The sequence below is a fragment of the Aegilops tauschii genome, chromosome 6, assembly GCF_002575655.3.
Source record: "Aegilops tauschii subsp. strangulata cultivar AL8/78 chromosome 6, Aet v6.0, whole genome shotgun sequence".
Taxonomy (NCBI): domain Eukaryota; kingdom Viridiplantae; phylum Streptophyta; class Magnoliopsida; order Poales; family Poaceae; genus Aegilops; species Aegilops tauschii.
Window position 1 is genome coordinate 139,535,699 of NC_053040.3, and position 144,179 is coordinate 139,679,877.

Here is a 144,179-nt window from a genome sequence, read left to right on the forward strand (position 1 = left end):
ATTTTTGTTTCCCATGGAAACACGTGGGACTAAATCAACGGTCCAAGCTTTGGTTGTTTATAGGAAAACTCTTCAATGCAGTGAATTGGTCACAACACGAGTAGCCGCTTCCATTGCACACCGCACACTATTGTGGCTTGCTTCCTCTTTTTATTCTTTAAAAGATGTGGCCATGAGACTCGTTCTCTCTCCTTCACAAAGTGATGCCACGTCGCCGCCCAACCTCAGTCTCGTCGCAACATCCCTCCACCATGATCTTCCTCCTTTCCTCATGTCTCTCTCCTGTCTCTCGGTCCATCCCTTGCCAAGATCGGCCACCAGGTAGCTGCCATGTTACCGCTGCGGCCTGCAAGGGAGGCATGTCGAGTGTTGCAGACCGGCCATCGGGGGACTCAGGGTGCTTCCAGGACAGCCATTTGTGTTGCAAGGGTGCAACCACATGATGATGGAATTGACAAGCACTGCTGCTACAAGGGGGCACCACCGTTTGTGCTATGAATGCGGTGGCCACCGTGAGTTACGAGCAACTAGCACTAGATGCAATGTCGCTCGTGTTGCAGAGTGCCTGGTGCTTCGCTCATCGGGACTAAATGGAAGCGAGCACGTGCTGCAAGGACTTAGCTGAGATGCAATGTCTTGCATATTGCGGAGCACCTGGTGCTCCGCACATTGGACTACAACATTACTGGTGTTGCGCTCATCGGATCATAATATTTTTTATCATGGGTGAGATGGATTTCCCTAATAACATCACGTAAGTCAAGGAGTGCATGAATGCACTGATAGATCAAGGGTTTGTGATGCCAAAACACTATTCGGGGCCTTAGCCATCAGAAGTATTGCTTGGATATAAGAGCAACCATGGCTGCCAAGCTCCAGGACAATGGAATCCATCAAGTTTCCATTGAGCCATTTATCACACCAAAAAATGTGTTGAAGCCATTACCTAGAGTAACACGTGCACCAACGTTGAAGATAAGATTGTTGACTTCCTCCAGGTATACACCAAGACTTGTCTCTAGCGTAATGAGCGATCCATGCTCATCGAATTCTTATGACGGTGTACATGATGACTAGGTTGGTTACAATGGGAGTATCATAGGTAGTATCATGCATGCCAACTAGGCATTTTTGCTGAAGTGGCACACAATTAAATGAGGAAAGAGAGGATTGAGTATCATATAAAATGATATACTAGTATGTGTCATGCATGGTAATAAATGAGATCATCATGATACCAGCCTATTGCACTATGCACCATGGAGGTAGTACCATGATACTCCCCGCTGCGACCAGCCTAAGCCGAGGCCACCCCTTTCCTTGGGGATTGCAACGATTTGCCACTTTGACAGGGTAGTGACCACTAGCAACTGTGTTAGAACCTAGGCATGACAAATCTTATTCATTATTTTTACGACCCATGGGAGAGGTTTAGGAGACATGACGTGGAAGATGGGAACTGCCATAGGATAGTCTGAACTAGGATAAGACGACCACTTTATGCCTGCATGACAACCCTCAAAGAGGCGAGCTTATCTCTAATTGGGTCAAGCAAGTGTTGGAAGTTATATTTCTTTGCCTTCTTGCAACTACATGGAAGGCTTAAATACTTGGTAAGAGATCAAACTGGTTGTTAAATAAATTGCAACATTCTTAGACAATGCAGTGAGTGTGAAAGACTGAGCTCTTCCCAAGATTGCAACCCAACTCATAGGTGCCTTTGAAATTTTAAAAATCTTAACTTATTATTTACAAATAAGTAAACGCACACTTTATTTGCAGCTATCTCACCAATCAAATGTATTAAATAACATATTACACATATCATCCAAATAAGTACTCATAGAAAGAAACATCTATATTTGTCTTAGTGGAATCACAAGGCAATGAAAAATACTTAAGGAAGCCACACATCCAAACTGCCATCGATAGTGTAAGTGCCCACTGGAACATATAAGGCGTCATCATTGCATGTAGTCAAAGTTTCATGGATCCATCGCCAAAAATAGAACTCTGGTTTGATCACCTTGCACTTCATGTCATACAAAGTTTATTTTGGGTACCTACAAGCAACGAGATCCACACGAGAATGAGCAAAAACAAGAAAATAGGTGCACTAACGCATAACAATTCACTGTAATTGCTAAATCCATTGCTTGTCACCTATGACTGGCCAAACGATGGAGCAGGAATGGATGTTAAGTAGGTTCAACTCATTAAAGATATATAAACAAGACTTGGTTTCAAATATTTCAAGCCATGTATTAGTATTCCTAACTGGTTATACTCCATTTACCAGTAAGAAAATGAGTGACCAGTGGTACACATGATTTTTTTAGCAGATGAAACAATAGATAAAATATATTCAAAATGACTTTGAATAGAAAAAAATTCACACATGAGACCCCTCCATGAGATTTATACACAAGATCAACATAATTTTATATTTTTCATGGAGATATACCATCGCCTTTCACCTTTTCTTATACCATTTTATTACCAACAACTGTTGTTCTAATGTATCGATTAGTACCACCATACTAGCCTAACAATATAACTTAACACACTAAATTCATATATGGTTTCATATAGGTCATTGCGATGCATATGTTGGAACACTATTTTTCCATATAGCCAGCAAATTTAAATGCATACCATGATTATGTTATGTCTTGGGGGGGGGGGATAATAATGATAAACAATCATGTGTGCACAATTCTTAAGAAATTTTTAGCTATGCAAAGTCATTGCAAGATTATACATAAAGATATTCATGGTTGTTACCTAATTTGATATGAGTCAACTTAGTAGAGTGAATTACTTACCAAAGAGTGTATACTTCGTTCATCGCAAATGAATTTTCAATCCCGTGCACATAAATACTAGGAATTTCCACATTTACCATATCTTGGCTGTCTAAGGTATGAACAAGGAACTTTTCGTATTGATTGTGCATAGCAACAAAAATATGAATAGAACGATTGGATGGCAGATCACGTTAAAAATTTCTAAGTTTTCTACCAACCTCAAGTACTGGGTTTCACCTACAAACATGATGCAAATTTATCTATTTCTGGTTGACACTCTAAATACTATGTGTAGTGGCATCACTAGGTGGGGTTAATATAGTGTTGTTACAATATTGCTAAGAGGGAATGAGATACATGTTAATTGCGTTCTGTACCTTTATATTTTTTAGATCAATGTGCATGTCTCACGCTCTTAAGTCATGATAGTGTTCAATAGTTGCCTTGACACCCTCCTAACATTCAAATACATTGAAAAGTATTAGCATATTCATATAGTTAAATAGTAAATACCAAGAAAGAAAATTTAAACCCAACAAATTGTACTGAAGTAACAACCTGGAGAGAGATGATTGGTTTGTAACCAAGTTCCTGAGTAGCTTTGTTGCAACTAAATGTTCGATTCAACGTAAGATACTTAATATTTGTGAGTGTTAGCATACGAGGTTGACACATTCCGTAGTGAGAGAATAGTTTACTGTAGCCCCAGTCTAGCACATATGCTATTGGCACCAGAAGATAGGAAGGTATTCTTATTTTGGGCCCACTGCATCATAATATGATAAGTTAGATATATAATTTATTACAATATGTGTGTGATAAAAAATAGTTATCTTCCTCTCTAGCAGGAAACTACATCAATCGACCTTACCTAAATTGTATATAGCTTATTAAACCTAAACTATGAGGCATGATATATAGATAAAACTATGGTTCATATACTAAGTGCTTGTGACTATTTACTGAAAAATGCAAACCAATATGCATAGTAGAAACAACTCACAATAAATAATTTCCTAGGACAACCTTTCATTTATGATGTATTCAGTCTTTTATACAAGGGGAATCACATTGATAATAAGTGTAACAAGCAAGGAACCAAGGTGTTTTATGGATAAAATAAAACACACTACATGTTAATAATCCTAGTTAGATTAAATATCCATAAAGTTCTCTGTAGACTAGTGCACATATAGGAACATGTACATTCACATGTGAAGGACAATGCACCTTGAGACCAATGTGACCTTTTAAATTTAAACCACATTCATGTTTTCCAATAATATGGAATTCCTTGCAAAATTTTATGGCACAAATTTTACGGCTCGGAGAGTACATGTATGTACCAACAAATACAAGTGGGTTTTCCTTTTTATTCAGAAAGAAGATAAAATTCGAAGCATGAAATGTACCAAATTTTGATTCTTGAAAGATTAAAGAAAGATCACCTTTTGTATCCAAGTTCTTCCAAAACCATATATTTAAAGTCCCATAAATTCATTGGCTCTGTATTCGTTATAAAGTAAGCCTAGGAAAGATAAATGATGTTACCAACATCATAATGATAATCATTAAATAATTTGGAAGTTCAAAAGATAAAATACACACTTTGCCTCCAATTCTCCTTGCACCCTCTTTTGTAGAGAGATTTCTCTCAGCACAAATGTGACCGTGCACAACGTTCTCAACATACACAAAATCATCATCATTCTTGCCATCACCAATAATGAACTACAAGAATGTATAGGTTAGGCACTTCAAAGTTGATGGCAACAAGTTCCATTTTTAATTTAGTTGCTTATTCAAGGATATACCATCGTATGATATAGATGCATTAATATTTAGCACATGCCACAAGTTCACAAGTTTGGTTGGTTGGCTCTAGAGTTGGAGTCGGTGCACACGGTCATACTTTATTGGGACATTTACATGTATGCCTTTAACTCGAACCCACTACTCATATTTACCCCTAAATTTTTGTTGTGCTCAAATTTGCCCCTAAAAAAGCATTTTAGGTCACTAGAATGCCCTTTCGTCTGGCCAAAGTCGTTTGACCATTACTTTGAAAATTCATATGAACTCATAAGAATGCAAATAAGATATCAATTTATAAAAATATCACCTATACGCGCATGTCATTTACGTTCATCACCTATAAAACATTTATTTGCATTAACCCTGATTTTTTTAGTGTTCTCATGAATGCAAATTACATGCACATATAGTTGATGCTTCTCTGAACATTTTGATACGATATTTGCATTTTTCTGAGTTGGTATGAATTTGTTATGAATTTTCAAAGTAACTGCCAAATGACTTTGACCAGGTGGAAGGGCATTCGGGCGACCTAAAATGCTCTTTTAGGGGAAAATTTGAGCACATCAAAAAATTAGGGGTAAATTTGAGCTGGGGGTTTGAGTTAGAGGCACAAATGTAAATGTCCCTTTATTGGTTTAACTTCGTATTTGCATGGAAAGTAATAACCAACGTTGGCTTTACGGAGCCGCACCCATGTCCAACACATTAATAACATGGGAGGGTGTAAGACACAACCTAATAATTTAATACAATGATTTTATGAGAAAAAACATATCCGATTTAAAACATTGCTTTAAGATGAATATATGTGATTACCATAGTCGGCTATATAAATTCTGGATCTAGCATTAGTCCAATATTTCAAATGTGCGCATGTTTTCATTATCTTATTGTATCATATCAGATTTCACATCTTAATAAAGTCAACTTGATACTCTCAATTATCTTAGCAAAGGTCAATGGAGGTCTATTTGGTTATCATACGATCATTATTTAACTGAATTAATTCATCATGAAGAGTGCGATGATCCATAATGTAAATATATAAAATCATCTCAAAATGTGATCACTGCGACATCATGTTGGTGGTGGGGGGGGGGGGGGGGGGTTAAAGCCTATTAGTAGTAAAATAAATATATACACTTTTTATGATATGATTATATATGCACGTTATATATACATAAACATACCATCGTTGCTGCATAAGCAGCTAAATATGGCACCAATATACCCCCAGGACCAAAAATGGAACTGGGACGTATACAACAAGTGAGAAGGCCACCGTTTGTGTTGGCCCTCATCACTAGCTTCTCAGCTTCTGCCTTAGTATGTAAGTATGCGTCGGGAAACTAATAGCAAACAAACAATAATATAGTTAGACAAAGCACAGACTTCATACCACATACATATGCCAACTTGTGTAAGCAAGAAAAAAGTGCTAATGAAATAACAAAATTTTGGATGGGCCATATAACCATTCTCAATGGTACATACATATGGATTGCATAAAATGAGGAATGATAAAATTTAAAATGAGATACAATGCGAAAGGTATGACTTTACTCTATATATATTATGCATACCAATTTCTTTGATTACTACTTTACCTCACAATAGTCGTTACATATATGATCTACAATCTATGGAGCAAATTCTTGTATATATAATAGATATATAGACAATCTATGACTTTTTAAGGTAGATAAAAACATTATGAATAAAGAAAATATCAACAGAAAATGTTCATTTATTTGAAATGAAAGTGTTCTTACATAAAATAGATACTATTAGAAAAACAATCATACATACATGTGAACATGAAAAGTTCTTAGCTGAACATCCTTTAAAAGCACATAGAATATCTCAAACAGGTGAATATGTGGAAACAAAATTATAAATAAATAAGCCATATAGACCGATGAATAGAATTACCTAGAAATTTTGTGTAAATAACATCCCTGGAATTTTTGCAATGATACCAAATTGTGTTGGTGGAACAAATAAAAAACTAATAAATGAAATAAAAATAATAAAATGGACCAAATAATATTGGAAAAGGAAATTAAGAAAGAAAGAGAAAAATAGGGGAAAAGGGAAAGGGAAAATGTTACGAAAAGCGGTCCAACTAATCTAATTCACCTCCCCTTCCTCTGTATTCACAATATCATCGATAATAAAGTGTTATCCTTGCCACAAAAAATTGTAATGGAACAATCAAGCAACAAACTTCTTTGTCCCCCTTCCTACACACACCCATCTCTTTCTCAGCACGAGGCTAACCCCTATTTGTTCTATGTCCCTTGCTAGAGATGCACTCTATTTTTCTCTATCTTACCTAAGAAAGTAACTCTTCGTCTAAGAAGGCATATCACTCACAATTTACAATAGAACTTGCTTCTTAGAAAATATGGAATAGACTTTTGTATCTTTATGAGAGAGGCATTTTGCCACAAAGTGCATTGGGTCCCTGAATTTTGACAACTAATAATCATGTTTTATAGTTGAAATTTTGGAAAATAAATCAAATGTACATCTAGGTATGATCTACGTGCTTGTAATTTTTTTTGTTAATAAATGGTTTCTTTGTGGGCTGCACAAAAAAAACCAAATATATGGAACTGTAATTGTAATACCACATTCTATTACAGACCCACACATATTTGTGTTTTAGTGTGTTGCCCTCAAATAAAGATATTACTTTATGAAACTTTACATGTGCGTCGAGAGGGTATATATGTACTTGTGAAATAAATTTACAATTTTTCAAAAAAATCATCTGCAATTGCCAAATTATTTTCACTTATTTACTAGGTTATAATCAGGTTATAGCCATATACTTATCAAATCATAGCAACTTGGTTACCAAGTTACTGAATGTTATTTTCCATCCATGTAAGACTGGCATGATACTATTTAGTTATATGATACCGCCTTTTATATGTTGGTATCACCCAAATACTTATTCTCTAGCTCTACATGACATTACAATGCCTAAAAACATGAAAATTGTTACCTGGTAACCAGACAAAATTATTGTGGTAAATGTACGTTTCTAACATGGCAACCACTATACTATAATGTGGCAACAGTGGCACTAAGTTTTTTGTTGGCATGTGAAGTTGGCTCGCTAATCGGATTAACGGTTTGTGAGGTAAGTCATTTTAACAATTCAAAAATGCAATTAATGTGGCGATGTAAGCATGAGGTGAAAGATTCTTGCATACATGCATGTACACGGGGGAGGTGTTTTGGCTCCCGGGAGCATTTGCACCCGGATGAATAGTAATGCAAAAAAAAAGTAGTAAAATGTTTTCAAAAAATCCTGAATTTTTCTGTGGATGTTTTATTAGTGTCACAAGCATGCTTGACAATTTTCATGCAAAAACGGAGTAGTAGTGTTTCGTTGGTGAAAAAAATAAATTAGGAGTGACATTTTGAGATAACATTTGGTGTTCAATTTGTTTTTTTTTCTAAAACTTCGCAGGTAGCATTTGGATGTGACTACGAATACGCAAGAATTTTGCTGGGGTTTTCTATGCCATTTCAAAAATCATTTTCGAGCCAGCACGTGCTCCCGGGAGCCAAATTGGATTTCCGCATGTACACTCTCTATAGCAGGATTTCCATTAGAAATGACCATCACACGAAGACTAATTTACATATCTACCCCACTTGGAATTTATTAAAAAAATCTCGTTAATGCACAAGAAGAGTAATAGGCATGAGTGTTTCTTACCTTTTCAGCACCACTAATCCACCACTGATGATTTAATGGTATGCCGGAAATTTAAATGACAAACTTGGTGCGGTATGTGTATGATTCAATATTAAGATGGTGATGTTCAATCGAACGCAGATCCTCTAACTTAAATCACTTGACTTTGTTTCGCTGACATGTGGGTCAGCCTGTTGTGGGACTCACATGTCAGTCACTACAAAGGCAGGTGAGTCCTGTTCAATCAACATGTGAAATTTCAAGTTCAAACACAAATTCATTTATGAGGTTAGAAAGAAAAATGAATAGTGATGTTTACTGTTCGGTACTATCATTGCCGAATTTCTTTTTTCGCACCTCGTAGCGAGCATCCCCGGGAAAAGAAAACTGCGCAGCGAGCAAGGTACTAAAACTGATTGATGCATTTGATTTTGCAGGTAACCTTATCTGGATATGGCGTTGATTCATCCACGTCAAAGAGGCCGTGCACTCCATCGAATACAACACAGCTCGAACTAGTGTATATGAGCCTTTTAACCTTGCATGTGGTACAAGCTTCGATGACATTCTTCGTCCCTGTGCACGGGGAAGGAGAAATGTCTAAGTAAATTGAGATTGCATAAATCATTTGTATGTCCACAGACGACAGTATAATCTGTCCTAGTTTATTGAGTCGGCGGGCTAGCATTCCAAACTACGGAGTAAAAGGACTGGTTTTTTTGGCCCAGAAAAAAGATACTACACGTCCTTTTAGGCGGTTAATTTGACTTACCCTCGACGCTGACCTTGTAGTGAAGCTGGAAGTCGTTCTTGCTAGGATCAGGCGCAGCCGTATGGAAAACAGTTTCTACCCCTTCGAAAGCTGCAGAGTATAATATTATATAAATTAAACCTTCTAATTAAGCATGCTACTTTGGATCACAATGGTCAATCTGTTTCGCCCATACACTAAGTGCCAGGGCCGGTCCTGAGATTTTGGGGGCCCGGGGCAAGACAAAAAATTGGGGCCCCCCTAATATATATAACCAGTAATACTTTAATGCAACCAATTTTGATACTATTTTCGTTCAATACTTTCTACATATTATTCTAGAAGTTTCTTCTAGAATCCCGCTGGCCATCCGGAACCTAGTAGTAAGGCCATGATTCGTGTCAAGAGATCAGTCATTCTTCTGTAGGCGAAACATGTTAGACATCCGTTTATCTTGAGAAACATTCGAATAACTAGGCTACAGAACGACTAAGCAAGTCAAGGAGAACAATATATATAAGATCTTGTCTCTTAAAATAAAGTCCTGCGTGGCTGCGTCCATGTACTCGAGCTGCCGGCGGCCAGCGACTTTTGATCTAAAATTCGGGACCAGGGAACAGAGAATAGGGCAGTGGATTAGGGATGCGATCTCACGTCGCAAGAGTTACGCCGTGATTGCGTGCGTACATTAATGTGGGCCTAGTTTTGTTTACTTGAGCTAATTCGTTTCGGGAGAAGAAAGTAATGAATTCCTGATTGCGTACTTGCGTCTAGGCTGCTACCTCTTTCCTTTGTTTGAGCTAATTTCATTTCAGGAAATGATATGGGCCTATGGGCTATATTCGTACCACATCTGGGAGGGGGCCCCTGGATTTCGGGGGCCCGGGGCAGCCGCCCCCCCTGCCCCCCCATCCGGGCCGGGCCTGTAAGTGCATGCGCGTGCATCATCCGGACAAGGAGTTTTTCAGCCTATTGTATAGTATTCACTCCGGTCCTTTTTAGTGCACATATATAAGTTTTGTCCGAAGTTAATCTACATTTACTTTGACCAAGCTTATAGAAAAAAATACCAGCATTCACAATGTCAAATCAATATTGTTAGATTCATTATGAAATATAGTTTCATAGTATATATATTTGGTATTCTAGATGTTAGTATTTTTTAACATAAATTTGATCAAACTTTACAAAGTTTGACTTGATACAAATCTAATATGCAGAGTAAAAAGGACCGAAGGGTGTACTACAGCTCATACGGTCAGATGTCCGGATACAAATTATTTACATTTCATTTTAGTAAAGATAGTCATGAAGGCCTGCCCTAAAAAACAAAAGGCTGTACCAAGGATTTAACTAGTAATTATGCACGTGTCTTGAAGAGCTTACCTCATCGCCTCCCACTCCCGCTACTCTCCCTTATTCTTCTAGGAAGCAACTTCAGTGACTTTGAAGTCACGCTGCGCCTTAGCCCCCAACATCCACCATTCATTCCACATCCAACGCTCAGAATTTATTGGGAAGCATCCCCTAGTTTGTTTGATGCTTTGAAAATTTCAATGGTATGCTATAGAAAAAGAAATTGTACACTGAATGTTTGATGCTTTCAAAATTTCAATGTTACATTATTCATTTTTTCCTTCCTTGGTTGGTTCAGACTTTCAGTGTTTTATTCTTTTAAAATTTCGATGATACGCTACAGATTATACACTGAAGGTTAAATGATTGCAAATTTCAATGTTATGTCATTCATTTTTTTTCCTTGTCTACTGAGATTAGTTTTTTGCATTTTGCAACCATTTCAGTTTTTCGTTTCATACTATGTTCAGGGATCAAATATTTTCTAGGTTGGAGTGTCCAGTGCATCCTTGCAAGCTGAAAACTATTAAGTCTGGGTATTTTTTGCCTTGCGTGAATACTGAGGATTGGATGTGAAATGAGTGGTGGATGTTGGGGGCTAAGGCGCTGCATGACTTCACTTCATAGAGTCATTGAAGCTGCGTTAAGAGCAATTCTAGCAGAGCCCGCATCCGTCCCGGACCCGCAAAATAACCGCCAAAATGCGGGTGCGGGCCAGAAAGCCTGCCGGACCAGACCCCGCATCCCACCCCGGCCCGCAAAAAATTTTAGGGGGCGCGGCAAATTTCCGGCCCCAACCCGGGAAAATGCGGGTTTTCCCCTCGCGGCTGCGGTGCCCTGCATCACAGAGAAGCAGTTGGCGGGAGGGATATTTCAGCCCGCGCTCTTTTCCCCCTTCCTTCCGCCGCCGCCCGCCCTTGCTTCCGCCCGCCCGCCGCCGGCGATTCCGGCCATATCTGCGGGCGGAATCGCTCCGCGGGGCCGCCCCACACCCTCCCGCGCCGAGCCGCTGCACCGCCCCTCCGGATCCGGCGAGAAGAGCCGCCCCCAGTCGCCGTCGCTGCTAGTATCGACCACCGCCGAGCGCACCACCGGTTAGTCCCCTTTTTGTGATTTTCGCGAGCTGTGTAGTAGATTGACGCGCCGGCGTGCGTGTAGATGGAGTTGACCCCGTGCGAGAAGTTCTTGCTATCCGATTCGTCCGATTCAGACGACTCGGGTGTGGAGACCATGCTTGCGAACTTTCGGCAGCAAACATTGGTCATGGCGCTTGCCGTGAAGGAGCATGAAGACGAGTACCGAAAGAGGAGGCGAGGATCTACTGTCGGGCGTCTGTGCATTCCGCGGAATCGCCATCTTGGAAACGAGATGTTGATGCAAGATTATTTTTCGGAGAATCCTACATATCCTGCACACCTCTTCCGCAGAAGGTACCGAATGCGCCGATCCCTTTTGTGAAAATTGTTGAAGCTTGCGAGGCAAATTGCTGGTATTTCACTCAGAGAAGGAATGCCGCTGGCTTAAAGGGATTTAGTGCATATCAAAAAGTCTCTGCAGCTATGCGGGTGATTGCATATGGCGTCCCCGCTGACTATGCCGATGAGTATCTTCGCATTGGTGAAGATAGCACAATTGAGTCTGTGCGTAGATTTGCGAAAGTGATCGTCCGTGTCTTTGGTCCCGAGTATCTTCGGGCACCAAATGAAGATGACACAAAGAAATTGATGGCAGCTAATGAGAGGAGAGGTTGGCCTGGTATGCTAGGTAGCATTGATTGTATGCATTGGAATTGGAAAAATTGCCCCAAGGCTTGGCAAGGAATGTATTATGGCAAGTCTCGTGATGCAACAATTGTGCTAGAGGCCGTAGCATCCGAGGATTTATAGATTTGGCATTGCTTTTTTGGTATGCCCGACATACTCAATGATATCAATGTGTTGCAACGCTCTCATTTGTTTGCTAGGCTTGCTAGTGGTGATGCTCCTGCTTGCAACTACATTATCAATGGGCATGAATACACAAAGGGGTACTATCTAGCAGATGGTATATATCCTCCTTGGTGCACATTTGTCAAGAGAATCAAAGAACCCAAAAAAACAATGTGAATTTGCAAGGGTGCAAGAGGCAGCCCGAAAAGACATTGAAAGAGCATTCGGTGTTTTGCAATCTAGGTTTGCCATTGTCCAAAGTCCTGCTCGTTTTTGGGATATAAGAAAACCCTGAAGAACATCATGACTTGCTGTGTTATCCTACACAATATGATTCTTGAAGATGAGAGAGGAATGGACTTAGAATTCTTTTACGATAATGTGGGTAGCCGTGTCAAACCAGCTAGAGACCCAAACCGTATTAGAGCTTTTCTTCAGACATACAAGGAGATTGAAAATGCAGACACACACTTTCAACTTCAGGAAGATCTCATGATCACCATTGGCAAAGGGCTGGACAGTGACTAATTTTTGTACTCATTTGTATTTGTATTCATGACAAGTTTTTATTGCATTATTTTTAGTTTGCTACGGTGATATGAATAATTATTTGTAATGCGGATGATTATTGTTCTATGTTTGATTTGAATATTTCAGTTTGTTTTTTATTGTTGAATTATGTTGGATTTGAGATTTGCGGGGATGCAGCGGCGCAAAGAGCATAACCCGCATAGCCGACCCGTAAAAAAACATATTCCGCGAATATACTTTTTTACGGGTCGGTTTGGGAGGTCTGCATCTGTGCCAGCTCGTGCCGGCCCGCAAAAGCTGTTTTGCGCGAACTGCATACACGTTTTGCTGGCCGGCGTTTTGCGGGGTCTGCTAGAGTTGCTCTAATAGTTCTACGGATGTCCATAAGATTTGTCCGACTTGGAAATCCAAGCTATGCCGTGTGCTAGTTTGGCGCTAGTCACTTTGCACCGGTTGCGGTCCCGCAGGCTGCAGCGGCGCTTTCATTTCTCCACTCAAAAGATGGGTCACGTCCTTCATTCTTAGCTTCTTGACACGGCAAGGTCTTGATGATCTGATGGTGATGTGACGACGTTGGATATAGATGGTTAAATGACCATATAAGATCATTTGGATTTATCAAAATCATGCTTTTATAAGTGGTGGTAGACTAGTCATCATCAATCCCTGCACCAACACGTACTGACTAAAGATTTCTAGAAGTGCGTAGAAAAATATGTTTTCAGTACTAGCGTTTATTTCTACCAGATTGTTATTAGATTTAAAACACTAAAAAAATTGATGTCAGATTTGTAGGCATTAAATCTAACTTTTCTATAGTAATTTATATTGACGCGGTATGATAAATTTAATGTGCAAGCACAACAATTTTCTGATGAGAAAATGAAGTGAGACAGATTTACCATGCTCGGCAACTAAATATGCCATCCTCAAAGAACATACGTGAAAAATGTTAGATTTGTCATGGTCAATAATCAATAATGCTAGACCTACATAATCTTTCTAGGTAAACTTACGCCCTTTCCTTTCTAAACTAATGAGCCCCCTGAGTTTCACGGCGTGGGCCTGGGCCTAAAGTTTCTTCCAACCAAATTAGGCCAAGTCAGTCAGGACGTAAGTTACGAAAAGAATTTGCGTAGGTGTAGCAAAGCCCGTCAATAATCATAATCTACACTACTTATACAAGATCAAACATAATCTTTTCTAAACGCACCCCACAAAATATACACGGACTAATTACCACCGTAAGATTAGGCCCACTAAACTCGATCTAACGGTTAGTCTTAATCTGATCCGTTTTCTGTGTGCAATTAGCAATTTAGGTTGACTGACCATACTCCACCCGCGGAGAAAAATATTCCACGTCTCGCGTCCGCAACTCCTGCAATCACACGTAAAAAAAAACTCCTACAATCATGCACGCCATCCAAACTGCCATCGGTTAACCTCTCTCCCTTAATTAGCGCCCACCTCAACGGATCCGGCTTGCCTGCTCCCTCTCCATGCTCCCATCCGTGCTCCCACTTCATCCTACGGCTGTTCTTTTCCCTTTTTCTTTTCTAATCTAATCATCTCCCCCCCTGATTTTCAGGGGGTGGGGCCGGGCCTTATTTTCTTCCAATCAAATCAAGCCACGTATGCGGGAGCACGGATGGGAGCATGGGAAGGGAGCAGGCAAGTCTCGTCCCACCTCAACAAATCCATCCACGTACGAAGCCTCCACATCACAGAAAAGAGAAAATCCCCAAAAGCATGAAGGCCGCACTGCCAGCGGGACGCCGCCGCCGGGACGCGCGAGCCACCGTCGTGGACATGCGAGGGCCGAGGAGGAGCTGTGCCTTCTTCCAGGCACCAACGCGCGCGTCGCCCGATGCGCCGCGAGTTTCGGCCACAATGCCTCATCTCGCCGCGCCCAATCTCCTCTCGGGGTCCGAGTGATTCCTTAAATTCTTGCGTGTATAATTTCTGGTTTTTTATTATCAACGAAAGAAATCTGCAATCTCTTGTATCCCGCCTAGGTGTCTCAAACCCGAACCTCTTGGCATTATCCTATTTGTCATTACAACACTGACAAGAGATTCAAACACTCAGTTTCATGATGCATCTATGGGTGAGTTTTGAATTTTGTTCAATTTGCTCCACGGTGATAGCAAGGAAGTCCAGTGTCACCTTTCTTTCTCTATTCAGGTGTGCTCACTTCGGTTGTCTGTTGTACTATTTTGTCTACGTGTTGGTAATTGTTATCTCTGTAGTACTTCATCTGTGTGCATTTTGGTAGGAATATTTCATGTGTGATTGCTACAAGTTCCACTGAAAATCAAAAGTCTCCAATATTATTGCCACTTTACTGCCAGGGATTTACATTATTTCCCTTGTACATATTTGTGCTACAGATGTTAAAAATTAGTGATATTCATGCTATTTTACAGGACTCCTGGCACTGTGATGCATGAGTGTTGGCAACTATAATTCAGTCAGCGTTTACTATGAAAGAATGAACTACAAGATTTTTTTTGTAGTCGTAGGACTTCTTTTGTTACAAGAGTAACTAGCAAGTGTTAGTTTTGAGTTATGTTGTTATGATATAGGAGCCATATGCAAGGGTCTTGAAGTCGACTCTGATATTTTCAGGGTTATAGTGGTAACAAGTGATTTTACCACTTTGATGTTAAATAAGTGTATTTCCTCTTGACTGTCATAGTGCCGTGTAAAAAAAACATGAGCTGTCGAAATTCATAGTTATAATTACTTCTGATTTGGCTCAACGGTATAAACAAATTAACTTGGTTTACACAATCATTTTTAAGAGTACAAGCATGTTTTCTGCCTTGGGATGAATGTAACAAATATGTGGTCGCCTAATATTAAGAGAAACATAGGCATACATAAGAAGTTTCATCGCCATGTGAATCTTTTGATCATGGGCGTGCTATTCCAGAGTAAACCATGATGTTATCCTTTAGCTTCTTTACCAAAATATGGTAATGTCTTTTTGGTTTCCAGAATTTGGTTGTTTACTGTAAAAAAGAAAATGAGTGCATTGTTGGCTACTATAGATGGTTTATATGTTTATATAATTTAGAGGGGAGTTTGATTGTCAAGAGAAGAGTGGTATGGCATTATGATGATCTACTACCTCATATAGCTTGTTGATGTTATATTTGTTTTTCAGAAAAGTCCTAAACTGTGTATATATTTCTGAGTTTGCATCAAAAATCTGATATGCAGGCATGTTCGCTCGTCCATGTCAACGAATTTCCGATGTTCCATACTACTCTGCTACCTTGTAAGCCAAAGTATGTTTTTGGTTTCAGCACCAGCGACGTCTTTTGTAGAGAAGAACTCACATTAATTCTCTAATACCTGGATATTGAGACAAACCTTTGATATCTTTGTTATCGTTTTCACTCATGTTTGAGCTGGCAAGATCTTTCCTTGCATGCTTACACTATTATTGGGTGGAAATGGTTGGCTCATTTAACTAGCTATCATGCACTCATTGTATGTGATTTGATAGGTTTCTCTATTGTATGAATGAGCTGGTTAAAGAGGTGCAGAGAATAAAATCTTAATGAGCGGTTCGGGACATTGTTGGGTGTCCCATCTCCTTTGAAGACTTTTCAAAGGAGATGGGACAATGTTGTACAAGTAAATTTATTGGACTTGCTTCGTTTCTCTATTCCCTTCCCGATGTATTTTTACACATAATCAACTTGGAATGGATGATATCTCACACTCAAATTTGAAGTTACTCTTCCTTGCATATTTTATTTGAAGCTACTCTAACAAATTCATAACATGGTTGGGCATTGTTGTCCAATGCATTATGTTCCATTTTCTCCACCATTATATGTGCTTTATTTGTGGTAGTATTCCTTTTACCAATTGTTTATTTATTTACATTATATTAATTTTCTTCTTGTAGTATCTTCTCTCAGCTATATTGGACTGCATGCCCACCATTGTTCTTCCTTTGAAAAACTTTTCATTGTTGCTCAACATACATGATGATAGCGGGCCAAATATGGTGCCTAGCTTTATCTTCAAGTGTTGTGAGTGTCTTTAGTTGGATCTTCAAATTCACATTTGGCGTGGTTTACTTATAAGGGTGTGTTTTGTGGAGTAGTAGACGTATCTTTGGAAGAGCATTGGTCGAGACGTACATTGCACGTGCAAACTTACTAGTATAGTGGAGTAAAACCCGATAATGCCAGAGCTACCGAAATTACTAATTGAGAAGTACTCCTTTCAAAGATCACTCTCACCTCTCTAGGTTGTGACAAGTGGCGCTACACGTGCGTCACTTGTTGGGGTTTTTCATTTTTTTCATAGATCCATTTATTCAAAACGTATTATCTCTTAAACTATGCGTCCAAATCTCGAATTGTTTTCACTGTTGGATTCCTTGCGTCGAGGTCTTCAAAACTAGATCCCATGTTGATAGGTTTTGATGATTTTTTCACAAAAAAGACAAAAGACGAAGCGGGAGCACGTTTTTTCCCTTTCCGAAATCCGTTTCCGAGAGGCACGGTCATGCCTCTTGCGGAACAAATCCGTACCTCTCGCGGAAGCAAAAGCGTGCCTCTCACGGAAAAAACGTATTTATTTTCGTTTCCGAGAGGCATGGCCGTGCCTCTCGTGGAAGCAAAAACGTGCCTCTCACGAAAGGGAAAAAGAAAGAGAAAACACATGATTTTTTTATTTCCGATAGGCACGGCCATGCCTCTCATGGAAGCAAAACCATGCCTATCACGAAGAAGAAAAAGAAGTGAAAACACGTTTCTTTTTTCCATTTTCAAGAGGCACGACTGTGCCTCTTGCGAAAGCAAAACCGTGCCTATCACAAAAGAAAAAAAAGAGTGAAAAAGCAATTTTTTTCGTTTCCGAGAGGCACGGCCGTGCTTCTCGCTGTCTCTCGCGGAAGCAAAAGCATGCCTCTCGTGGAAGCAAAACCGCGCCTCTTAAGGAAGGAATAAAAAGAGTTTTTTCGCGCAAATTTTTTTCTTTCGAAAAGCTAAGAAATACCGATGGAAACCCGAAAAGACCATCTAAAAAGCAGAAAACGCGTGAGAAAAAAAATTAAAAATTACGAAGGGAGCGTTCAGGGCGCGACACGCGACGGTGGCTGAGAGCGCGCCACTTCCACCGCAAGTGATCATTGTGAGGCTCCCGAAGGAGCGCTCGTCAACTAGTTGCTCTCCAGAGCTTAGTGGCCCCTAAGAGCATCTCCAGCCACGCCCCCAACAGGCTCTCCCCAGGCGTTTTTGCCGCACCGGCGCCGAAAAAATGGCCCAGTTGCGCCCCCAGAAGCCTGTTTTTCGCCGGCTCGGGCCGAAACTGGTGCCGGCGGACGCAGGCCGAACCCGGCGCCCTGGGGGCGCCTGGGGCGCCGGCACAAGCAAAAAGGGCGCGTGGGTCCGCTCTGTCGGCGAGTCGAGCGCCTCTTCCCGCTTTTCCCCCACTTCCCTCCCATTCTCTCCCTTCCTCCCGCCAATCTCCCTCCCGCTCGCCTCCCAGTCGGCCGCCATGCCGCCGAAGAAGTACGTCGTCCCCGCGCCGCGGCAACGGCGACCGCCTCCGTCGCCCAGCCGAAGCAGAGGAAGCCGAGGGCGCCGCCGTCCAAGCCATCGGGCATGTCAAACGCCGACTGGAGGGTGGAAGTTTAGCGACGGGAGGCTATCACCGCCGACCGAAGGAACAGGGCGATCGCCAAGAAGGCCCGTGACAACGCGGCGCGTGCGGCTGCGGCTTCGGCGGAGCAAGCAGAGGCCGAGGCGGCTCGCTCGGGGATGATGAATCCGCCCGGCGGCCACGCCCAGTACGCGCCCTGGGGCCAGCAAGGCGTCGGCTCTCCGTCGCCGCAGCCATGGGGATCGCCCTCACCGGGCTACGCCGACGGGGACGCTGTGACGCCCGGATAATTATACTACAGTAAACCTACGCTAGTGATGACACGTCACCTCTGTTAGTGTTGATAATCTTGCGTTAGTTCAAAACCGGATCAAAATTCAAAGTTCAAAATCAAGCAAACAATAAAAGTTTTCAAATACTAAAACTAAAATGTTCAATAAATAGTAGATAAATCAGAGGCTATGATAAAATAGTAAAGAACATTATTGAAATTTGATAGGTGACTTAAACATCCTCAAACAGTGGCTGAAAACATTAATTAATAACCTTTTTATTAATACAAAATAAATATGAAATGATATTTACCCCAAACTAGTTTTTGGTGGTAAGGTATATTGTGCTGTGATTTGTGGGCCAGCTATCATATTTTAGAAAACTCACTTGGTGCCCAGACAATTAGCCAAAACAGAAAAGGAAAAAATAAGACAAAGTAAAACAAAAAGAAAAGAAAATGACCCCCTGGACCAGACGGCCCAGCTCGCAGCCAGGCCGGCCCACCTGGCCCATCCGCCGAACCGGCCCGTTCCCCCCCCCCGGTCGCTCTCTCCCCTTCCCTGTTCCCCCGACCAGGGTCGGAACAGGCGCGCGTCCCCGCCGGACCCCCCTCGCCGGCGTCGAGGAGGGGATAAGATCGCCAGCGCCCCCGCCTCCACTGACCCCTCCCCTCGACGCCTCGGCCTCCTCCCCACCTACCTCCACCAACTCCCCTCTGCATCTCGGCCGCTCTCTCTCTCTGGTCCTCCCCTCGCCCGAGCGAGATCGCCGCCGAAGCCTCGTAGGCGTGGCCCCGACCACCGTTCGTCGAGCCGCCGATGTCCCCGAGCTCCCTCTACGTCGTCCTCGTCGACCCCGCGCTTCAGGACGAGCTGGGGTGCCCTACAGCGGCCGGGTCAAGCTTTTCCCCAACCTCGGTCGCCGCCGCCCGCCGCGATTCATCCCGCCTCCCCTCTGCGCTCCCGTTCACTCGAGGGCCTCCGTGTGCCGCGCCGTAAGCCTCCACCCCCTCCTCCTTCCTCTGGTTCCTCCTCATACACCGTAGAAGGCTCGCGGTGCCGCCGTCGCCATTGCCGCATGCGGCCTCGTCCGCGAGCTCGTTGCGCTCACCCCGTCCATCTCCGAGCCAAGCGGTGGCCTCCGTCGAGTTGCCGGAGGTCCGTAGAGCCCGCTAGCGTCGTTTGTTAGCTAGAACGCACCCCGTAGCGTGGTTTTCGGAGATGCCCGTAGTCCGGCGCCGCCCGCGGTCGTCGTTGAGCTCCACTCCGGCCACCCCCGCTCCTGGGATCACTCTAGATCGACGCGGGACGATCTACTCGTTCGAACGCCACCGAAAACGCGCGGAATGGTGCCCTGTGCTGGAGATCCGAGCAACTCCGGCGAACTTCCGCCGCTGGAATGGTCGCCAGCGTGATTCCGGCGACGTCACCGACGTGGCACCCACGTGGCACCGCCTGGGCCACTGACTGGTGGACCCAGGTCCCCCATTGACTTGTTGACCGCAGTCAACGAGCTGACTGGGCGGCCCCCAGCCACTGACATGCGGGCCCCCCTTCTGTTAATTAGTCTAACAATTGTTTTATAAATAAAAATAATTAGATTAACTAATCACTCACTGACATATGGGGCCCACCCCTCTAATTAGACTGTTAGTTTAGTTTAAATTACTGTTAGACTAACAGAGGCTGACATGTGGGTCCCACTGGACCCACCTGTCTGGTTTGACCGGTCAGCCGACCTGTTGACCTGCTGACGTCAGCATTACCTCATGCTGACGTCATAATTCATTTTTGCTAAATTCAAATAATTCCAGAAATTCAAATAAAACTTTGAAAATTCATATCTTTTAAACCGTAACTCGGATGAAAATGTTTTCTATATGAAAGTTGCTCAGAACGACGAGACGAATCCGAATACGCAGTCCGTTCGTCCACCACACCTCCCTAAACTATCGAACTCGCAACATTCCCCCTCCGTTTCATCTGTCCAAAAATGCCTAACTCCGGGAAAACTTTCCGGATATTATCCCCCTTCGCCAGTATCGTGTAGCACTGCGTTAGAACACTCCTATCGCTGCGCTTTGCCATGTTATGTCTCGTCGTGCTTATGTTTGCATTATATTTACTGTTTCTTCCCCCTCTTCTCTCCGGTAGACTACGAGACTGACGCTGCTGCTGCCCAGTTCGACTACGGAGTCGACGATCCCTCCTACTTGCCAGAGCAATCAGGCAAGCCCCCCCCCCCTTGATCACCAGATATCGCCTATTCTTCTCTATACTGCTTGCATTAGAGTAGTGTAGCATGTTACTGCTTTCGGTTAATCCTATTCTGTTGCATAGCCTGTCATTGTTGCTACAGCTGTTTCCCTTACCTGCTATCCTACTGCTTAGTATAGGATGCTAGTTTCCCATCAGTGGCCCTACACTCTTGTTCGTCTGCCATGCTATACTACTGGGCCGTGATCACTTCGGGAGGTGATCACGGGTATATCCTATATACATTATATACATGACACATGTGGTGACTAAAGTCGGGTCGGCTCGAGGAGTACCCGCAAGTGATGCTGATGAGGGGGCTGAAAGGACAGGTGGCTCCACCCCGGTAGAGGTGGGCCTGGGTTCCTGACGGCCCCCGACTGTTACTTGTGGCGGAGCGACAGGGCAGGTTGAGACCACCTAGGAGAGAGGTGGGCCTGGCCCTGGTCGGCGTTCGCGGATACTTAACACGCTTAACGAGATCTTGGTATTTGATCTGAGTCCGGCCATTTGGTCTATACGCACTAACCATCTACGCGGGAGTAGTTATGGGTATCCCAGCGTCGTGGTATCAGCCGAAGCCTTCTTGACGTCAGCGACTGAGTGGCGCGCGCCGGATTGGACTGGAACGCCACTAGGCTAGGTCTGCTTCCGGCCGCGTACGCAACGTGCAGGTGTGCATAGGGCGATGGGCCCAGACCCCTGCGCGCTTAGGATTAGACCGGCGTGTTGACCGCTCTGTTGTGCTTAGGTGGGGTTGCGACGCGTTGATCTTACGAGGCCGGGCATGACCCAGAAAAGTGTGTCCAGCCAAATGGGATCGAGCGTGTTGGGTTATGTGGTGCACCCCTGCAGGGAAGTTTATCTATTCGAATAGCCGTGTCCCTCGGTAAAAGGACGACCCGGAGTTGTACCTTGACCTTATGACAACTAGAACTGGATACTGAATAAAATACACCCTTCCAAGTGCCAGATATAACCCGGTGATCGCTCTCTAACAGGGCGACGAGGAGGGGATCGCCGGGTAGGATTATGCTATGCGATGCTACTTGGAGGACTTCAATCTACTCTCTCCTACATGCTGCAAGATGGAGATGGCCAGAAGCGTAGTCTTCGATAGGACTAGCTATCCCCCTCTTATTCTGGCATTCTGCAGTTCAGTCCATTGATATGCCCCTTTACACATATACCCATGCATATGTAGTGTAGCTCCTTGCTTGCGAGTACTTTGGATGAGTACTCACGGTTGCTTTTCTCCCTCTTTTTCCCTTTCTATACCTGATTGTCGCAACCAGATGCTGGAGTTCAGGAGCTAGAGATCCCGAGGATGATGCTACATGGAGTTCGGCTTCAAGGAGTAGTTAGGAGGTCCCAGGCAGGAGGCCTTGCCTCTTCGATCGTTGCTACTTTTGTACTAGCCTTCTTAAGGCAAACTTGTTTAACTTATGTCTGTACTCAGATATTGTTGCTTCCGCTGACTCGTCTGTGATCGAGCACTTGTATTCGAGCCCTCGAGGCCCCTGGCTTGTATTATGATGCTTGTATGACTTATTTATGTGTTAGAGTTGTGTTGTGGTATCTTCCCGTGAGTCCCTGATCTTGATCGTACACATTTGCGTGCATGATTAGTGTACGGTCAAATCGGGGGCGTCACAGACGCGCACAGTGGGTTCAACCCCAACGTCACCTTCCCCCATGGACACCTGGCCCAGCGCACGCCCTCGCCTGCCTTCGCCGGCGTGCAGTACCCTCCATGCAACTACTCGCCGCCCGCCTACGCGTCCTCCCCGACGCCACCTTTCCGCCGTGGCGCGCTTCCCTTCTCGCACATCGGCGACGCCGACGAGACCGTGGCCGACATGGAGAACATCATCGCGACCGGCTCGACCGCGGCCGCCGCGTCTCCCGGGTTCGTCACCCCGGATGACACGGTGGATCTCAGCGGCGGCATGGACGGCGAGCTCGGCTACGTCTACGGTGAGGAGGAGCAGGAGGAGGAGGACTGTGACGCCCGGATAGTTACGCTACAGTAACCCTCCGCTAATGATGCCACGTCACCACGATTACTGTTGTTAATCTTGCGATGATTCAAATCCCGTTCAAATTTCAAATTTAAAATCAAGTCAAACAATTAAAGTTTTCAAAAGTCAAAACTAAAATGTTCTTAATGTGACAAATAAATCAAGGATATTATTGGTGGAGAAACAACATCTTATAAAATAATTAAATACCCTAAAGTGATTAAAACAACAACAAAACAATTAGTTATACTCCTAATATATTTTACAAAATACTAAACTATTTTAGCTAGGTGCCAAAGTTATTATGGCAGTGGTATAATTAATGTTACTATGTTAGATGCTAATTGAATATTTTACCAAACTAAAACAATTTGGGAAATAAAATTAAAACAGAAAAGAAAATAAAATAAAAGGGTATAAAATAAAACAAAAGTGAAAGGCAATCCCCCCTCACAGGCCTTTGGCCCAGCAGGCCACCAGGCCGCCCAACCGGCCCACCTAGCCCGGGCCGCCCCCTCCACTCCTCCATAACCCCCTGAGACCGAACCCTAACCCGTAACCCCCCACCGACACATCCCACTTCCCCCCCCCCCCCCCTACGATCCCCATGCTCCTCTCCTCCCCCCGATCCAGATCGGGATCGGGGCACTCGCCCCCGCCGCCGCCGCCCGGTGCCGCCCCGATCCCGTCGACGCCACCGCCCCGGATCGCCGTCGCCTACCGTCGCTGTTGCCTCCTCGCCCTCCTCTCCCTCGCGCGACACCACGTGAAGCCGTGGCCCCGCCTCATCGCCACCCCGACGCCGCCACCTGAGGACCTCGCCGGAGCTCCCTCGCCGGCCTGCTTCCTCGTCCCCGCCGGCCTGCCTCCACTCCGTCTGCGTCATCCCCGACGACCTCCTCGCCCCCCCCCGATGACCTCCTCGCCCCCCCGTTGCCCCGTCCCTACAAATCCCGGTGAGGCCACGGCCTCCGCCCTCCTCCTTCCCCTGTCCCCGCGCCGTCCGCGCCTTCCTCGGTGCGCCACCGCGCGCACACGCGCCCGCGTGCCAGAGCTCACGCTCTGGGCAGCACGCGCTCACCCCACGCCCGCTCCGGCGCCGCCCGGTGCTCCTCCCGTCCCTTCCACTCCGGCCAGTGGCGGCTGGCCTCGCCGCAGCCGCGGCCCCCCTCGCTGGCCGTTGCTCGGGTTCGTCCCACCTGGCCACCGTGCCCCCTGCTCCGGCCACCTCGGCCATGGCCTCGCCGCTCTCCTGGCGTCGCCGCTGGCCGTTGGTCGCGCGCGCCTCGCGGCCTCCACCGGCCGCTCGTGCGCCTACGGGCCTCGCCCGGGACCAGCCCAATCGGCGCCCACGCGCCCGCACGCTCACGGGGCTCCGCCCCAGCAACCGCGCCCGTTAGCACCGTGCCCGCTAAGGCCCACTGGCCCTATGACAAGGGGGCCCCACCCAGAACGTTATTAAAAAAAGATTTAAAATAATAATAATATTCAATAATTAATTAATTAAATTAATTAACTCAATTAATTATGTTTAATTAACCTAGTTAACTACCGTTAGTTAACTTAACTAATCTGTTAACTAAATTAATTAACCTGGTTAGTTAATTGCAGTCAATGACATGCGGGACCCACACGTCAGCTTGACCCAGTCAACACCTCTGTTGACTGATGGTGTCATGCTGACGTCATGCTGAGGCAGTAATACCATTTTCGAATTAAATCAATAATAATAATTTATAAATTGAAAAAATCTTTAAAAATTAATATAAAATAAACCGTAGCTCCTATGGGAAAACTTTGTACATGAAAGTTGCTCAGAACGACGAGACGAATCCGAATACGCAGCTCGTTCGTCCGCCACACATCCCTAGCATAGCACGCAAATTTCCCCCTCCGGTTCACCTGTCCGAAACCGCGAAACACCGGGGATACTTTCCCGGATGTTTCCCCCTTCGCCGGTATCACCTACTACCGCGTTTGGGCACACCTAGCATCACGCTTTGTCATGTCATGCATCGTTATGCATCTGTTTGCATTGTATTCATTGTTTCTTCCCCCTCTTCTCTCCGATAGACTACGAGACCGACGCCGCTGCTGGTGCCCCGACCGACTACGCTGTTGACGACCCCTCCTTCTTGCCAGAGCAATCTGGCAAGCCCCCCCTTGATCACCAGATATCGCCTACTCTACTCTCTACTGCTTGCATTAGAGTAGTGTAGCATGTTACTGCTTTCCGTTAATCCTATCCTGATGCATAGCCTGTCCTTGCTACTACTGTTGTTACCTTTACCTGCAATCCTACATGCTTAGTATAGGATGCTAGTATTCCATCTGTGGCCCTACATTCTTGTCTGTCTGCCATGCTATACTATCGGGCCGTGATCACTCGGGAGGTGATCACGGGTATATACTTATATACATGATATATGATACCTGTGATGACTAAAGTCGGGTCGGCTCGTAGGAGTACCCGCGAGTGGATCTTTGTGGTGGAGCGACAGGGCAGGTTGAGACCACCTAGGCGAGAGGTGGGCCTGGCCCTGGTCGGCGTTCGCGGTTACTTTAAAATAACACGCTTAACGAGTTCTTGGTATTTGATCTGAGTCTGGCCATCTGGTCTATACGCACTAACCAACTACATGGGAAAGTTATGGGCACTCGACGTCATGGTATCAGCCGAAGCCTTCGTGACGTCAGCGACTGAGCGGCGCGCGCCGCATTGGACCGTAAGCTCGCACTTGTATTAAGGGGGCCAGGTCTGCTTCCGGCCGCGTACGCAACGTGCAGGTGTGCAATGGGCGATGGGCCCAAACCCCTGCGCCATAGGATTTAGACCGCCGTGCTGACCTCTCTGTTGTGCCTAGGTGGGGCTGCGACGTGTTGATCTTCCGAGGCCGGGCATGACCCAGGAAAGTGTGTCTGGCCAAATGGGATCGAGCGTGTTGGGTTATGTGGTGCACCCCTGCAGGGAAGTTTATCTATTCGAATAGCCGTGTCCCTCGGTAAAAGGACGATCCGGAGTTGTACCTTGACCTTATGACAACTAGAACTGGATACTTAATAAAACACACCCTTCCAAGTGCCAGATACAACCCGGTGATCGCTCTCTAACAGGGCGACGAGGAGGGGATCGCCGGGTAGGATTATGCTATGCGATGCTACTTGGTGAACTTACCATCTATTCTCTTCTACATGCTGAAAGATGGAGGTGGCCTGAAGCGTAGTCTTCGACAGGATTAGCTATCCCCCTCTTATTCTAGCATTCTGCAGTTCAGTCCACCGATATGGCCCTTTACACATATACCCATGCATATGTAGTGTAGCTCCTTGCTTGCGAGTACTTTGGATGAGTACTCACGGTTGCTTTTCTCCCTCTTTTCCCCCTTTCCCTTCTATACCTGGTTGTCGCAACCAGATGCTGGAGCCCAGGAGCCAGACGCCACTGTCGACGACGACTCTTACTACACTGGAGGTGCCTACTACTACGTGCAGGCCGCTGACGGCGACCAGGAGTAGTTTAGGAGGATCCCAGGCAGGAGGCCTGCGCCTCTTTCGATCCGTATCCCAGTTTGTGCTAGCCTTCTTAAGGCAACTTGTTTAACTTATGTCTGTACTCAGATATTGTTGCTTCCGCTGACTCGTCTATGATCGAGCACTTGTATTCGAGCCCTCGAGGCCCTTGGCTTGTATTATGATGCTTGTATGACTTATTTATGTTTTAGAGTTGTGTTGTGATATCTTCCCGTGAGTCCCTGATCTTGATCGTACACGTTTGCGTGCATGATTAGTGTACAATTGAATCGGGGGCGTCACAAGGACGAAGAGGAGGAGGAGGAGGAGGAGGAGGAGCAGGCGACTGTTCCGGCGAGGAGGCGCAAGAAGATGAAGCGGGCGGCCAGGTTCGGCGAGCCGCGCATCAAGTGGGCGTCTAAGGAGGAGGAATGCCTCGCCGAAGCATGGAAAATCATCTGCCTCGACCCGACCACCGGCACGAACCAGAGCATCGAGACGTACTGGGAGCGCATCAAGGCCGAGTTCGACGAACGCAAGCTCGTCGACCCCTACTTTAAAGGCGTCTACATGCAGCACATGGAGAAGGCGATGTCGAACCATTGGGGCCGTATCCAGGGGGCGTGCAACAAATGGCATGGGATCGTCGAGGAGGTCGCAACTCGCCCGGAGAGCGGCGCCAGCGTTGAGGATCAGGTATGGCACGCCGGTCTCCCGCCTCTCTTCGCCGTGTGCGCCCGCCAACTGTTTGTTCTTCCGCGCAGTTGCTGCGCATGTTCGCCTTGTATCGGCAGGGCAACAACGACGCCGAGTTCAAGTACCTCCACGTTTACAAGCGCATTGACATGTGCGAGAAGTGGGCGGAAGTCCGGCACCCTCGACAAGGCCAAGGAGATGTACAAGCCGGACGCGCCGACGCCGTGCGCGTCAGAGGGGCGGCCGGATGGCAACAAAGGGGCCAAGAAGGGGAAACACGCCGACGCCGCTACCGCGCGAGTGCAGGAGTCCATCGAGCATTGCCTCGCCGACGCACAGGCCCGGGCCGTCCTGCGTGAAGAGAAAACCGCAGCGCGGTGGTCGTCGCTGATGACGAACGGCGCCATCAAGCTCGACCTGCTCCAGACCAACGTCGCCGCGAAGAAGAGGAACACCGACCTGGCTTTTCTGATGGCGGGGCGGACATGCTCCAGAGCACCGACGAGAAGCTCAAGGCGTGGTACATGGCGGAGCGCGGCCTCATCCTGAACCAGCTGCCGACAACGGCGACGCCAACTCCCGCGCCCACGCCCACGCCGATGCCCACGCCCACGCCAAGCCCGAGTGATGACGCCTCCACGACGCCCAGCAGCACCGAAGCCGCGCCGACACCGCCTAGCACCGAAGCAGCTCCGACACCGCCCAGCCCGCGCACGTCGACTCCACCAACGCCAGAGGCCGACCCCGCTGAGTGTTGCGTTGCGCACGCCAACTTGTGGCGCTCTATTTTTTGTACGCCAGACTACATCCGATCGCCGAACTGTGACTTGCGATCGCCGGACCTGTGGCGTCTTTTGTGAGCGGGAACGACCAAGTTCGAATTTTCCGCATCCTGGGGGCGGCGCCTGGGGGCATGACTGGGAGCTAGGTCGCCCCAGGGGCCGAACGACTGAAGATGCTCTAACAGAAAGTATGGGAGGGGTGACATGTGTGCTCATGCTATTCTAATTGCCTTTACTAGTGGGCCCGCCTCTTGATTTAACCCCAGGCCTTCATTTCTATTCAGTCCGTAAAAATCTGTAAACCGTCTGTATGCGTATATAGGATTAATAAAAGAAACAAAAAAAGTTGGCTTCTAAGGCCTTGTACAATGGGAGGTGCTTAGGGAAGGTGTTTAGAGAAATAAACCAGATTTTTTTAAGCACCGGTGCTTATTTGTACAGGATAGACGCTTAACTAAGCGTCTCTTCGATAGAAATAGGCACCGGTGCTTCAAAAAATCTCGGTTTCTTTTTTTAAGCACCGCTCTAAGCATCTCTCATTGTACAAGGCCTAACTGAAACAAGCGGCAGTAGACAAAGCACGAACTACGTACCTTGGGTAAGCTGGGCTAGGTCGCAGACGTCGGCGGAGGTGTACACAGCAAGGCCGTCCCGGAGGGCAGCGCCGAGGATCCCCTCCTCCTCGGCAGGTTCAAGAGTGGCCGCAGGGGCGAGGTCGATGATCCGCACCCGCCACTCGCCGGAGCAGAGCAGCGCCGCCACCAAGTGCCTCGCCATGAACCCCCGCCCGCCGGTCACTGCGCACAACCTTGCCTCCCGCCGGTCACAGACGCCGATGGGTGATGCCATCTCGACCGACGGCCGGTTCAACGCCACTAGCGTGTAGGGACTTGCTCGCCGTATGTAGGTACGTACTACACCCTTATCACACGTGCCAGTAGTGGTGCTATGCAATTGCAAGCACTGGCTACCTTCATTTAAATAGGCTTTGCCGATAGATGCACGATCAATAGCACTGTGATTGAAACTAATAGATGTACTCAATGTGAATTGAACGTGGCACAGTGGTGCGACCGTGCGCGTCCTTGCATGAACAGCTCTCCCTAGCTCAAGCTCTGCTGTGCTACAGCAGTCGGTAGAAGGATGGCTTTAGCTTATGCGTATACAGCTTTGGGATATCCGCCAAGTAAAGTCTGGTCATTAGCATGTTCAGCATTTTCAACTAGGATTGAATATTTATATAAATAAAAGACGTAATGAAGGATAATAGCCGCTCAGTCACTTACCCATTGGTTTTCGCAAAAGTTAATTTTAACAAACTTCGACCAAGTTTAATATACACAAATTATCTATATCTATAGGAAAAAGCTTACCTTCTACCGGCCGATCGCGCTCACCCGTCTATTAAAATACCATATAAAATATATTTCATGATGAACCTAATGCTACGGTATTGGTTTAGCATTCTAGATGTTGATAAAAAAAATTATGTAATCTTGATCAAAATAATATGAAGTTTGACTTCATAATTTTTTTAATGCGCACTATATTGTTGTTGTGGAGAAGGCTCTCAGAAGCAAAAGCAACAAGAGCGGCGTCACAGAAAAAGCATCCACGGCTTCATGATGGATGGTCATCTGTCTATTGGGTTGTCCTTAGGGCCTTTAAAAAAAAGGAGGATGTACCCCCGGCCTCTATATCTGGACGATGCATGCAGCCATATTATTAATTGTCCTTAGGGCCTGACTTGTCTTTGAGGGTTTGGCGGTGTCTGTGGTCTTCAGTTGAGGTACTTTGGTTGGGGTTTTCTTTGCCATGTAGAAATATTAGGGTCGGTGGTCGTTGCGCGCTGGATATGGGTAGTCCGCATGTCGTTGGTTTGTATTGATTTTTGCCTGGTTTTTCGTTAATTAACTTGGCAATTCTCTTCCATTTAATTAATAATCGATGATGCAAATCTTTTGCCTTCGTTTCAAAAAAATGGAAGGGGGAAGTATAAGGATAAGAAGCCAATCATGATACGGTTCCATTGAGGGAAAGACGATAGGTTGGACGTGTTAAGCAGGCAAAGAATAAGCCTCGTGGCAAATTAGGAAGCAGGGACTAAGCTAGAAAAGAAATTCCACCGATGATTAGTACTACTAATTTAGTGAAGCATTCTAAAAATTTGTAGTTGTCTTCTAACACCGGCCCTAATGCTTGAGCTCCATCCCTGCCGGGAAGGAAAGAGGTTGTGTCGTGAAAGAGGTTGTGTCGAAGGATTGCTTATCCTTTTAGGTTACATAAATCGCTCGCGCAACTGGGAGCATCTACCTGTGGATTTTCGAAAGAGATTGTATCGTGAAAGGCAATGAGTCAGTATCAAGAGTTTCAGGAATTTCATATTTTCCCAAAGATCATGGTTATTTAACTTCACATTTTGACAAATTTATTGAGTTCTTTATTATTTAATTTAAGCTAAAATGGCAAGCCGCTGAAATGATGCTACATGTCTTTCATCGTTCGGTTGAACCACGAAAGCCGTTTGCGATAGGATCAAAGGAGTAATAAAAACAATAATCTCTATTCCTAATGTAGGAGTTCGTAAGTAGTTCGTTCGTTCCTTCGCTGCTCCCCTGCCATCGATCGATTGGATCCCCCATCCACTCGACCCCCCTCCCACCAATTTTGCCCCACCGTTTTTTTTACCAATTTTTTTTGCACAATTTTTTCTGATCGCGCAATTCATGGACGCTGATTTTATCTCAACTTGCATGCGGACCCACCAAATCGGTTACCTTCCTCGTTTATCTCTACTATATACCTACATTCATGGAAGGAATCAATCACGATCGACTGACGGTAATCGATCTCTATATCCAAAAATACGGGTTATAGTTATTTTCCTTTTCCCCATGATGAATCCATCCAATACCCGATCGTCTCGCTACGCAACCAATCCCCCGAGCAAACCGGAGAAAGCATATTCCCTTCCCATCTCGTTTATTCTCCTGTGGCGGCGTGCCGGCATGACAGGTCGAGCGGCGCCAATCCAGCATCGGCGACGTGCTTATGGTGACGTCAAAGGCTGGACGTGGGGTATCCATTCATCCTCTCTTCCTGAGCATACATCATCTCTCTCCTCTCGGCCGTCTCTTCGAAATGGCGCACGGCGGCGACGATGCAATAGAGCGATAAGGCTCGTCAAGGGTGTTGCTGTGGCACCAATGCACGTACGTCATTGCTCTAACGGAGGCGGCAGGGAGTTGAGGGGATAAGGGTGGTGCAGCGCTTGATCCGAGAAGGCCAATGGTAGGCGGGCCGACGCCGCATTGGAGACAGACGAGAGAGAGAGAGAGAGAGAGAGAGAGAGAAAGAGAGAGACTACATGTTATGGGTGTGTGGCCGAACCAGAGCTTTCGTTTCAGATTTAGGAAATTCTTGGAATTGGAATTGGTTTAAAGGAGACCAGACAAAAGTAACGACTACGCGCAACGAAATTATCGAGTGAGTATCCTTTAAAAACGCACATAATCCAGTGGCTCGTCAACTCCGGTGAGTCTCCTTTGACTTCTTCTTTAATTCTCCAATGAGCCATACAACCTAACCGTACCGTACTACAGTATCAAGCTACAGAAATTATTGAGTTAGATGAATTTCCGTACTACAGTGTTAGGCTGCAGAAATTTTCCAGTTAGATGGAATTAATTAGGGGAGACAATTTCTTGTTTACCCCAAAAAATATGTATTTTAAATTAGGCATGCCACACTAATTCTCTTGTTTGGGTTTAATTTGCAACAGCTGTATGTTTGTGTTTGTGTAGTCATGAAGAGGAAGACAATGCATTTATAAACTACTAATAATAGAACTGTAATTTCTTTGCATTATTAACTGAGACATTGCTGCTAGCATTGGCACCATCTATCTCTCGACCATCGTCGCATGTGCCTGCTTCTCGGTCAAATTTGATTAACGTGACGAATTGCAAATGTGTGTTTATTATGGCCCGTGGGAACATCAAACAGAATAATATTTTGTTCTTATATTTCACCATAGTTCATGTTTACATAGTTTTGAGAGGCACTTAACTTAAGTTTTCTTTTCGACTAACTAATTGTCAAGAAAGGAGATCATAAGAATATTTCGGTGTCTAAGGAGACACGACGATTGCATGTGAAGGAAGGAGCAGCATAGATGATCAGTTTGTTGCTACATGAATGGAGACCACATGCCAATACACAATTCTCAATTAGAGAAATTGTTTAATTACTCTATTTTTTTATTCATGATATGCATGAATTCGCAAAAAATGAAAGGTGCGCGTGCATGCCACACACAGATATATCAGTTGTTGCAAGTTAAGGTCATCCTCCAACTCTCTCTAAAACAAATCTGTCAACTTAATTAATCGATCATGTCGAAATGTAGACGCAATAACTAGACGATGCAAAGTTCCTGTTTAGTTTTTCAATTTCAGTAGAAGGTTAGTGTTAATCTAGAACAAAATCTGATCTGATTGGTGCTATATATTTGCTAGGACTAAATAAGCTGTGTACACACCTAATGCCCTTCCTGATGTTTTTAACTGTCGAGATTACACTTTTTGGCTCGGGGGGCGTCACGGGTGGGCCACGCCTCCTCCCCCTTGATGGTGGTGGTGGATCGATAAGATCACGGAGGAAGGGGGTCAGGGCGGAGAGCGTGGCGGTGGGCGGGGAACTCCTCCTTGCGGTCCGTGGGGAATACTGTGTGAAGAAGATAGGGCACCATGGTGAAGGTAAAGTGGGTGTCACCCGGTTTTAAAGGAAAAGGCTCCAGCGAGAACTATCACACTACGGCGAGAACTGAGTAGGAAGGGAAGGGCCCGACAGGAAAAGGGAAGGGCGCGTCGTGGGATGGGCTTTTTTTGTGTTGGTAACATGGCGGATAGTTTGAACAACCACATTTCTCCCCCACATATGGTCTTGGTTTGGGGGAAACACATTCTCCAGAAGGTGTAATTTTGGGGAGCCAGTTGGACTCCCATTTGATGTCCGAACATGCGTCGATGTATTAATAAGAAGTGCGTTTCGTCCTTGGAGACGACCTTAATCATTTGTGTGACTCATTTATTTGTATGGTAGCCCGTAGCATGTAGGGACTAAAAGGCTCAGAGAATAGGGCAGCTGATGCACCACTATCTAGATTACATGAGCCAGATGAACTCAATGCCATTACTTCCTGTCAACCACAATGGCTCACTGATATTGTTGCAGGGTACAGCAAAGACACATTCACCCAGAATTTATTATCTGAATTGGCAGTCCTAAACACTCACAAGAATAGCAAATATTCATTGCATAATGGGGTCATTTGATATAGAGGAAGAGTATGGGTTGGTGCAAACTTCTAAATGAAAAAAAAACATCTTGCAAGCACTTCACTCGCCATATGTAGATACGTACTACACCCTTATCACACGTGCCAGTAGTGGTGCTATGCAATTGTATGCACTGGCTACCTTCATTTAAATAGGCTTTGCCGATAGATGCACGATCAATAGCACTGTGATTGAAACTAATAGATGTACTCAATGTGAATTGAACGTGGCACAGTGGTGCGACCGTGCGCGTCCTTGCATGAACAGCTCTCCCTAGCTCAAGCTCTGCTGTGCTACAGCAGTCGGTAGAAGGATGGTTTTAGCTTATGCGTATACAGCTTTGGGATATCCGCCAAGTAAAGTCTGGTCATTAGCATGTTCAGCATTTTCAACTAGGATTGAATATTTATATAAATAAAAGACGTAATGAAGGATAATAGCCGCTCAGTCACTTGCCCATTGGTTTTCGCAACAGTTAATTTTAACAAACTTTGACCAAGTTTAATGTACACAAATTATCTATATCGGTATTGGTTTAGCATTCTAGATGATGATAATTTTTTTTCTGTAATCTTGATCAAAATAATATGAAGTTTGACTTCATAAATTTTTTTAATGCGCACTATATTGTTATTGTGGAGAAGGCTCTCAGAAGCAAAAGCAACAAAAGCGGCGCCACAGAAAAGGCATCCACGGCTTCCTGATGGATGGCCATCTGTCTATTGGGTTGTCCTTAGGGCCTTTAAAAAAAAAAGGAGGATGTATCCCCGACCTCTGCATCTGGACGATGCATGCAGCATATCATTAATTGTCCTTAGGGCCTGACTTGTCTTTGAGGGTTTGGCGGTGTCTGTGGTCTTCGGTTGGGGTTTTCTTTGCGTTGTAGAAATGTGAGGGTCGGTGGTCGTTGCGCGTTGGGTATGGGTAGTCCGCATGTGGTTGGTTTGTATCGATTTTTGCCTGTTTTTTCATTAATTAACTTGGCAATTCTCTTCCATTTAATTAATAATCGATGATGCAAATCTTTTGTCTCCGTTTCAAAAATAAAATTGGAAGGGGGAAGCATAAGGATAAGAAGCCAATCATGATACAGTTCCATTGAGGGAAAGACGATAGGTTGGGCGTGTTAAGCAGGCAAAGAATAAGCCTCGTGGCAAATTAGGAAGCAGGGACTAAGCTTGAAAAGAAATTCCACCGATGATTAGTACTACTAATTTAATGAAGCAGTCTAAAAATTTGTAGTTAAAAGGGATTTTGTGTGATGAAAGAGGTTGTGTCGAGGGATTGCTTATCCTTTTAGGTTACATAAATCGCTCGCGCAATTGGGAGCATCTACCTGTGGATTTTCGAAAGAGGTTGTATCGTGAAAGACAATGGGTCGGTATCAAGAATTTCAGGAATTTCATATTTTCCCAAAGATCGTGGTTGTTTAACTTCACATTTTGACAAATTTATTGAGTTCTCTACTATTTTATTTAAGCTAAAATGGCAAGGCGCTGAAATGATGCTACATGTCTTTCATCGTTCGGTTGAACCACGAAAGACGTTTGGGATATGACCAAGGGAGTAAAAATAATAATACAAGTTAAAGCTAACAGTCTGCTCCTTCTATTTCCCTTTACTCTGTATATAAAATTTTTCTTAAGTCAAACTTCATAAACTTTGATCAAGTTTATAAAAATATATATGAACATTCACAATATAAAATCAATGTCATTAGATGTATCATGGAATTAATTTTGTATATCTTCTGTATTCTAGATGCTGATATTTTTTAATATAAAGTTGGTCAAATTTTACAAAGTTTGACTCCAGTCAAATTTTATATATGGAGTAAAAAGACAAAAAAGGGTTCCCGCTTTATAGTATAAAGCAACCATCAACGCATTACATCCGAGCAGACCGATACGAACACATGCCACCACCACACATAACACGCACCCCAGGCAAGATACAAAGGTGCCGGGCACCGTCACACCACCCCACCAACTATCAAGCTAACTAAAGATGAGCGAAGAAGACCGCTTGGAGCCAACAGAGATCTCCAACATGAACAATCTACAACAGAGAGGTGAGACAGAAAACGACGAGGCTAGGACTCCAAAACGGTGCCTCCCGGAAGGGTAAGATCAAGGATAGCCGCCACCGCCCAATCCCACGGATCAAATATTCACTCGGAGCAAGACGAAAGGAGTGGGAACGCCAGAACGGAGCCTTCGGGAAGCATACAACGTCAACAGACGCCGTCACCATCGCCTACTATAAGGATTGGGCAAGTGATGTGCCCCAGCGATCACATCCCTCCGTCGCACCCTAACTCCGCTGACCACCCGCAACCAAGCCACCAACATCGCCATGGCCGCCCGCCCGCACTTGAGATGTACGCTCCGCCCACGAACGTCGCGCCCCCCACCGCCAGAGCCGCCGCACTGCATTAGGACACCCCAAGACCATCCAAAGTGACCGGCTTTGGTCCAATAGGATGCCCCGACCGACAAAACCGCAGCCCACGTCACGCTTTGAACATCGTCGAAGCTGCAACATCATGCAAGCGACCGGGGAAAAGCAGGGGGAGGAGGGACACACACGTTCACGACAGGCACACCCGTGTGCCAGCGACGACAACCCTAGCTAATGCGCAGCCCATCCCTCCAGCCATCTCCCCCACCGGACACCCCCCTGTGCCGTCCCACCATGGCGGCTGATGCAGCTCCATGGAAGGCCACCAACGAACGCCCGTCCACCGGCAAGGGGGCCCCAAAGACTGCCGCCCACCACCAAGAGTGCTCACCAGAGATGTCCACCCACGCCGCCCGCGGACCTCCAACCGCCTGAACCGGCTGGAGCGCAGCCAGCATGTCCTCCAAGACCACCGCTGCTTCGCCGCCACCCCTACCAGCTGCACACCGAGGTAAGGGCGGCTGCCCACAACGCAGGTCGCCCCGTTCCACAACCCTAGAGTAGGATGGGCCTAGAGCAGCCGCCGCCTTCGTCCCCAGAGCGTGCACCACAAGATCTAGCTAGAGAAGCCCGATCCAAGACGCCCAGCAACCGCCACATCGCATGCACCCGCCCAGCCACCACCGTGATGCCACCAGGCGTCCTCGACGCCGCCTCAGAGTAACGCCTCCATGCCGCTAGCCCCCGCCGTGGGCCAGCATCGCTAGACGAAGCGGCCGCCCCGCGCTTGTTGGGGAACGTAGCATGCAATTTCAAAAAAAATCCTACGCTCGCGCAAGATCTATCTAGGAGATGCATAGCAACGAGAGGGGGAGAGTGTGTCCACGTACGCTCGTAGACCGAAAGCGGAAGCGTTAGCTTAACGCGGTTGATGTAGTCGAACGTCTTCTCGATTCAACCGATCAAGCACCGAACGTACGACACCTCCGAGTTCTGCACAGGTTCAGCTCGATGACGTCCCTCGAACTCTTGATCCAGCAAAGTGTCCAGGAGAGTTTCGTCAGCACGACGACGTGGTGATGGTGATGGTGATGTGATCCGCGCAGGGCTTCGCCTAAGCACTATGACAATATGACCGGAGGAGTAAACGATGGAGGGGGCACCGCACACGGCTAAGAAACAATTGATGTGGTTTGGGGTGCCCCTTGCCCCCGTATATAAAGGAGGAGAGGGGAGGAGGCCAGCCCTAGGGGGCGCGCCAAGTGGTGGGAAACCCACTAGGACTCCAAGTCCTAGTCGCCCCCCCTTCCTTCTTTCGGAGGGGGAAAGGGGGAAGGAGAGGGAGAGGGAGAAGGAAACGGGGGCCGCGTCCCCTCCCCTTGTCCTCGGACTCCCCATGGGGAGGCGCGCGCCACCTCCTCGTGGGCAGCCCTGCCTCTCCCCCATGGCCCATATGGCCCATTACTTCCCCCGGGGGGTTCCGGTAACCTCCGGTACTCTGATAAATTCCCGAAACACTCCGGAACCATTCTGGTGTCCAAATACTATCGTCCAATATATCAATCTTTACCTCTCGACCATTTCGAGACTACTCGTCATGTCTGTGATCTCATCCGGGACTCCGAATAATCTTCGGTCACCAAAATGCATAACTCATAATACAAATCAACATCGAACGTTTAAGCGTGCGGACCCTACGGGTTCGAGAACTATGTAGACATGACCGAGACACATCTCTGACCATTAACCAACAGCGGAACCTGGATGCTCATATTAGTTCCTACATATTCTACGTAGATCTTTATCGGTCAAACCGTAATGACAACATACGTAATTCCCTTTGTCATCGGTATGTTACTTGCCCGAGATTCGATCGTCGGTATCTTCATACCTAGTTCAATCTCGTTACCAGCAAGTCTCTTTACTCGTTCTGTAATGCATCATCCCGTAACTAACTCATTAGTTACATTGCTTGCAAGGCTTATCATGATGTGCATTACCAAGAGGGCCTAGAGATACCTCTCCGATACTCAGAGTGACAAATCCTAATCTCGATCTATGCCAACCCAACAAACACCTTCGGAGACACCTGTAGAGCATCTTTATAATCACCCAGTTACATTGTGACGTTTGATAGCACACAAGGTATTCCTCCAGTATTTGGGAGTTGCATAATCTCATAGTCAAAGGAATATGTATAAGTCATGAAGAAAGCAATAGCAATAAAACTTAATGATCATTACGATAAGCTAACGGATGGGTTTTGTCCATCACATCATTCTCCTAATGATGTGATCCCGTTCATCAAATGACAAAACATGTCTATGGTTAGGAAACTTAACCATCTTTGATTAACGAGCTAGTCTAGTAGAGGCTTACTAGGGACACAGTGTTTTGTCCATGTATCCACACAGGTATCAAGTTTCCGGTTAATACAATTCTAGCATGAATAATAAACATTTATCATGATATAAGGAAATATAAAATAACAACTTTATTATTGCCTCTAGGGCATATTTCCTTCAGTCTCCCACTTGCACTAGAGTCAATAATCTAGTTCACATCGCCATGTGATTTAACACCAATAGTTCACATCTTTATGTGATTAACACCCATAGTTCACATAGCCATGTGACCAACACCCAAAGGGTTTACTAGAGTCAATAATCTAGTTCACACCGCTATGTGATTAAGACCCAAAGAGTACTAAGGTGTGATCTTGTTTTGCTTGTGAGAGAAGTTTAGTCAACGGGTCTGCCACATTCAGATCCGTATGTATTTTGCAAATTTCTATGTCTACAATGCTCTGCACGGAGCTACTCTAGCTAATTGCTCCCACTTTCAATATGTATCCAGATCGAGACTCAGAGTCATCCGGATCGGTGTCAAAGCTTGCATACGTAACTCTTTGCGACGAACTCTTTATCACCTCCATAACCGAGAAATATTTCCTTAGTCCTCTAAGGATAACTTTGACCGCTGCCCAGTGATCATCTCCTGGATCACTATTGTACCCCCTTGCCAAACTCATGGCAAGGTACACAATAGGTCTGGTATACAGCATAACATACTTTATAGAACCTATGGCTGAGGCATAGGGAATGACTTTCATTCTCTTTCTATTTTCTGCCATGGTCGGGTTTTTGAGTCTTACTCAACTTCATACCTTGCAACACAGGCAAGAATTCCTTCTTTGACTATTCCATTTTGAACTACTTCAAAATCTTGTCAAGGTATGTACTCATTGAAATTTTTTGTCAAGCGTCTTGATCTATCTCTATAGATCTTGATGCCCAATATGTAAGCAGCTTCACCGAGGTTTTCCATTGAAAAACTTTTATTCAAGTATCCTTTTATGCTATTCCGAAATTCTATATCATTTCCAATCAATAATATGTCATCCACATATTATATCAAAAATGCTACAGAGCTCCCACTCACTTTCTTGTAAATACAGGCTTCTCCAAAAGTCTGTATAAAACCATATGCTTTGATCGCCTCATCAAAGCATATATTCCAACTCCGAGACGCTTGCACCAGTCCATAAATGATCGCTGCAGCTTGCACACTTTGTCAGCACCTTTAGAATCGACAAAACCTTCTGGTTGCATCATATACAACTATTCTTTAGAAATCCATTAAGAAGTGCAGTTTTGACATCCATTTGCCAGATTTCATAATCATAAAATGCAGAAATTTCTTACATGATTCGGACAGACTTAAGCATCGCTACGGGTGAGAAGGTCTCATCGTAGTCAACTCCTTGAACTTGTCGAAAACCTTTCGCGACAAGTCGAGCTTTATGGACAGTAACATTACCATCAGCGTCAGTCTTCTTCTTGAAGATCCATTTATTCTCTATGGCTTGCCGATCATAGGGAAAATCAACCGAAGTCCATACTTTGTTCTCATACATGGATCCTATCTCAGATTTCATGGCCTTAAGCCATTTTGCGGAATCTAGGCTCATCATCGCTTCCTCATAGTTAGTAGGTTCGTCATGGTCTAGTAACATGACCTCCAGAACAGGATTACCGTACCACTCTGGTGTGGAACGTGCTCTGGTTGACCTACGAGGTTCGGTAGTAACTTGATCCAGAGTTTCATGATCATTATCATTAGCTTCCTCTCTAGCTGGTGTAGGCATCACATGAACGGTTTTCTATGATGAGCTATTTTCCAATTCGAGAGAAGGTACAATTACCTCATCAAGTTCTACTTTCCTCCCACTCACTTCTTTCGAGAGAAACTCCTTCTCTAGAAAGGATCCATTCTTAGCAACAAAGATCTTGCCTTTGGATCTGTGATAGAAGGTGTACCCAACAGTCTCTTTTGGGCATCCTATGAAGACACACTTCTCCGATTTGGGTTCGAGCTTATCAGGCTGAAGTTTTTTCACATAAGCATCGCGACCCCAAATTTTAAGAAACGACAGCTTAGGTTTCTTGCCAAACCATAGTTCATACGGTGTCGTCTCAACGGATTTAAGCGGTGGCCTATTTAAACTGAATGCAGCTGTCTCTAATGCATAACCTCAAAACGACAGTGGTAAATCGGTAAGAGACATCATCGAACGTACCATATCTAATAAAGTACGGTTACGACATCCGAACACATCATTACGTTGTGGTGTTCCAGGTGGGTGAAACTATTCCAAATTGTTTTTAATGAAGGCCAAACATGTAACTCAAATATTCGACTCCGTGATCAGATCGTAGAAACTTTATTTTCTAGTTACGATGATTCTCCACTTCACTATGAAATTCTTCGAACTTTTCAAATATTTCAGACTAGTGTTTCATTAAGTAGATATACCCATATCTACTCAAATCATCTGTGAAGGTCAGAAAATAACGATACCCGCCGCGTGCCTCAACACTCATCGGACCGCATACACCGGTATGTATTATTTCCAATAAGTCATTGGCTCGCTTCATTGTTCCGGAGAACGGAGTTTTAGTCATCTTGCCCATGAGTCATGGTTCGCAAGTATCAAATGATTCATAATTAAGTGATTCCAAAAATCCATCTGCATGGAGTTTCTTCATGTGCTTTACACCAATATGACCTAAACGACAGTGCCACAAGTATGTTGCACTATCATTATTAACATTGCATCTTTTGGCATCAATATTATGAATATGTGTATCACTACAATCGAGATTCAATAAACCATTCACCTTGGGTGTATGACCACAAAAGGTTTTATTCATGTAAACAAAACAACAATTATTCTCTGACTTCCATGAATAACCGTATTGCAATAAACATGATCTAATCATATTCATGCTTAACGCAAACACCAAATAACATTTATTTTATGTTCAACACTAATCCCGAAGGTAGAGGGAGTGTGCGATGGTGATCATATCAATCTTGGAATCACTTCCAACACACATCGTCACTTCGCTCTTAACTAGTCTCTGTTCATTCTGCAACTCCTATTTCAGGTTACTAATCTCAGCAACTGAACCGGTATCAAATACCCAGGGGTTGCTATGAACACTAGTAAATTACACATCAATAACATGTATATCATATATACCTTTGTTCACTTTGACATCCTTCTTATCCGCCAAGTTTTTGGGGCAGTTCCGCTTCCAGTGACAATTTCCTTTGTAGTAGAAGCACTCAGTTTCAGGCTTGGGTCTAGCTTTGGGCTTCTTCATGGGAGTGGCAACTTGCTTGCCATTCTTCTTGAAGTTCCCTTTCTTTCCCTTGCCCTTTTACTGGAAACTAGTGGTCTTGTCAACCATCAACACTTGATGCTCTTTCTTGATTTCTACGTTCGCCGATTCCAGCATCGCGAAGAGCTCGGGAATCGTTTTCGTCATCCCTTGCATATTATAGTTCATCACAAAGTTCTAGTAGCTTGGTGATAGTGACTAGAGAACTCTGTCAATCACTATCTTATCTGAAAGAATAACTCCCACTTGATTCAAGCGATTGTAGTACCCAGACATTCTGACTACATGCTCACTGGCTGAGCTATTCTCCTCCATCTTGTAGGCAAAGTAATTGTCAGAGGTCTCATACCTCTCGACATGGGCATGAGTCTGAAATACCAATTTTAACTCTTGGAACATCTCATATGTTTCGTGGCGTTCAAAACGTTTTTGAATTCCCGATTCTAAGCCGTAAAGCATGGCGCACTAAACTATCAAGTAGTCATAATACCGAGCTTGTCAAACGTTCATAACATCTGCATCTGCTCCTGCAATAGGTCTATCACATAACGGTGCATCAAGGATATAATTCTTCTGTGCAGCAATGAGGATAATCCTCAGATCATGGACCCAGTCCACATCATTGCTACTATCAACTTTCAACTTAGTTCTCTCTAGGAACATATCAAAAACATAGGGGAGCTACAACGCGAGCTATTGATCTACAACATAATTTGCAAATACTATTAGGACTAAGTTCATGATAAATTAAAATTCAATTAATCAAATTACTTAAGAACTCCCACTTAGATAGACATCCCTCAAGTCATCTAAATGATACGTGATCCAAATCAACTAAACCATGTCCGATCATCACGTGAGATGGAGTAGTCATCAATGGTGAACATATCTATGTTGATCATGTCTACTATATGATTCATATTTGACCTTTCAGTCTCCAGTGTTCCGAGGCCATGTCTGTACATGCTAGGCTCGTCAAGTTTAACCCGAGTATTTCGCATGTGCAAAACTGTCTTGCACCCGTTGTATGTGAACGTAGAGCCTATCACACCCGATCATCACGTGGTGTCTCAGCACGAAGAACTGTCGCAACGGTGCATACTCAGGGAGAACACTTATACCTTGAAATTTAGTTAAGGTATCATCTTATAATGCTACCGTCGTACTAAGCAAAATAAGATGCATAAAAGATAAACATCACATGCAATCAAAATATGTGTCATGATATGGCCATCATCATCTTGTGCCTTTGATCTCCATCTCCAAAGCACCGTCATGATCTCCATCGTCGCCGGCTTGACACCTCGATCTCCATCGTAGTGTCGTGGTCGTCTCGCCAACTATTGCTTCTACAACTATCGCTAACGCATAGTGATAAAGTAAAGCAATTACATGGCGTTTGCATTTCATACAATAAAGCGACAACCATAAGGCTCCTGCCAGTTGCCGATAACTTTTACAAAACATGATCATCTCATACAATAACGTATATCACATCATGTCTTGACCATATCATATCACAAAATGCCCTGCAAAAACAAGTTAGACGTCCTCTACTTTGTTGTTGCAAGTTTTACGTGGCTGCTACGGGCTTCTAGTAAGAACCGTTCTTACCTACGCATCAAAACCACAACGGTGATTTATCAAGCTTGCTATTTTAACCTTCAACAAGGACCGGCCACAGTCAAATTCGGTTAAACTAAAGTTGGAGAAACAGACACCCGCCAGCCACCTTTATGCAAAACTAGTTGCATGTCTGTCGGTGGAACCGGTCTCATGAACGTGGTCATGTAAGGTTGGTCCGGGCCGCTTCATCCAACAATACCGCAGAATGAAAATAAGATATTGGTGGTAAGCAGTATGACGATCACCGCCCACAACTCTTTGTGTTCTACTCGTGCATATCATCTACGCATAGACCTGGCTCGGATGCCACTGTTGGGGAACGTAGCATGCAATCTCAAAAAAATTGCTACGCTCACGCAAGATCTATCTAGGAGATGCATAGCAATGAGAGGGGGAGAGTGTGTCCGCGTACCCTTGTAGTCTGAAAGCGGAAGCGTTAGCTTAACGCGGATGATGTAGTTGAACGTCTTCTCAATTCAACCAATCAAGCACCGAACGTACGGCACCTCCGAGTTCTGCACACGTTCAGCTCGATGACGTCCCTCGAACTCTTGATCCGGCAAAGTGTCGAGGGAGAGTTTCATCAGCACGATGCGTGGTGACAGTGATGGTGATGTGACTCGCGCAGGGCTTCGCCTAAGCACTACGACAAGATGACCGGAGGAGTAAACGGTGGAGGGGGGCACCGCACACGGCTAAGAAACAATTGATGTGCTTTGGGGTGCCCCCTGCCCCCGTATATAAAGGAGGAGAGGGGAGGAGGCCGGCCCTAGGGGCGCGCCAAGTGGGGGGAAACCCACTAGGACTCCTAGTCATAGTCGGCCCTCCCCTTCCTTCTTTCGGATGGGGAAAGGGGGAAGGAGAGGGAGAGGGGAAGGAAAGGGGGGCCGCGCCCCCTCCCCTTGTCCAATTCGGACTCCGCATGGGGGCGCGCGCCACCTCCTCGTGGGCAGCCCTGCCTCTCCCCTATGGCCCATTACTTCCCCCGGGGGGTTCCGGTAACCCCCGGTACTCCGATAAATTCCCGAAACGCTCCGGAACCATTCTGGTGTCCGAATACTATCGTCCAATATATCAATCTTTACCTCTCTACCATTTCGAGACTCCTCGTCATGTCCATGCTTTCATCCGGGACTCCGAACAATCTTCAGTCACCAAAACACATAACTCATAATACAAATCGTCATCGAATGTTTAAGCGTGCGGACCCTATGGGTTCGAGAACTATGTAGACATGACCGAGACACATCTCTGATCAATAACCAACAACGGAACCTGGATGCTCATATTGGTTCCTACATATTCTACGAAGATCTTTATCGGTCAAACCGTAATGACAACATACGTAATTCCCTTTGTCATCGGTATGTTACTTGCCTGAGATTCGATCGTCGGTATCTTCATACCTAGTTCAATCTCGTTAGCGGCAAGTCTCTTTACTCGTTTTGTCATGTGCATTACCGAGAGGGCCCAGAGACACCTCTTCGATACTCGGAGTGACAAATCCTAATCTTGATCTATGCCAACCCAACAAATACCTTCAGAGATACCTGTAGAGCATCTTTATAATCACCCAGTTACGTTGTGACGTTTGATAGCACATAAGGTATTCCTCTGGTATTCAGGAGTTGCATAATCTCATAGTCAAAGGAATATGTATAAGTCATGGAGAAAGCAATAGCAATAAAACTTAACGATCATTATGCTAAGCTAACGGATGGGTCTTGTCCATCATATCATTCTCCTAATGATGTGATCCCGTTCATCAAATGACAACACATGTCTATGGTTAGGAAACTTAACCATCTTTGATTAACGAGCTAATCTAGTAGAGGCTTACTAGGGACATTGTGTTTTGTCTATGTATCCACACATGTATCAAGTTTCCGGCTAATACAATTCTAGCATGAATAATAAACATTTATCATAATATAAGAAAATATAAAATAACAACTTTATTATTGCCTCTAGGGCATATTTCCTTCAGCGCCAGTAGTGGATCTCGAACGGAAGGGAGAAGGATGTCAAGAATAGAATAGTTTCTTATTAATTAAGCTAATGAGGATTAAGTTAATTGTTAGATAGGTTGCTTGGTTAGCAACCTTGTACTTACTTGGCTCTCAAGGTAACTATGTAATTCCTTGGCTCTCAAGTAACTATGTGTTTACTTGACCGCCAAGCACCATGTGTACTTCCGCCTGGGTATAAATACCCAATTTCTGTTATCAATAAAGACTGATGGATCATCTTTCATTCAAACTCTCTCGTTCTTTACTTTCTACTTTAAACACGTTATCATGCACTTTGCTCTCCGATCGAGCGATTTAAACGCACACAGGGGAAGAGATGACGCAAGAGGGACCGCCTCACAGATAGGGCGTCAAGAAGAATGGATAAATAGCAAATCAATGATTCCGTTGGAATCAACATCTCGGAGCAGCACAGAAGAATCGAATCAATACAACCAAAGGAGATTTTAATCTAATTGATATGATACATCATGTGCCAATGCGATTTACCTAATCTTTGTTCTTGACTACTAGGAATTGTCGCTGTCGGCACGACAAGACAGTCGAATGGCCTTCACGGCGCAGCACTCCAGACTAGAGCAGGGGCATCAGCCTTCATCGATTCACAAATCATTTCCAAACGGCAACAGAAAAGGAGGAACAGAGAAGGATAAGAAGAAAGGAACTGAAGAAAACACAAGATCATCAAAGACTCAAGTCCCCAAGGAGACTAAACGAACATCCAGGGTCACTCCTTTCTGTAGGCGATCAAGTGAATACAGAAGTCTTGATCTAATTGCTACTCTATAATAACAAGCGTTGTGTGCGCTGCGCATGCAAAGGCTGCTTTCAGGGACGCTGCAGCACGGAGGCCTCAACCGCAATAGAGCGGCTCCAGAAGATGGCCTGCGCGCGCTGTGGAGACCGGGCAGGACCTTCGTCGCCGCACCGGCACGAGGCACCAGAGCCCTCTTGTCCGACATCAAGAGTCGACACGACGCACGACGCACGATGCCCCACTTCCACGGCAGCGGGCCTTCAGGCACGACCGTGGCGTCTCCCGGCGCCCGACGTGCGGCAAGCCGCAGGCGACACCGCTCCAACAACACCCTCCGACACACAGCAGTGGCCGACGCGGCAGGCCCTCCGGCCGGTGGCGGAGTCTAATCCCTAGCCACACGGCAGAAATTGGGGATTTCTTATCTCTTTGATGAATTTCTAATTTAACCCTCAGGTTATGTGATGATCCCATATAACTCGTTATAAGTTTTGTGTTCAGCCATCAGGTTAACAAAACTTTACGGTTTACCCCCAGTTCATCCCAAATTATATATACAACATACTTATACACCATTTTACAATGGGTAAAATTTGATTTGAAGACCTCATGTCTTCATACATTTGCATAAGTTTGTGAATTATTTTTTCCACATATATGTATTACCACATTAATATTATTGCAGAAGTGCGTTTTGCTTATATTCGAGACCCTATTTCTCCAAACTTCAAGATATCATCTATGTCTTCACCGTAAAATTTACCTATGACATGTGATCCTAGGACAACAACTTTTTACACGGAAATATTTTTTCCCTTGCAAACCTTAAGAATTATAAAGTGTCATACTCAATGTGACTAGCCCAAATTTTATTTGTGAATCGCAAGGTATGGTGGCATCTACTGCACCATTTGCAGATTATCCACCATTACTGTGAGGTCTACGTCTTGTCATTTGATAAGATGACTACCTTCAAAGTGCTCTTCCAAATATTCATATTAGATGTGACTACCTCAAGATATCATAAGGTAATACTGGCATCTACTGCGAATTCTGCAGACTATCCAATATTACTGACAGGTCTACATCATGTCACTTTGGCAGATGATTACCTTCAAAGTGATTTTCTTAAATATATCATAACATAAGGTAATAGAGATATGAACATATACTGACAAAAGTCAGACTATGTTTTCTATTACTGCGAGATCTACACCGCATTCGGTGATTATCTTCAAAAAGTTATCTATATAATTCGTGGCATGCACATAAGATCCTGATAGCATCAGCTACATTTATAAAATTTGCTCCTCAGAAGCATTTGTTGTTGTTACCTAAAACGATTTACTCTCGAAGTAAATATTATTTATGCGCAATCAGTATTTACCGAAATGGTATTCTTGCTCTAATTCAAGCCTCACTCTGCTTGAATATGTCATAGTAATTTACGCAAATATTTGCATACCCTGGTGATTACCTTCTATTACATTGGTAAAATACATGGAAGTGAAGCCTATGTCACTATTTTTGATTATAGTGCCGTCCGTCCATCAAGATGGATACCATAATTTATAGCAACGATTGAGTGTCTCAACACTTTTACAAGGTCTACATCACAGTGTGGTTATACTTTCATAGTGACTAACCAATGTTAAACATGCAAATCCTATACGTTTTGGCAGTGACTCTAAAGTCACACACTTCCTCAAGAATGAAGTCCAAAATATTAACAACGATTTCATCACATGCGTTGTATCGAAGGATACACCTAGGTTCACCAAGGATCACCTTGGCCATGATTGTTCTCAAACAAATCATTTTCATTGCTTACATTTACGAATGCACTAAATTCATGATTAGGTGGGAGTATTTATTTTAAGATGATTCATGACATCAGTCATTGTATCCACCTGTGGCATTATTGCCACTTAACTCCACCGCCAGGATAATGTGTCATGGCTATTCTCTTAATAGCTAAGTATGTCCATACGCATTTTATCTGTCACCAATTTCACTTAGTTCTAAACTAGGTACATAATGGATGAATATTTATTCACCTTAAATATTTCCCTTAAGAGAAGCATGTTGCCATGAGCACATTGCGAATGATCACACCTTAGTTTTTAAAGACCTCAAGTCTACCGCAGCTCACAATTCCGTCACTTAATCAACTTCAAGTTGAGATCCCGTGATCAAATATTTTCTTATGCAGATCCGGTTAAAAATCCCTTAATACACTTTACATCCTTTTATGATGGTAGTACCACTTTTATGATGAAGACACATGAAATTTCTTAAAATCATTAGATTCACCCAACTGGTGCTATTTCATTGTTTGAAATTCTTGCTAGTACTGAGAATACTAAGCAAGTAATTGGTACAAAATAGAATACTGAGGAATTCAAAGTAAAGTGGAGGTTAAAAGACAACCAAAGACAGAATTACCTCTTAATAGAGAATGATCAGTTCCAAATGATCACAAAGACAACTCTCAAGTTTGTCAAATATGTGGTTACATAAATCCTACCTATGATTACCAAACCCTCAATCATACGGTCAAACCACACCACAAATTTATTGAAAAGGGAAATAAATTCCATGGGATAAATTTTAAATTTTACAAACATATAACAAGTAAATTTTCTGTAGATGATTGTTCTCGGGATCTTCATCAGAAGGAGAACCAAAATCTAGTGCAGTAAATGGAGGATGAACTCATTTGCCCTCACTAATATCGGAAACCTCAGTCATTTGATTTGGGGATGATTAGAAAATTATTGACAATTCTGTTGGCCACAACTTAACAAGTTGCAAAATATCCCAAATCATCAGATTTTATGCGCACCGCATGTGCCATAGGGGAAATCAGTTTTAAGGCACTCTCACCTTAAGATTCTAAATGAGCCACTCATTCTTCCTTGAGCACATTCAGAAGATATATGTGGATTAATTAATCATTATGTGGGATTATTTAGACACTTCATGGTACTCATAGAAACATTTATAACATGATTTCAAGAGTGTCTCTTGTCACACACAACCATGAATGATCTTACTAAATTAATCGCTCAACTTATCAAAGTAAGAGCAAATTATCCTAAACACAAGATAGACCCACTCGAGTGGACAATGTTGTTGAACTCATTTCACGAGCAATAGTACCTTATGCACATACGCATAATGGTTTAGTTAAATATCTTATCAAAGATAGTGAAATTAGTTACATGACCAACCTTAAAGAACTGTAATTTACTTGCCTCTTGCTAGACCCATACGGCCTTACACACCGTAAGTATGATCTAAATCATACCAACTGCATATCATACTACTTTCCCCTTGTAGTAACTACGTGGAAATCACCAAAGTATTTCCCATCTACGATAATTTGGTTACATACCGATATCACCACTCCAGCATACATCAATGGGCATTCATAGAAAATTAGGGATCTATGTGAGGAATAACAATTTATCCGTCAATCAAAATTATGCATAGCCCATTTGCTGATTGCATTGCAATAAGGATATTTTTTGGCATTAGGGGGAGATAAGTAGCACAAAAAATGCCGAGAAATAAATTAGAAATGTTTTGACATTCAATCCTTATATCCACGTACTCAAAGAATCTGAACTAGAAGTTTAGAGAATCATATATTTGCAACACATTGCAAATCTGCCACATACATTTACTGATGACAAGGTGTTACTAAATTCTATATTCCTGCAGTAAAATGTCAGAAAGAGTGGAGGTACCCAATAAACCACTCTTCTCCCCAAATGAGAGCAAGAGGGGGAGAAAATCTGACAACACGAGATATAACTTCTCATATGCTTCCGCGGAAACAGAGGAAATCAAATCCTCAGCCAGTAAATGTAATTCGGCATCAAGCTGAAAGACACCTCCATTTGTTGTAGGAAATCACAAGGAGTTAAGAAGGAGTAAATATATTATCCACAAACTTCAATGATTCCACTAGAATCATATAAACTAAAGACTACATTTGTCGACAGATATTTCTTATCAAATTGCTAAAACCTTTCGGGCCCTGAACCAAAAACCATGGTAGAGTGCCTCTTGCACTCATATTGGTTCACATAAAAGGAAGCAAGTAATGAAGAATAGCACTCGCTCTGCAAACGAGTGGTATTTACCGCAGTAATGCCTACTCCTCATAAGCATCTTCCGTATGGAATACTAAAAACTTCTCATTCATAGACAAAGTCAATGAGGTGGTGAGAAAGCGAGGCTTGTAGCAAAAGGGTTCACGCAGAGACCTGACATCGATTATGATGTAACATACCCTCTTGGTATGAGTGGAACTATGTTTTGATACTAAATATCATTGGCAATAATAATAATAATAATATCCATGCAGTTGATGGATGAAGTGGCTACATACTCATATGAGTCGCTCATTTCGGAAATCTCTATTGAAGTCCCTGAAGGGCTTATACTTCCGAATCCAAAAGCAAATCGCAACAAGTTTTGTGTAATACTTCATAAGTCACTCTATGACTTGAAATAGTCGAAAATCATATGGTACTACCGACTAAATGAGTTCTTCTTCAAAAGGATTACTCGAATAATGATGATTGTTTATGTGTTTAATTCAAGAAATCAGAAATTTGATTTGCTTACATCACCTCAGTGTATATCGATGATTTTGTCATCAATATCTCTAAAAGATCTAAAAATACATAAAATCATCTCAAGACGGAAAATTTGGATTCAAACAAATTTAGCTTAAGCTTACAACTTGAGCATTCTCTCAAGAATACATATCAGTCTACATATATATCCAATACATATACGAGAAGTTCAATGTGGATATATCATACCAATAAAAGACATGTAATATGGTCATACTACCCCTGATAGGGTACAAATCCATTCATAACTAGGGGTGATAATGAAGTGATATTAGGACCTGAAGTTCTATATCTCACTAATGTCAAAGCACTCATCTAATTGCAAACTACGTCAGGCCTGACACTATATTTGCTATCTTTGTTCAGAGTGTAACCCCCAACAAAAGGTATATGGCCGATATAAGAAATATTAGCTTATATCTCAAGATCACAATAAATCTTGGATATTTCCATCAGGAAATACAAGATATGACCATGATATGATATAATGATATTGGCTCTTTCTTTGATCCCAACAATGCCATATCAATGACTGAATTTGTGGGAATAGCCTTCATATGGAAGTCATCTAAATGGGCTTTAATGGCTATTTCTAGTTATCATTCTGACATGCTTTATTTAAAGCATTGAAAAATATGCATGACTTAGCAGAATGATTAACCACACTCAAAATCATGTGGTTGAGATTCATCAGAATCACATAACTTGATTTATCAAGATGCTACCACTTGTGTTACTCAATACCGACAGGTTATATGAAGAGCAATATCATAAAGCACATTGCTCGAAAATTACTTATCCTCACAAATTATAGAAAGTGAGGAAACAATATCAAACAAAATACTTTGAAAATCCAACATATTATTCACAATGTAATGATCATGTCAATGAAATTGGTATGAGACATCCTCTGGATTTCCAAAGTTCAGGGGGAGTAATCTCTCAAACTATAACCTGTTTACAATCATCAGATTGCATATATTGTACTCTTTTTCCCTTTATGAGTTTTCCCTAATGGTTTCTCATAAAAGGTTTTTAATGAGACAATATGAACACAAGTGCGTGTATATGCCATATCATTTTCTCCTTATATTTTCCCCACTGGGTTTTAAAGGATTTTTCAATGGCATATCAGATCACACTCTTTTCCCTTATGAGTTTTCTCTCAAAGTTTCTCATAATGGTTTTTAATGAGGCAATATCTTCTCAAAGATCATATGTCATACTTTCTATTTTCCCTATCGAGGTTTTTTAAGAAAGTACTCAAGACATATTAATTGTTCTCTAAACTCACCAATGAGTTTTCTCCTTCTTCAAAGGTTTTTCTCATATGAGTTATCAAGAGACAATAATCATTATATGTTGCATCATTTTCTCCTTATTATTTTTCCCACTAGGTTTAAGGAGTTTTAGCAACATATTTACATTATTCTCCTCATATTTTTCCCATGGGGTTTTTGGAGGAGACATTCAAGATTATTCAAAGAATTTTTCAAGATGATGGATATACCCAAGAAGAGGTGTTGTACAAGGGGGAGTGTTAAGAATAGAATAGTTGCTTATTAATTAAGCTAATTAGGATTAAGTTAATTGTTAGATAGGTTGCTTGGTTATCAAGCAACCTTGTACTTCCTTGGCTCTCAAGGCAACTATGTAATTCCTTGGCTCTCAAGTAACTATGTGTTTACTTGACTAGCAAGCACCATGTGTACTTCCGCCTGGGTATAAATACCCAATTTCTATCATCAATAAAGACTGATGGATCATATTTCATTCAAACTCTCTCGTTCTTTACTTTCTACTTTAAACAAAGGAGACCTCGCCGCCGCCCTTCCCGGTTAGGCTTCGCTTAGCAACGCTGCTGGGCTGCAACGAGAGAGGAGGGTTGGGGAAGGAGGTGAGGGGAGGCGACTGTTGGGGAACACAGTAATTTCAAAAAAATTCCTACGCACACGCAAGATCATGGTGATGCATAGCAACGAGAGGGGAGAGTGTCGTCCACATACCCTTGTAGACCATTAAGCGGAAGCATTATGACAACGCGGTTGATGTAGTCGTACGTCTTCACGATCGACCGATCCTCAGTACCGAACGTACGGCACCTCCGCGTTCAGCACACGTTCAGCTCGTGACGTCCCGCGAACTCACGATCCAGTAGAGTTCGAGGGATAGTTTCGTCAGCACAACGGCGTGGTGACGATGTTGATGAAGCTATCGTCGCAGGGCTTCACCTAAGCACCGCTACGATATGACCGAGGTGGATTATGGTGGAGGGGGGCACCGCACACAGCTAGAAGAGATCAATGATCAACTTGTGTGTCTATGGGGTGCCCCCTGCCCCAGTATATAAAGGGGTGGAGGAGGAGAGGGTCGGCCAAGGGAGAGGCGCGCCCAAGGGGGGGCAATCCTACTCCAAGTAGGTTTGTCCCCCACCTTTCCTATTCCAAGAAGGAGAAGGGGGAAGGAGGAGGTGGAGAGAAGGAAGGAGAGGGGGGCCGCCGCCCCTTCCCCTTGTCCAATTCGGATTGGGGCAAGGGGGGTCGCGCGCCACATCCTGGCTGCTCTCTCTCTTCTCCACTAAGGCCCATAAGGCCCAATAGCTTCCCGGGGGGTTCCGGTAACCCCCGGTACTCCGGTATATGTCCGAAACCTCCCGGAACCCTTCCGGTGTCCGAACATCGTCGTCCAATATATCGATCTTTACGTCTCGACCATTTCGAGACTTCTTGTCATGTCCGTGATCACATCTGGGACTCCGAACTACCTTCGGTACATCAAAACACAAAAACTCATAATACCGATCGGCACAGAACCTTAAGCGTGCAGACACTACGGGTTCGAGAACTATGTAGACATGACCGAGACACGTCTCCGGTCAATAACCAATAGTGGAACCTAGATGCTCATATTGGTTCCTACATATTCTACGGAGATCTTTATCGGTCAAACCGCATAACAACATACGTTGTTCCCTTTGTCATCGGTACGTTACTTGCCCGAGATTCGATCGTCGGTATCTCAATACCTAGTTCAATCTCGTTACCGGCAAGTCTCTTTACTCGTTCCGTAATGCATCATCCTGCAACTAACTCATTAGTCACATTGCTTACAAGGCTTATAGTGATGTGCATTACCGAGAGGGCCCAGAGATACCTCTCTGACAATCGGAGTGACAAATCCTAATCTTGATCTATGCCAACTCAACAAGTACCATCGGAGACACCTGTAGAGCACCTTGATAATCACCCAGTTACGTTGTGACATTTGGTAGCACATAAAGTGTTCCTCCGGTATTCGGGAGTTGCATAATCTCATAGTCATAGGAACATGTATAAGTCATGAAGAAAGCAATAGCAACATACTAAAAGATCAAGTGCTAAGCTAACGGAATGGGTCAAGTCAATCACATCATTCTCTAATGATGTGATCCCGTTAATCAAATGACAACTCATGTCTATGGCTAGGAAACTTAACCATCTTTGATTCAATGAGCTAGTCAAGTAGAGGCATACTAGTGACACTCTGTTTGTCTATGTATCCACACATGTATTAAGTTTCCGGTTAATACAATTCTAGCATGAATAATAAAAATTTATCATGAAATAAGGAAATAAATAATAACTTTATTATTGCCTCTAGGGCATATTTCTTTCAGTCTCCCACTTGCACTAGAGTCAATAATCTAGTTCACATCGCCATGTGATTTAACACCAACAGTTCACATCACCATGTGATTAATATCCACAGTTCACATCGTCATGTGACCAACACCCAAAGGATTTACTAGAGTCAATAATCTAGTTCACATCGTCATGTGATTAACACCCAAAGAGTTCTAAGGTGTGATCATGTTTTGCTTGTGAGAGAAGTTTAGTCAATGGGTCTGCCAAATTCAGATCCGTATGTATTTGGCAAATTTCTATGTCAAAAATGCTCCGCAAGGAGCTACTATAGCTAATTGCTCCCACTTTTAATATATATCCAGATTGAGACTTAGAGTCATCTGAATCAGTGTCAAAACTTGTATCGACGTAACCCTTTACGACGAACATTTTGGCACCTCCATAATCGAGAAACATATCCTTATTCCACTAAGGATAATTTTGACCGCTGTCCAGTGATCTACTCCTAGATCACTATTGTACTCCCTTGCCAAACTCAATGTAGTGTATACAATAGATCTGGTACACAACATAGCATACTTTATAGAACCTATGACTGAGGCATAGGGAATGACTTTTCATTTTTTCTTCTATTTTCTGCCGTGGTCGGGTTTTGAGTCTTCACTCAACCTCACACCTTAAAACACAGGCAAGAACTCCTTCTTTGACTGTTCCATTTTGAACTACTTCAAAATCTTTGTCAAGGTACGTACTCATTGAAAAAACTTATCAAGCGTCTTGATCTATCTCTATAGATCTTGATGCTCAATATGTAAGCAGCTTCACCGAGGTCTTTCTTTGAAAAACTCCTTTCAAATACTCCTTTATGCTTTCCAGAAAATTCTACATTATTTCCGATCAACAATATGTCATTCACATATACTTATCAGAAATGTTGTAGTGCTACCATTCACTTTCTTGTAAATACAGGCTTCACCGTAAGTCTGTATAAAACTTATATGCTTTGATCGACTCATCAAAGCATATATTCCAACTCTGAGATGCTTGCACCAGTCCATAGATGGATCACTGGAGCTTGCACATTTTGTTAGCACCTATAGTATCGACAAAACCTTCTGGTCGCATCATATACAACTCTTCTTTAAGAAATCCATTAAGGAATGTAGTTTTGACATCTATTTGCCAGATTTCATAAAATGTGGCAATTTACTAACATGATTCGGACAGACTTAAGCATCACTACGAGTGAGAAAATCTCATACACCTTGAACTTTGTCAAAAACCTTTTTCGACAAGTCTAGCTTTGTAGATAGTAACACTACTATCAGCGTCTGTCTTCCTCTTGAAGATCCATTTATTTTCTATGGCTTGCCGATCATCGGGCAAGTCAACCAAAGTCCACACTTTGTTCTCATACATGGATCCTATCTCAGATTTCATGGCCTCAAGCCATTTCGCGGAATCTGGGCTCATCATCGCTTCCTCATAGTTCGTAGGTTCGTCCTGGTCAAGTAACATGACCTCCAGAACAGGATTACCGTACCACTCTGGTGCGGATCTCACTCTGGTTGACCTACGAGGTTCGGTAGTAACTTGGTATGAAGTTACATGATCATCATCATTAGCTTCCTCTCTAATTGGTGTAGGAGTCACAGGAACAGATTTCTGTGATGAACTACTTTCCAATAAGGGAGCAGGTACATTTACTCATCAAGTTCTACTTTCCTCCCACTCACTTCTTTCGAGAGAAACTCCTTCTCTAGAAAGGATCCATTCTTAGCAACAAATGTCTTGCCTTCGGATCAGTGATAGAAGGTGTACCCAACTGTCTCCTTTGGGTATCCTATGAAGACACAATTCTCCGATTTGGGTTTGAGCTTCTCAGGATGAAAACTTTTTCACCTAAGCATCGCAACCCCAAACTTTAAGAAATGATAGTTTAGGTTTCTTGCTAAACCACAGTTCATACGGTGTCGTCTCAACGGATTTAGATGGTGCCCTATTTAACGTGAATGCAGCTGTCTCTAATGCATAACCCCAAAACGATAGTGGTAAATCGGTAAGAGACATCATAGATTGCACCATGTCTAATAAAGTACGGTTATGATGTTCGGACACACCATTACGCTGTGGTGTTCCAGGTGGCGTGAGTTGCGAAACTATTCCGCATTGTTTCAAATGAAGACCAAACTCGTAACTCAAATATTCTCCTCCACGATCAGATCGTAGAAACCTTATTTTCTTGTTACGATGATTTTCCACTTCACTCTGAAATTATTTGAACTTTTCAAATGTTTTAGATTTATGTTTCATTAAGTAGATATACCCATATCTGCTCAAATCATCTGTGAAGGTCAGAAAATAACGATACCCGCCGCGAGCCTCAACACTCATCGGATTGCATACATCAGTATGTATTATTTCCAACAAGTCTGTTGCTCGCTCCATTGTTCCGGAGAACGGAGTCTTAGTCATCTTGCCCATGAGGCATGATTCGCAAGCATCAACTGATTCATAATCAAGTGATTCCAAAAGCCCATCAGCATGGATTTTCTTCTTGAGCTTTACACCAATATGACCTAAACGGCAGTGCCACAAATAAGTTGCACTATCATTATTAACTTTGCATCTTTTGGCTTCAATTTTATGAATATGCGTATCACTACGATCGAGATTCAATAAACCATTCACCTTGGGTGTATGACCATTGAAGGTTTTATTCATGTAAACAGAACAACAATTATTCTTTGACTTTAAATGAATAACCATATTGCAATAAACATGATCAAATCATATTCATGCTTAACGCAAACACCAAATAACATTTATTTAGGTTCAACACTAATCCCGAAAGTATAGGGAGTGTGCGATGATGATCATATCAATCTTGGAACCACTTCCAACACACATCATCACTTCACCCTTAACTAGTCTATGTTCATTCTGCAACTCCCGTTTCGAGTTACTAATCTTAGAAACTGAACTAGTATCAAATACTGAGAGGTTGTTGTAAACACTAGTAAAGTACACATCAAGAACATGTATATCAAATATACCATTGTTCACTTTGCCATCCTTCTTATCCGCCAAATACTTGGGGCAGTTCTGCTTCCAGTGACCAGTCCCTTTGAAGTAGAAGCACTTAGTATCAGGCTTAGGTCCAGACTTGGGCTTCTTCACTTGAGCAGCAACTTGCTTGCCATTCTTCTTGAAGTTCCCCTTCTTCCCTTTGCCCTTTTCTTGAAACTAGTGGTCTTGTCAACCATCAACACTTGATGCTTTTCTTGATTTCTACCTTCGTCGATTTCAGCATCACGAAGAGCTTGGGAATCGTTTCCGTTATCCCTTGCATATTATAGTTCATCACGAAGTTCTAGTAACTTGGTGATAGTGACTAGAGAACTCTGTCAATCACTATCTTATCTGGAAGATTAACTCCCGCTTAATTCAAGTGATTGTAGTACTCAGACATTCCGAGCACATGCTCACTAGCTGAGCTATTCTCCTCCATCATGTAGGCGTAGTACTGTCAGAGGTCTCATACCTCTCGACACAGGCATAAGTATGAAATACCAATTTCAACTCTTGGAACATCTTATATGCTCTGTGGCGTTCAAAACATTTTTGAAGTCCCGGTTCTAAGCCGTAAAGCATGGTGCACTAAACTATCAAGTAGTCATCATACCGAGCTTTGCCAAAACGTTCATACCGTCCGCATCTGCTCCTGCAATAGGTCCGTCACCTAGCTGTGCATCAAGGACATAATTCTTCTGTGCAGCAATGAGAATAATCCTCAGATCACGGATCCAATCCGCATCATTGCTACTATCAACTTTCAACTTAGTTTTCTTTAGGAACATATCAAAAATAAATCAGGGGAGCTAAACGCGAGCTATTGATCTACAACATAGAAATGCTAATACTACCTTGACTAAGTTCATGATAAATTAAAATTCAATTAATCATATTACTTAAGAACTCCCACTTAGATAGACATCCCTCTAATCATCTAAGTGATCACGTGATCCATATCAACTAAACCATGTCCGATCATCACGTGAGATGGAGTAGTTTTCAATTGTGAACATCACTATGTTGATCATATCTACTATATGATTCACGCTCGACCTTTCGGTCTCAGTGTTCCGAGGCCATATCTGTATATGCTAGGCTCGTCAAGTTTAAACCGAGTATTCTGCGTGTGCAAAACTGGCTTGCACCCGTTGTATGTGAACGTAGAGCTTGTCACACCCGATCATCACGCGGTGTCTCGGCACGACGAACTTTCGCAACGGTGCATACTCAGGTAAAACACTTGTACCTTGCAATTTAGTGAGAGGTCATCTTATAATGCTACCGTCGAACTAAGCAAAAAAAGATGCATAAAGGATAAACATCACATGTAATCAATATAAGTGATATGATATGGCCATCATCATCTTGTGCCTTTGATCTCCATCTCCAAAGCACCGTCATGATCACCATCGTCACCGGCGCGACACCTTGATCTCCATCGTAGCATCGTTGTCGTCTTGCCAACTATTGCTTCTACGACTATCGCTACCGCTTAGTGATAAAGTAAAGCAATTACAGGGCAATTGCACTACATACAATAAAGCGACAACCATATGGCTCCTGCCAGTTGCCGATAACTCTATTACAAAACATGATCATTTCATACAATAAAATATAGCATCATGTCTTGACCATATCACATCACAACATGCCCTGCAAAAACAAGTTAGACGTCCTCTACTTTGTTGTTGCAAGTTTTACGTGGCTGCTACGGGCTGAGCAAGAACCATTCATACCTACACATCGAAACCACAACGATAGTTCATCAAGTTAGTGATGTTTTAACCTTCTCAAGGACCGGGCGTAGCCACACTCGGTTCAACTAAAGTTGGAGAAACTGACACCCGCCAGCCACCTGTGTGCAAAGCACGTTGGTAGAACCAGGAAGCTTCATCCAACAATACCGCCGAACCAAAGTATGACATGCTCGTAAGCAGTATGGCTTGTATTGACCACAACTCACTTATGTTCTACTCGTGCATATAACATCTACGCATAAACCTGGCTCTGATACCACTGTTGGGGAACGTAGTAATTTCAAAAAAATTCCTACGCACACGCAAGATCATGGTGATGCATAGCAACGAGAGGGGAGAGTGTCGTCCACATACCCTTGTAGACCGTTACGCGGAAGCGTTATGACAATGCGGTTGATGTAGTCGTACGTCTTCACGATCGACCGATCCTCAATACCGAATGTACGGCACCTTTGCGTTCAGCATACGTTCAGCTCGGTGACGTCCCGCGAACTCACGATCCAGTAGAGCTCGAGGGAGAGTTTCGTCAGCACGACGGCGTGGTGACGATGTTGATGAAGCTACCATCACAGGGCTTCGCCTAAGCACCGCTACGATATGACTGAGGTGGATTATGGTGGAGGGGGCCACCGCACACGGCTGGGAGAGATCAATGATCAACTTGTGTGTCTATGGGGTGCCCCCTGCCCCCGTATATAAAGGGAGGAGGAGGAGAGGGCCAACCAAGGGAGAGGCGCGCCCAAGGGGGGGCAATCCTACTCCAAGTAGGTTTGTCCCCCACCTTTCCTATTCCAAGAAGGAGAAGGGGGGAGGAGGAGGTGGAGAGAAGGAAGGAGAGGGGGGCTGCCGCCCCTTCCCCTTGACCAATTCGGATTGGGGCAAGGGGGGTCGCGCGCCACCTCCTGGCTGCTCTCTCTCTTCTCTACTAAGGCCCAATAGCTTCTGGGGGGTTCCGGTAACCCCCGGTACTCCGGTATATGTCTGAAACCTCCCGGAACCCTTCCGGTGTCCGAACATAGTCGTCCAATATATCGATCTTTACGTCTCGACCATTTCGAGACTCCTCGTCATGTTCGTGATCACATCCGGGACTCCGAACTACCTTCAGTACATCAAAACACAAAAACTCATAATACCAATCGTCATAGAACCTTAAGCGTGCGGACCCTACGGGTTCGAGAACTATGTAGACATGACCGAGACACGTCTCCGGTCAATAACCAATAGCGGAACCTGGATGCTCATATTGGTTCTTACATATTCTACGAAGATCTTTATCGGTCAAACCGCATAACAACATACGTTGTTCCATTTGTCATCGGTACGTTATTTGCCCGAGATTCGATCGTCGGTATCTCAATACCTAGTTCAATCTCGTTACCGGCAAGTCTCTTTACTCGTTCCGTAATGCATCATCCCGCAACTAACTCATTAGTCATATTGCTTGCAAGGCTTATAGTGACGTGCATTACCGAGAGGGCCCAGAGATACCTCTCCGTCAATCGAAGTGACAAATCCTAATCTTGATCTATGCCAACTCAACAAGTACCATCGGAGACACCTGTAGAGCACCTTTATAATCACCCAGTTACGTTGTGACGTTTGGTAGCACACAAAGTGTTCCTCCGGTATTCGGGAGTTGCATAATCTCATAGTCATAGGAACATGTATAAGTCATGAAGAAATCAATAGCAACATACTAAACGATCAAGTGCTGAGCTAATGGAATGGGTCAAGTCAATCACATCATTCTCTAATGATGTGATCCAGTTAATCAAATGACAACTCATGTCTATGGCTAGGAAACTTAACCATCTTTGATTCAACGAGCTAGTCAAGTAGAGGCATACTAGTGACCCTCTGTTTGTCTATGTATCCACACATGTACTAAGTTTCCGGTTAATACAATTCTAGCATGAATAATAAACATTTATCATGAAATAAGGAAATAAATAATAACTTTATTATTGCCTCTAGGGCATATTTCCTTCAGCGTCAGCTAGGGGTTCCACCGGGCACTCGCGTGAGCGCCGGGGGAGGGAGGAGGTCGGTCCAAGTTTCAAATATCAATGTCTCAAACTCCACGGAGTAAAAATAAATGGATGGAGTACTACCCTAGAAGAAAAATAGTTTAACAACCTATACTTAAGCACGCAAGAAAAACGTGACAAGTACTATGTGAGCTGTGGAGGCAAAATTTCGTATTTTGACCCTTTTGTCAAACAAAATCGATATTTGACCCCTATTTCAATTTATTTATTTTTGAAATCTGGCCCTTTTGCTACTGCCACAGGGCTCGGCGGTAGGGTCAGGCAACCTACCGCCAGGGGTTCTGGCGGTGGCATGGACGGCCCACTACCGTTACCTAACGGCCAGCACACCACCCTATCGCCGCTGGCCTTGGCGGTAGGTTATGATATCCTACTGCCAGGTGGCTTGGCGGTAGGGTCTTGTGGTTTTGGGTTTTTACAAGTTTTAGTGATTGTTTCTTTTGTAAAGTTTTATCACAGGAAAGAATACAGTTTCACAAATATGCTGTAACAAGAATATATATTTAAAAACCTTAAATATGTAGAGCTAACACAATATAACATGTATCACACTCGAGTAGTTTCACATAGTTTCACAAATAGCAAAATATGAGCTCACATATTAATAAAGGTTCCACATAGCAAATATCAAACAGTTTACACATAGTTTCACAAATAGCAAACTTGTCCACATAGTTTGACAACCCCAACTAACGCAAGTAGTTTCGCAAAGCCAACAAACGGTGCAACAAGTTCTTCAGACAAGTTTAGAGAGCGTGCAGACATCTTCAGAGCACCTCTTATGTTAGGCCTAGCCGTGGAGATAGAAACGGCAGCGGATCCACCGGTTCAGGCGGAGGCAGAACGCTTTTCGGCATCCGACCGTTCAAGCACTCCCACCTTGCCTTGCCCACTGGAGTTTTCGCCTCCGCCCTTCCCCAGTTGATGATCTCGAACGCCGATGCACTTGGGGGCGGCATCCTAGCTCTCTCCTCCGCATTGCTCTCGAAGTATATTCTCCAGCCCAAATTGCACAGCTCCTAGTTGGGGTGTTGCTTGGCAGCTTCAATGCACCCTTCCCGGCGGAGACGGGAGATACTTGCATCTGCCTCCATCTCTGCTTCACTTTCTTCCACTCCTTCACGCTCTACGACCAACACTTTACATTGTCAAGGATCCGCTCTGCCCTCTCGTGCCACCGCATTGCCCTCGTCGCCTCTAGGACCTCGTCTGAGACAGATCCCACCGGCTGCAGCAGCTCGGGGAAGGCCTCGTACACGTACGGGAGTGGCATCTCTGACGGGATGTGCTGGAGAGGAGCGGGAGGAGCCGACGGTGATGGAGTGGGCGGTGCTTGCGCCACGGTTCCGTACCTAAACATATGGATGCATCACACAAAGTTTCATCATCTCCAAAAAAGATCTAAACCTAGGGTTCATCATGTGGTCAAAAATTCTAAACCTAACTTGTATTATCTATAAATATAAATTAGGGTTCATCACCTTAAAAAAATCTAAACCTAGGAAATATGAATTAGGGTTCATCATGTGGTCAAAAAATATCAATTAGGGTTCATCATGATTCATCACCAAGGATCATCACCTAACTTGTCGTAGGGATTTTTAATTCTGTGCCCCTGGTTCGTTAGTTGTACTCATTCATCCCCACGATCTTAACTTTTGCTCACTTTTCCCCACTCACTTGCCTGAAACCCTCATAACAGGTTGCAACGGACGTCGCCGTCGGGTCAATGCCTTTGACCGTTAACTCTGACGAGTAGGGCCGCGTAGGGCCGAGTCCACCTTTGATCGTTTACCCGTATAGTGGTTTCGTATGCTGACCGTATAATGGTATTCGTATACGTGGGCGTGCTACCTCTTGAGCATGCGTTGGTTTTCCCTTGAAGAGGAAAGGGTGATGCAGGAAAGTAGAGTAAGTATTTCCCTCAGTTTTTGAGAACCAAGGTATCAATCCAGTAGGAGGATACACGCAAATTGCCCCGTACCTACACAAACAAATAAGAACCTTGCAACCAACGTGATAAAGGGGTTGTCAATCCCTTCACGGCCACTTGCAAAAGTGAGATCTGATAGAGATAATAAGATAAATATTTTTGGTATTTTTATGATATAGATTGGAAAGTAAAGATTGCAAAATAAAATAGATCGGAAACTTATATGATGGAAAATAGACCCGGGGCCATAGGTTTCACTAGTGGCTTCTCTCAAGATAGCATAATCTATGGTGGGTAAACAAATTACTGTCGAGCAATTGATAGAAAAGCGCATAGTTATGAGAATATGTAGGCATGATCATGTATATAGGCATCACGTCCGTGTCAAGTAGACCGAAACGATTCTGCATCTACTACTATTACTCCACACATCGACCGCTATCCAGCATGCATCTAGAGTATTAAGTTCATAAGAACAGAGTAACGCATTAGGCAAGATGACATGATGTAGAGGGATAAACTCAAGCAATATGATATAAACCCCATCTTTTTATCCTCGATGTTAACAATACAATACATGCCTTGCTGCCCCTGCTGTCACTGGGAAAGGACATCGCAAGATTGAACCCAAAGCTAAGCACTTCTCCCATTGCAAGACAGATCAATCTAGTAGGCCAAACCAAACTGATAATTCGAAGAGACTTGCAAAGATATCAAATCATACATATAAGAATTCAGAGAAGAACCAAATATTGTTCATAGATAATCTTGATCATAAACCCACAATTCATCGGATCTCGACAAACACACTGCAAAAAGAATTACATCGAATAGATCTCCAAGAGAATCGAGGAGAACTTTGTATTGAGATCCAAAGAGAGAGAAGAAGCCATCTAGCTAATAACTATGGACCCGAAGGTCTGTGGTAAACTACTCACACATCATCAGAGAGGCTATGGTGTTGATGTAGAAGCCCTCCGTGATCGATTCCCCCTCCGGCGGAGCGCCGGAAAAGGCCCCAAGATGGGATCTCACGGGTACAGAAGGTTGTGGCGATGGAAATAGGGTTTCGTGGTGCTCTCGGATGTTGTCGGGGTATATGAGTATATATAGGCGAAAGAAGTAGGTCGGTAGAGCCACGAGGGGCCCACAAGGGTGGGGGGCGCGCCTACCCCCTGGGCGCGCCTCCCTGCCTCGTGGCCGCCTCGTTGCTTCCTTGACGTCCACTCCAAGTCTCCTGGATCACATTTGTTCCAAAAATAAAACTCCCGAAGGTTTCATTCCGTTTGGATTCCGTTTGATATTCGTTTTCTGCGAAACACTGAAATATGCAAAAAACAGCAATTTGTAGTGGGCCTTTGGTTAGTAGGTTAGTCCCAAAATAATATAGAAGTGTATAATTAAGCCCATTAAATATCCGAAACAGATAATATAATAGCATGGAACAATCAAAAATTATAGATACGTTGGAGACGTATCAAGCATCCCCAAGCTTAATTCATGCTCGTCCTCGAGTAGGTAAATGGTAAAAACAAAATTTTTGATGTGGAATGCTTCCTAACATAATCTTCAATGTAATTTTCTTTATTGTGGCATGAATGTTCAAATCCGAAAGATTCAAGATAAAAGTTTAATATTGACATAAAAATAATAATACTTCAAGCATACTAACTAAGCAATTATGTCTTCTCAAAATAACATGGCCAAAGAAAGTTCATCCCTACAAAATCATATAGTTTGGTCATGCTTCGTTTTCATCACACAAGAATGTTCTCATCATGCCCAACCCCGATGACAAGCCAAGCAATTGTTTCATACTTTAGTAATCTCAAACTTTTTCAACCTTCACGCAATACATGAGCGTGAGCCATGGATATAGCACTATGGGTGGAATAGAATATAATGATGGGGGTTATGTGGAGAAGACAAAAAAGGAGAAAGTCTCACATTGACGCGGTTAATCAACGGGCTAGGGAGATGCCCATCAATTGATGTCAATGCAAGGAGTAGGGATTGCCATGCAACAGATGCACTAGAGCTATAAATGTATGAAAGCTCAACAAAAGAAACTAAGTGGGTGTGCATCCAACTTGCTTGCTCACGAAGACCTAGGGCATTTGAGGAAGCCCATTGTTGGAATATACAAGCCAAGTTCTTATAATGAAAAATTCCCACTAGTATATGAAAGTGAAAAAATAAGAGACTCTCTATCATGAAGATCATGGTGCTACTTTGAAGCACAAGTGTGGAAAAGGATAGTAACATTGTCCCTTTTTTGGCCTTTCTTTTTTTAATTATTTGGCCTTTCTCTTTTTTTTATTGGGACAATGCTCTAATAATGATGATCATCACACTTCTATTTATTTACAACTCAAAGATTACAACTCGATACTTAGAACAAAATATGACTCTAGGATGCCTTCGGCGGTGTACCGGGATAGGCAATGAATCAAGAGTGACATGTATGAAAAATTATGCATGGTGGCTTTGCCACAAATTTGATGTCAACTACATGATCATGCTAGGCAATATGACAATGATGAAGCATGTCATAATAAATGAAACGGTGGAAAGTTGCATGGCAATATATCTCGGAATGGCTATGGAAATGCCATAATAGGTAGGTATGGTGGCTGTTTTGAGGAAGATATAAGGAGGTTTATGTGTGATAGAGCGTATCATGTCACGGGGGTTGGATGCACCGGCAAAGTTTGCACCAACTCTCAAGGTGAGAAAGGGCAATGCACGGTACCGAAGAGGCTAGTAATGATGGAAGGGTGTGATACGTCTCCGTCGTATCTACTTTTCCAAACACTTTTGCCCTTGTTTTGGACTCTAACTTGCATGATTTGAATGGAATTAACCCGGACTGACGCCGTTTTCAGTAGAATTGCCATGGTGTTATTTATGTGCGGAAACAAAAGTTCTCGGAATGACCTGAAACTCCACGGAACTTATTTTTGGAAAATATTAAAAATACTGGAAGAAGAATCCACGCCAGGGGGCCCACCACCTGTCCACGAGGGTGGGGGCGCGCCTGCCCCCCTGGGCGCGCCCCCTGCCTCATGGGCCCCCTGACACTCCATCAACCTCAACTCCAACTCCATATATTCGTGTTCGGGAGAAAAAAATCAGAGAGAAGGATTCATCACGTTTTACGATACGGAGCCGCCGCCAAGCCCTAAAACCTCTCGGGAGGGCTGATCTGGAGTCCGTTCGGGGCTCCGGAGAGGGGAATCCGTCGCCGTCGTCATCATCAACCATCCTCCATCACCAATTTCATGATGCTCACCGCCGTGCGTGAGTAATTCCATCGTAGGCTTGCTGGACGGTGATGGGTTGGATGAGATTTATCATGTAATCGAGTTAGTTTTGTTAGGGTTTGATCCCTAGTATCCACTATGTTCTGAGATTGATGTTGCTATGACTTTGCTATGCTTAATGCTTGTCACTAGGGCCCGAGTGCCATGATTTCAGATCTGAACCTATTATGTTTTCATGAATATATGTGAGTTCTTGATCCTATCTTGCAAGTCTATAGTCACCTACTATGTGTTATGACCCGGCAACCCCGAAGTGACAATAATCGGGACCACTCCCGATGATGACCATAGTTTGAGGAGTTCATGTATTCACTATGTGTTAATGCTTTGGTCCGGTACTCTACTAAAAGAAGGCCTTAATATCCCTTAGTTTCAATTAGGACCCCGCTGCCACGGGAGGGTAGGACAAAAGATGTCATGCAAGTTCTTTTCCATAAGCACGTATGACTATATTCGGAATACATGCCTACATTACATTGATGAATTGGAGCTAGTTCTGTGTCACCCTATGTTATGATTGTTACATGATGAACCGCATCCGGCATAATTCTCCATCACTGATCCAATGCCTACGAGCTTTTGACATATTTTTTTTCCGCTTATTGACTTTTCCGTTGCTACTGTTACAATCACTACAAAACCCAAAAATATTACTTTTGCTACCGTTACCGTTACTTCAATATTACTTTGCTACTAAATACTTTGCTGCAGATACTAAGTTATCCAGGTGTGGTTGAATTGACAACTCAACTACTAATACTAGGGAATATTCTTTGGCTCCCCTCGTGTCGAATCAATAAATTTGGGTTGAATACTCTACCCTCAAAAACTGTTGCGATCCCCTATACTTGTGGGTTATCAAGACTATTTTCTGGCGTCGTTGCCGGGGAGCATAGCTCTATTCTTTGAGTCGCTTGGGATTTATATCTGCTGATCACTATGAAGAACTTGAAAGACCTAAAATCAAAAATCTATCCCTCAACTACGAGGGAGGTAAGGAACTGCCATCTAGCTCTGCACTTGATTTACCTTCTATTTTGAGTAAGTTTGCGACACCTAAACCTACTTCTGCTATTCATACTGATATGTCGCATGTTATTGATGATGCCACTTCTGCTATGCATGATCTTATGATGAAACTACTTCTATGCTTGATACTATTGTGCCACTTGGTAAATTTCTTGATGAACAACTTGCTAGGGCTAGAGAGAATGAAATTATTGAAACTGATAATATTGATGATAGTGATGATGAAGACTCTCCCCCTAATAAATATGAATTGCCTGTTGTGTCTGAGGGTTATGTTCTGGATGAAGAAGCTGCTAGAGCTATTTTAGCTTGCAATGATAGATATGATCTTAAGAAGTTATTAGCTAAATGGAAGCAGCAATCTCTTAATGCTAGAATGAAACCTGACCCTGCTTTTGTTACTTCACCTATCTGTGTTACTGATAAGGATTATGAATTCCCTGTTGATCCTGATATAATTACTCTGGTTGAATCTGATCTTTTTTATGGCTATGAATCTGAAACTGTTGTGGCACATCTTACTAAATCAAATAATATAGCCACCCTGTTTACTAATGATGAGAGAACTCGCTACCTTTATATCCTTAAAATATTTCCGTTCTCATTAAAGGGTGATGCTAAGATATGGTTTAATTCTCTTGATCCTGGTTGTGTGTGTAGTCCCCAGGATATGATTTATTACTTCTTGGCTAAATATTTCCCTGCTCATAAGAAACAAGCTGCTTTAAGGGATATATATAATTTTGTGCAAACTGAAGAAGAGAGTCTCCCACAAGCTTGGGGGAGGCTTCTCCAATTACTTAATGCTTTGCCTGATCATTCTCTTAAGAAAAATAAAATACTTGATATCTTTTATAATGGACTAACCGATGCTTCCAGAGATTACCTGGATAGTTGTGCTGGTTCTGTTTTCAGGGAAAGAACACCGGATGAAGCTGAAATTCTATTGAATAATATGTTGACAAATGAAAATAATTGGGCACTTCCTGAGCCTATTCCTAAACCAACTCCGAAGAAGAGAGGTGTTCTATTTCTCAGTCCTAAAGATATGCAAGAGGCAAAGAAATCTATGAAAGAAAAAGGTATTAAAGCTGAAGATGTTAAGAATTTACCTCCTATTGAAGAAATACATGGTCTAAATTTACCGCCTGTTGAAGAAACATATGATCTTAATCCATCACCTATTGAAGAAACTCATGGTCTTGATAACCCGACACAGGTAGTAAAGGTAAATTCTCTCTATAGATTTGATGAAGGTGATATTCCCCACTATAAGTCTGCTAGACAATGCTTAGAAGAGTTTGATAATTTTATTGTCAAACAAGAAAACTTCAATGCTTATTTTGGTAGATAATTGAAATACAATTCCGATATGTTTGAACACTTGGGTGATTATATGTCTAGAGTTAAAGGTGAACTTAAACTCATTAGTAAACATGCTTCTATGGTTACCACTCAAGTAGAACAAGTACTTAAAGCTCAGAATGATTTGCTCAATGAATTGAATAGTAAGAATAATGACTATGCTGTTAGAGTGGCTACTAGAACTGGTAAAATGACTCAGGAACCTTTGTATCCTGAAGGCCACCCTAAGAGAATTGAGCAAGATTCTCAGAGAAATAGTAGTGATGCACCCAGTTCTTCTAAAAAGAAGAAAAAGAAAAATGATAGGACTTTGCATGCTTCTAGTGAACCTATTGCTGAAACACCTGAGAATCCTAATGATATTTCTATTTCTGATGCTGAAACACAATCTGGTAATGAACATGAAACTAGTGATAATGTTAATGATGATGTTCATGTCAATGCTCAACCTAGTAATGATAAAGATGTAGAAATTGAACCTGCTGTTGATCTTGATAACCCACAATCAAATAATCAACGTTATGATAAGAGAGACTTTGTTGCTACGAAACACGGTAAAGAAAGAGAACCATGGGTTCAGAAACCCATGCCTTTTCCTCCCAAACCATCCAAGAAAAAGGATGATGAGGATTTTGAGCGCTTTGCTGAAATGATTAGACCTATCTTTTTGCGTATGCGATTAACTGATATGCTCAAAATGAATCCTTATGTTAAGTATATGAAAGAAATTGTTACTAATAAAAGAAAGATACCGGAAGCTGAGATTTCCACCATGCTTGCTAATTACACTTTTAAGGGCAGAGTACCAAAGAAACTTGGAGATCCAGGAGTACCAACTATACCATGCTCCATGAAAAGAAACTATGTTAAAACTGCTTTATGTGATCTTGGAGCCGGTATTAGTGTTATGCCTCTCTCTTTATATCGTAGACCTGACTTGAATAAGTTGACACCTACCGAAATATCTTTGCAAATGGCTGATAAATCAACTGCTATACCTGTCGGTATTTGTGAGGATGTGCCTGTTGTGGTTGCAAACGTTACTATTTTAACGGACTTTGTTATTCTTGATATTCCCGAGAACGATAGTATGTCTATTATTCTTGGAAGACCCTTTTTGAATACTGCAGGGGCTGTTATTGATTGCACCAAAGGCAATATCACTTTTCATGTTAATGGCAATGGGCATACGGTACACTTTCCGAGGAAACAACCTCAAGTTCATAGTATCAACTCTATTGGAAAAATTCCATCGATTATTTTTGGAGGTTTTGAATTTCCTCTTCCTACTGTCAAAAAGAGATATGATATTCTTATTATTGGGGATGTGCATATCCCCGTTGAGGTAACATAGTGTTATTCGAAATTTCTCCGGTTCCATGTTATTCGGAATGAGTTTGTCAACAAGACTTGATCAACCTTGTTAGTGGATTCCTTTTGATGAGCATGAGATGGATGAAGTTAGAAAGCACAACCTTCTGTACCCTCCTTTTACTTTCTGTTATTTAGATTAAATAAAGCAAAAATAGTATTTTCTGTCAGTTTTCTGAATTATCCGTGCAATATAAAAATACCTCGAAAATAAAAGTTCTCCAAATGCCCTGAAATTGGAATATGATTTTTTCTGGAATATTTGAGAATATCTGGCACTGAGAACACAACAGGGGGAGCAAGCACCTGGCCACGAGGGTCCAGGGCGCGCCCACCCCTACAGGGCGCGCCCCCTGCCTCGTGGGCCCATGGTGGCTCCCCTCCACTTATTCCTACACCCACACACTTCTTCTTCCTCCCAAAAAAATCACCAACCAGCTCAAGCACGAGTTCTAGCTCATTTTACTGCGATTTTCGATCTCCTTGCTCGAAGCACGTCTCACAAAACTGCTTTAGGGGATTGTTCCTTGGTATGTGACTCCTCCATTGGTCCAATTAGTTTTTGTTCTAGTGCTTTATTCATTGAAAATTTGTGCTGCCTAGGTGACCATGTTCTTGAGCTTGCATGTCAAATTTATATGGTTCCAAGTAGTTCTAATGCATGATATAGGCTCTAGGCACTTGTAGGAGTAGTTGCTATCAATTTTGTTGAGCTTGGTTCACTTTTATTTGAAGTTACTAAAATTTTCAGAAATTTTTCAGAGGAAGAAATATGTTTAGGAAAATGTACCATGTTGGTCCTTCAAGGAAGCAAGGACCCAGGCTCGCAATGCGCGATGCCGATGATGAGCCACCAAGGAACGCTCCAGTGCGGCCTTGTGAATGGCCTTCAGAAGGCTTTATGGATCGAACGGGAATCAAGGAAGAATTTAACGTGCATTTGTGTAACGCTCATCTTGTGAGCTTTGAGGGAGACAAGTGCTGCCAGTACCACTATCATTTGTGAGGAGGTTTGAATATTCATCTTCACGTAATTCTCAAACTGTCCTATTTTATCTCTATGAAAAATCTTACACTATGGACTTAGAGGATTTTACCAATGCTTGCAAACTTCCACAATGGGGTAGTACTAGGGAACCTCGCAAATCTGAATTTAGAGAATTTCTTGCTAATATAACTCTGGGGGAATCTAGAGATATAGCACAAGCTACCATAGGGAGCATTCATTTTCCTGCTATACATTACTTTGCTCTCTTTATAGGTAGGTGCATAAATGGTAAGGATGAAGCATGTAACATGTGTGTCCCTGACCTCAGTATTCTTAGGAGTGCTGTGTTAGGAGATAAATCTTATAATTTGGGAGCCATTGTTGCACGTAGGTTGCATCATAATAGATTTAATGGAGATTTCTTTGGTGGAATTTATGCAACCCGCTTACTGATTTTCTTGGTGTAACCATACGCGATGATGATATTGAATTGCCTCCTACTTATCTAGACTTTAATGCTATGGTTCACCATCAGGTTGTTGAGAGGAATGAACCACCTCTCCAGTATAGACTAATCTTTGACAGGCGCCACGCCGTCAATATTGTTCTTCCTGCCCCTACTCTCTTTGACTTTCAGGAAAAAGTGAGACATTACATAACCAGAGAGGAGGCGGAGGAGTATAGGAGGAGGGCTGAGATAGCTCGCCTCCAAGTTGCAGCACACGATGCAATGACCGCTGCATCTCAGTACGACGCCAACTACAACTATGGATATCCGCCAGGCCATCCATGGCAATAAACCAACTTAGGCCAAAAGCCTAAGCTTGGGGGAGTACGTATTTCCCGACGACATTACATTTATGTTCACACACTCATTGCTAGATGTTGGTGCTCATACTCTTTCATTGTAATATCCATGCTAGTTTACTTTCTTTTTCTTGCTTTCTTCTTGTGTGTTTAATAAACCTTAAGAAAACCACAAAAAATAGTAGTAGCTTTTAGTTAGTTTATTTTTCATGTTGTAGTAGTAGTAATAATTAAAAAGAAAACCCAAAAATATTTCCGTTCTTCTTTTTCTTGTTGGGAGCTTTCCCGTGTAAATAGTTTTATTTTCTTTTCTTTTCTTTGGGGGTCGATAGGAGAAGACCATGATTAAAATTGTTGAAGTGGCTCTTATATGCATTATTGTTGATTTAACCAAGAGTCCATATTACCTTGTCTTCTCCTGCTTATTGAATGCTCGCTGATTCCAGCTTAGTCCAATGCACGTGCACTCTTATTATTATTCACATCGTTCAGTCGTGCAAGTGAAAGGCAATAATGATGATATATGATGGACTGATCGAGATGAGAGAAGCTGGTATGAACTCGACCTCTCTTATTTTTGTAAATATGATTATTTCATCGTTCCTGATTCAGCCTATTATGAATAAACATGTTTGCAATGACAATTAGAGATTATAGTTGCTTATGCCATGCTTGATTAGCTATGAGTTATAATGGTTTACCTTGCGTGCCAACATGCTATTAAAATGGTTGTGATGTGGTATGATGGGGTGGTATCCTCCTTTGAATGATTTAAGTGACTCGAGTTGGCACATGTTCACGCATGTAGTTGAAACAAATCAACATAGCCTTCACGATATTTATGTTCATGGTGGATTATATCCTACTCATGCTTGTACTCAATGTTTATTAATTTTAATGCATGTTCATGACTGTTGTCGCTCTCTAGTTGGTCGCTTCCCAGTCTTTTTCTAGCCTTCGCTTGTACTAAGCGGGAATACTACTTGTGCATCCAATCCCTTAAACCCCAAAGTTATTCCATATGAGTCCACTATACCTTCCTATATGCGGTATCTACCTGCCGTTCCAAGTAAATTTGTATGTGCCAAACTCTAAACCTTCTAATCAAATTCTGTTTTGTATGCTCGAATAGCTCATGTATCAACTAGGGTTGTCCGTATCTTCCATGCTAGGCGGGTTATTCTCAAGAGGAGTGGACTCCGCTCCTCACTCATGAGAAAATGGCTGGTCACCGGGATGCCCAGTCCCATGCTTTATGCAAATCAAATCAAAATAATTGCAAACAAAACTCCCCCGGGGCTGTTGCTAGTTGGAGGCACTCGTTGTTTCGAGCAAGCCATGGATTGATGCTTGTTGGTGGAGGGGGAGTATAAACTTTACCATTCTGTTTGGGAACCGCCTATAATGTGTGTACGATGGAAGATATCGCCATCTCTTGGTTGCTATGTTGACAATGAAAGTATGCCGCTCAAAATATTATTTATCTCTATTTCAAAATCGAGCTCTGGCACCTCTACAAATCCCTGCTTCCCTCTGCGAAGGGCCTATCTATTTACTTTTATGTTGATTCATCACCCTCTTATTAAAAAACACCAGCTAGAGAGCACTGCTGTCATTTGCATCCATTACTATTAATTTATATTGGGTATGACTATGATTGGATCTCTTTTACCATGAATTACAATGTCTAGTCAGTCCTTGATCTTTAAAGGTGCTCTGCATTTATGTTTTGCGGTCTTAGAAAGGGCTAGCGAGATACCATCTTGTTATATCATATCATGATTGTTTTGAGAAAGTGTTGTCATCCGAGATTTATTATTATTGCTCGCTAGTTGATTATGCCATTGATATGAGTAAACATGAGACCTAAGTGTTATTGTGAATCTGGTTAGTCATAATCTTTGCTGAAAACTTGAATGCTGGCTTTACATATTTACAACAACAAGAGCAAACAGAGTTTGTAAAAGTTTTTCTTTATCACTTTCAATTTATCAACTGAATTGCTTGAGGACAAGCAAAGGTTTAAGCTTGGGGGAGTTGATACGTCTCCGTCGTATCTACTTTTCCAAACACTTTTGCCCTTGTTTTGGACTCTAACTTGCATGGTTTGAATGGAATTAACCCGGACTGACGTTGTTTTCAGCAGAATTGCCATGGTGTTATTTATGTGCAGAAACAAAAATTCTCGGAATGACCTGAAACTCCACGGAACTTATTTTTGGAAAATATTAAAAATACTGGAAGAAGAATCCACGCCAGGGGGCCCACCACCTGTCCACGAGGGTGGGGGCGCGCGTGCCTCCCTGGGCGCGCCCCCTGCCTCGTGGGCCCCCTGACGCTCCACCGACCTCAACTCCAACTCCATATATTCGTGTTCGGGGAGAAAAAAATCAGAGAGAAGGATTCATCGCGTTTTACGATACGGAGCCGCTGCCAAGCCCTAAAACCTCTTGGGAGGGCTGATCCGGAGTCCGTTCGGGGCTCTGGAGAGGGGAATCCGTCGCCGTCGTCATCATCAACCATCCTCCATCACCAATTTCATGATGCTCACCGCCGTGCGTGAGTAATTCCATCGTAGGCTTGCTGGACGGTGATGGGTTGGATGAGATTTATCATGTAATCGAGTTAGTTTTGTTAGGGTTTGATCCCTAGTATCCACTATGTTCTGAGATTGATGTTGCTATGACTTTGCTATGCTTAATGCTTGTCACTAGGGCCCGAGTGCCATGATTTCAGATCTGAACCTATTATGTTTTCATGAATATATGTGAGTTCTTGATCCTATCTTGCAAGTCTATAGTCACCTACTATGTGTTATGACCCGGCAACCCTGAAGTGACAATAATCGGGACCACTCCCGGTGATGACCATAGTTTGAGGAGTTCATGTATTCACTATGTGTTAATGCTTTGGTCCGGTACTCTACTAAAAGAAGGCCTTAATATCCCTTAGTTTCAATTAGGACCCCGCTGCCACGGGAGGGTAGGACAAAAGATGTCATGCAAGTTCTTTTCCATAAGCACGTATGACTATATTCGGAATACATGCCTACATTACATTGATGAATTGGAGCTAGTTCTGTGTCACCCTATGTTATGATTGTTACATGATGAACCGCGTCCGGCATAATTCTCCATCACCGATCCAATGCCTACGAGCTTTTCACATATTGTTTTCCGCTTATTTACTTTTCCGTTGCTACTGTTACAATCACTACAAAACCCAAAAATATTACTTTTGCTACCGCTACCGTTACTTCCATATTACTTTGCTACTAAATACTTTGCTGCAGATACTAAGTTATCCAGGTGTGGTTGAATTGACAACTCAACTGCTAATACTTGGGAATATTCTTTGGCTCCCCTTGTGTCGAATCAATAAATTTGGGTTGAATACTCTACCCTCGAAAACTGTTGCGATCCCCTATACTTGTGGGTTATCAGGGTGAGAGTGTGTATGATCCATGGACTCAACATTAGTCATAAAGAACTCACATACTTATTGCAAAAAATCTACAAGTCATCAAAAACCAACCACTACACGCATGCTCCTAGGGGGATAGATTGGTAGGAAAAGACCAACGCTCTTCCCCGACCGCCACTCATAAGGATGACAATCAAAGAACACCTCATGTTTCAAATTTGTTACACAACGGTTACCATACGTGCATGCTACAGGACTTGCAAACTTCAACACAAGTATTTCTCAATTTCACAATTACTCAACTAGCACAACTTTAATATCACCACCTTCATATCTCAAAACAATCATCAAGTATCAAACTTCTCATAGTATTCAATGCACTCTATATGAAAGTTTTTATTATATCCATCTTGGATGCCTACCATATTGGGACTAATTTTATAGGCAAAGCAAATTACCATGCTGTTCTAAAGAACTCTCAAAATAATTTAAGTGAAGCATGAGAGATCAATAATTTCTATAAAATAGAACCACCACCGTGCTCTAAAAAGATATAAGTGAAGCACTAGAGCAAAATTATCTAGCTCAAAAGATATAAGTGAAACACATAGAGTATTCTAATAAATTCCGATTCATGTGTGTCTCTCCAAAAAGGTGTGTACAGCAAGGATGATTGTGGTAAACTAAAAAGCAAAGACTCAAATAATACAAGACGCTCCAAGCAAAACACATATCATGTGGTGAATAAAAATATAGCATCAAGTAAAATTACCGATGGACGAAGACGAAAGAGGGGATGCCTTCCGGGGCATCCCCAAGCTTAGGCTTTTGGTTGTCCTTGAATTTTACCTTGGGGTGCCTTGGGCATCCCCAAGCTTAGGCTCTTGCCACTCCTTATTCCGTAATCCATCAAATCTTTACCATAAACTTGAAAACTTCACAACACAAAACTCAACAGAAAATCTTATGAGCTCCGTTAGCGAAATAAAACAAACCACCACTTTTAGGTACTGTAATGAACTCATTCTTTATTTATATTGGTGTTAAGCCTAATGTATTCCAACTTCTCTATGGTTCATACCCCCCGATACTAGCCATAGATTCATCAAAATAAGCAAACAACACACGAAAAACAGAATCTGTCAAAAACAGAACAGTCTGTAGTAATCTGTATCAAACGCAAACTTTCTGTAACTCAAAAATTCTACCAAAATAAGACGACCTAAATAATTTGTTTATTGATCTACTTCAATTGGAATCAGTATTTTATCACGTTCTGGTGATTTTTAACAATTGTTTTCGTGAGCAGAAAGTTTCTGACTTTTTCAGCAAGATCAAATAACTATCATCCAAAAAGATCCTATAGGTTTTACTTGGCACAAACACTAATTAAAACATAAAACCACATCTAACCAGAGGCTAGATAAAATATTTATTACTAAACAGAAATAAAAAGAAAAAACAAAAATAAAATTGGGTTGCCTCCCAACAAGCGCTATCGTTTAACGCCCCTAGCTAGGCATAAAGGCAAGAATAGATCTAGGTATTGTCATCTTTGGTATGCAATCCATAAGTGGCTCTCATAATAGATTCATAAGGTAATTTAATTTTCTTCCTAGGAAAGTGTTCCATGCCTTTCCTTAATGAAAATTGGAATCTAATATTCCCTTCCTTCATACTCCCTCCTTACCAGTTTATAAGGCTCATTTCAAAATCGCCGGATTTCCATAATATAAGGCTCAATTCATGGTCCGCTCGGTTGAAGCGTTGCGGTCGTTTCGATCCCTACGCATGCAATTAATTCGCTGGCTACTGTTCTTGTACGAAGAGAAATGGCCGTTACTCCTTTCCTCTCCCTCGCTGCATGCCTAAGTGCATGCACCACCCACTTCTTTAAAACGACTAGAAGCACTCGTGTTCTTTCACCCACCCTCCTCTACTCTTTTCATCCACATACGAAACGAGAGCAGCAAAGCGATGTCATATTGGATTCCGGACGTCGAGAAGGAGCTCCAGCCATTGGTGATGGGCACGGTGAACTCCGGCGGCGCCGTAGCCATGGGCGCTGCTGACGCAGCTGTCAACGGCGTCGGCGCTGCGGTGGGCCGGTTTAGTTTTGAGGTCAGGCGGGAGAGAGCGCGCGCATGCAGTAAGTTCAGAGCGGAGGTGGGAGAGAGTGCGCGCATGCAGCCGTTAGCGCGCAGCAAAGAGCACGCGGGTGCCGGAGTTATTGCGTCGGGAGTCGAACGGCTGAGAATTAATACTGCGGCATGCACAGTTTTCGAGAAGAAAAAGCACAAGGCTTATTGGGCACTTTCTAAACCATCTCAATTCATCCCAGCCAATAGACATTTCCCTTGGTTGGTGAGATTTCAGATATGAGCCTTATAAACCGGTAAGGAGGGAGTATCAATAATTGCACCAATCGTTCTAAGGAAAGGTCTACCAAGAATAATAGGGCATGTAGGATTGCAATCTATATCAAGAACAATGAAATCTACGGGCACATAATTCCTATTTGCAACAATAAGAACATCATTAATCCTTCTCATAGGTTTCTTAATGGTGGAATCTGCAAGATGCAAATTTAGAGAACAATCATCAAATTCACGGAAACCTAATACATCACACAAAGTTTTTGGAATCGTGGAAACACTAGCACCCAAATCACACAAAGCATAGCATTCATGATCTTTAATTTAATTTTAATAGTAGGTTCCCACTCATCATGAAGTTTTCTAGGGATAGAAACTTCTAATTCAAGATTTTCTTCATAAGATTGCATTAAAGCATCAACGATATGTTTAGTAAAAGCTTTATTTTGACTATAAGCATGAGGAGAATTTAGCACGGATTGCAACAAGAAATACAATCTATCAAAGAACAATTATTATCATAATTAAATTCCTTGAAATCCAAAATAGTGGGTTCATTGCTATGTAAAGTTTTGACCTCTTCAATCCCACTTTTACCAATTTTTGCATCAAAATCTAAAAACTCCGAATCATTGGGACGCCTTTTAACTAAAGTTGACTCATCTCCAGTCCCATCATTATCAAGATTCATATTGGAAAACAAAGATTTAATAGAAGACACATCAATCATTTTTAGATCTTCATCCTTATTATCATGAAAACTAGAAGAAAACGCTTTCATAAAGCAATCCTTTTTTGCACGCATCCTAGTGGCTCTTTCTTTGCACTCATCAATGGAAATTTTCATAGCTTTGAGAGACTCATTGATATCATGCTTAGGTGGAATAGATCTAAGTTTCAAAAAATCATCATCAAGAGAAATTCTATCCATGTTCCTAGCCAATTCATCAATCTTAGGCAATTTTTCTTCAAGCAAAGCATTGAAATTCTTTTGCAAAATCATAAATTCTTTAACACTAGTCTCAAAATCAGAGGGCATCTTATTAAAATTTCCATAAGACTTGTTGTAGGAATTACCATAATTATTAGAGGAATTACTAGGAAACGGCCTAGGATTAAAGTTTCCTCTATACGCGTTGTTACCAAAATTGTTCCTACCAACGAAATTCACATCCATAGATTCATTATTATTCTCAATCAAAGTAGACAAAGGCATATTATTAGGATCAGAAGAAACACTCTTATTAGCAAACAACTTCATAAGTTCATCCATCTTTCCACTCAAAACATTAATCTCCTCTATCGCATGAACCTTTTTACTAGTAGATCTCTCGGTGTGCCATTGAGAATAATTAACCATAATATTATCTAGGATTTTAGTAGCTTCTCCTAAGGTGATTTCCATAAAAGTGCCTCCCGCGGCCGAATCTAAAAGATTTCTAGAAGCAAAATTCAATCCTGCATAAATTTTTTGTATAATCATCCATAAATTCAAACCATGTGTAGGGCAATTACGTATCATTAATTTCATCCTCTCCCAAGCTTGTGCAACATGCTCATGATCAAGTTGCTTAAAATTCATAATATCGTTTCTAAGAGTGATGATCTTAGCGGGAGGAAAGTACTTAGAGATAAAAGCATCTTTGCACTTATTCCAAGAATCAATACTATTTTTGGGCAAAGACGAAAACCAAGTTTTAGCACGATCTCTAAGCGAAAACGGAAATAGCTTCAATTTAACAATATCATTGTCCACGTCTTTCTTCTTTTGCATATCACACAAATCAACAAAGTTGTTTAGATGGGTAGCGGCATCTTCACTAGGAAGGCTAGAGACTTGATCTTTCATGACAAGATTCAGCAAAGCAGCATTAATTTCACAAGATTCAGCATCGGTAATAGGAGCAATCGGAGTGCTAAGAAAATCATTGTTGTTGGTATTGGAAAAGTCACACAATTTAGTATTGTCTTGAGCCATTGTGACAAACAATCCAACACACAAGCACACAAGAGGCAAGCGAAAAGAGGCGAACGGAAAAAGAGGGCGAATAAAACGGCAAAGGTGAAGTGGGGGAGAGGAAAACGAGAGGCAAATGGCAAATAATGTAATGCGAGGGATAAGAGTTTGTGATGGGTACTTGGTATGTCTCGACTTGACTTGGTGTACACCTCCCCTGCAATGGCATCAGAAATCCTTCTTGCTACCTCTTGAGCATGCGTTGGTTTTCCCTTGAAGAGCAAAGGGTGATGCAGCAAAGTAGCATAAGTATTTCCCTCAGTTTTTGAGAACCAAGGTATCAATCCAGTAGGAGGATACACGCAAATCGCCTCGTACCTACACAAACAAATAAGAACCTTGCAACCAACGCGATAAAGGGGTTGTCAATCCCTTCACGGCCACTTGCAAGTGAGATCTGATAGAGATAATAAGATAAATATTTTTGGTATTTTTATGATATAGATTGGAAAGTACAAATTGCAAAATAAAATAGATCGGAAACTTATATGGAAAATAGACCCGGGGGCCATAGGTTTCACTAGTGGCTTCTCTCAAGATAGCATAATCTACGGTGGGTGAACAAATTACTGTCGAGCAATTGATAGAAAAACGCATAGTTCTGAGAATATCTAGGCATGATCATGTATATAGGCATCGTCCGTGTCAAGTAGACCGAAACGATTCTGCATCTACTACTATTACTCCACACATCGACCGCTATCCAGCATGCATCTAGAGTATTAAGTTCATAAGAACAGAGTAACGCATTAGGCAAGATGAAATGATGTAGAGGGATAAACTCAAGCAATATGATATAAACCCCATATTATTATCCTCGATGGCAACAATACAATACGTGCCTTGCTGCCCCTGCTGTCACTGGGAAAGGACACCGCAAGATTGAACCCAAAGCTAAGCACTTCTCCCATTGCAAGAAAGATCAATCTAGTAGGCCAAACCAAACTGATAATTTGAAGAGACTTGCAAAGATATCAAATCATACATATAAGAATTCAGAGAAGAACCAAATATGTTCATAGATAATCTTGATCATAAACCCACAATTCATCGGATCTCGACAAACACACCGCAAAAAGAATTACATCGAATAGATCTCCAAGAGAATCGAGGAGAACTTTGTATTGAGATACAAAGAGAGAGAAGAAGCCATCTAGCTAATAACTATGGACCCAAAGGTCTATGGTAAACTACTCACACATCATCGGAGAGGCTATGGTGTTGATGTAGAAGCCCTCCGTGATCGATTCCCCCTCCGGCGGAGCGCCGGAAAAGGCCCCAAGATGGGATCTCACGGGTACAGAAGGTTGCGGCGGTGGAAATAGGGTTTCGTGGTGCTCTCGGATGTTTTCGGGGTATATGAGTATATATAGGCGAAAGAAGTAGGTCGGTGGAGCCACGAGGGGCCCACGAGGGTGGGGGCGCGCCTCCCTGCCAAGTGGCCGCCTCGTTGCTTCCTTGACATCCACTCCAAGTCTCCTGGATCACATTTGTTCCAAAAATAACTCTCCCGAAGGTTTCATTCCGTTTGGATTCCGTTTGATATTCCTTTTCTGTGAAACACTGAAATAGGCAAAAAAAACAGCAATTTGCACTGGGCCTTTGGTTAGTAGGTTAGTCCCAAAAATAATGTAAAAGTGTATAATTAAGCCCATTAAACATGTAAAACAGATAATATAATAGCATGGAACAATCAAAAATCATAGATACGTTGGAAACATATCAGGGCGCACGCAACTGACCGCGGTCGTGGGGTAGGACGTGTCCATGGGACATGCCCGAAATGTCCCATCGTATAAAGAGGGGCAACCACCTCCATCGCCCCTACCATTTTCCCCCAAATCCCCTCCCTGCCGCATCGTCTTCCTCTCCCCCACCAGCGTCGTCTCGCTCTCCTCCACTGCCTCCACCGCACCGTCTCGCTCTCCCCCATCGCATCCTCTTCCTCACCTTCATCGCCTCCATTTGTCCGATGGCCAAAGCTTGTGGTGACGCCGGCGCAGCGGCCGGAGATGTGGTGGAGCTGCAGGGCGCGGTGACCGCGGATGTTGGCGGCGTCCACGGCGATGCGGGGAAACTCGCAACTGCTGCGGATATGGAGAAGGAGGTGGCGGGCTCCGCCTCAGTGCTGCAGAAGGTGACGACGTCGAGCGGCGTAGTCCATCCCGATACCTCCGATGCGCAGCCTGGCGAGGAGCAGGAGGTATTTGCACTTACTTTAGGATATTAACTTGTAGAGTTAGTTGATCCCTAGTTGAATTGGTTAGATTGTGATTCATACAGTAGTTCAGATGGTTAGAGTAGTTGGTTTGACGGATGGGCCGGGGTTTTCTGTATTGGGGGGATGGGGGTTTGTACTAGGGTTTGTTGGATAAAATCGTTGCAAAAATGCTAGATAGATCTGTATGAGAGATAAGGATCTCTGTGCTTCAATGCTACACATATGTATGCTTATTAGATTTGTTTTTAATGCTCACAGATTGGGGTTTTTAATGCTACAGACATGTATGCTTATTAGATTGGGTCCCTATTAGATTTGTTTTTGAATGCTACTCAGATTGGGGTTTTGAATGTCATATGCCCAAATGGAATCCATTGATTAAGAAGTTATTTGATTCATGGGTTCCCTTGATTCATTAGTATATAAATTTCTCCATAATATGTAGTTATATTAGCTCTGTTGTTCAATGTGTGTGCATGACAATGGAAAGTGCAAATAGGATCATAGTATAATGGGAGTATATTAGCCCTGTGATCAATGTGTCAAGTGTGCATATCTAAATTTTCAATTGGCTTCTGTATTTACTAGTGATGGATGTAATTGTATATTCAGGAGGATGATAGTTGGGAAAAAAAGAGAAAGCTGGCCCAGTACGACCCGTACGATCCAGAGTTTAGTGAGGACGAAGAATATGAGGTAAGCCTACTTGAAATTTAGATTGTTCATTTAGTTCCTTTGACATGGTGTATATGAATCTATAATGTATTAATATAACTCATTCATGTGTGCAGTATGATTCTGGAGAAGATGTGTACAAGGGCAACGTCGCGTCCTTCACAACCAGGGAGGTGGTGAAGATCAAGGCCAAGGGAGTTTCTTCCTTCTACAACCGCAAGATCAAGAAGTGGCGCTGCCCCTACTGCACCACCAAGCCAAAGCCAAAAGGATGGCCGCTTCGATCACCTTCTATCTCATGTAGAGGATGTAGCGATTCGCGGGGAGGACTACATGATCAGGGGGCAGCATGCTGCCCTCGCGAAGGCCCTGACACCGGCGTGATGATGTGATGATGTGATGTTGTGATGCTGTGATGAACTGAATCTTTATCTTTATCTTTTGGGTCTTTTGGTAAACTGCATGTGGCTGTTTATGGTGTGTTAAACTGAATCTATATTATGCTAGTAATGTATTATGCTATCTATATTTGTCTGTCCTTAAATTTGCCTGTGGTGTATGGTTAGGCCTGTTTAGATATTGTGAACTATGAGTTTAGGTGCTGCAATGATCACACATGTTGTTTCAGTGTTGCTTCATTGATCAGACATGTTGTTTCAGTGTTGCTTCACTGATCACACAAGTTGTTTCAGTGTTGCTTCACTGATCACACATGTTGTTTCAGTGTTGCTTCACTGATCACACATGTTATTTGTCTCATGTTTATTAATAAAATCAAATGCATGCTTTTTCCCACCAGCATGTTTCATTATCCGATGTTTTGAACTGACATTCGACAGGACAGTACAAATTCAAGAAAATGCAAAAAAAAAAAAAACCCTTGGCAAACTATCTATGTTTGTGTAGGATATCATGTGTGCAAAATTTGGGATGATTTAGAGGAGGTCAAAGAAATTTGAATTTGAGAAATGTGCTCCAAGTGAGCTCCCAGGCTAGGGTAAACAGCCCATTTGTAATCAAGTTTTTTTTAACCTACTCTAAATGAGCCAAATGTTTTTATTAACACCTATTCAATCTATATAGTGTAGATTTGAAGTCTCACTATTTTTTGAATTAATCTTCATATTTTTACATTTTCTTTTGAAAAAATATGCTTTAATATAAAAACTATTTAAAACATGTTTAAAATATGAAAATAGAAAATGGCGTTAGAAAATCGCCACATAGGCCAACAGAAGAAGGAACGACTGACCAGAAACAAGGGAAAAATGACGGATCATGCGAACAAATAGCCCAATAAATGACGTGTGAAAAAGATTCTGCGGGGTTATCATTATATTTGTTGTGAAAAAGATTTTACTTATTTCATATTGTAGATGTTGATATATTTTGTTATACACTTAGTCAAACATACAAATGTATGACTTCAGAAAAATTAATACATGAAACAGAGGGAGTATATTGAAATAGATAGTATTATTCTTTCCATACATATATGCAAATAAGTAATCACATACTGTTTACACAATCATGCAGGTGGTATATATGTGTGTGTATACACAGGCGTCAAAGGTAGGAGTATATAAGCTATGCCGTCGGGTAGGAAGGCTGCATGGCGAGTCCGCAGAGGCCTTGCTCATCGGCGACGTCCCTCTCCATCCTGATGAAACCGTTCTCACCCCATGATGCGCCCCACGAGTTCTTCATCACCCAGTACTTGGTCCCGTCGCCGGCAATGCCATACCCGACCGCGGCGATGCCGTGGTCGAGCTCCGTGCCACAATCGCCTGAGAGCACGCCGCCCTTGTAGAATCGGAAGAGGTTGTCCCCTCCATCAACGGCCACGGACACGGGCTGCGCGGCCACCGCCTTCTGCAACGACGCCTCGTCGTTGGCCGGCACATCCTCGTACCCCTTGATGGACGCGGCGGCGTTGGACTCCTTGTTGGAGTTGCAGCTATCGTCGGTGCCGGTGTAGGGGTAATTGCCCTCAGTGGTCAGGCCGCCGTTGTCGATGATGAACTCGAAAGCGTTGTCCATGAGCCCTCCCTCGCAGCCCTGGTCCAAGCCATCCACATCGCAGTCCACCAGCTCCTGCTCCGACAGTGAGATCAGTTTCCCGGTGCTCAGCTTCACGATGCCTTCCATGGAGGCCACCGTGGAGAAGGCCCAGCAACACCCTGAAATATTCCATGTTACACAGGTGTTGATATGTTAGTCAATGTCCATAAAAAGACAAGAATAATTGAATAACATAATGTAAATTAGTACGGTCCTGTGCAGTGTTCTCATTTCCAACAAAACTTGAAATTTTGAAATTTTTGTCAGAAGGTACGGAAATATTTTCATTTTTGTTAACAAAAATAAGTCAAACACGATTTTGACCGAATTCAAATAGTATACGAACTTTTATCAATTGAAATATTCTATGTGAACTATAGCTAAAACCTAAGAAACTTTAGTAATATCAGTGGTGCCTAGAATATTTCTAGAATCAAATCTTGAACAATTGACAATGGTCACATGTAATTGTCTGAATATGAGCTTACCACATTGGCCTTGGTCTTTGATGGGAGTGACCGCGCCTTTGGTTCTCCAGTCCACAGATGTTGGGAGAGCATCGAGGCTAACGTTCGCATACCTGAACCCCGTCTTCCTGCCCTTGCTACCACCCACCGGCGCCTTATACCCCGTGTGCGTAGCCTTGAATTCATCGTCGGTGATATCCGCAAACTGGTTAGCCTCGAGCCAGAACTTGTCGGTCCCTGCATTCACCGACTCGATGAACGCGACATTGGCCTTGAACACCTCTAACCGGTGTGCTTTCTCAGCAGCGTCACTGTACACACGGCCATACTTGGCCATCCACTGCTCGTGCCTCGCGACAATGGAACGATCGTCGGCGAGGTCCCGGGCTGCAAGAGCGCTAAGCACACAGGCGCATGCGAGGATGGCGAAGAGCAAACCTTGTGAGTAGCTAGCCATGGCTGGCCGGAGTAGAAGTTGGAGATCGAGGAGGTTGTGGTGATCTATTTTGTTTGATGATAATTGGGGTCGTAATGTGGATCATATTTATAGGGATCAGATGATTAATGGCTCGGCTGTACTGAACTGCGGGGATTCTAGGTAAGGATGATAGTGATTTGCTGCGTGCCGTGAGAGGACGTACTGCAGATTAATTCTTGTTAAACAAAGGAATGAATTAGCTTGGCAGGTGAGCTGAGAACAACAGGGACTAATTCTTGTTAAACAAAGGCATGGATGGACTGGATTATTATTTCGTTCAAGAATATTGAACGTCTAGTTTGCTCGCTAAACAAACATGTTGATAAGGGGACTAAAATAATTACTTTAACTATCCGTTTCTTACAGTGAGTTTATGATCAGTTGTAAAATACTCAGTTAAGTACAATTTGCACGTCTGGACACTTCGGCCCAAGTGGCAACTTGTTTTCTAGTGGTAGGCTAGTTCAACCTTGGTTGGACATTGTTCATTTATTAAATGCAAACTTTTTTTAGGGGAAATAAACTTGGTTCGACCCGCGAGCTAAGACTAGCTCAAACACATATATCGCCGAAGGAGAATAGGCTTCTAAATTCCAAAGGAAAATGGAATGAGAACAGTAACATGAACTAAATCTGTAAGATACAATATTCAAACATAAAAATTGTAGGTCAAAGAAATGGTATTATAACTTGTGCTATGGAAACAAAAAATCTATTTGAGTTTGAATTTTGAATCAGTTTTTTGTTTTAATAACACACAGTCATAGTCTTAACTCAGTTTTGAATCACATATGAGTTTGAATTTTCAACGCGAGGAGGGGGTGGGGGGGGGGGGGGGGGGGGGGGGGGGGTTATTGACCGGTCAAAATTAAAATGTGTATTGACTTTTAACAATTCATTTGAAATTAATAAATATTATACATTTTTCTTTTATACTTTTATAACCTCAAATGTTTCAAAACCCATCAATTTAAGTTCGAAAAGAAAATAAAAGAAGGAAGCAGAATGGTCGAAACCTGGGAGCTCCTAAGTGGTGTCTTAAGTGACACTTGAAGGAACGGGCGCTCACGCACCCCTGCTCGTGGATCGGCCCATCTAAGGTGAGCGGTCAATCGCTTCACCGGTTCCCCCTGGTCGCTCGAGCATCAGTCAACCATTGACTTTAAAAAAAATGAACAACAAATCTAAAAAGTTCATCAATTCAAAAATGTTCATCGATTTAAAAAATGTTCAATGAATTTGAAAGACGTTCATCGATCTTGGAAAAGTTGATTGAATTTAAAAAAGTTCATCGGATTTGAAAAAAGTTCATCAAATTTGAACAAAAAATCATCAGTTTTGAAAAACTTCATCAATTTTGAAAAAGTGCATTGGATTTGAATAAGTTCTTCGAATTTGAAATAAAAGGTCATCAAATTTGCAAAAATCATCAAATTTGAAAAAAAGTTAATCCATTTTGCAGAAACAACTGCAACCGGTGCTTAAGGCGCCCTATATCTCACATTCAATGAGACGGGAGGAACCATCACTAAATGATGGGCGAGTTGTGCTGGCCCAGGCACGTGGAAACAACAGCCTCATCTTTTGTTTTTTTTTCATGTTTTTTGCTTTCTTTTATACTGTCGTTTATACTTCCAAATATTGTAAAAAATACATATACAAAAATCACTCTACATAAACATGTGAAAAATGTTGACCAAGCATTTGAAAAATGTTAAATGTGTATAGAGAAAATGTTTATCACATATACGGAAATGTATACAAAAAAATGTGTATGAAACAATTTGATCATGTATTTAAAAAATATTAATCAACTATTCAAAAAATGTTGAACAAGTGTCTGAAATTTTTTAATCAAGCATTTGAAGAATGTTAATTGTGTATATAAAAAAGGTCGACCATGTATTATAAAAATTCGATCATATATATAAATTATTTAATCAAGCATTTGAAAAAATATTGAACAATATTTGAAAAAATTTAATCAAGCATTTGAAAATGTTAAATGTGTATAAAAAAAGGTCGACCATTTATTAAAAAAATTATGGAAAAATTTGATCATGTATATAAAAATATTTATCAAGCATTTGAAAAAATGTTGAACAAGTATTTTGAAAATGTTAATCAAGCATTTGAAAAATGTTAATATGCATAGAAAAAATGTTGACCATGTATTAGAAATTGTTAATTTTGTATTTAAAAACATGTTTAAAATGTATATTTTAAAATATTGGTATTATAAAAATGTTAAATTGGTATTGGAAAAATGTTAAATGTGTGTTAGATAAATATTGTTGACATATATAAAAAGATGTAGAATGAAAACCAAAAGAAACAAAGAAAATAGAAAAATGAAACCAAAAAGAAACAAAATAAACAAAAGAAAAAGAAGAAAAGGATTAAACAAGTGGAAAAATTAAAAATATAGAAGGAAAAAGAAAAGAAAAGAAGAAAGGAATAGATAAATAAAGAAAATCAAAAAAAATGAAAAGACCCTAATGAAAATAGAGAAAAACTGCTGAAAAAATAAAAGAAAAAAACCCTGGAAAAATGAAGAAGAAACAGTGAAAACTTGGTTCACAATGAACCCGAGGCAAGCCAGTGGCTAACCGTGCTTGCTATCATGAGACCAGGGTTCGAATCCCCATGAGCTCCCTTTTCTTCTCTCTTTTTTCTTTATTAACTATGCGCGAATGGGCCAACCGGATTTCTGTAGACCCCTTCAGTGAGACATCCTACTGTCCCACTTAATGTGAGATATAGTCCCCCCCCCCCCTCCTCGTTCGTTTTTCCATCACCGAATGGGCCATGGGCTAGTTGTATTTCTCTTGTCATTTATCTGTATGTAGTCCATATTTAAATATCCAAAATATCTTATATTTGTGAGCGAAGTGAGTATAAATTAATTCAGCACCCAAATAATAGCAAATGACTTCTTAAAAAATTTGTTATACACTTAGTCAAACATAGAAATATTTGACTTTAGAAAAAACTAATACAAGAAACAGAGGGAGTATATTGAAATAGCTAGTATTATTCTTTCCATACATATATAAATACGTAATCACATACTGGTTTACACAATCATGCAGGTGGTATATATGTGTATACACAGGCTTCAAAGGTAGGAGTATATAAGCGCTATGCCGTTGGGTAGGAAGGCTGCATGGCGAGTCCGCAGAGGCCTTGCTCGTCGGTGATGTCCCTCTCCATCCGGATGAAGCCATTCTCGCCCCATGATGTGCCCCACGAGTTCTTCATCACCCAGTACTTGGTCCCGTCGCTGGCGACGCCGTACCCAATTGCCGCAATGCCGTGGTCGAGCTCCGTGCCACAATCGCCAGAGAGAACACCGCCCTTGTAGAACCGGAAGAGGTTGTCCCCTCCATCGACGGCCACGGACACGGGCTGCGCGGCCACCGCCTTCTGAAGCGACGCCTCATCATTGGCCGGCACGTCCTCGTACCCCTTGATGGACGCTGCGGCGTTGGACTCCTTGTTGGAGTTGCAGCTGCCGTCAGTGCCTGTGTAGGGGTAGTTGCCCTCGGTGGTCAGGCCGCCGTTGTCAATGATGAACTCGAAGGCGTTGTCCATGAGCCCGCCCTCGCACCCCTGGTCCATGCCGTCCACATCACAGTCCACCAGCTCCTGCTCCGACAGTGAGATCAGTTTCCCGGTGCTCAGCTTCACGATGCCTTCCATGGAGGCCACCGTGGAGAAGGCCCAGCAACAGCCTGAAATATTCCACGTTACACATGTGTTAATAGGTTAGTCACTGTCCATAAAAAGACAAGAATAGTTGAATAAGATAGTGTAAACTAGTATGGTCATGTGCATTGTTCTCATTTCCAATAAAACCTGAAATTTCAAAATTTCAGTCAGCAGGTATGGAAATATTTTCTTTTCTGTTAACAAAAATCAGCCAAACACGAATCTGAGCCAATTCAAATACTATACGAACTTTTATCAATTTCTCTCAAAAATTGGTTGGATTTCAGCTTACCTCCAGCATAAACATTGGTCATTTTGGTGAACTATAGCTAAAACCTATGAAACTTCAGTAATATCAACGCTCCCTAGAATTTTTGTAGAATCAAATTCTAGAACAATTGACAATGGTCACGTCTAATTGTCTGAATATGAGCTTACCACATTGGCCTTGGTCTTTGATGGGAGTGACCGCGCCTTTCGTTCTCCAGTCCACAGACGTCGGGAGAGCATCGAGGCTAACGTTCGCATACCTGAACCCCGTCTTCCTGCCCTTGTTACCACCCACCGGCGCCTTATACCCCGTGTGCGTAGCCCTGAATTCATTTTCGGTGATATCGGCAAACTGGTTAGCCTCGAGCCAGAACTTGTCGTTCCCTGCATTCACCGACTCGATGAACGCGACATTGGTCTTGAACACCTCTAGCCGCTGTGCTTTCTCAGCAACGTCACTGTACACACGGCCATACTTGGCCATCCACTGCTCGTGCCTCGCAACAATGGACCGATCGTCGGCAAGGTCCCGGGCTGCAAGAGTGCTAAGCACGCAGGCGCATGCGAGGATGGTGAAGAGCAAACCTTGTGAGTAGCTAGCCATGGCCGGCCGGGGTAGAAGGTGGAGATCGAGGAGGTTGTGGTGATCTATCTTGTTTGATGATTATTGGCGGTGTAATGTGGATCATATTTATAGGGATCAGATGAGTGATGGCTCGGTTGTACTGAACTGCTGAGGTTCTAGGTAAGGATGAGAGTGATTTGCTGCGTGCCGTGAGAGGACGTACAGCAGATTAATTCTTGTTAAACAAAGGAATGAATTAGCTTGGGGGACGAGCTGAGAACAACAGAGACTAATTCTTGTTAAACAAAGGCATGGATTATTATTTCGTTGAAGAATGTTGAACGTCTAGTTTGCTCGTTAAACAAGCACGTGGATGGTAATATATATATTTGACACCCCGGCCAAAACGGTAACTTATTTTGTAGCGGTTGGACATGTTTTTTTAACGCGTTGGATCTTTTTGAAGGAAGTGCATAGTGCACGTATATAGACTGGAGTTTCAAGTCCAACATTACTTCTTTTAAGTTTCGCAATTTTTTTTTACTTCTTTAAAGATGCTGGAGTATCCGCCTTCTAGGGCCATCAGGCGATTTTCTCGGTCTGATCTCATAAGTGTGGTACACTTTGTCTGCCTGGCGGCTTTGCCATCGTCCGTTCTGGTTAATTCGTGTCTCATCTCCTCGACGACTTCTATGGACCTGGGACGCGCGTAGGGCCCCTTGGCGTCGGTTGTGCGACCGGTTTAGTCTCGTCTGCCCGGCTGGTGGAGTCGGTGCCATTAGTTTGCTGCCAAGCCTACTTGTCCTATCTACCTGACCATTTGCATCCGCCTGCTAGGCCTTGTTCGATCTTGTTGGGAGTGAGAGGATTGCTTGGGCGGCGTTAGTGTCGTTCCTTTTTGGTCGGGCATGCTCGTTCTGTCTAGCTGGTTGTTTGCCTCCACCCAGTGTGCCCTATTCGGTTTCGTTGGGGGGGGGGGGGGGGGGATCGGTGGACAGTCGGTCTCCTTCGTTTGTTGCCAAAACATGTCTACCTGGTTGTTTGCATCCGCTCGTTATGCCCCGTTTGGTCTTGTTGGCGGTGAGAGGATCACTAGGTAGGCAGGGATTCAATTCGTATGGAATCAACGTGTGCTGGGGCCTGTTCATTGTTGTCGGAGGGTGAGAGGATCACTATGCAGGTGGGAATTCAGCCTGTGTTCAATTGTCGTCTACTGGGATCTGTGCTTTGTCTTTGGGGTGAGGGGATCGTTGGGAGGCAGCATTCGGTTTGTGTGGAATCGGCGTGTGCTAGGCCTCATGCAGAGAGGTTTTATTTAGCTTGTTGGGTAATACCATGTCCTCGCCTCGCTTGTTTCCTACCGATGATTGTGACACTGCAGCCATGTTATCCTTATGGTCTCACGTGTGTCAGTGGATGTATGGGTTTACTTTCTGTTTTGTTAGCCCCAGACGCTTTTGCGGTATACCGGAAGTGGGCAGTGACACAAAGTTCGAGACGTGTTGCGGTACGCGGGGAGTGGTGGTGGCAGGCGGGGGTTAGTACCCCTACTCTGTGTGTGTGCGCGCGCGCGCGTGCATGCTGGCTGGCACTCTTTCTATGCTGGCTTGGCCATGCATGTTTATTTGTTTGCATTGTTTCCCTGTTCGGCCCTATGGTTTTATCTGTTGTGGTCCCGTGTGTTAGCGACTCGTTTGTGCTACTTTTTGGCTGTTCTACATCTGGCCCACCCCTGTGTTGTGTTGTTATTCTTATCTGGTCTCCTTCCCCATGTCCTTTTCTTCCTTGTGTGGCGTTTTCCTTCACGATCGTCGCCTCGCAGAGTAGGCCCCCTCGCCTCATTCCGCCGGAAGGGATTCTTCAAGCTTTGTCGGTGGTGCTGGTGCTCGTTCCCATACTACTTGCTTCGTCAGCCGGTTGGTGTTTGCTCCTCCTACAAACTGGGTTTTGGATCAGATTTCCCTCTTTACTTACTAGTATTTGTTTTACAAATGCCATTTTTAATTGGTTTACAATCTAGTATGGTATTTGCAAAGCAAACCTAGCTTTCCGCAAAGATGAAACTAGTGTAGCAACTTCTTTGTGTTGAGAATGTTGCGTATACACTTTTTATATTATCATTGTGGGTGCATTCAACAACTATCATGTTGATTTGGTCAGACATGGAAGAAGATAATCTTAACATAAAGTGCAAGAACTAGGGCGCAAGCCCCAGTAGATCGCATGTGGTGTATTGGTGGGTCTGTACGAGTTATTTGGAGTTTCCGCTGCAATAATTATCCAGTGTTCTTTGCCTCGACCAAAATGGTCACAACAAGGTAATATGCTCGGAATATATGGATGTTCTTATGTTGGCAAAGTTATTGTCATGAGAGGGAACATGGTTAGTTGCAGTTGTTTTCAAAGTAAGAGTATTGATCCCACAAAGAGCCGACGAAATGGCATTTTGCCTCTTATATAGGTTTACCATGTGCCTGCAAGTTATTATAGATCCCAAGAAAAAGCGGTGCGTAGAGTGAAATATTGCAAGTATGTTCAAGCAAGAATTAAAGTGTGCGAGAATAGTAACTAAGTGAAGGATCAAAGATACCTTAAATGCGGACTAGAGGGGGGTGAATAGGATGCCTTAGTGTAAACTGAAAGCATGCTCGAAACATAGTTAGTCGTCTAATGTTTATTGTCATTAACACCAAAACCATCATTAGGGGTGTGCATGTTCTTTCACTAAGAACAAGAACAAAAGAAAGTAATGAAAATGACAGAAACTGCATTAGGCTTAAAGGTGTTCTTCGGGAGTCAGGATTCACCACTTGTATTTATAATACTTAAATGTGTAAAAACACAACCTTTGGTTCATATACGTATTTATGTTATATGTGTATTGTGTGGGCGGAGCCAATAATAAGATACGTGCATACTGTTAGAGCTTCGTACCACCCACGCCAACATCGTCCCTCCAATACCTACTGGTGTAGTATGATGGTGATAAAGGGTCTCCGCGTGGATGCGGCATAAAACACATGGGTCTTTGTTTTCCCCTTACCAATGATCCGCTAAGGAGAGAGGTAGCTTTTGTCATCGTTGTACCTCTAGCCCCGCACCACAAAGAAAATAACATCCTTCAAGTCCGCAAGGGCTAAAAATTGTGCAATTGACGTTCACACAATATCGTGAAGAACAATACCACAATCATATAACAAATACTTCCGCCGATCCAAAAAAAGTGTCGTGACTTTAGTTTACCTTTAGTTCAAATTTGAACTAAAGTCACTGACACTTCTTTTGGATGAGAGGGAGTATCATATATCTTATCTGCATTCAGTTCATATAAATACTATGATGCGGTGCATCTTACGATCATCCCATGTACACTTCGACTACTCCCCAAGCCCCAAGAGGACATATGATGAGACCTCGATCATGCATCATTGGACACAAGGTGAACTCACTCCTCTTTGAACCGACACTTTCCACATATGAGACATGGTTACTACCTCATGCATGGACCTTGCATATACTCAGGTACAACCGAGATGACCATGGAGGATCCAAGGACCAAGGCCAAGCATGGAAGAGGAGAAGGAAGAAGAAGAACGGACAAGACAGGACTTGCCCGGATCATCCGGACCCCCAGCCGGATGATCTGGACTGAGCCTTGACGATCCGGATGACCACCCGGACGATCCGGCTAACTGCGTCGAAGACACCCGAAGGTTTCACCTGAAGCCGGATCATCCGGCCGGCCGCCCGGATAATCCAGACCCCCGACACACGGATCATCCGGGCCACCATCCGGATCATCTGGACCCCGCCTGCGTGCGTGGCTTGGGCCGAAGCCCATGTACCCCTTCGCCCCTCACTTACCCCTTCGTAGCTTAGACTATATATACTCCTCCCCCTCCTCCATTTGAGGGTTAGCATAGGTTTAACTCATTTGAGATAGAGCTTTGCTCATCCATACGGATCTACTCCACGAGAGAGACCGCGCGCCTCTACAGAGAAGATCCACCTTGGATTCAAGACCCCCTCACGGGTGGCCCCCATCAAGACCTCCTCACGAAGAAGAACCGGTTACCCTATGTATCGTCTTTTGTTGGTTTTGGACCGTGTGATCTCTATGTGTACTCGGATCTAGCATATGTGTGACTATATCTTGTTGGTTTGAGAGATCCTCTTGTGTTTTCCCTCGTTTTCCCCTCATGTTCTTAGTCGGAATCCGCTCCTTTCGTGAAAGATCGGCCGTTTAGGGTATCCACCCTACATCATCTTGGATCAGAGCAAGGTTGATCACGAATTTGGAGCCCCTACCCCTCTTTTTCTAGCTTTCTTTTGCTTGATTTCGTCCTAAATTTGAAAATCTCCACCAAAAATAGCCCCAATTTTTTTTGTGATTTGTGAGTTTTGATGATGTTTTGTTGATTTTGATCCATGGATTTGCTTGGTTTCTAGTGGATCTAGCATCTCCCCAAGTTTCCCCACCTTCCATCCGTGAAATCTCCTCAATTTTGCCCCGAAAATCTTCCATTTCCGCCCAGAAATTCGTCACCGAGAGGAAATCCCGAGCAGTTTGACTTGCCCGGATCATCCGGACCTTCTCCCGGATCATCCGGACACCTCCCGGATCAGCTGGACCCTCTCCCGGACGTCCGGATAACCCACACACCCAGACAACAGAACCGTAGCTGACGAACCCGGATCATCCGGAAGCACACCCGGATCATCCGGACCTCACCCGGAAGAGCCGGATGTCCGGGTAACCCTGAAACTGACTCGGCTGAATTCTTGTTTCGGCCATAACTAATTCATCCGGAGTCCGTTTTTGACGTTCTTTAGCTCGTTTTGAAGCTATTGACATCCCCCTTCCCACAAAAATACCACCACCATCATTTGACTCCATAAAATTGTGTGAACTTTGGCATCTTTGACTAGGGCTACCACCATATCATCCGCATTACCACCACCGACTTCCGCAACCTAACCCATCTTGATCCCCATTGCATATGTGCTTGCTTGAGTAGTGATTCGAGTCTACTAAGGTGTTTCGGCTACTTAGGGACGGTTGCTTCTTCATCAACCACCACCATCACTTCCGCATAGGCTTGCCCACCACACACTTCCGCCGCACCAACTTAACCCACTTTTGTTTGTGTTGTGAGTTGTTTCTCCTAAGGTGTTTCGGCTACCTAGGGACCGTGCTTCAGACTCCGACACTGCGCATAACCCATCATTCCACTTCCACATTGCCAAGTGCAAAACTACCACCGCTTTCCGCTACCACCATTTGACATTTGTCCTTGAGATTTTGAGTTCGCGGTTTTTCCGTTTCCTAAGGTGTTTCGACTAATTAGGAACGGGTCGACATCGGCAACACCGCCTCTCATCATCGCCACGGACGGTAACTTCGACGACATCATTGTATATTCCCCTGGCAATTGCATTGATAACCCCTAGCCCATTTTGCGTCACTTGCCTATCGAGACTAGCCATTTGAGTATTGCCGGCAACGTTACTTGTGCACATTAGTGATCCACCCTTCCATTGCATACATACCATATCATATTGGTATCATCATATCATCCCTTGTGTCACAAGATTGTTCCCGCATATACACAATTGCTATCTTGGTTTGTGCATTTCGCATTGTGGCCATATCAAAGAAAAAAGAATAAGCTTTTAAGCAAAAAAAGAGCAAAGAATCTTGTAAGCAAGTGCCATAGCATCATACCACATTGCATATAAGATTGTCATATCCGATCATCTTGGATCATCTTGAGAAACACCGGGAACCATACATATATAGCATACTTGGGATAGAAAGTTGATACATTTTGCATCTTATAGGTTGTGCACAAGTTTCGTATCCGCCTATTGAGCAATTGTGCTAGCGTCTCTCTTGAGTTGTGCAACATGAGCGTTTTCCGTGGATTCCACATTTTGTGCTTATTCCTTGGTTGCATGACCCCATTTATCTATCTGTGTGTGTGTTTCCATGTGCCATTCATTGCTATTGGTCTACTTGTTTCACTTGCGAATTTGTGAATCTCTTTCAACATTATTGACTCTTGCTAACATTTTGCATCAAATTTTTGTGCCACTATCCTCACCGAGCTCCACCATAAGCCTTATTTGTGTAGGTGTGAGAAATTGACAAGATCGGTACCAATTGTGCTATTTCCTTGTTACACTATTGAGTGATCATTGATCCATCTTCCACATCGGTCAAGGTACATTTGTTATAGTTCTTATCTTTCTCCCACTCATATTTGCTCGAGTCTTGTGATGGATAGGCAAGGCATTTCATCTCCGGTCTTCCACAACAACGATGGCGTGAACAACTACATCACCAAAGCGTCAATCTTCGATCTACAATGACAAATGCAAGGCGCACAATCAAGATTGCGAGAGCGCATCGACAACTTCGCCATCGACATACGACACCCCGAAGCAAGAAAAATGGACTACATCGACAACAAGCTTTCCGCACAAAAGGAGGAGCAAGATGCACGGATGGAGGAGATTCGGACCTTGTTGATCAACCGTTCTTCCCCTTCATCATCCTCAAGGCGGCGACGTTCAAGTCACAAGTCTTTGGAGCGCCAACGAGATGCAAGCGCAAGTCGTCCATGTCCACATCTCCATGGCGACCATCATCACATTCGTGATCCACATCGTCATGAAGAGCAAGTCACCTCCAAGCATCATGTGCACGACGACGACGAACGACGACATCTACTATGAGCTCAAGTGCAACAACGACACCATCATCATGAAGATGCTCGCCAAGCACAAATGTACAAGTCCCAACAAGCCCTACTACACGCCAAGTCCAAGCTTCACGAGAACAAGAGAAGACCGCGAGACGAACACCACCAAGACGGAGCTACGGCTACACCAACCACTTCGGCATCTTCGCCAAGTGTTCTCAAGGCATCTTCGCCTTTGGACGTACGGCATCTTCGCCAACTTCCCGTGAGTTCGCCTACATCGACATCTTCAACAACAAGGCGACCACCTACGAGCGAGGGCAACACTTCCATCTTCGAAAGCCCCTCAAGAAAGATGGTCGGGCATGGGACATTCCCTTCGGTCATGGAGACGAACTACGAGGTGCCACATCATATGGGCCTCCAACAACAGGACGGTGACAAGAAGGTTGAGCATGGGACTATCCCTTCAACCAAGGCGGCGATAGGAGTTGAGCATGAAGACATTTGCACCAACATCTCTCCGACACCCACATATGAAGAGATATCCCAATTGCCATGTGAGGAGAGCCACCACCACATGAGTGACATGAGTGACTCCACCATACATGACACTGAGAGCATTTCCTATGAGAGGATGAGTGTGACCCACACTAGCCCCACACATGAGAGCATGCCACACATCCTATGTGAGGTTGAGAGCCATTTGAGTGACTCCACCAACCATACGAGTGAGAGCATTATATTGGGAGTGAGTGAGCCACAACACTTAGTGAGTGAGGTAGTTGAGACGGCATGTGAGGCCACTATGATTTCTAACGACTTAACCTCTACTTTGAGTGTGTTTTCTTCTTTGGTGCTAGGTCTCCTACATGACGACACGCCTATCCTCGACGAGTCCATACCTCCAATGGAGATGATGATGGCCATGGTGGACGATGATGCACCCCCACATGGTTCCATCACGATGAAGATGATCACGACTTGTTCTTCGACACCTCACCTACAACACATAAGCAATGCTCCAAAGGTAACATAGGTGATGGTGCTTCTCTTGTCCCACTAGTGGACTATATTACCAATGATTGCTTGCATGATGTTGACACACCTATTACCATGCTTCATGCTAGTGCGACTTCTTCATGTCATGACTTACCAATTTACGATGAATATGATGATGAGCATGTGGATTTGCCTAGTTGTGATGCTATGCTCCATAGGATATCATGTGAAAATTCTATTGGTCACATCATGTTTGACAATCCTTTGAACTTGTCATATGCTATGAGTGAGATATCCCATATTGCTTCATTTCAATCTCAACATAGTAACTATGCATGCCCCATTAAAATAAATCCCATTTGCACTTATAGCATAGATGACGAGATGATGTTCATTGGCTTTTGTCTTTCATGTGATGATATTGCTATGCTTCCTTTACATGATTTGCGCAATTCATCTACTATACCATGCCATGATCACATTGTTCCAAATATGCATTGTTTTGGATGTGGTCCATATTCTTCATGTGATGTTTCCACTAATGATCATGAGGAGACCCCCATAGTTTCCTCATACATATTAGGAGATTTTGATGCATTCCATACTTTGCATGATTCCCATAATTGCTTGCACCATATGCATTCCATGAATAACAATGCTCTAGATATTTTTCATGATGCATTGCCCAATTTGAGTCTCCATTATGCCATACATGACAACAAACCTATCATGATGGATGACATGTTTCTATATCACGCATCTCATTTATTTGAGCATTGGCTATTTTGTGCTAACCAACACATGCATGTGCGCATCATGATGGATGATGTGTACATCTACCACGCACACACAATTTTCCCTTTGTCTTTGTCTTGTGTAGGTACTGATGTATACTCGTCAACCTCTCAATCCCAAGAGTTGACGAAATGAGCTCTTGAGAGAAAAGATGACTTGGGATCACGTGGACTATCCTTACCACCATTCCCTTCGCGCAAGGACTACGCGCATCTCTTTTACTTGGCTCTCACACGGCTATGGGCTATATATCACTTGTCACATCATGCCCATTTTACAATGTTCACTTTGCATGTTATGCTTGCTTCTATGCCTTTGCCATGCAATTGTGACCCTTGCTTGCATCTACCCATGATTCATCATTTTACTACTCATATGTGTATTTGCATGCTTGGTGGAGATCCTTGTTGCTATTGCCATGTTTATCATGTGCCTCATGCTATTGATCATTGTTGTGTTGGGAGAGTCATGATGATCCATTGCTATTTACATAGGACTTCTTGCCAACACCATGAACCTACTTTTCTCATATCTTGCTTCCATACTTGTGATATGTCTTGTGCATTATTCATGACTGCCATTTGCACACGTGACATGCTTGACATGATTCCTTCTAGTACGTTGCATCTTCGCACTACTAGCTTGCTTAACTTGATCAATATGATTGCTTGCTTTGTCGCATCACCCATATTCCATTCTTACTCGCTTTCTTGGGTTGATGAAATATATATTCATGCCTCTCACGTGATATATCTTGATCTTTGTCATTTGTCTCCATTAGTTGCATCTCTCATATCACCTTGTATTGAGTGCCAACTTGCTATGCTTATTGATCGTGGAGACTTGGACATATTACTTGTGATGCATACTTGTTTGATTGAGCCTATTGTATTTGGTTGTTCTCGCATCATATGCCTCCATACTATGAAATGCTCCCTTGTCCTTTCTTATGATGAGCATGATGCATACACTTGTTGGGTATCTTACCATACGGATGATAGGTTTTGCACCTCCGCTAACCTCATTTGTTTTTCCAAGTGTTTGTCATGTTCTTTCATTTCGAAGGATTCTCAAGGCATTTCCATCACGAAACAACGTGGTCATGTGAAAGGCGTACATGATGCGCAACGCCAACATTTTAGACATCCAACATTTTCCCTTTGAGCCATCCTCAATTACGCATATTGGATGGGTCATTCTTTCATTGTTGTCTCCTTCTTGTCTACATGATACACATATTGGAGGTTGGACCGACATTGGAGATGGACCCTATGGACCTTCCAGTTGAGGAGTGCCACAACATCGAGCTTTGGTAAAACACCACACATAACAAATTTGCATCTTATGCATGGATTGACTCACCTTATGATTGCCTTGTTGTTGGGGAACATAGTAATTTCAAAATTTTCCTACGCACACACAGGATCACGGTGATGCATAGCAATGAGAGGGGAGAGTGTTGTCCACGTACCCTCGTAGACCGAAAGCGGAAGCGTTAGCACAACGCGGTTGATGTAGTCGTACGTCTTCACAATCCGACCGATCCAAGTACCGAACGTACGGCACCTCCGAGTTCAGCACACGTTCAGCTCGATGACGTCCCGCGAACTCCGATCCAGCAGAGCTTCACGGGAGAGTTCCGTCAGCACGACGGTGTGATGACGGTGATGATGTTGCTATCGACGCAGGGCTTCGCCGAAGCACTGCTACGATATGACCGAGGTGGAATATGGTGGAGGGGGGCACCGCACACGGCTGGAATAGATCAACAGATCAACTTGTGTGTCTAGAGGTGCCCCCCTGCCCCCATATATAAAAGATCAGGGGGAGGAGGCCACCGGCCAGGAGGAGGGCGCGCCAGGGAGGAGTCCTACTCCCACCGGGAGTAGGACTCCCTCTTTTCCAAGTTGGAGTAGGAGGGGAAAGGAAGGGAAGGAGAGGGGAGGAAGGAAAGGGGCGCCGCTCCCCCTCCTTGTCCAATTCGGACTAGAGGGGGAGGAGCGCGCGGCCAGCCCTAGCCGCCCCTCCTCTTCTCCACTAAGGCCCATCTTGGCCCATTAAACTCCCCGGGGGGTTCCGGTAACCCCCCGGTACTCCGGTATATGTCTGAAACTCTCCGAAACCATCCCGGTGTCCAAACATAGTCATCCAATATATCGATCTTTATGTCTCGACCATTTCGAGACTCCTCGTCATGTCCGTGATCACATCCGGGACTCTGAACTATCTTCGGTACATCAAAACACAAAAACTCATAATACAATCGTCATCGAACTTTAAGCGTGCGGACCCTACGGGTTCGAGAACTATGTAGACATGACCGAGACATGTCTCCGGTTAATAACCAATAGCGGAACCTGGATGCTCATATTGGCTCCTATATATTCTACGAAGATCTTTATCGGTCAAACCGCATAACAACATACGTTGTTCCCTTTGTCATCGGTATGTTACTTGCCCGAGATTCGATCGTCGGTATCTCAATACCTAGTTCAATCTCGTTACCGGCAAGTCTCTTTACTCGTTCCGTAATACATCATCCCGCAACTAAATCATTAGTTACAATGCTTGCAAGGCTTATAATGTTGTGCATTACCGAGTGGGCCCAGAGATACCTCTCCGACAATCGGAGTGACAAATCCTAATCTCGAAATACACCAACCCAACAAGTACCTTCGGAGACACCTGTAGAGCTCCTTTATAATCACCCAGTTACGTTGTGACGTTTGGTAGCACACAAAGTGTTCCTCCGGTAAACGGGAGTTGCATAATCTCATAGTCATAGGAACATGTATAAGTCATGAAGAAAGCAATAGCAGAATACTAAACGATCAAGTGCTAAGCTAACGGAATGGGTCAAGTCAATCACATCATTCTACTAATGATGTGATCCCATTAATCAAATGACAACTCATGTCTATGGCTAGGAAACATAACCATCTTTGATCAACGAGCTAGTCAAGTAGAGGCATACTAGTGACACTCTGTTTGTCTATGTATTCACACAAGTATTATGTTTCCGGTTAATAGAATTCTAGCATGAATAATAAACATTTATCATGATATAAGGAAATAAATAATAACTTTATTATTGCCTCTAGGGCATATTTCCTTCAGTCTCCCACTTGCACTAGAGTCAATAATCTAGATTACACAGTAATGATTCTAACACCCATGGAGCCTTGGTGATGATCATGTTTTGCTCATGGAAGAGGCTTAGTCAACGGGTCTGCAACATTCAGATGCGTATGTATCTTGCAAATCTCTATGTCTCCCACCTAGACTTGATCCCGGATGGAGTTGAAGCGTCTCTTGATGTGCTTGGTTCTCTTGTGAAATCTGGATTCCTTTGCCAAAGCAATTGCACCAGTATTGTCACAAAAGATTTTCATTGGACCCGATGCACTAGGTATAACACCTAGATCGGATATGAACTCCTTCATCCAGACTCCTTCATTTGCTGCTTCCGAAGCAGCTATGTACTCCGCTTCACATGTAGATCTCGCCACGACGCTTTGTTTAGAACTGCACCAACTAACAGCTCCACCATTCAATGTAAACATGTATCCGGTTTGCGATTTAGAATCGTACGGATCAGTGTCAAAGCTTGCATCGACGTAACCATTTACGACTAGCTCTTTGTCACCTCCAGAAACGAGAAACATATCCTTAGTCCTTTTCAGGTATTTCAGGATGTTCTTGACCGCTGTCCAGTGATCCACTCCTGGATTACTTTGGTACCTCCCTGCTAAACTTATAGCAAGGCACACATCAGGTCTGGTACACAGCATTGCATACATGATAGAGCCTATGGCTGAAGCATAGGGAACATCTTTCATCTTCTCTCTATCTTCTGAAGTGGTCGGGCATTGAGTCTTACTCAATTTCACACCTTGCAACACAGGCAAGAACCCTTTCTTTGCCTGATCCATTTTGAACTTCTTCAAAACTTTATCAAGGTATGTGCTTTGTGAAAGTCCAATTAAGCGTCTTGATCTATCTCTATAGATCTTGATGCCCAATATATAAGCAGCTTCACCGAGGTCCTTCATTGAAAAACTCTTGTTCAAATATCCCTTTATGCTATCCAAAAATTCTATATCATTTCCGATCAACAATATGTCATCCACATATAATATCAGAAATGCTACAGAGCTCCCACTCACTTTCTTGTAAATACAGGCTTCTCCAAAAGTCTGTATAAATCCATATGCTTCGATCACACTATCAAAACGTTTATTCCAACTCCGAGAGGCTTGCACCAGTCCATAAATGGATCGCTGGAGCTTGCACACTTTGTTAGCTCCCTTTGGATCGAAAAAACCTTACGGTTGCATCATATACAACTCTTCTTCCAAAAATCCATTCAGGAATGCAGTTTTGACATCCATTTGCCAAATTTCATAATCATAAAATGCGGCAATTGCTAACATGGTTCGGACAGACTTAAGCATCGCTACGGGTGAGAAAGTCTCATCGTAGTCAATCCCTTGAACTTGTCGAAAACCTTTTGCAACAAGTCGAGCTTTACAACCAGTAACTACCGTCAGCGTCAGTCTTCTTCTTGAAGATCCATTTATTCTCAATGGCTTGCCGGTCATCGGGCAAGTCAACCAAAGTCCACACTTTGTTCTCATACATGGATCCCATCTCAGATTTCATGGCTTCAAGCCATTTCGCGGAATCTGGGCTCACCATCACTTCTTCATAGTTCGTAGGTTCGTCATGGTCTAGTAACATAACCTCCAGAACAGGATTACCGTACCACTCGGGTGCGGATCTTACTCTGGTTGATCTACGAGGTTCAGTAGCAACTTGATCTGAAGTTTCATGATCATCATCATTAGCTTCCTCACTAATTGGTATAGACGTCACAGGAACCGGTTTCTGTGATGAACTACTTTCCAATAAGGGAGCAGGTACAGTTACCTCATCAAGTTCTACTTTCCTCCCACTCACTTCTTTCGAGAGAAACTCCTTCTCTAGAAAGGATCCTTGCCTTCGGATCTGTTATAGAAGGTGTACCCAACAGTCTCTTTTGGGTATCCTATGAAGACACATTTCTCTGATTTGGGTTCGAGCTTATCAGGTTGAAGCTTTTTCACATAAGCATCGCAGCCCCAAACTTTAAGAAACGACAACTTTGGTTTCTTGTCAAACCATAGTTCATAAGGCGTCGTCTCAACGGATTTCGATGGTGCCCTATTTGATGTGAATGCAGCTGTCTCTAGAGCATAACCCCAAAACAATAGCGGTAAATCAGTAAGAGACATCATAGATCGCACCATATCTAGTAAAGTACGATTACGACGTTCGGACACACCATTACGCTGTGGTGTTCCAGGTGGCGTGAGTTGTGAAACTATTCCGCATTGTTTCAAATGTAGACCAAAATCGTAACTCAAATATTCTCCTCCACGATCAGATCGTAGGAACTTTATTTTCTTGTTACGATGATTTTCAACTTCACTCTGAAATTCTTTGAACTTTTTAAATGTTTCGGACTTATGTTTCATTAAGTAGATATACCCATATCTGCTTAAATCATCTGTGAAGGTGAGAAAATAACGATACCCGCCGCGAGCCTCAACATTCATCGGACCACATACATCTGTATGTATGATTTCTAACAAATCTGTTGCTCGCTCCATAGTTCCGGAGAACGGTGTTTTAGTCATCTTACCCATGAGGCATGGTTCGCAAGTACCAAGTGATTCATAATCAAGTGATTCCAAAAGTCCATCGGAATGGAGTTTCTTCATGCGCTTTACACCAATATGACCTAAACGGCAGTGCCACAAATAAGTTGCACTATCATTATCAACTCTCTCTGCATCTTTTGGCCTCAATATTATGAATATGTGTATCACTACTATCGAGATTTAATATAAATAGACCACTCCTCAAGGGTGCATGACCATATAAGATATTACTCATATAAATAGAACAACCATTATTCTCTGATTTAAATGAATAACTGTCTCGCATCAAACAAGATCCAGATATAATGTTCATGCTCAACGCTGGCACCAAATAACAATTATTCAAGTCTAAAACTAATCCCGAAGGTAGATGTAGAGGTAGCGTGCCGACCGCGATCACATCGACTTTGGAACCATTTCCCACGCGCATCGTCACCTCGTCCTTAGCCAATCTTCGCTTAATCCGTAGTCCCTGTTTCGAGTTGCAAATATTAGCAACAGAACCAGTATCAAATACCCAGGTGCTACTGCGAGCATTAGTAAGGTACACATCAATAACATGTATATCACATATACCTTTGTTCACCTTGCCATCCTTCTTATCCGCCAAATACTTGGGGCAGTTCCGCTTCCAGTGACCAGTCTGTTTGAAGTAGAAGCACTCAGTCTTAGGCTTAGGTCCAGACTTGGGTTTCTTCTCCTGAGCAGCAACTTGTTTGTTGTTCTTCTTGAAGTTCCCCTTCTTCTTCTCATTGCCCTTTTTCTTGAAACTGGTGGTCTTGTTGACCATCAACACTTCATGCTCCTTCTTAATTTCTACCTCAGCAGCCTTTAGCATTGCGAAGAGCTCGGGAATCGTTTTATCCATCCCTTGCATGTTATAGTTCATCACGAAGCTCTTATAGCCTGGTGGCAGTGATTGAAGAATTTTGTCAATGACGCTATCATCCGGAAGATTAACTCCCAGTTGAATCAAGTGATTGTTATACCCAGACATTCTGAGTATATGCTCACTGATAGAACTATTCTCTTCCATCTTACAGCTGTAGAACTTATTGGAGACTTCATATCTCTCAATCCGGGCATTTGCTTGAAATATTAACTTCAACTCCTCGAACATCTCATATGCTCCATGACATTCAAAACGTCGTTGAAGTCCCGGTTCTAAGCCGTAAAGCATGGCACACTGAACTATCGAGTAGTCATCAGCTTTGCTCTGCCAGACGTTCATAACATCTGGTGTTGCTCCTGTAGCAGGTCTGGCACCTAGCGGTGCTTCCAGGACGTAATTCTTCTGTGCAGCAATGAGGATAATCCTCAAGTTACGGACCCAGTCCGTGTAATTGCTACCATCATCTTTCAACTTTGCTTTCTCAAGGAACGCATTAAAATTCAACGGAACAACGGCACGGGCCATCTATCTACAACAACATAGACAAGCAAAATACTATCAGGTACTAAGTTCATGATAAATTTAAGTTCAATTTAATCATATTACTTAAGAACTCCCACTTAGATAGACATCCCTCTAATCATCTAAGTGATCACGTGATCCAAATCAACTAAACCATGTCCGATCATCGCGTGAGATGGAGTAGTTTTCAATGGTGAACATCACTATGTTGATCATATCTACTATATGATTCATGCTCGACCTTTCGGTCTTAGTGTTCCGAGGCCATATCTGCATATGCTAGGCTCGTCAAGTTTAACCTGAGTATTCCGCGTGTGCAACTGTTTTGCACCCGTTGTATTTGAACGTAGAGCCTATCACACCCGATCATCACGTGGTGTCTCAGCACGAAGAACTTTCGCAACGGTGCATACTCAGGGAGAACACTTATACCTTGAAATTTAGTGAGAGGTCATCTTATAATGCTACCGTCGATCTAAGCAAAATAAGATGCATAAAAGATAAACATCACATGCAATCAATATAAGTGATATGATATGGCCATCATCATCGTGTGCTTGTGATCTCCATCTCTGAAGCACCGTCATGATCACCATCATCACCGGCGCGACACCTTGATCTCCATCATAGCATCGTTGTCGTCTCGCCAACTATTGCTTCTACGACTATCGCTACCGCTTAGTGATAAAGTAAAGCAATTACAGGGCGATTGCATTGCATACAATAAAGCGACAACCATATGGCTCCTGCCAGTTGCCGATAACTCGGTTACAAAACATGATCATCTCATACAATAAAATATAGCATCATGCCTTGACCATATCACATCACAACATGCCCTGCAAAAACAAGTTAGACGTCCTCTACTTTGTTGTTGCAAGTTTTACGTGGCTGCTACGGGCTGAGCAAGAACCGTTCTTACCTACGCATCAAAACCACAACTATAGTTCGTCAAGTTAGTGTTGTTTTAACCTTCTCAAGGACCGGGCGTAGCCACACTCGGTTCAACTAAAGTTGAAGAAACTGACACCCGCCAACCACCTATGTGCAAAGCACGTCGGTAGAACCAGTTTCGCGTAAGCGTACGCGTAATGTCGGTCCGGGCCGCTTCATCCAACAATACCGCCGAACCAAAGTATGACATGCTGGTAAGCAGTATGACTTGTATCGCCCACAACTCACTTGTGTTCTACTCGTGCATATAATATCTACGCATAAAACCAGGCTCGGATACCACTGTTGGGGAACGTAGTAATTTCAAAATTTTCCTACGCACACACAGGATCATGGTGATGCATAGCAACGAGAGGGGAGAGTGTTGTCCACGTACCCTCGTAGACCGAAAGCGGAAGCGTTAGGACAACGCGGTTGATGTAGTCGTACGTCTTCACGATCCGACCGATCCAAGTACCGAACGTACGGCACCTCCGAGTTCAGCACACGTTCAGCTCGATAACGTCCCGTGAACTCCGATCCAGCAGAGCTTCACGGGAGAGTTCCGTCAGCACGACGGCGTGATGACGGTGATGATGTTGCTACCGACGCAGGGCTTCGCCTAAGCACCGCTACGATATGACCGAGGTGGAATATGATGGAGGAGGCACCGCACACGGCTGGAATAGATCAACAGATCAACTTGTGTGTCTAGAGGTGCCCCCCTGCCCCAGTATATAAAGGATCAGGGGGAGGAGGCCGCCGGCCAGGAGGAGGGCGTTCCAGGGAGGAGTCCTACTCCCATTGGGAGTAGGACTCCCTCTTTTCCTAGTTGGAGTAGGAGGGGGAAGGAAGGGAAGGAGAGGGGAGGAACGAAAGGGGGCGCCACCCCCCCTCCTTGTCCAATTCAGACTAGAGGGGGAGAGAGCGCGCGGCCAGCCCTAGCCGCCCCTCCTCTTCTCCACTAAGGCCCATCTTGGCCCATTAAACTCCCCGGGGGGTTCCGGTAACCCCCCGGTACTCCGGTATATGTCCGAAACTCTCCGAAACCATTCCGGTGTCCGAACATAGTCATCCAATATATCAATCTTTACGTCTCGACCATTTTGCGACTCCTCATAATGTCCGTGATCACATCCGGGACTCCGAACTATCTTCGGTACATCAAAACACAAAAACTCATAATACAATCATCATCGAACTTTGAGCGTGCAGACCCTATGGGTTCGAGAACTATGTAGACATGACCGAGACACGTCTCCGGTCAATAACCAATAGCGGAACCTGGATGCTCATATTGGCTCCTACATATTCTACGAAGATCTTTATCGGTCAAACCGCATAACAACATACGTTGTTCCCTTTGTCATCGGTATGTTACTTGCCCGAGATTCGATCGTCGGTATCTCAATACCTAGTTCAATCTCGTTACCGGCAAGTCTCTTTACTCGTTCCGTAATACATCATCCCGCAACTAACTCATTAGTTACAATGCTTGCAAGGCTTATAGTGATGTGCATTACCGAGTGGGCCCAGAGATACCTCTCCGACAATCGGAGTGACAAATCCTAATCTCGAAATACGCCAACCCAACAAGTACCTTCGGAGATACCTGTAGAGCTCCTTTATAATCACCCAGTTACGTTGTGACGTTTGGTAGCACACAAGTGTTCCTCCGGTAAACGGGAGTTGCATAATCTCATAGTCATAGGAACATGTATAAGTCATGAAGAAAGCAATAGCAGATACTAAACGATCAAGTGCTAAGCTAACGGAATGGGTCAAGTCAATCACATCATTCTCCTAATGATGTGATCCCGTTAATCAAATGACAACTCATGTCTGTGGCTAGGAAACATAACCATCTTTGATCAACGAGCTAGTCAAGTAGAGGCATACTAGTGACACTCTGTTTGTCTATGTATTCACACAAGTATTATGTTTCCGGTTAATACAATTCTAGCATGAATAATAAACATTTATCATGATATAAGGAAATAAATAATAACTTTATTATTGCCTCTAGGGCATATTTCCTTCACTTGTTGCATCTTGTATTTCTATGTCATCCATGGTATATGAGCTTGTACATTTCCTTAGCAAATTTGTTGTGATATTTCTTGATGGGATATTCATACATAATGATCACATTGCCTAGCATCAATTGCATGATAACATACTCATATTTGGCATCCATTACCATGTTCATGCTCTTGATAAACCGTCTCACTATGACATCATTTTGCACCATGGTTGCATTGATCATATTCACAACACATTTGTGTGCACAATGAATGCTTTTCTCCCATGAACGCTTTGCATATCATTCTCTATCATCTTGCTAAGCTTCATATGTTTTTTTCACGAACAATCTTGCCTCACGGACTCATACTTCCTTGATGGACACTTTGTGTGCGCTAACCATTGTATTTCTAAGTGTCGTTTGTGTTTGCTTTTCTTGCATGTATACCACTCTGGCGACACCTTGGAGTACTTGGATTGCGCCATGTCTTCCACTTCGTCCAACTATAAGTCCGTCCACGACAACCGTTTCCATGGTGATGAGGATCACGATCCGAGGTTGGATCTTTCCCAAGGGGGCGGAGATGATGCGGTGCATCCTACGATCATCCCCATGTACACTTCGACTACTCCCCAAGCCCCAAGAGGACATACGACGAGACCTCGGCCATACGCCATTGGACACAAGGTGAACTCACTCCTCTTCGAACCGACACTTTCCACATATGAGACATGGTTACTACCTCATGCATGGACCTTGCATATACTCAGGTACAACCGAGATGACCATGGAGGATCCAAGGACCAAGGCCAAGCATGGAAGAGGAGAAGGAAGAGGAAGAACGGATAAGACAGGACTTGCCCGGATCATCCGGACCCCCAGCCGGATGATCCGGACCGAGCCTGGAAGATCCGGACGACCACCCGGACGATCCGGCTAACTGTGTCGAAGACACCCGAAGGTTTCACCTGAAGCCGGATCATCCGGACGGCCGCCCGGATCATCCGGACCCCCGACACCCGGATCATCCGGGCCACCATCCGGATCATCCGGACCCCGCCTGCGTGCGTGACTTGGGCCGAAGCCCATGTACCCCTTCGCCCCTCACTTACCCCTTCGCGGCTTAGACTATATATACTCCTCCCCCTCCTCCATTTGAGGGTTAGCATAGGTTTAGCTCATCTGAGATAGAGCTTTGCTCATCCATACGGATCTACTCCACGAGAGAGACCGCGCTCCTCTACGGAGAAGATCCATCTTGGATTCAAGACCCCCTCACGGGTGGCCCCCATCAAGACCTCCTCATGGAGAAGAACCAGTTACCCTATGTATCATCCTTTGTTGGTTTTGGACCGTGTGATCTCTATGTGTACTCGGATCTAGCATATGTGTGACTATATCTTGTTGGTTTGAGAGATCCTCTTGTGTTTTCCCTCGTGTTCTTCGTGTTCTTAGTCGGGATCCGCTCCTTTCGTGAAAGATCGGCCATTTAGGGTATCCACCCTACATCATACTAGGGTTCCTCCATATCCCCGATAACTAGGGAAATTACTCAGACATAGAGGCACGAGACATCATCGAGGTGTTCATGGCTCTTATACACGTATAAATCCACATTAGGTTCGGGGTTACATTAACGAGGTGAATGGAGGAGTCGATATTGAGGACCTGGATGATGGTGCTGATGATGATTGGTGTCATGGCCTCCGTGATCGATGCTATGGCAAGGTGGTGCCCTTCTGCCGAATCCCCCTCCGGACCACTTCCGGTGGTGGGGTTTCTACTTATGTTTCGTGACTTGGAGCCTCTCCATTCATCAAATATGAGATCTGATTGCACGGTTGGAAATAGTCGACCAGGGGAGGCGACGCCATATGGTACAACTACTGGTACGAGCGGGTGCGCTCATACCGCGCGTCATATTCTCTTTTGGAGAGGCGAACACATACTAGTTTGAAACAGATGTCGCTCATTTATAAAAACGATTTGGAATAATTAGTTTTAATTTAGAAAATTGTTTCACTTATTTTTGGAAAACTGATTTCACTTATTTCAACCAAAAAATCATATAAAAATACAATTTCACTTATTTCCAAACATTGGTTTCACTGAATTAAAAATAACTTATTTCACTCATTTAAAATGTTGAAATTAAAACATGTTTGAAATGCATACAAGTTTGATCTTGTTCTACAGCTCTTGGTGTCAGGAATTCAAATATATAAAATGTTTTCAAACATAACAGTATAGTTTAAATGATATGAATGGTTTTTTTTACTATGTACTGCGGGGCTAAGGGAGGTAATCCAGCTCAATAGGTCCTCCCTGTATTTACATTTGATCCTATGAGCTAGCGAAGTTATGTCATATATGAAACTTCTTCTCCATGCAACAAATGTAGGCCTCTCATTTCTGAACACCTTCCCATTCTTGACGATCCAAATATTCCAAGCAACAGTGAACACAACCTCAGTGAATAATGGTTTGCCAAAGTCCCTCCTAGCAATCATAGCCATGTGAGACCAGGAACTATTATGCTGCAACATCCATGAGATTCCAAGATAGTTCTAGACCCTTTGGCTGAAGTTACATTCAAAGGAAAGGTGTGATCTATTTTCATGGAGCAGAAAAGGACACAAAACACAAGTATCATTATCAACATGCCAGTGACGCCTTTGCATCATGTCTCTTGTGTTAAGTCTATCCATACGAATTATTGAAATTGCTAAAGAGAAAATAAAAGGCAAGGATTTATACCACTCCACCACATGCAACGTCAACGGAGCCTCTCTCTCACCTCACCTGACATGACCCCACCAGCCTGACATTGATTTGACTAAAAACAGAAATACAAGAGATGATTTGAACTACTCCCTCCATCCCATAATGTAAGACGTTTTTTGACATATTATGAGACAGAGGGAGTAATACTTCGATATACACATGCATATGGTCCCATAACTTTACATATGGCATCACCTCATTGATAGCAAGACCACCGGTAGCTACCCAAAGCGGTAAAAATGACTTTGCGTGCATGCAACACATTGGATGAACATGCTTGTAGATTAGGGTGGAGGACTACAAAATAAATTTTGCAGAAGAATGAGGTATTTTTTGCAAACTTTTAGTAGATCCTACGGCATCTCACCTCTCTCGCGTGTTGATCACATAAACACAGGGTCTTTTGCCATAAAAAACAGTCCAGCTAAAACCACCCCTCTGCCAACTCAGCACACCACATATTTCATCTGACATGGCTTCATTTCGGGGTCGATTTGAACCAAAAGTTAGCATGTGAGACAGGTTTAGCATTACAAAATTCTAAGTTGCCAGTTTGTGGGCTATAATGTGAGTACGCAGGACAAGTTAATGTACCGCAAGTGCATTTCACTTGAAACTAAGAACGTTGCTCCTAGAAACTTGTCAATGGACACACATAAACAGCTAACACTTCACTTTTCTAAGAAATAGACCCATTTTTGCAAAAGAAAAAGATAAGTAAAAAAGGGACCCATGTTCCTCTAATATATACTCCCTCCGTCGCTCTTATATTATGGGACGCAAGGAGTATTTATTATATAATCTAACATGATTTGTCCAACAGCAATAGTACAACAGTTCCACTTTTTCCAAAAAACCAAAAAGTACAACGCTTTCGTATTACATGAATGGTACTGAGGATACAACGTAAGTTTACATCAAAACTGAGCTGTTAGATTGGTCAACGACATGGACCAAAGAATGATGTATGATACTGTAATACCACACAATATATTTACACCAGAATACAGAGGCTTATTATCATCCTGACCAACCAATATATCATATTCACAAATCCAGTTCTCATCCGCATGAAACCATCAGTTACCTCCGCTTAGTTTTACCAATGATAAAAGGTTGGATCTGCAGTTGCCGTGAAAACGCTCTATTGAAAAGAACCCGAGTTTGGATAGCCGAGATAATAGGCATCCATGCTAGTACAGCAATTGGAAAAAATAGCAGTGTACCCATCCCGTAGTCATAAGCGTGAGCAATGACCTGAATAGGCTCCCATATTGCATAGTATTCTATTTTTGGCCTCAAAACCTGAACAATCTGTGCAGTAAGGAGGGAATTAGGGCAGTTGTGGAAAAGAATGTTGAACAATTGGTAGAGTGCCCTATTGATACTTACAAGGAGGAGGCCCCAACCAGTTGGAATGAATGCAAGGCAACAGACGATCAAGTCCATGATGGATAGTTTGCACAGGCAAGATAGAAGGATAAAGGAAGTCACCACTGCCAGGAATGTCAACAACTTTATGAACCTGAAGATGAGTTGGTGCTTTGAGCTTAACTGACGACTAGCACAATTAACAAGCTGCAGAAATTTCAGAAAAAAAAAAATCAGTATAACGATGAAGTATCACAGTTGCCGAAAACAAAGACATTCAAGACGAAGCATATACCTTGACAAGCCCAACAATGGAAATTATCACAACCCAAGAAAGCAAGTACACAAGAAAATTCTTGTTATCATGAGATATCTTGAGATGATAGACAAGTCCATACTGATAAACAAAGAACCGCAAACAGAGCAATACTTCAATAATCCTAGAACTCAGCACCGAGTAACGGAGATGTGCATTCTCAGCATTCCACCATGACTCCCAACTCTTTTCTGGTTGCACACCTATTCCCCCTTGGTTCATCATCCATCTATTCCAATCTGACCAGTCGTCAACAATCTTGTGCCAAGCAAAACCAGCTGGATTGAAAAGAAAAGGTGCGAATAGCCAAGTCATTGCCATAAACCATGTTGAATATGTGACCATCACATGAAACTTCCCATCGGATTTCCTAAATAGGTGATAGATTATCAAAAGGAAGATCAGCTCAAATGCTTTGACAAAGTGACTCCGAGAGTACAACTGATAGTTTTCTGTAAAGCTCGCATGAAAAACTACAAATTTACGCCCCGTTGGTCGATATTTAGCGCCACCATGAAGAATGGTACGTCCATAATAGTGAGCTTTCGTTCCAAGAGAGAATGTGAAAAAAACTGAAGCAACCTGCAGTTGCATGAGGATGAAGTCACTCAAAGCTGCTCTGAAACCCTTCTCCAACCCTAACTCCATCACCATAGGTAATCCTGTGAGCAGTCCCAACTGAAGAAAAGATTGAGATGCAAGGGCTGTTTCTAAGGACTTCATATTCTGGTGATGAGCTTTAATCAACAGAGCACTCTGTAATCCACTGAGAACCAAGTATAGTTGTCCATATAGGAAAACATAAACACCTACAACTGATATCTGTACAAGATATGGATCCATTGAAACAATAAGAATTATTGTTGGTGATAAGCTCAAAGATCATATTGACAAAAAATATTATATGCAAGGAGTCACTTAAAAATGCGTATGTAAAGAGAAATATAAAGTATTAGTATTCTGATGGGCCACGTGGATCATTGTTACAATTATAAGCATATAAAAGTCATACGATTAACCTACAAAATTTCAATGAGTGACTTTTCTGACCTGTACAGAGGGAGTAATGTTTTTCATATTAAAAATCTAACATTAGTAAACAAATTATGTAAAGATTGTAGCAAAGTGAATAGTTTAAAATTCAGGTTTGAACCTCCTAATTTACTTCAAGTACAATTTGCCCTATACGACGCTGGATTGGTCCATCAGCATTTGTTTTGAGAAATAGTATGTTTGGTTATCCAATGATATATGTGGCATGAAGCAATTCTGCATCGTGTATTTGTTCCAGGGCTTCCTAGTTCCTAAATGGTGAAACTTAAAAACCTGGTTGGAACGAGGATAATCAACATAAAACAGACTATTGGTATATCTCTGGAAAAAGAAAAGCGAAGTTTGGTCTGGCCAATAATGACTAAATCAATCTTGAAAGCAGTTCACTTTAAACTACCAAATTTCCAAAGATCGAGCCGGCAGGTCTTAGGAGAAACATTGATTATACTGGAACCCATGAACTTCACTTAGATAAACATCTTTTACATTCTATGTAAGATTTGAACCAAAGATTGTCAGCTAAAAGATAAGGTGTTAAATGGCAGGAAGAAAAATTCTTTTCTCTGCTACTGATGATTTTTTCATCTTTCTTTTCACATTTTTTTGTAGTTTCTCAGGAATTGCCACACATTATGTTCTAACTGCAATGCTTCTGGGCATTATAGTGTACACGTGGAAACAAACATGCAAGCATGCACGTCGAGCAGGGGGGGGGGGGGGGGGGGGGGGGAGAGCATACTAGGCTGTTGAAGTAAAATCCCACTGTTGTGAAATAGCATGAAAGCATCCTGAAAAAATCGAATCGCCGCGCTAGACGATAGATATCACGGCTAAGTGTTTGTTCACTATTGCCATTTGCAACTTTAGCTTCAAATTTCGATATCTGATTAAGTCCAACATCACGCCCTTTGCCAACTTGAATGTACTCGTTGTAAGTTATATGTCCACGACGCAAAATGGAATTATACCCTGTAAAGTTAATATTAAATATGAAACTCCTTTGAAAATGGCATGACAAATTTAGTTTTTGAAGGAAAATATTAACTTACCAGCAAATACGTCCTCACTTAAGTTTATAGTTTTAGATGCTTTGCTTATGCCGCCCCTTGTTAAATGAAACATCCGATCAAAAATGTCTGGATGGCCATAGTGAAACCGTACCCTGCAACCGTGGAAAAGATGATTTGGACAAAAAATAGTGTTTATAGAATGGACATACACAATACACTCAATCCTTTAGAAAAAATACATATATCTAACCTAAATTTTAGCACGGATAAAAACTTAGCGCATAAGGAATGGGTTCATCGCATCATTGCTAACACTATAAGATCAAATAAGAAGCGTGTTCTCACCTAAGGGGGTCAGCAAGGAATCTCTGTCCAATTGTGACGAAGCTTGTCTCTTGGTATGACATGAATCCAGCAAGTGATGAAACACTGCACAACAATAATCTCATATTATCCAAAAGACATTGTATGTTTGAAAGCCATGTCAGAAAAACTACAGACCTTCCTGTGAAAATATGCTCTCTAAGCCCGAGGATGGTTGGAGTTTGGTCCCTAGGATGTCTAACAAACTCTTGAAGTACATTTCTCATTTTGTAAGCTTCTTCCAAATAATTGTCCTGATAGCACCGAAATTAGTGGAAAGAAAGTATTTTATGGAGACAAACTATAGAAAAAATGTCCAGTTCATTACCTGATTCATGTCAATCGTTTGTAGGGCCTCTCCACGGGTGAATATAATTGCATGGTTTTGATTTTCAGGCTTCCCTTCTCCAATGATGGGTGGGCCAGGCAGCTTTATACGGTAAATCTCCTATGTAAATAATCAACAAGCAAGAGCATTTGAGGAACTGGATAAAAATAATCGTATATTTCTATGAGAAAGTATATTAATAGTTATGCACGTTATGCTTAACAAAAGATAGTTGACAGACAAAAAATTGTAGGAAAAAAATAACTGATAAAATTGAAAAGATGATCAATACAAAATATTTAGAGGCTTAGATCTAAAACAATACAAATTTTTCTGCTTTGATTCTTAAGCTAAGATTATTACCTGGTCTAAGTTATTTTCTGCTTTTATTAAAACAGAGGAATAGACCTTATGAGGCATATTGTCTACTATAATTTCCTTCTCTTCAATGTAGGCAACACGAAGAGCTGGATACCTTCATTGAGCACGCAAGAAGTAGAAATATCAGCACAATTCTAGAGATAATAATTACTCTACAGGTTTATATTTTTCAAACCATACCTTGCCATCAGATCAATAATATCTTGAGCATGCGCATCACCATTAGATTTCTGTTCCCCAAACTTTTGACATGAGATGACATATGAAAATTTCATATCCGCGAGGGCATCTAATTCAGTTGATAATGATTGGTGAATGTTTCTCTTATTTTGTTCTCGCTCTGTCCCCACGGGTCCTTTATATAACTCTGCTCATTTAAAAGGATTAAGTTTTGGAAGCATACCAGTTTTCAAATAAATATGAAAACAAGAACGGCAAAATCATCACAGTTATCTGATAACAATCTGATCAAACTTCAGATGCTAGCTGATCTAAAGTTCCACTCATTTTGGAAATCGAGCAACAAAATTTAATGATGAGAGGTTGGAAAGAGTAAGATAAGCTGTAAGTTTCTATGCGCACCTTGGTCATTTGTCCTGTCTAAAAAAGCTTGTAGTCTCAATGCCTTTCTGTAATACATCATTCCCCTAACTAGATAGTACACAATAGAGAGAGTCAGACAGCCTGTAGGTGGGGACTTCAGTGATAGTTTACAAAGAAAAAAAGAGAATAATACTCCATATTACCGGTTCGACTTAGTGTTTGACCACGGAAAGAAGCCCAGTATCTGATGTCTTCACTTTTTACATTTGTACCAAGCCTTTCCAAGAAATTTGTCCATTCATCTAAAAAATGAGAATGTGGAGTCTTAGTAACAAAATATAACTAACAAAAGCAATTGCAACAAAAAATGGGTGAAAATAGAAATATGGAACATAAAGTGACCTGGATATATCTTCTGCATGTAGGAAAGGATGGATGCTTCATCTTGATCTGAATGAAGCTCTTCATCTGAAAACTTTACTTCCTCCATGAAGTAGGGAGTTACTATGCTGAACAAATTACATGATGTCAGGATGCCATCAGATGTTCACTATATTTGATTTGTTCTGTGATTGATATGGACAAGAATTTCCAAAACAAAGAACAATTACAGTTGACAACATAACTCGCCTATATTGATGTAAATGCTCCTACTGGTAAGTGGTCATGATCTTATTGGTGGGATTTACTTGAAAAACATAAAGTCCCAAAAAAATTCAGAGCTCACAATATTCTGTGGCTTTTGGTTCTATTTGAATGCTGCACTGAAGTTCTCATCTTTTACAAAGGAATTATGGCCAATTGATGGAGACAACAGTATATGATACCGCCAGGCAGCTACTTCTACAGTTGATAAAAGCATCCATGTTTCAGGTATCACATTTCTCTCAAAACAAACAATGTTTGCATATGTTTTCTTGCTTTTTCCACACACAAAAACCTAAACAATTTTACATCTCTATATGCATTGACAGAACAAAAAAGTTATATATGGACATGCCTAAGACTAGGCAATACCTCCACACACTCCACTTTGGTTTAACCCCCTGGCAATAAAGGGTGAGCCCACCGAGCCTGCTGCCGCCCAAGTTTTGTCCTCAGTTTTGCTCAATTACTGATGAGGTGGTCCACATCCATCCACTCGCCCTCAAAGTTGCATGTGTTACGGTGTATGCACCCTCTCTAAAACATTACCCCTATTTTTTGCAAGTTTACCTTCTGCATTCATACTCTTTGCATACTTGTATAGTTGCATAGGACCATTCAACCTTCCCCCCCACCCCCCACCCCCCGCGGGGCACGCTCTCTGTGGTCCATTAATTGAACTCAATTCTATACCTCAACGCCCCTTCTCACGTGTTGCTCAATGAGGCCTAAAATGTTTATTTAAATTGTGAAAGCTGAGACCAGTTTCATGCGCCAATCAGTACAACCAAAAGTCCAAACTTAGAAGAAGGTTGGGCAATCCACATATACTTCAACACCTTTTAGTGACGATTTTACAAATACCTTCCCTCAGCCACAAATTAGATCATAGAACTCATTGACTAATATTATCAAAATTAACCTGAAATAAGTTTTAACAGAATTTGAAAAGCACAAGTATTACCTAAATGACAACATACTGCGTACTTTGGGAGCAGCTGGCATATCCATGAAAAGAGAAGTAGCAAAAAATGAAATGCGTCGGCGAGCCTCTGAATTTGATGGCACTTCTGCAGCCTTCTCTTTTGTATTAAGTAGTAGGTAGAGACGTTTAACCTGAATATGCCAAATCATCTCATCATTCAGAGAGTTACTACCATTCCTGCACTCTGTCTTAGCTAATGAAGGATTATGTCAGACCTGCTCTTTGAGTGGACCACTGGCAGGAAATGGAAAGCGAATTTTTGATATTGAGCTGATCGACGCAAAGAGCTCTGGTTTGTAGTAATCGAATGCTCCATCGTTATCAGATATCAGTGTCTCAGAATAATTTATCTGATCCAATACACTGTTGAAAGAGGAGACTGTTATCTAACCACAAAACAAAGGATGTAAAAGCATAGAATGATCACATATATTATGTTATTGTTACCTCTGAGCATCCACAAGCATATCTTGGATCAGGGTATCAATGATATCTTGGAGTAAAATTGTCACCTCATATTGAAGGCCTTGTTTGTTTGAATACTGGGTAACCATTAGGCATAAATTTCACTACATGTGCTGACATAATAGGATTCAAAAATCAAAATATAAGAAGGCCATATACACTCTACCAGAGAAATAGGCTGTCACTCAAATTTGTTGCTAACCCTACAAGCACCCCCTCCGACCCTATGAAAACTAAAATTAGTCTGTCAGCTCCACCCACTGTAATACCTCGTCATCCCCTATGATAGAACTGCTATGCGTTGTATGCTAGTAAGTAACAGAGGATACAAACTGCACGTTGAACGGCAATCAGTGTCTTCAAGAAGAATGATGGTGCGGTTTTAAAGTCTTAAGGGGTTTGGCTAGTTCATCTTATTCCAGAAAACAATTTACCGAAAAAGGCTTCCGCCCCGCTTTATATATAAAGCAAAAATCAACATCACCCGGTACAAACGCACGCCACCAACACACACACACACCCAAGGCAGGATACATAGGCGCTGAGCGCAGCAACACCACTCCTAGCACTACCACCACGAAGAGATGAAGCCGCATACGACGAACCGTGGACTCCAAGGCGGCGCCTTCAGGAAGGATACGACACCAGAGCGCCGCCACCGCCCGATCCGAGGATCAGAGTTTCCCCTGGAGCCGCGACGACGCCTTCAAGAAGGGAACAACTTTGCCGCCGCCGGTCCGTTAGAAGATAGAACATGTTTTCACCCCGGCCAACACTCACCGCCACCGAACGCCACACCCCAGCTACCACACCGCCCACAAGGCCATGGCCACCGGGCAGCACCAGGCCACGGGCTCTGCCCAAGAGCACCGCGCTACCGCCACCAGGGGCGCCGCCCCGGCACCCAAGATCTTGACACCACCTCACCCGAGACACGCCGCTACCCCAACCAAAGAGACAAGCAGAAAGGTCCCACCTTTCACACCCCTGGGCGACCCCCAACGTCGAGACCCAATAGGCCGGCTAGCACTGGCATCCATCGACCCGTCCTGCAGCCCCGAGTGCGAGACGAGCTCGGTCCTGCAACACCGTGAGGAGGATGAGGTTAGTCCTGCTGCACCATGCGCGAGACGAGCTCGGTCCTGTTGCACCGGGCGCGAGACGAGCGATGGACCGCAGCTGGGAGAGGGCCAGCCCTTCGATGGAAGTAGCGCCCGGCGACGAGGAGATGGGTCGAAGGTCGAAACGGTCCGACCGCAGACGAGCCGACACCAAAGAAGCCGGCCGCCCCAGGCCGATCCGCCGAGCCACCGTGAAGCCGCCACGACACCGGGAGGCCACCGCCGCCGGACCTCCCCACACCGCCGCCCACGGCGGGAGCAACGGCCACGACCAGCCGCTGCCCTACCCGCGTCGTCCGACGAGCTCTGAGCGCCGGAGCCGCCGAGCACGCACCACCGCTACCACGCGCCGCCGGCCGACCCCCATCGCTAGATCCATCCGGATCCAACAGGAGTCCGTCCGCGCGCCACCTCCCGAGATGGGAGCGTCGCAACCGCCCTGCCGCGCGTGGAATCCAGGACGCCGGCGCGCCACCACCAGCCGGCCACCGCGCCGCCCCGCGAGACTGCCCTCGCGTCGCTGAGCCCCGCGGCCGCCCGGCGCCGCCACTCGAGGGAGCCGCCCCGCGCCGGCGCCCCATGAGCAGAGGGGGAAGAAGGGCCCCGCCGCCGCCGCCGCTTGCACCCGGTTTCGCCCGACAGCGCTCGCCGGCGGCGGCGGGGAGGAGGGGAAGGAGGCGGGGTCGAAGGGGGAGGCGGCTAGGCCCCCCCACCCCACCCCCCGGCGCGCGCGGGCGCGTTGCGTGAGGGGAGGGAGCCAGAAAACAATTTCAGTGCCATACTCTTGCCAACGAACAAACTTAACATTCAAACAGATAAAGATTAAAAAACCTACCCCAGGTCTATGTTTTTCCTTCCTCATGATGTTAGGTTTTCGTAGTTTCTGTTGATCGTTGTAATTATGGCACTATCATTTGGGATGACTTTCTTCTAATATAAATGGCATCCGCCTGCGTGTTCGAGAAAAAAAAACTACCCCTAATTAACGAAGTTAAGAAATCTCAGCCAGTCCTGGGTTGCTGCCGGCTCTCTGTTGCACCATTTCATGGGCCACCAAAGCAATGCACACGAAAACAAGTATAGTTATCCATTTCCTGAACTCTGGGAAGAAACTCCTTCCTAGTTCCCATCGGTATTCCTGCAAACTAATTCTGTAATTCTAGCCATCTCTGCCATTACCCTTATAACCTTTTAGTCCTCACCAACAACCAATGTGCCAAAAAGGCGCAATGAAAGTATCCTCTAATTACAGATCACAGTAAAAAAAACGATTTGAGGTTGATGTGTTACAGTAAAACGGTGAAGTGTAGAACATAAAGGGAAAGAGACAAATAATACTAGTGAAGTGATTACCAAAATCTCAGCCAGCCGTTCAAATTTGTCAACCAGCAAAGGCAAGTGATCCATCTTAAAATCTACCAATAAACTTGAGTTCTGAATACTCTTTTTTATTTCGGCAAATATGACAGCTATTACCCTGAATAGAATCTGTCAAACATCATCATAATATTCACGGGAACATGTACGACCAAAGCATTGCAAACATGAGAGAAAATGTAGTAAAATTGGTAATGTTGAAGTAAAATGATTACCTCTTCTCCACATCACCAATAACGAGAAATCTGAAAATACTTTTTGTCAATTCATAGAAATCGTTGATCGCACAAAACATGTAGTTATCCTTCTTAATTCTCTGGAAGAGCTGTGCACTATTTCCAGTAAAATTTGCTGCCATATCAACTGCTGTTGAAAACTGTCACGGAAGGAAGACAAGCATAACATTATACAAAGTTCTATGACACATTTTATAGATAGACAGAATACAGATGTAAGCCTGAGCGCAGAATAACATATTTTGCACTCCGGCTAGCACGAGTGAGCCAGGCTAGCCAACTAAACCCACCCTCCACGTGCGTTCTTGTTCTAGCCAGGAGAACTAACCCATCCACTGGGAATCCGCTCTTAATTGTGATAGTATATGTAGTAAACTAGTAACTTGTAGTAAAAATCAAGCAATATATGGTTACAAAAAAATGTTTGTAGTAAAAGTAAAACTCAAACAATATGTAGTAAAAAAATTGTAGTAAAACTCCAACATTATTTAGTAAAATAATTAATTTGTAGTGAAAATCAAGATATGTAGTCCAAATGATATTAAGCTGTACAAATCTTGTAATCAACACCAGTTAATAATTACTTCGCGATTTTCTATTATTTTTTCCAGACCGTGAAATAAAGAGTTTTACTAGATAGAAACACTTCTACTATTAGTTCCATGCAATTTACAATCAAATTATGGCTCGGAGTGCACCGTAGAAGACTTTGCCACTTGTACTACATGGCACTAGTCTTTTGCGGTCAAGCCTAGAGAAATGCTACATATTTCCAAAGTAGTGTAGATTGTATTGCACTGAAATCATGGTCTGTCATGTATAAATAACAGTTCCATATACCTTTTTGGCAACTAAAAACAAGGGCCAGCGAATAGAACCAGAACGATACTCTAGTGACATGGGCATTGTCATCAAATCCATCTCTCTGCAAAACCAATGAAATATGAAGGAGAAAGTAATCTGATGAAGCTTATGTCGCACTGGAATAACCAGAACGTACCTATTGCTTATTAAATCCTCTGAGCGGAAGCTATTTATTATCTGGTTCCAAACCAGAGCGAATTTTGTTGGGTCATGTCTTTCAGATTTACCCAAATCCTGAAAACAGTGTAATCTTAGAAATAATAATAAGAAAAGCACCTTCAAGGTAAAGTGGACATGATCAGATTCAACCTTAAATATTTTCTTTTCCAAGAAACTAGGCAATATCCCTTTTTTCTCTTTTGGACTTGAGCGAGGAACAAGGCAGGCATTGAACACTTCTGGTAAGGTACAGAACCGACTTCTAACCATTCCCATTGTGCGAATCTAGGAGTAAGTATAAGAAATAAGAATCTGTAAACATCTGAAATAAACAGTCAAGAGTTTAGTGGCGCTTCACCTCACCTCACCGAGATGATGAACGATACCACACATTCCACCGAAAATGGTACAGAATACAGAATACCAAATTTGTGTGTCCATAAAATAGACCTGATGAAAATGCAACGAAATTAATTAGTTTATGAGCCATATGCAAATTAAATACTTGAGTTCATATGAGTTCTTACAAGAATTATAGGGGCCCATACAGCAAGAATTGCGCCAGCATTGCTCTTGACTGGAACAAAACAGATAGAATCGTCACTCTGTGTTCAGTGTTCATTATCAAACTCAGTACCCTATTGAGTAAAAAGGATGATTAATGGACAAGGGAAGATGAGATATGGGGAAGACCTTGTGGAAAGAATTCATGCCACTCATATATATTCACATTGACCCTCATGATTTCTTTCGTAGGTTCCACAAGAGGCTTAATCTGCTCAAGTTGTATTCAGAAAAAAAATGTAGTAGGAGGAGAGGTCACACAAAATAAATGTAGATATAAGAAACTAAGGCGTGCTTAAAAGAATAACAAACACTCAAACAGAACTTCTCATGGTGTTACTATGTTCTATCATTAACATAACCTAAGACCATCGTACATACATTATAAATTGTAACTGAGTTGGACCTGCATACATGCATTTTCACTGATTTGAATAAATCTTGAGTTGCATTGCGTTGCATAATAAAAATAAAAGGTGTGTAGATTCTATACTGATAGATATTCTTACCTCGAAGTAGTAGCTGAATATAAATTTACTTGATAAAAGAACCGTCCAAAATGATGTATACCTGTTGAAACACAGAAAGAATATTTAGCTCACATCAAATGGCCACCAAAGTATGTGAATAATAATACACATATTTTACTTTAGTAAAGGTACTTGGCCTTCATGCATTCCTCTTCCAACATATGACGGGGCCTACACACATCATTGGCAATATATCAGTACTTCATTAAGGTATAATGCCTATGCACGAGATCTGTAAGTCATGGTGCAGTACAAAGAGCTGATTAACAGCTCTATAGAAGGAAAAATATATTTTTTGGAAATTTAGGTTGACTCAAATGTTGGAAAATAAGATAGCATAACAATGTATTCCACTGAGATCAATTTCTGATATTAACTACAAAACGTAAACAAAAACAAGTTCTACTCTTGAGCAAGGTAAAAGATCATACCTGGCACCACCAGGACAATATATTGCAAATTCGCCAGGTAGATGTCTCTATATAGCTGCTTACAGCTGGAACGAAAAAGAGTGCCATCCCAATCACGTTGCCTGTCAGGTAAAATGCCACAGCCACCATATACTTTGACAGGCAGAACATTCCCAAAAAGTTTTTAGGACGTCTAGCAGAACAAGCCTTGTAATTTTGAGAACTGGAATAAAATATGGGCAGAATGATCGCCCATGTAACCGCAAGAGAGAGTTTTATGACAAATCTTAGTTTCTGGCTAGATCTCATTGTTCCCCTGGTTCTCCATGAAAATAAAATATCAAGGACCACTGCACAGAAACAATTAGACACATCACTGAAGAATGAAGACGGAACAATAGGAAGAAAGTTACATCAATGTGTTAGTACTAATTCGTCAGAATTTATGGTATAGATATGCACAAGAAAATTCCAAATTAACCTTGAAGAACTCGAAGTACTGCATTGGTTATGAAAATACTCAGAATATCCTCAAAAAAGATTGGATCTAGTAACTGAAGAGGGCTTTCCAATCCATGCCATGCTATTATTATCAGAATCTGGAAAGAGAACATATGAGAAAATGGGTCAAAAGATCTGGCAGTGATTAAACAATATATAAAATGTATCACTCCCCAACCATTAATGTAAGAACTAAACCTGAAGCCCAAGCACAAGGAGTGTCCACAGCCTATCAAAGCTTCTGAAGATATGCCAAAAGGAACGGACCTCAACAAAATTTGTCTTTCCCAACCACCTCTGCTGAGATGTCACACTTATAGTTTGCTATATGCAATAGCAGGAAAATGGAGAACAAGAGCACATGTAAACAACTATTCAAAAATGAATGTACTGAAACATGCACATTTCTGTTAGTTGTGAATGTACATGAAAAGCTTAAATTGCATTATGATAAATAATAATAATGTGGCAAGTTATTATAAAACACAAGCTTAGGGAACATGGCTGTTCAGAATGTTAAGTTAAGTTACATGGAACGTTGTTTCTACATTATTACCACATGAAACTAAAAAACATAGAGTAGATGTTTCATTTCTGAAGGCAAAATATAAAATTGACTTTAAGCACTGAATTTGGCTACTTCCTTATATTCTCAATACAGATGAATGGGAATACAAAATTGCTTCCCATAAAAAAAACTGCAAGATTGCTTTACTCGGAACTGAATACGTAAACAAAAAAAGTTAGGTATATGATACAAATAGTATACCATATTGTGGAATGGCCTTGTTCTGATAGTTACTACCTGTTGTGATTGGTCAGGTACTTCTGAATCAACAATGTTTTGTGCTGAGGAGGATCCACGAGGCAATTGGGAATTTTGTATCTTAGTTTCATGAGACATTTTATTCTTAGTCGATGTGAAAAAGAAGTCGTTGTTGAGACGCATGGGCCAGCCAAGTTTGAAGCAGTCTGCAGACCTGCATCTTTACATATTTAGTACTGCGTCTGAGTACCAAAGGCAAACCCAACAAAACGTGGTATCTGACCAGAAAAATTCGTTGAGGTCATCATAGTTTCTCCATGTTGAGTGATCAGATACTCCATTTTTGTTCTTTAGAGCTTCCTTCATTACAAAAAAAATACTGCCATCATTATAACTTCCAAAGCTGTGCTAAGTCTAATTGCTGAAAAGTAGGGATGTCCAACCGCATATATCTCGTTGTATATTGGTGCCACTACTTTATTAAGAAATGATTCGTCTTCTCCGCCATATGCAGGTCTGACCTTTTCTCCAGTAATTAAGCTTACAGCTCCAGAAAGCACTCCATATAGCTCGTATGACATCTGAAGCAACAAGTGGTTATCTTTTGTCGCAAATGTGGACTTAACTTTGTGGCAAAGTCTTCAGCACAAAAATACAGAAACTACTTAGAAGCAAGAATTGCTTTTAAGCAAAAATAGTCCTCAAATAGTGACAGTAGATTTGTTTTTCTAATTAAAAACATGCATAACACTTGCTTAAACTCCTTTCTGCAAGAATCTTATCTGGGAAAGGAAAAGCTAACCACAGATTAAGAGTTTGCTAGGGGAACTCGTAATTCAATTCGAAGCAGTACAAAATAAAACAACAACCCAGCTAAATCTAAAACCTTTTAGATGTGATGGTTGATTATGAAACAGCAAAAGAAAAGGACCACAGAGACTCTCTGACAGCATGATACCCTGATGAGAGATAGCGGGGAGGAGAGATGTAGAGTAGAGACTCGCCACTGGTAATTCAAGCAGGTAACTCTGGCCATTCTCTCTTATTTAAGGTATTAGGATCTGCTTCAGTACCCCCCCCCCCCCTAACGCAATCAACGGTGGAGATTAAAACATACCTTTTCAAGTGAAAGGGTATAATGGTCTAGTAATTATATAATTACTTAAGAAAAGAATTCATCCTGCAGTTCCGAAAGAAAAAAATCCATCCGTTGGCTCAAGTTTTTCATGGACTGACATCTCATCATCTCCTTCTCATCGTCGAGATGGCATGCATAGCACTTGGATGCTCCAGCAGGTAGCAGCCTATCATGTACATCCGGCCATCCGTTGGATTGTGCACGGCTTTCATAAGAAGTTAGAGCAGTGGGTCAAGCAGGCACACGGACACGGACAACAGTGAAGCCGCTGCAACCACGCCGTTAAGAACGCACATGGTATTGATTAAGCGGATGAGCCCTGAATACTTCGGCTGTAGTTGTGGTGCGAACAGCGGAACCAGTTCGTGTGTGGATCGATCAATGGACTGCACAAACATGCCTTCAGCCTGCCCATCCCGAATAGATGCAGGAGCAGCCCCAGCCCGTCATCGCTATCCCGGGCAGCCGGACGGCCGCAGCAGTGCTAGCGGAATGAGCAGCGTATTCCCTTTTTTCATAGGCAGGGATGAGCTGACGCAGTTTAATCATGATTAGCGCTAATTAATAGCAAAAGAAAAAAAATTGCCCTTTTATATTTTTGAAAGGGGGATGTACTGATCATTCTATTTTTGCGAGGAATGTCACTTTAAAATATTTTGTCCTGCTAATTAAAGCAATAACTTTGGCCACTTCCCACTGAAACAGATAGTATTTCTTTTTTACACAATCTAATGTTCTTTTAGTTAGAATGTATTTACAAGCGTATTTGCAAAAGTCTGCGCTTGAAAGATCACATTGCACCATACAAAAAACACGAGCAAGGTAGCCTTACAATATAAATGCACTCGATCTTCGATCTTTCCTTTTTTTCCTAAAATGCACATGTGACCATATTTATGCACACAAATTTGCAGGTGCACATGAACCAACATATCCTACTAGGAAGATGGGTTTGAACCTGTGTTGCTTGGTAGGAAAACCATCTACCATTTATCTTGTCAACTTAGAATATAGTTCAGAAAAGAAAACAAGCACTAAAAACATCCAAACACTTGGCACATGCCTGCTAATTCTATAAGCATGGCTATTGTTATTGTTATTGTTGTTCTCGTCTGTTGTCAACAACAAATGTGTAAGAACTACTCCTAATAATAGTATTATTATAAAAAGATTCTTCTGGCAGAAGCATTTACATGGTAGATTTTACTACCAAGCAATGAAAATTTATATGACCGATATAAACCAATAAACATATATCAAATGTTCAGAGATGATTTCAAGAAAAAACTAAATTTAGTTATAGTTTGAACTATTAATGCAGTGAGAGCAATGGAGAGATGAAGGACTAATAGTTTGCATACATGATGAAAGATGTAGCATAAGCATTCTGGCATAAGTCTTAAATTTGATGCTTCTCCCCATATAAGAAGATAAAGAGATATGTACAGAAGTTTATGCTGCTGAATTTCCTGCTTCACAGAGGGCAACCTGCAGGTGCAATAAAAAGAGGACCAGTACAAGTGAAAAAACACTTCCTTGAAATTCACTCAAGCTGATGTTCAGTTAGATGCAGTCCAATCTAAAGAAATAAAAACTGCATATATTTACCATATGTTGCTTTTTCTCCCCAAAAATTTGCACCAGGTCAGATAACTCTCAAATGTTTTCGCTAATAATTCCTCTACTGCTCTTTCATCAAGCTAAAAACAGGCATATCAAAATGTTATTCTAATATGTTAACCAGAAGATAGATAAGGCAAACAATATTCTTGTATAAATACCATTGGAGCAGAGGATGACTTTGGATTCAACCGAGCATGCATATTTGCAAGCAAAAGAATGAGATGCTCCCTTTGGTTGGCAACATTCCCTTTCTACACCACCCCCCCCAAAAAAAAAGCAACCCCAATTACTGAGCTGAAATGCAAGAGAAAGCCACTGGTACTAAATCTGATATTTGAACAAATAACTAGCCAACCTGGAATCCGAACCAACTTTGCAGCCATCGAAAAATATCTGTCTGACTTTTTTCACCCTTGACATTAGCCAATGGAAGACTGCGTACATTAAACACCGCAGACACTGCAACTTTGATCTGCACAATAGTATATCATAAGAAATTTTATCTAAATGCAGAATGCAGGCTCAGTAACTAAGTAACAGGCTAAAGGTTATTCATTCCAAAGAAGAATTACTACTCCCTCCGATCCATATTCCTTGCCGCTGCTTTAGTACAACTTTAAAGCATCGACAAGTAATATGGACCGTGGGAGTATCATCTTCTGTCCTATGAGACGTAACATTGGAATTAAATATCCATATTTCAGAAATGAGAAAACAGTTTCTTTATAGCACTAGCCAATTGCTACTATGTTCTGTATCCCAGAAAATTTATCCTGCAATGAGATTGGTCATTGTCTTGGCAAATACCATCTGGTAACTCAGTACAAGTCCTGGCAACAAGGATCTAGTGCCTTTTGTATCATACCAAACATGAAGATATCACGAGTCATTGGCCCTATTAGAAGGCACAATTCTTTTTTTTTTGTACTGTACTTTAATTATCCTTGCACAAATAGTATACCCAGAAGGTATATTTTGAGTTTTGAGTAGAAATATGTCCAAACCTCTTGAAGAAGCATGATTGGTTGCTGACTTGATCTAGGATGAAGTGGAATAATATTGTATCGGAAGCCTGACTTGTCGCCAAAATCTTCACTAGCAACAAGGCTCTGCAAAGTTATGAAAACTTTAACTACATGGCACATCATACATCATAATTATTATTTTGTGAAAGGTATCAGAACCTCCAAGCCAGTCCCGATGAGAACAGCCTTCAAAACTTCTCCCAGGACAGGCATTAGTTGATGTGCATTAGCTTGCTTTTTCCTATAAAATGGCAGAAGAGGATGGAAATCACATTTTGGTTGGGGATAGTGGTTTAGCTGTGGTTCTTAAGAAAGTAGTCTTTTTTAAGATAATGAAAACTTTGATTGCCCCCGGCCTCCGCATCATAACTTTTAAGTAGTCTACAATACAGGTTTGTATCTGAAAAAAAGATCATACTTACTTCTCATAGAATGATTTAATCTCTCGGGCATCATTTCTTTCTTTCCTCTTTGAGAAAGTGCTTTTCTCATCCTGTTTGGAAAGTAAATACAACATAAGCGCATTATTTAACCAATAAATAGTGACTTGTTGCATATATCTTAATGTAACAGAAAGAAAATGTGCATTCATGTTCTGAAACAAGGAATATCTGCTAAGATGTGATATACATTTACAGCATGTATAATATGCTCCAATGTCCAGGATATTTATTTATATTGCATTTATGCAATCCGAATTAAGTTAATTTTCATCATGTACATACCTGCTCCAATCTCTGAAGAAGTGTAGTTTTAAATTGCCGAACACCCCTCCCTGTTGAACGAGGATCCAACATATGAGCCTTTTCAAAGGCGTGAAATCGACCTGTAAAATGATAAAAGTCAACTCTTGTAGATAAAGACCCACTTTGGCTTTCCAACATAGTTCAATGATTATAGTACTTTGTTCTGCATTAGAACAAATTTAGTAATTGACCAAGCAAAATTCACAGTGCTACGAAGAAAGAAAAAAAGGTAGGTTGAGATATTTGACGTTCTTTGCTGGTAATTCCCCATAAGCTCTTCGGTGATGCAATATCACGAGTTATGCCACCTTTTATGCGGCCTGACGCAAATGTTGTACTGCAGCCCAAATTAAGGAATGTTTTTCACTTGCCTGCTGATCAAGCTACCTGTATTTTTAAGGCTTCCAACAACCTACTCTGCTAACGAAGGGAAATAAGCAGAAAGGTAGTACTACTGAAGAAGAATGTTCTCTGTGGAAGAATCTTTGGCTGATTCTAGAACAGACCCTCTAGCCTTTGGAATATAACCAGTTAACATCTGGTCCTAGAACACATTTCTTTTAAATGAAAATGAAAGACAAGAATATTCAAGATTCAAGAATGTGATGTGCTAAGCATGTGAGCTGCCAAGTAGCCCCTCTTCCTTTGAGGAATCTCCAAATTGCCAGATGTAACTAAAATAGCATCGATGTTGCTTAAGCAATGGTGGAAAGCAGCAATGGACGACCAATCACCCGTGAACTCATGATCACCAACCATGAACTTCCAGCAGCAGAGGATATGACAACAAAAGATAGAATACTCCTGAACTGAAACGAGTGGCACCAAAACCACCTCGAATCTCTTGAGGCTGGTTTCGTACTCGCGTTATCCCGAATACAGTCACCGATAGGATCTCAAATGACACACACACTGCACACTTAAACACATCGGCGTTCAACGTCCATCTTGCACCCCAGGTCCTCCCTTAGCTGCCGGCATTTCCTCGAGCACGTCGCGGGCACCAGCGAGCCGCAGTCTACCACCGTCATAAGGTGAAAAGTCCTAGAGAACACTCAAAGGAGAGTTATAGTGGGGGCGCTTACAGAGGTATGCGACGCGCGGGGACTCGGCCTCGATCTGGTTGGCGACGCGCAGGAACGGCCGTATCTCCAGCACGAGCGTCTGCGGGAGCTTCTCGCTGTCGAACTGCAGCGCCGCCGTGACGGCACTGGCGCTGGCGCTCGCCTCCGCGGCGCTCGCGCTGGAGGACGCCGTCATGGGCGGCGGCGGGAGCGGCGGGGGAGGAGGGGGCGCCCGCCACTGCGGCGGCGGCGCGTACCGCAGCGGCTCGATCTCCACGATCTCCGGCTCCATCGCGTGAGGCGTCCGTGCGGAGGAGGCGAGCACTCGGCACTCACCACCATCGCCGCTACTTATCTAAATCCCGCCTTCGCTTTCGCTTTCGTCGTCGCCTTAGCCGCTAAGCTTTATCGCTTTTCCTCCCCCGGGCCGGCGCAGAGGTGGCGGCTTTAGCTTTTTTGGCGATCGCCTCGCCTGCCGCCCGCTTTTGATCTCGGATTTGGTTGGCCCGGCGTCTGTGTGCGTGCACTGGGAGAGGAGCGAGGGAGGGGGAAACGAGTAGTGCGGGAAAAGATGGTGTGGGGGAGGCTTTTTGAACGTTCGGGGGTGGGGTACGCGTTGCAGAAAAAGTGTGGGGGTGTCTAGTGGTAGATTGGCCTCTTTTTTTTTCCTTCGTTTGCTGTCTTTTGCCAGAGAAAAGAATTACATCTGCCTTTGCTTTGGGGCTTTGACGTCCCTCTCTCGGTGGGTAGAGTGCTTTGGAGAGCACTGGCTAAGCAAGAGTGCTAAGCAACACTGTTATGGGCTAAGTGATCTACCTTATCATCGTGAGAAAGAGAGCGATCCCGCGAAGAGGCTTTCGCCCCGCTTTGTGGATAAAATCAATCGACCGAGCGATACAAGGTGTTTGGATTATCCTCTTACAAAGCAGACCAACAAAAACCAGGACGAAGCAAGGCGAGGGCGCAAACAGTGCACAAGGAATACATGATCGGACGCTGCTGGCTTGCCACCGAGCAAAAGCATGGGAGTGACGGAACGACAACCAGAATTGTCTGAAGAAACTGATCAAAAGAGAACTCACGTCTCTTAGATGAAGGAGGGAAAATAAACAAGACCACCAAATGGTGGTGCCGGAGAAGTTTCGCCTCATGATCCACGCCTACTCGCAAACACCATCGCGACCCTACTGGAACATGAATGCTTTGACTACTCCCTTAAGAGGGTAACGACACAACGCACCACATCGCCGAGTCCGACAGAACGGGCATGGGTTTTCACTAGAGAGCCGGCAAGCAAGGAAGGGAAGGCCCACAGAGGCACCCCTAGGAGGGAGGCTACACCCGCATGCATCGCCGATGTCGGCGCCAAAGTGTTGAGATTTGACTAAGTGTCTCCCTCGCCTTGCCGAGGAACCTGGTCACTGAGCCGACCATGATGGGAATCCCGTCGCACTTGGATCTTGGTCTCCACGTCTAGACCAGGCTCAACTACCACCAACGGCAATGCCCTCGCCCTCGATATCCACATAGCCAAGAACCGTTGCCAACACTACTACCACAAGGCTCGCCAAAGAGTTGACTGTGCAACCCACCTTTTGGGGTCGCCACCTCGACATCGAAGACTCGAGCCCCCACGCACCAACAGCCATCACGCCCTGAGACCACGGATGACATCCTATGACCACAAATCAACCTGAGCCACCTGCCTTGAGGGATCATCAATTTAACTGCATTTCTCTTCCTATGATTCTCAATCCCGAGACTCCCGTTGTGATATGGGGCGTATCCCTTGAGTGGGGCGATCTTCACAAATTATAGGAAGAAACGAGGAGGGAAACACAGGGATGAACAAAAAACATGAGATAACTACATAGCTTCCTCGATGGAACACACATCCACTAGTGGACGGGAACCCAAGGCAACACATGCACTTGCAACGTAGAACCACACCACGCAGTTGAAATGGTTTCTCGCAAACACTAAAACACAAGGTAGTCCACAAGTCCTAGGACAAGGAGGCCTTGCACTCCTCGGAGTCTTCACCACTCAAGGTGGTCTTGGGCTCCATGGGAGTCTTCAGCACAAAGAGTGGCCTTTTCTCCATAAGGAATCATCTCCCAAAGGGAGACGTTGGGTCCCACAAGGGGAGGTAGATTGGGGACAAGATACCTATGCAAATCTTAGTTGAATCATAGAGAAGAAGTGGGAGAGGAGTATATATATGGTACCCACCATGAATGGGTATGTGGGAAGGGAAAGATACATGGGCCTTGGCCAAGATCTGCACGCAAGCAGCTACCCGGACAGTTCATGCCTAGAGCTCGCTTAGGCTTTGGCTCCTCGGCGTTTGTAGAGGTATAGTGTTGGACGGGCCATGTAAGGTCCTGATCCGCTCAGGTTTGACCCAAAATGATTCGGTCCAACCTCCAGGTCCACTCTCCCTAGCCTCGAATGCTCCGGGCAATCTGCCAGGATGGTTCGGCCTTTGGCTTGGTGCGAGTAACATCTCCATTGTGGGACTATCCGGCAATGATGACATGCAAGACACATGGGGTTGCGTGGCACCTTCGTTTAAGTATCCCAATAGTTATCGTCCCAACGAAGAGCGAAGTAGAGTAATATGAATAGCATTCAGTCACACACAAGTTCCCACAGGTCTTGTGCAAAGTAACTATATGAAAATCTACATATGGTAATATTTTCCCGTGAAACAAATATACCAGAGTGGCAGAAAATTTGATAGTTGCAACGGAATAATAAAGAGCTTAAAAGTAAATATACAATGTAAAGAGGATAAAAGTAAAAGGTTGTCGTCTGAAATAGAGAGGTTAGGTGCAGAGAAACTTCGGATCATGGTGTATATTAAGTGTGCCAGTGCAACTGTAATATGTTACCTTGTATTGTGATTCTAGCGCATAGATTGTTTGTTCTGTAGGAGGTTCACCCTTGAGTGGTCAAACTCCTCGATGCCAGAATTGTTCTTCCCCATAGTCCTGCTTCGATGTTGCCATAACATGGTCATTTCCACAATTAAGGTCATCAGACCGGATAAGCGCATTTTTCATTGATCACTAGTATCTCATGTTGCCTTCGCTCCTCATATATAGCAACACCTGTCATATGGAGATCACAGATTGTTGGGAAACGTAGTAGAAAACAAAAAATCGCACCTACGATCACCAAAATCAATATGAAGATGCATAACGGGTTGGGATCAACGATCGTTACCGACTTGAAAGAATCGAGAAGAGGTGTCTAGAGGGGGGGGTGAATAGACTCTAATCAAGAAAAGTTGCAGCTTTTAATTTCCTTGAGTTGATGTGGAGTTTTGGCACAAGTTTAAGCATTTACAATACATATCAAGCAAGCATGACAAGAGTTTATGAGCAGCGGAAAGTAAGCATGCAAGTTGCAAGAATGTAAAGGGATGGGATTGGAGTGTGCAAACGCAATTTGGAGACACGGAGATTTTTATCCGTGGTTCCGATAGGTGGTGCTATCGTACATCCACGTTGATGGAGACTTCAACCCACGAAGGGTAACGGTTGCGCGAGTCCACGGAGGGCTCCACCCATGAAGGGTCCATGAAGAAGCAACCTTGTCTATCCCACCATGGTCGTCGCCCACGAAGGACTTGCCTCACTCGGGTAGATCTTCACGAAGTAGGCGATCTCCTTGCCCTTACAAACTCCTTGGTTCAACTCCACAATCTTGACGGAGGCTCCCAAGTGACACCTAGCCAATCTAGGAGACACCACTCTCCAAGAAGTAACAAATGGTGTGTTGATGATGAACTCCTTGCTCTTGTGCTTCAAATGATAGTCTCCCCAACACTCAACTCTCTCATATGATTGGATTTGGTGGAAAGAAGATTTGAGTGGAAAGCAACTTGGGGAAGGCTAGAGATCAGGATTTATTGGAATGGGATATCTTGACCTCAACACAAGTGTAGGTGGTTCTCTCTCAGAAAATATGTATTGGAAGTGTAGGCAGGTTCTGATGGCTCTCTCCACGAATGAAGAGTGGGTGGAGGGGTATATATAGCCTCCACACAAAATCTAACCGTTGCACACAAATCACCAAACTCGGTGGGACCGATTTAGAGAACTCGGTCAGACCGATTTGGTTCATAATGTGACCGTTAGGCATTTCGGTGGGACCAAATGGATCAACTCGGTGGGACCGATGTGCTAGGGTTAGGGTAAATCCTTATCTCGGTTTGACCGATTACTCAAACTCAGTGGGACCAATTTGGGTAATAAGCGAAACAGAGAGTTGGCCAAGCAAACTCGGTGGGGCCGATTGCATATCTCGGTGGGACCGAAATTATTGCAATAGGCAACAAAGAGTTTGCAAGGCCATCTCGGTGAGACCGAGATCCCATCAGTGAGACCGAATTGATTAGGGTTTCTGGAAGTGGCTATGCCAATTGAACTCGGTGGCGCCGGATAGAAAGTTTCGGTAGGTCCGAGTTTGGCTTTTGGTTTAGGACATATGTGGATGTGAGAAAGTGGTTGAGGGCTTTGGAGCATATCACTAAGCACTTTGAGCAAGCAGGCCATTAAGCAACACCTCATCCCCTCTTAATAGTATTGGCTTTCCTATGGACTCAATGTGATCTTGGACCACTAAAGTAGAAAATGTAGAGTCCTGAGCTTTGAGCTTGAGCCAATCCTTTGTCTTCAACATTTTGAAGGGGTTCCACATCCTCTAGTCCATGCTACTCCATTGTTGAACTTATCTGAAACATACTAGGTAGAAGTATTAGTCCAACAAGAGATATGTTGACATTAATTACCAAAATCACCCAGGGAGCACTTGTGCTTTCAATCTCCCCCTTTTTGGTAATTGATGACAACATACACCAAAGCTTTAGATAAAGATATAGAGAGTAACAAGTAAAGCTTTGGAAAGACATATAACATGCATAGGCTCCCCCTACATGTATGCAATCATATAAATATGGAACATAGGAGCATGTGAATGCATAAGAATGACAGAGTAAGCCATGTGTTACATGTATCTTGGCTATATGCATCAGAGCAAATGATGTGAATATAGGAAATGTACCTTCATGCTCATGAGTCCTTCTTGCAAACAGTATGTACAACAGCAAGAGATCCTCATACACAGGACTATGATGCATATACTTACCTTGTGGTCTTGAGTTGGCTTAGGAAGAAATGAACCTGAGTAAACAAGGTTAGATAACACAGATACACCTACTAGCCAGAGTAAACAAAAGAAACCACAAGAGTACCAAGACTGGGATAACATGTAGAGAGTGAGTACTGAGTACTCTATTGGATATAGACATGTCCCCAAAGGTAAAGATATGTAATGAATTCAAGGATTTCCTACCCTTAGATGTCTTGCTCCCCCTGAATCTTGCATGGGATATTGGGAGAAGATAGGGAACAGAAAATCAGAGCAAAGACAAGACACGGAACTGATGCAAACAATCAAATATGAACATGTCTTTCCCCTCTTAAAGACATGTGACTTCTCTCCTCTTGAACACCAAGCATCTGGGGTTTCTTACACTCTCCCCCTGAGTATTCTCCCCCCCTATAGAAATAATTAATCTTTGGTGTGATCTCTCTCCCCTTTGACATCAATTTCCAAGAAGGGTTCTTCTGTTTTTTTGTCACAATGGGATTGGTCCTTGAGTCACAAAGCAAAGTGGCAAGTCGAATGTGATGCTGGTAGAAGACAAAAATCATTGAGTGGAGCTGGAGCATAAAGAATGCAAGAACAAGTGGCAAGCTGTCTTTCCTGTAGTGGAATCAGTGGCACCGAGTTGTGTGCTTTGGTTGTACCGAAAGAATTCGGTTGGACCGAAGGAAACAAACCGGTGTGACCGAGTCCATCACAGAGAAAACACGTGTCACCTCAGCTCACTAGGCAATTAAGATCTCACAAGGATTTGCAAGGAATTAGCTGAAAGATTTGCAATGAATTTGATGCAGGGAATGCAGAACACAAATAAACAGAAAAGGAATCTAGATGAAGTTTTTTTTTTTGAAAAGGGGAAATAAATATGCACAAGACAGATGCAAGAGCACATATAAACACAAGAGAACTTCATCTAGAATTGGGCGGCGACAAAGTCACCTATGTTAGAGTATATTGACTTAGGAGTCAAGTGAGGGCACTTGATCATAGGTCATACTCATCGTTTAAGCTCAAAGTGGGGTTACCATTTTTCGTTTAAGCATCTTGATGTATTCACATCTTGTTGAGTTGCTTTGACTCATGTCTTTGAGTAAAGCTTCTCTAAGATGGAATAACATACCTTGGGGTGGTGGTGTGATCTTGATCATGTAGTCGAACTTGTGTGGGTTGCTCAAGGTTGATGTGGCTCATCAAGAGTTGGGAGAACCACTTGGAATTTGAGTTCATCTACCTACATGGGTTAGTTTTGCAAGGAAGAGCACTTGTGTATCCAAAATGACGATCATAAAACTTAACATAGAATTTGTCAAAGGATATGTTTGAAGGGTTTTGTGCTTCCTTGTCTTCAACCACCATTGTGTAGAGACTTGGTGATGTAGAAATTGCTCAAGATATGAGTGAGTTGCAATTTCATGGATTTAGATTCATCCAAGTACCTACAAGGGTTAGATAGCATGCAAGGGTGCAAGTATATCCAAGACATATAGATAGCATCATGAAGGAAATATCAAGGATTAGTCAAAGGCTCATGCCTTGCATGCATCCAAATGGAGTTCCTACTCCAAGTTTGAAGCATCAATGATGTTCAATTCTCCTCTCAAATGGCAAAAGACTTTCTCATCAAGCGGTTTGGTGAATATATCCGCCAATTGCTTATCGGTACGAACATGCTTAAGATCAATGTCCCCTTTGGCCACATGATCTCGAATGAAATGATGACGAACTTCAATATGCTTAGTTCGAGAATGTTGCACGGGATTGTGAGCAATCTTGATAGCACTTTCATTGTCACAAAGCAATGGAACATGTTCCACATATATCCCATAATCTTTAAGAGTTTGGGTCATCCAAAGTAACTGAGCACAACATGAACCAGCGGCTATGTATTCCGCTTCGGCGGTGGATAAGGATACCGAGTTTTGTTTCTTGGAGGACCAAGACACAAGAGATCTACCAAGAAATTGACACGTACCCGAAGTGGACTTTCTATCAACCTTGTCTCCGGCATAGTCCGAATCGGAGTAACCAACGAGATCGAAAGAAGACCTCTTAGGATACCAAATGCCAAAATTTGGTGTGTGTGTGTGTGTATTAAGTATCTCACTATCCTTTTCACAGCCTTAAGATGACACTCCTTAGGGGACGCTTGATATCGTGCACACATGCACACACTTAGCATAATATCGGGGCGAGAGGCACATAGATATAACAATGAACTAATCATAGAGCGGTAAACTTTTTGATCAACCGGTTCACCATCTTTGGTCAAATCAAGATGTCCACTAGTAGGCATGGGTGTAGTCATACCTTTGCATTCTTGCATATTGAACTTCTTGAATAAGTCCTTGGTGTACTTTGTTTGAGAGACAAAGGTACCTTCCTTAGTTTGCTTGATTTCCAAACCGAGAAAGAATTTGAGTTCACTCATCATAGACATCTCAAACTTCTCCGAAATTAGCTTTCCAAACTTCTCACTAAAATGAGGGTTAGTCGAACCAAATATAATATCATCAACATAAATTTGGCACACAAATAGTTCTCCATTAACCCTTTTAGTAAAAAGAGTAGAATCTATTTTTCCAATTTCAAAGCCTTTTTCAATAAGGAACTTGGTCAAGCATTTATACCATGCTCTAGGAGCTTGTTTAAGACCATAAAGAGCTTTGTGAAGTTTGTAAACATGATTAGGTTTATTAGGATTGAAAAAGCCGGGAGGTTGCTTAACATAAACTTCCTCCTCTATTTCACCATTTAGAAAAGCACTTTTAATGTCCATTTGGTACAAGGTGATATCATGGTGATTAGCATAAGCAAGTAAGATGCGAATGGACTCAAGTCTAGCAACGGGAGCATATGTCTCACCATAGTCCATACCTTCGACTTGAGTGTAGCCTTGGGCGACTAGGCGTGCTTTGTTGCGGACGACTTGACCATCTTCATCTTTCTTGTTGCGAAACACCCATTTGGTACCAATGATGTTGTGGTTGTTGTCGGGCTTCTCGACCAATGTCCACACTTGGTTTCTCTCAAAGTTGTGTAGCTCTTCATGCATAGCGTTTATCCAATCCGGATCTTCCAATGCTTCTTCAACCTTCATAGGTTCAATGCTAGAGACGAATGAATAATGTTCACAAAAGTTAGCCAAACGAGTTTTAGAGCGAGTGATTCTCCCGGTTTGGATATCATTGTAGATTTGCTCGACGGGATGGTCTTTGGCAATTCTTGCTCGAACTCGTGGGAGCTTTGGCTTGGCTCGGGGTGGAACATCTTCTTCATCTTGTTCTTCTTCTTGGCCTTCTTCATTGTTGACGTTGTCATTCTCTTGTCGTGGTGGAGAAGGAGGTTGTTGATGTTCATCTTCCTCGTTTTCTTCGTCTTGGTGTGTCCCACTTGTGGATGCTTCCGTATTAATTCTTGGTTCACCTTGTCGTGTGTAGAAGCTTCCACTTGGACGGATGAGGTACTCTCCTTCACCTCCGTTGGATGAATCTTGCCGATAGACAAGTCTTGGATTGCTTCCGAAGGGTCTTTGTCTTCTACATCAATTGGCAATTGCTCTACTTGCGAGCCGTTAGATTCATCAAACTTCACATCTACCGTCTCTTCAACCTTTCGGGTGAAATTTTTGTAGACACGGGAAGTGTGAGAGTTTGAGCCATAACCAAGTAGGAAACCTTCATGAGATTTAGGAGCAAATTTAGAACGACGATGCTTATCAAGAATGTAGCACTTTGAGCCAAATACTCAAAAGTATCCAACTTGGGGTTTGTTACCGGTGAGGAGCTTGTATGCCGTCTTGCTGAGTAGCTTGTGAAGATACAAGCGATTTGTTGCATGACAAGCTGTCTCAACCGCTTCCGCCCAAAAGTGTTTTGGACTCTTGTATTCATCAAGCATCGTTCTTGCCATCTCAATAAGAGTCCGGTTCTTTCTCTCAACAACTCCATTTTGTTGAGACGTGTACGTAGCCGAGGACTCGTGTGAAATCCCTTCTTCGTCAAGAAAGGTATCCACATTTGCGTTCTTGAACTCCGTTCCGTTGTTGCTCCGAACCTTCTTGATCTTCACGTCAAATTGATTTTGGGCCTTCCTAGCGAAGTTTTTGAAGATCTTTTGGACCTGCGATTTATCATCAAGAAAGGACACCCACGTAAATCTTGATAATCATTTTTTTCAACTATGACTAGACCAAATGAGTTACCACCGAGACTCTTGTAGGCATTGGGACCAAAGAGATCCATGTGAAGTAGCTCGAGTGGTCTTCTCGTGGTCATGATGTTCTTCACGCGATGACTCCCTCCAACTTGTTTTCTTGCCTGACAAGCACTACAAAGTCTATCCTTGTCAAATATGACATCTTTTACTCCAAGGATATGATCACCTTTAACAAGCTTATCAAGATTTCGCATTCCCACATGACCTAGCCTTCTATGCCACAACCAGCCTTTAGAAGATTTAGCAATTAAGCAAGTTCTAGGTTGAGCCTTTTTAGTGAAATCAACAATGTAAAGATCACCTCTACGTATACCGATAAAGACCATTTTATGATTGTCTCTTCGAAAGACTTGACAATCTACCTCAGTAAATAGGACATTGAAACCGAAATCAGCAAGTCTAGATACTGAAAGTAAATTGTACCCAAGAGATTCAACAAGCATGACATTTTGTATGGAGCTATCATGTGAGATGGCCACCTTACCAAGCCCAACCACCTTACCCTTTGAGTTATCACCAAAGGTGACATACTTTCGAGGGCCGTTGTTTTCAGCAAGCTCACGGAACATATCTTTGTCTCCGATCATATGATCAGTACATCCACTATCAAGGACCCATTCCTTTCCTCCAGCCATGTAGCCGCGAAGGTTAGCCATAAGACCAAAGTGTCTCATTGCATCATCAAGATCATAGTCACTATCATCATCCTCATCATAGTATCCGTGTTCAACATCATCTTGTGATTGATCAACCCCTAGAGAGGGTAATTCGTTAGATAAATGATCATTACAATGGCTATCTTTATGAATTCTAATAGCTTCGGAAATGATATTGCTAATGATTCCAACATCTCCTTTGGCACGCATGAGATTGTAAGCTCAAATAGACAATCACCAAAGCTAGGATCACTAGAATTCATCTTACTCAAGGCAATAGACTTATAAAGAATTTCATCTACGCTTTTCAAGGAATAATTTGGAAATCGTTCCTCAAGAAATCTCCATATAGTATAGGCACAATCAAGTGTAGGTAAACTAGCAATCAAATCTTTGGGCAATCCTCTAGTGATAATATTGATAGTTCTAAGATTGTGAATCATGTCAAGATCCTCTTCGGGTGTAGGATGCAAAGGATCAATAAGAGGTGCACAAGGGCTAGTAATGTACTTGTTCAAATGATATTCATTGAAAATCTCAAGCATTTCATTTTTCCACTCATGAAAGAACTCTCCATCAAGAATAGGCACTCTATGTCTAAGACTCCCCAATGTAGACACATCCATTTTCCTCCAAAGGTGTTTAAACCAAAGCAATGGAGACCAACGCTCTGATACGACTTGAAAGGATCGAGAAGAGGTGTCTAGAGGGGGGTGAATAGACTCTAATCAAGAAAAGTTGCAGTTTTTAATTTCCTTGAGTTGATGTGGAGTTTTGGCACAAGTTTAAGCATTTACAATGCATATCAAGCAAGCATGACAAGACTTTATGAGCAGTGGAAAGTAAAGCATGCAAGTTGCAAGAATGTAAAGGGATGGGATTGGAGTGTGCAAACGCAATTTGGAGACACGGAGATTTTTTATTCGTGGTTTCGATAGGTGGTGCTATCGTACATCCACGTTGATGGAGACTTCAACCCACGAAGGGTAACGGTTGCACGAGTCCACGGAGGGCTCCACCCATGAAGGGTCCACGAAGAAGCAACCTTGTCTATCCCACCATGGCCGTTACCCATGAAGGACTTGCCTCACTCAGGTAGATCTTCACAAAGTAGGCGATCTCCTTGCCCTTACAAACTCCTTGGTTCAACTCCACAATCTTGACGGAGGCTCCCAAGTGACACCTAGCCAATCTAGGAGACACCACTCTCCAAGAAGTAACAAATGGTGTGTTGATGATGAACTCCTTGCTCTTGTGCTTCAAATGATAGTCTCCCCAACACTCAACTCTCTCTCATAGGATTGGATTTGGTGGAAAGAAGATTTGAGTGGAAAGCAACTTGGGGAAGGCTAGAGATCAAGATTTATGTGATTGGAATGGGATATCTTGACCTCAACACAAGTGTAGGTGGTTCTCTCTCAGAAAATATGTATTGGAAGTGTAGGCATGTTCTGATGGCTCTCTCCACGAATGAAGAGTGGGTGGAGGGGTATATATAGCCTCCACACAAAATCTAACCATTACACACAAATCACCAAACTCGGTGGGACCGATTCAGAGAACTCGGTCAGACCGATTTGGTTCATAATGTGACCGTTAGGCATTTTGGTGGGACCGAATGGATCAACTCGGTGGGATCGATGTGCTAGGGTTAGGGTAAATCCTCATCTCGGTTTGACCGATTACTCAAACTTGGTGGGACCGATTTGGGTAATAAGCGAAACAGAGAGTTGGCCAAGCAAACTCGGTGGGGCCGATTGCATATCTTGGTGGGACCGAAATTATTGCAATAGGCAACAGAGAGTTTGCAAGCCCATCTCGGTGAGACCGAGATCCCATCGGTGAGACCGAATTGATTAGGGTTTCTGGCAGTGGCTATGTCAATTGAACTCGGTGGCGCCGGATAGAAAGTTTCGGTAGGTCCGAGTTTGGCTTTTCGTTTAGGACATATGTGGATGTGAGAAAGAGGTTGAGGGCTTTGGAGCATATCACTAAGCACTTTGAGCAAGCATGCCATTAAGCAACACCTCATCCCTCTTAATAGTATTGGCTTTCCTATGGACTCAATGTGATCTTGGACCACTAAAGTAGAAAATGTAGAGTCCTGAGCTTTGAGCTTGAGCCAATCCTTTGTCTTCAACATTTTGAAGGGGTTCCACATCCTCTAGTCCATGCTACTCCATTGTTGAACTTATCTGAAACATACTAGGTAGAAGTATTAGTCCAACAAGAGATATGTTGACATTAATTACCAAAATCACCCAGGGAGCACTTGTGCTTTCACGACTCCGGAGTGCAGCGGAAGAAGAAGAGTCGGTGTAGATCGTGCTTCAAGTCCCTTGAACATTGATACGATCCCGCGAACCGTCCTTGAATGATCCCTCGAACCAAGACCGAAAGCACGGCCTCTCTACTTGGTTGCAAACGTCTTCATGATCCGACGGCGCTTCGCCGTCCAGAGCTAATCATCGCCGAAAAATTAGAGGGAGGAGATTAGAACCACACTGGGCTTCTAATTATGATGATTAGAGGTGGCTAGGGCTAGCTCTAATTAGTCTAGGACCAACTAGAACTAGAACTCGATCAACTAGAAGAGGCACCCTGTCGGATTCGGGGCTCCGCAGACCCAAGATAGATTCGAAATCTGGGGTGCGTGCGAAGAACTCAACCTCCCCGGTCTGCCTATCCGTCGATCCCACGGCCTAGCTCGATGAACTGGAAGGAAATGGGACAAGGCCGTTTACACAGGTTCGGGCCACCTTCCGGTGTAATACCCTACTCTTGCTTTATGGTGGATTTGCCTCGAAGTGGGCTAAGGATGAACTGGTACAGTGGAAGAACAACCTCAGGAGGGTGTGTTCTTGTGCTCGTTTGAGCTGGCGAGGGTGAGGATGGTCTGTCCCATCCCTATGGTGGTGGCTAGGCTATACTTATAGTGGCCTTGGTCCTCTTCCCCCAAAATGAAGGCGGGAAGGGATCCCACAACGGCCAAATTCGAAGGGAGACAACTAGTACATCTTATCCTGACAAAAGGTAGTCTGCGCC

The 144,179-nt window shown here is 43.1% G+C and overlaps 4 protein-coding genes across 5 annotated transcripts; all 4 read right to left on the reverse strand.

Annotated features, from left to right (window-relative positions):
• Window positions 1-1,735: 1,735 nt before the first annotated feature.
• LOC109776475 (3beta-hydroxysteroid-dehydrogenase/decarboxylase) lies at window positions 1,736-62,341 on the reverse strand. Its single transcript, XM_040392212.3, has 11 exons — window positions 62,213-62,341; window positions 61,948-62,087; window positions 28,668-29,089; window positions 9,113-9,202; window positions 8,783-8,916; window positions 5,816-5,974; window positions 4,416-4,538; window positions 4,256-4,335; window positions 3,366-3,573; window positions 3,185-3,262; window positions 1,736-2,063 (listed from the first exon to the last, which is right to left on the reverse strand). The coding sequence occupies exons 1-10, from the start codon at window positions 62,339-62,341 to the stop codon at window positions 3,215-3,217; spliced, it is 1,533 nt and encodes a 510-aa protein (XP_040248146.2). The 3' UTR covers window positions 1,736-2,063; window positions 3,185-3,214.
• Window positions 62,342-84,182: 21,841 nt separating this feature from the next.
• Window positions 84,183-85,580, reverse strand: LOC109772345 (senescence-specific cysteine protease SAG39-like). Its single transcript, XM_020331030.1, has 2 exons — window positions 85,145-85,580; window positions 84,183-84,775 (listed from the first exon to the last, which is right to left on the reverse strand). Exons 1-2 carry the CDS (start codon window positions 85,578-85,580, stop codon window positions 84,183-84,185), a joined length of 1,029 nt encoding a protein of 342 aa, XP_020186619.1.
• A 3,162-nt stretch (window positions 85,581-88,742) lies between these two features.
• LOC109772344 (senescence-specific cysteine protease SAG39-like) lies at window positions 88,743-90,186 on the reverse strand. Its single transcript, XM_020331029.1, has 2 exons — window positions 89,751-90,186; window positions 88,743-89,335 (listed from the first exon to the last, which is right to left on the reverse strand). Exons 1-2 carry the CDS (start codon window positions 90,184-90,186, stop codon window positions 88,743-88,745), a joined length of 1,029 nt encoding a protein of 342 aa, XP_020186618.1.
• Window positions 90,187-112,239: 22,053 nt separating this feature from the next.
• LOC109772340 (putative callose synthase 8) lies at window positions 112,240-131,464 on the reverse strand. Of its 2 annotated transcripts, none has more exons than XM_020331024.4 (41): window positions 131,110-131,464; window positions 130,004-130,104; window positions 129,701-129,771; window positions 129,438-129,519; window positions 129,258-129,362; window positions 128,609-128,725; window positions 128,412-128,504; window positions 128,239-128,330; window positions 127,992-128,118; window positions 125,936-126,073; window positions 125,776-125,852; window positions 125,532-125,706; window positions 124,925-125,023; window positions 124,707-124,824; window positions 124,247-124,575; window positions 123,934-123,986; window positions 123,795-123,855; window positions 123,415-123,496; window positions 123,249-123,298; window positions 123,085-123,171; window positions 122,872-123,006; window positions 122,699-122,796; window positions 122,539-122,623; window positions 121,678-121,838; window positions 121,439-121,562; window positions 118,947-119,041; window positions 118,715-118,862; window positions 118,479-118,630; window positions 117,272-117,378; window positions 117,073-117,171; window positions 116,909-116,977; window positions 116,507-116,693; window positions 116,309-116,420; window positions 115,946-116,065; window positions 115,756-115,871; window positions 115,600-115,683; window positions 115,294-115,406; window positions 114,984-115,213; window positions 113,171-114,013; window positions 112,897-113,082; window positions 112,240-112,818 (listed from the first exon to the last, which is right to left on the reverse strand). In XM_020331024.4, the coding sequence occupies exons 1-41, from the start codon at window positions 131,378-131,380 to the stop codon at window positions 112,588-112,590; spliced, it is 5,823 nt and encodes a 1,940-aa protein (XP_020186613.1). In that variant the 5' UTR covers window positions 131,381-131,464; the 3' UTR covers window positions 112,240-112,587. The 2 variants fall into 2 exon arrangements, with proteins under 2 accessions (XP_020186613.1, XP_020186612.1); XM_020331023.4 differs by having other exon boundaries at window positions 124,925-125,050.
• Window positions 131,465-144,179: the final 12,715 nt, after the last annotated feature.

What these genes read in the sequence shown, in the direction of transcription:
- LOC109772345 (XM_020331030.1), bottom strand. Translation starts at nt 85,580, where the DNA reads ATGGCTAGCTACTCACAAGGTTTGCTCTTCGCCATCCTCGCATGCGCC. An exon ending in CAAAGACCAAGGCCAATGTG is followed by an intron (nt 84,776 to 85,144) that starts GTAAGCTCATAT and finishes GGAATATTTCAG; the next exon opens with GGTGTTGCTGGGCCTTCTCC.
- LOC109772344 (XM_020331029.1), bottom strand. Translation starts at nt 90,186, where the DNA reads ATGGCTAGCTACTCACAAGGTTTGCTCTTCACCATCCTCGCATGCGCC. An exon ending in CAAAGACCAAGGCCAATGTG is followed by an intron (nt 89,336 to 89,750) that starts GTAAGCTCATAT and finishes GGAATATTTCAG; the next exon opens with GCTGTTGCTGGGCCTTCTCC.
- LOC109776475 (XM_040392212.3), bottom strand. Translation starts at nt 62,341, where the DNA reads ATGCCACTCCCGTACGTGTACGAGGCCTTCCCCGAGCTGCTGCAGCCG. An exon ending in CTACAAGGTCAGCGTCGAGG is followed by an intron (nt 8,917 to 9,112) that starts GTAAGTCAAATT and finishes CCCCGTGCACAG; the next exon opens with GGACGAAGAATGTCATCGAA. An exon ending in GAAGAACTTGGATACAAAAG is followed by an intron (nt 3,574 to 4,255) that starts GTGATCTTTCTT and finishes ATTATGATGCAG; the next exon opens with TGGGCCCAAAATAAGAATAC.
- LOC109772340 (XM_020331023.4), bottom strand. Translation starts at nt 131,380, where the DNA reads ATGGAGCCGGAGATCGTGGAGATCGAGCCGCTGCGGTACGCGCCGCCG. An exon ending in CCCGCGCGTCGCATACCTCT is followed by an intron (nt 130,105 to 131,109) that starts GTAAGCGCCCCC and finishes ATCATTTTACAG; the next exon opens with GTCGATTTCACGCCTTTGAA. An exon ending in TGTTTTTAGTTGCCAAAAAG is followed by an intron (nt 121,839 to 122,538) that starts GTATATGGAACT and finishes CTTCCGTGACAG; the next exon opens with TTTTCAACAGCAGTTGATAT.